The 112,909-nt window shown below is 37.6% G+C and overlaps 3 protein-coding genes and 1 pseudogene across 7 annotated transcripts; 2 read left to right on the forward strand and 2 right to left on the reverse strand.

The window, feature by feature from the left end:
* The first annotated feature begins 8,636 nt into the window (after window positions 1-8,636).
* Window positions 8,637-15,175, forward strand: LOC127951356 (noelin-3-like). The gene is made up of 6 exons (XM_052549208.1): window positions 8,637-8,868; window positions 11,450-11,593; window positions 12,145-12,300; window positions 12,634-12,853; window positions 12,970-13,076; window positions 13,798-15,175. Exons 1-6 carry the CDS (start codon window positions 8,800-8,802, stop codon window positions 14,473-14,475), a joined length of 1,374 nt encoding a protein of 457 aa, XP_052405168.1. The 5' UTR covers window positions 8,637-8,799; the 3' UTR covers window positions 14,476-15,175.
* Window positions 15,176-31,122: 15,947 nt separating this feature from the next.
* LOC127951433 (very-long-chain enoyl-CoA reductase-like) lies at window positions 31,123-31,944 on the forward strand (annotated as a pseudogene).
* A 2,998-nt stretch (window positions 31,945-34,942) lies between these two features.
* LOC127950359 (retinal-specific phospholipid-transporting ATPase ABCA4-like) lies at window positions 34,943-69,702 on the reverse strand. 3 transcript variants are annotated; one of them, XM_052547349.1, is made up of 51 exons: window positions 69,605-69,702; window positions 68,324-68,434; window positions 66,717-66,810; window positions 66,423-66,564; window positions 65,968-66,107; window positions 64,982-65,109; window positions 63,567-63,764; window positions 60,848-60,937; window positions 58,828-59,068; window positions 58,562-58,701; window positions 58,019-58,135; window positions 57,398-57,595; window positions 54,211-54,416; window positions 52,875-53,051; window positions 52,234-52,456; window positions 51,722-51,943; window positions 51,027-51,231; window positions 50,821-50,913; window positions 50,471-50,686; window positions 50,222-50,399; window positions 49,987-50,118; window positions 49,761-49,900; window positions 49,269-49,406; window positions 48,991-49,172; window positions 47,774-47,873; window positions 47,472-47,677; window positions 47,236-47,290; window positions 47,037-47,090; window positions 46,451-46,605; window positions 46,108-46,232; window positions 45,928-46,026; window positions 45,577-45,769; window positions 45,393-45,487; window positions 45,272-45,304; window positions 43,746-43,851; window positions 43,554-43,628; window positions 43,026-43,195; window positions 42,542-42,719; window positions 42,308-42,423; window positions 42,071-42,218; window positions 41,726-41,849; window positions 40,508-40,637; window positions 40,165-40,285; window positions 39,964-40,026; window positions 39,759-39,865; window positions 39,542-39,683; window positions 38,147-38,281; window positions 37,961-38,064; window positions 37,045-37,137; window positions 36,586-36,835; window positions 34,943-36,307 (listed from the first exon to the last, which is right to left on the reverse strand). In XM_052547349.1, the coding sequence occupies exons 2-51, from the start codon at window positions 68,387-68,389 to the stop codon at window positions 36,188-36,190; spliced, it is 6,963 nt and encodes a 2,320-aa protein (XP_052403309.1). In that variant the 5' UTR covers window positions 68,390-68,434; window positions 69,605-69,702; the 3' UTR covers window positions 34,943-36,187. The 3 variants fall into 3 exon arrangements, 2 of the variants coding, with proteins under 2 accessions (XP_052403309.1, XP_052403310.1); XM_052547350.1 differs by lacking the exon at window positions 47,037-47,090; XR_008152438.1 differs by lacking the exons at window positions 34,943-36,307; window positions 36,586-36,835; window positions 37,045-37,137; window positions 37,961-38,064; window positions 38,147-38,281 and having other exon boundaries at window positions 39,546-39,683; window positions 39,759-39,882.
* Window positions 69,703-70,933: 1,231 nt separating this feature from the next.
* Window positions 70,934-109,831, reverse strand: LOC127950984 (rho GTPase-activating protein 29). 3 transcript variants are annotated; one of them, XM_052548474.1, is made up of 23 exons: window positions 109,690-109,831; window positions 107,818-108,168; window positions 93,183-93,326; window positions 89,042-89,138; window positions 87,852-87,924; window positions 85,707-85,761; window positions 84,710-84,865; window positions 84,560-84,624; window positions 83,931-84,041; window positions 83,760-83,840; window positions 83,507-83,674; window positions 82,997-83,134; window positions 82,677-82,867; window positions 82,170-82,342; window positions 80,510-80,641; window positions 79,863-79,961; window positions 79,263-79,426; window positions 78,986-79,174; window positions 78,757-78,894; window positions 78,025-78,251; window positions 77,594-77,864; window positions 77,392-77,506; window positions 70,934-72,685 (listed from the first exon to the last, which is right to left on the reverse strand). In XM_052548474.1, exons 2-23 carry the CDS (start codon window positions 108,086-108,088, stop codon window positions 71,760-71,762), a joined length of 3,984 nt encoding a protein of 1,327 aa, XP_052404434.1. In that variant the 5' UTR covers window positions 108,089-108,168; window positions 109,690-109,831; the 3' UTR covers window positions 70,934-71,759. The 3 variants fall into 3 exon arrangements, with proteins under 3 accessions (XP_052404434.1, XP_052404435.1, XP_052404436.1); XM_052548475.1 differs by having other exon boundaries at window positions 70,934-72,682; window positions 109,690-109,822; XM_052548476.1 differs by lacking the exons at window positions 93,183-93,326; window positions 107,818-108,168; window positions 109,690-109,831 and adding an exon at window positions 89,801-90,614.
* Between the last annotated feature and the right edge of the window lie 3,078 nt (window positions 109,832-112,909).

Consider the following 112,909-nt stretch of genomic DNA (forward strand, 5'->3'; position numbering starts at 1 on the left):
AACTCACCTGATGAGCAACACACAGCTATTAGCACCTGCATGTGTAGTGCCTTGGATGTTAACAGCCATGCATTTAGCGACCCTGTACTAATGGTCTGAGGTAGGAAATTACTTTTTGGGATAAAAATATTAGTGCACAAAGCATGAAGTAGAGCTCATAAAGGGGTAAGGAAACAATTTGATTCTAAAGAGGTTTTTTTGTTGTTCTCTGTTTAGACAATTAAAATTATTCTCAAATACGTTTCAGGCCTTCCTAATCTCCCATTGGTCAGACAAACCGATAGTCCCTCCCCCAAATCAGTGCCATGCTGATCAAAAGTGTTTACATTTGTTGTGCAAACTGACCCACAAATGACATTTTAACATCAACAGAATCACACGCTTTACCATTACTTTAGCAAATTTAGAATATGAATGTGGCAAACCTGGACATTTCAGGGAATTTTAAAATGGTGGTTTTCAGTCATTGAGATATAATGTTACATGACTTCTGTACCCAAATTAAACATAACTAATAATTCCAACTGGTACATAAAAATGGAGATTCTCCCCAGTAATCTCCATTATTTATTTATTTTAGTTTTTAAAAAGCTATGCAGTGTATGAATGACTGAAAAAAACATGACGGCTTACATATGAAAACAACTACCTATATTCCTGAAGTGGGGTCAGTGCTTTCATAATAGTATTCATCAATCAGGGTCAGTACAGTAAAATGTGAACAGCTACTCTGAATTTAATCTGTACTTCTGGAATAACAGTTATTGAATTACAGAGGTACATTCAAGGACCCGTCGTTGCATAGCCTTCACTGTAGTTCTTCTCTTTTGTGCCGTTTGATGGATGATTTATGGTCTAATTGAATTTGAATAGCTTGAGGTCATCCTTCTGTCAAAAAAAAAACAATAACAAAAAACTGATTTGCAAAGAGCAATGTGATTCTACAGTGCTAAATACAGTATTACCTGTACAAATAATCATATCAATAATGACTAAATCTTGAAGCATACTAATTACAAATAAAACACTTACAGTTTGAAATAAGTTAAAGGGTAATAGGAGGAGGAATGTTAGCAAGACTGAGCATTGTACGTCTGTTAAAATTGAATGTAAGGCTAACAGACCAGATATAGCTCAATAGTGACTTGCATTAAAATGTATTCAGAAGAACATTAGCATATTATTACAGAAGCTGCCAAAGATCATCAGCTAAGACTGAAATTGCTCATCAGAAAGATCAGAAGAGAGAGTTCACCCAAGAATTTAAATGAGATTTTCTCTCAAATGGACCCTTTACACTCTATCTACAATCTCAAATAGGAGTGTCAATGGTCCATTTGAGAGATAGGTGGCTGTAATGCACTTATAAGTCTGCAATCCACTGTAAAGCAAGAAGAAGAAGAAGATGATGCCTTATGCACAGACTGAAGAAGAAGACGCAAACACGCTCAGGACAATTCAGACATTGCAGTGGTATCAGAGGTAAAAAAAAAAAAAAAAAAAAAAAGCGATTTGCTTGTTTGTGATTCTTCTTGGGTTTCATAATTTTCATTAACAACTTTTGTCTTTGTGATTCGTATATACAAGTATTTTTTTTTTTTTTTTAGTTAGCCACCACAAAACAGTATAACTCTTGATAACAAGGACAGATCATTGCTCATATAAAAAGAAAAAGAAAAAAAAGAAAACATCATCAGTGTAAGCTGAGCAGACCTAGCTCTCAGAATGCTTATGTTTAACACAAAAAGATGTCACATCAAATAATCCTGACATCTACTTGTGAATGATTGCCTTCAAATACCTTTTGTTGCATTATTCATTCATTCAAAACTTCAAAGGTACTTGATCACTTTATAAAAGTGATTGTCATGTCCTCAAATATTCAACTTTCAGAAGTCTTTCTCCTTGAGCCAGTGAGATAAATCTATTTTAGGCATATGTGCCTAACATACTGAGTAGAACCATAATACCTTCATCACAGTAATAATGAATTTGCTGAAAGTTAAAACAGTGTGCTTAATATATAGATATATTTTTTTTATGAAAGAAATAAGCTAAATCTGTATTGAATAATATATTCACAGCTAAAGGTTCTGCGACCCTTTTAGTCTTGACTATATTCACAATCTCTTTAGGTGCATGGTTATTCCAGCAAATGGAGAAAAATAACTGTCTTTATGTGCAAGTGATGGGAATCAACACTGATTTATTGAGTAATGAAACACCACTACTGTCTGATGCTCAGAGACAACATTCACATTTTTTCATTCTACAGTGTCTTCTCTTGAAAAGAATTCTGTTAGCAGAGCAAAAAACAAAAAAAGACAAAGTAATGTAAATAATATTTGTAATAATTTTTCAGGATTTTTTATTAAGAGAGTTCAAAGAGTTCATGTCATATTATAAATGTTTTTTTTTTACTTTTACTTTAAATCAATTTACTGCATTCCTGCTAAATAAAAATATGAATAAAAAATATATATATACTGACCCAAAATTTTGAACGGACAATTGTTTAATGTAATTTTTAAATGATGCACTTATTAGTGCATTATCATGCCACAGACAACCAAAACGAATATATGAATACATAATTCAAAAACGATAACAGAGTGAGAAAAAGATCTAGGGAAGGACAGATTTGACGAAGGAGAAACGAGTAAATGATGAGCAACTACACATGACAAAAATGTTTATTTGTCCGCTGTGAGTCACAGCTCTTATCCAGATCCAGAACTTGTTTAATCATCATAACATTTTCTATTTAGTCACGGCTGATATATTTTACAGTTAGCTCATTTCACAGGACACAAATTTCTGACAGAGGCTTAAATCTTGTTTATGTTTATCATGCTCATTAATTCTTTAAAAAAAAAAAAAAAAAAAGATTTTGTATTCTTTCTTGCAATGCTTTCTTGGGTGTTGACAGGTTCAACAATACCACATGGATTAAGTTAAATACAGCGTACCACATACAAAGCTCTATTGGGAGAGCACAGAGATATTAATATGATAATGAAAATGGATTTATAGCCCAATGTTCCATGAGCAGAAAGTCCATTATCTTTGGCTTCCCTGCCGCCTCCATGTTTGATGTGCCTAAGTGTCCAAAATAAATCAGCAAAGCTTATTTGCCTTTATTGAGACAGCTCCTGAGTAATGACTGGTGAGCCGCTCCAGCTCATGAATAACATCTCTTCGTAAATGTTCTGTGTATGTGTGTTTGTGTGCCTGTGTGTGTATGTCTGGCGTCCCACTCCTGTTGGGAACACCTTTCATTCAGAGCTCTAGCTGGCAGCATCGGTGGCCAGATGCCAGACACAAACGTGCCCAGAGTTAATGTGTTAGCGTGATTCAGGCATCGCACATTGCAGCCTGCTGGGTCAGTGTCTCTGTGTATGGCAGCCTCTTTCGCCCTGTTTTTCTCACTCTTTTATTCACAATCTCTTTTGATTCAAAACTGTTGTGTGCTTTTCTGAAGCTACTACAACATGAAGCATAATCAAAGGCACCCAGGCCATTAGTGATGACCTGCTGAGGGAATGTCCTAATGTCCTGCACTCGCACCTGTGCAACCTCAGCACTGCTTCTGGAATCAAACAGGTGTCAGAGAAGAGATCTTTTATTCAGTGCACTGTGAAACACCATCAGACTTTTATATTACACAATATTGGGATGAAAGTCTTTTTCTTAAAAAGAAAACATTCCCTGAAGACTCAGACCGAAGACTGAACAACTTAAATAAAGACCTTAGACTGAAAACTCACTTAAGGAGTCATATAAATACAAAGTATACTTCGGGTTTTACATATACGCCAGGGTATGCGCACAGTGCGTGTGACATACTGTAATTTTCATCATTAGCATAAAATGTGCATAGGCAGATTTTTCAATGCATGCTCAGCTTGCTTAAGTGATGTATGGTTTCCACCACAGGATAAAAAAAAATAAAATAATCAAATTTGGATAAAATAATATAAAATCAGAACATTTCTTGCAATTCTCGCAATTTCTCAAAAGTTTGTCTCACAATTCTGGATTTTCTTCTTCTCTGAATTATGAGGGGAAAAGGCGATCTCACAATTTTGTGTGTTTTTGTTGTGTGTGTGTGTGTGCGTGTGTGCGCGTGTGTGCGCGTGTGTGCGTGTGTTTTATTTCCACCATGGTTTCTTCGAACGATTCTGACTTTTCTTCCCCAAATACATCTTAAATATTAATATTTTTCACATTGATTCACTTCTGAAGGCCTTTATTAAAAAGAAAGAAAATCATACAACCTAGGATGGCTTTAGGTAAGTAAATCCCATTTTGGGGGGAACTATCTCTTTAATATCTTGCATTTCTGAGTTATGAATCATCTGAGTTATCACACAGTTCTGACTTTTTTCTCATAATTGCAAGAGAATGTCAAAAATATGAGATATAAACTCAGTATTGTGAGAGAAAAAAAGACAGAAAAAAAAACTGAGAAGACGGCATAACAACAAATGACTTGAGACAACAACAACAATAGACACCCTCTTGACTTGTGCTTGTGTGAGAGGGTTAAGAGATTGTTCAAATCTAGTTTAAATGAGTAGAAAGACAAATAACACATTGGCAAAGAATGAAACTTTTTACTGTGCCCGTGTCGAGCACCTGTGGATTTTCACACGTTGAGAAGAAAGCTGCTTTGAAACTGATTTATGTGTGAGCTTCCAAGTGCTTTCTAGGACAAGTGACTTCAAGTCAAGTCAAACCCAATCAAAATTTTATTGTCATTTATTCCACATATACAGTACATACATACAGCGAATTGAAATTGCACTACTCTCAGACCCTTGGTGCATACAGATAACACTAACAGTAGAACATTAAATACAGATAAAATATAAAGTACAGCTATATAAATATACAAATAGGTTGTGTAACCGTAACTTTCTATGATGAGGCTTATTTAACAATAATGACTGGCTGTCTGTAAATTTATTTGTAGTTCACATTTCATCCTTTCTTCTATCCAAATGTTGAAAATCTGCCTATATGTACAGTATATGCATAGAATAACGAGAAAGATAACTTCTTATTAGGGCAAGGTTATTGATTTCTCTCTCTCTCTCTCTCTCTCTATACTCGTTGACATATGTTGGCTTGCGGTCTGAAGACAGTCTCTGAGATGTCTGTCTGCAGCTGCTTTGAGCTTTGATACATAGCTAGATTGATGTGTGCTCGGGGGTGGGCACCTCCTGGAAAGACCAAGGTGACTCCTGCAGCTTCTGCAATAAAGGAAAGCAGATTTTTAAAGTATACTTAGTATATACAAGAATTACCATTTAAAGGGACTTTTATTATTGTACACTCACCTAAAGGATTATTAGGAACACCTGTTCAATTTCTCATTAATGTAATTATCTAATCAGCCAATCACATGGCAGTTTCTTTAATGCATTTAGGGGCGTGGTCCTGGTCAAGACAATCTCCTGAACTCCAAACTGAATGTCAGAATGGGAAAGAAAGGTGATTTAGCAAATTTGAGCGTGGCATGTTTGTTGGTGCCAGACGGGCCGGTCTGAGTATTTCACAGTCTGCTCAGTTATTGGGATTTTCACGCACAACCATTTCTAGGGTTTACAAAGAAAACATCCAGTATGTGGCAGTCATGTGGGCGAAAATGCCTTGTTGATGCTAGAGGTCAGAGGAGAATGGGCCGACTGATTCAAGCTGATAGAAGAGCAACTTTGACTGAAACAACCACTTGTTACAACCAAGGTATGCAGCACAAGCATTTGTGAAGCCACAACACGCACAACCTTGAGGTGGATGGGCTACAGCAGCAGAAGACCCCACCACTCATCTCCACTACAAATAGGAAAAAGAGGCTACAATTTGCACGAGCTCACCAAAATTGGATGGTTGAAGACTGGAAAAATGTTTCCTGGTCTGATGAGTCTTGATTTCTGTTGAGACAGTAATGGTGTGGGGGATGTTTTCTTGGCACACTTTAGGCCCCTTAGTGCCAATTGGGCATTGTTTAAATGCCACCGCCTACCTGAACAATGTTTCTGACCATGTCCATCCCTTTATGGCCACCATGTACCCATCCTCTGATGGCTACTTCCAGCAGGATAATGCACCATGTCACAAAGCTTGAATCATTTCAAATTGGTTTCTTGAACATGACAATGAGTTCACTGTACTAAAATGGCCCCCACAGATCTCTACCCAATAGAGCTCATCTTTGGGATGTGGTGGAAAAGGAGCTTCGTCCCCTGGATGTGCATCCCACAAATCTCCATCAACTGCAAGATGCTACCCTTTCAATATGGGCCAACATTTCTAGAGAATGCTTTCAGCACCTTGTTGAATCAATGCCACGTAGAATTGAGGCAGTTCTGAAGGCGAAAGGGGTCAAACACAGTATTAGTATGGTGTTCCTTATAATCCTTGGGTAAAACTTGCCACTAAGTAAATTAAACCAAAAATCAAATGGATACCTAGCATGGCTAACTATGAACACAGAGATGTGCTGCTTATCCCATCACTTGTTTCTGGCCCCAGCTGGTGCAGTCAGCTTTCAGTGAAGCATTGCTGGATTAAAATGACTGCTTGTGTCATTTAAAACCAACTTATTTTTAATTGTTCAGTAATATCTAAAAGAGTGTGATTTCATTGACATTGACTGTAAACTGGTATGACACTAAAGTAAAAAATGTTTTCTCTTTTGATAAAGGAGCATATAAAGACAGAAGCCTACCTCTAAAAAAAGGACAGACTAACCACATATGTTGCCAAGCAACTAATTGAGCATGTGAGCAGAGGCACAGTGAAGTTTATGCTCCAACTTCTGATGAGGCAGTTTCAGCATATAAGGTCTGTAGATGATATGCTTGTTTTCTTGGTTAATAGTGTATACAGCAATTGTAAGGTGACATTTTATATTAGGCTACCTTCAGTTTACCTTTCCTACTATTATACTGTTGTACATTAATGAACAATAAAATAAAAAAAGTGTCATGCAACTGTATTTTTACCTTTTTTTATTTACATTCATATTTCAAAATACATCATTTGGATTTTTAAGTATTCTAGACTTAATGTTTCTAAATGTTCTGTTTATCATAAGCGTGCGCTGCAACACCTTTAAATGCTCAAGCTCCCCAAATAAGAATGGATTTTTTTTTATTGGCTGTTAGTGTTTTCCCATCAGCTGGGAAAAAATTAGAAAGTTATTCTAATAATAGATCATCTCAATCAGGAGCATTGCCAGTGCCATACCCTGGCTGTCTAGTCAGGTAAATGCAAAGTAATATATTGCAGGATTAACTGAGATATATTACTATGTGTCACATATAATTTGCAATTGTTTAGAAAAACGAGTAAATGAAAGCATTATGGTTGTTCAACAGTGGAGTAAATGAGGCCATTTAGAAAATTTTGCAGCATTGAGAATTGTAGTCAATTAAATTTCTGTTGAAAACATTGACCATTCCGACCGGTTGTGAGAATCCGTATCATAGCTCTTAAAACGCTGAATAGGATTTATCTCATTACAACAAAGCAGATATACGATGATAATAAAAGTTTCATTGTGAAGTTTAGTTTTACATTGATTAGCAGTTTTTGTACTCAATGAGTTTGCACTGAACTGACTGACAGCTTCAGTTATTATAAAGTAAGCACTCTTTGCTCACTATCTCATTTCATTCACAATTTGAGAAAGAAAATGTTCATTATAGAGACTTTGTGACCTTTCTTAATATGCTTCATACTTTAGTATTATATTATTATTATTATATTATGAAAAAAGAAACATCTACTGGTTGTAGGGGTAATTTAACGTTTTTATCTTTATTTTTAAATATAATATTTTAAATATAAACATATATATATCTCATTTTGGTCATCACATTGAAAATAAGATGATATTCATTGAAAATAAGATGATATTCAGTCTTTTGAGCTTAAAGTGTTAAGAAAACTGGCTACTGGAAATTCCATTAAAAAGTAGCTATATTACTTTAAAGTGGTCTCTTCCCATTTGTAGTGTAATGATCTAAGCTTGGCTTTATGTGATTCATCTTCGGAAGAACCACACACACTTCTTGTCACGTTGAAGGAATTTGATTAAATCATTGACCAATACCTTGGCTTTTTGTGAATAAAGCCACTGAACCAAATCGTGTGGGCCTTATAAGTTATTGAATGGTTGTTTACATAAAAATGTGGAACGAAATATGCACATTATGTGTTTTGCTGTAATCACTGGTGGTTTAAAAAATGAATGAATGCTGTTACCACCTATTTGTTTCATAACTTAGTTATGACCGATTTTATTACATTTAAGTCATGTTAAAAATGTACAATTAAATCACAATTCTTAATTCCATAAATATTTTCTTCTAAATTGCTAAAATAATCTTTAATTGTATTGTTCAGGAAACAGAATCGTTCGATTCTTTACGATTTCTATCTCTATAGTAAGCAACATCGAATGGACATTTTTATTATGTTTAATCTTTATTGACATTGTACAGATATAAATGTCGTGATTGTAGCTCTTTAATTTACTCTTGGATGTATTTTAGTTCGGGTAATGAATGAGTAACCCCGCACAGTAATGCTCTAATGATGTAATATCCGCTGAGAGTCTCCACACATCTCTCAAACTTTTCTGCGCCCGGAGCGACGATGACAGCGCACGCACTTTCTGCGGCTCTATCGAGGGTCTCCGATCCCAAGATACTGACAAGAAGCTCGATCTGAAACATCGGAGAGTGAAGCAGGTTGGAAGAGAGACGTAGGAGGGAGACTGGAGGCAGAATGCGGGCGCTGTTCGTGGTGCTGAAACCGCTGTGCTTTCTCGCTCTGCTCGGCTACTGCCCTTCCGCGGTGAGTGCTGTGCTTCCTGACTTTACACAGACACAAACTTGACATGTCTGGAGTCCAGCTCCTACTACACCTCTGAGTCATAGGAACGGAATATCTGCAAAGTGATAAACAAAAGTGATATGTTCAGTGAGATCTACTTATGCGATAATATCCTTTTAATGGCAAACTCAAAGAGAAAGAGAACATAAATGCAATAAAACCTAAGCTGCGTGAAAATCTTGATGCATGTGGGATACTTTAAACAACTGATTTTATATAACTTTCTCTATGATTGCAGTACAAATGGTCAAATATTTTTAGACCTTTTTTATTATAGCGAATGTGCCATACATTAAATTGTTAATGGACAATTTCTGCAGTTGTTAGAAAGGTTCCTAAACATCCGCCTGTATTGAGAATTGGCTTTGAATGGGTTTATTTAACCGTTTTGGTAACACTTTGTATAACGTATCTAGTTAAATGCAACATATATTTCCAATACAATAATAAACATGTGATACAGTGTATTGTGTACGTGTGCATGAAATTATCATTATTTTCTCCACGTAGTTTCATTTCTCCAATCTACAACTATTATACTAGAAGATATTATGTTTACACTAAAACCAATTAAGATGGATGTTTACTACATTAGGAGAAACCTATAATTGAATGCAGTACTGTATAGTATGTACACAAAATGGATATTCCAATAACCTAATTTAAAATATTGTTATACTAATATAGTAGTAGTATATTTTGTTAAATTAAGAGTTCATTAGTAATCTACAGTATATGGTAATGATAAAATGTTTAAATTAGCAAATGCTTTTTCTTCCTCAGCGTTTTGAGTATATTCTCAGCACTACTATTAATCTGAACACAATCCCTAATGGGTCTATTTTAGCACTGGGTCAAGATCAGAACTGCATTTGGATGCATGGCCAATTATTTGTCATGTGACACCCAAATAACTGCATGAATTTTACGCAATCCGTGACTGGAAATAAAAGAAATCCATAGTATCAGTGAAAGTGTCATGAGGATCTCTCATCCAGTCTTAATAAACCCAGCTGCAGGTCTTATTTGAGGAGCAGAATCCCTCTGCTCATATTCCATAATGGCAGTGAACTAGCAGGAAGTACCCGTCCAACTTGGATATGTTACAATTTGCTGAAATTGCAGTTAGTTGTTAGTTGCAGCAGCATCAGGAAATGTGCCAGAGTGTGTAAAGAACTCTCTTTTTCAGCTCGCCTGTTAAAGGCTAGTCCCCAGAGCCGGCCTTTCAGAGCCCGCTGCGAGAGTGGAAAAAAAATGAATGTGGGTCTTTACAAATCCCCTTTATTGTTGCAGACAATCTAGGGAAATTTTGGGGGATGAATGCAGAGAGAGTCTTTATCATGAAGGTGCTGCGATAGGGTGATATTTGTTGTCAAATCATGCTATTTATGGTCTGCCATGTTTTAGTGTCGTGTGCTTGGATTGCTTTCAGAATTCTGATGAATCAGTGTGAATCGAAATGAATGTTGAGTGGAATACACAGTAACTGCATGGTATTTCTCCTGTGAATTTATTAAATTATTTATCAAATGAAGCCATGGAGTCTTATAGAGTCAGAGACAAAGAGTTAAAGGAATTAATGTTAGCAATTAAAGTGTGAAGAGAAAAGCTGCATCCATTATCCATTGTTAAGGTGTTTTTGCTTAATACACAATCTTCTGTTGTACACTCAAATCAAAATCCACCTACATATGTTTTATTACTGTTTATGTTTTTAAACTGTGCTTGTCCTTCAGTATGTATATTTCTCTCCTGATTCAGCTGAGATTACTTTTTCTCTGGAGAAATCAATAACATGCATTTAACCAGAAGTGACAGTTTGAAGTTAAAAATGTTCTTATTTTTTGTTTGTGTCTTACACACACACACAGCTTCTCAGTTAACATGACTTTTAAGACTGGGAGTCTTGTGGATTATTGTGATGTTTTCATCAGCTGTATGAACTCATATTCTGATGGCACCCATTCACTACAGAGGATCCATTGGTGAGCAAGTGATGTAAGGCTAAATTTCTCAAAATCTTCTCTGATGAATGGATGGCCTGATTAACTCACTATACATTTGTAGCTATTGTTTTGGGTTGACCTGTCTTTAAAATCAATTTACCCAGATAGCTGGACATTATAAATAAGAGACATGCTTGTGGAATCAAAGAAATTTGAGGCAGGCTATTAATTTTAACAAAAACATAGACTCCCAGATTTACGCACAAAACAAATGATAGGCATATTTAAAAATGATTAGCATATTTACTCAATCATCTTTCAATATAACAAATGAAATAAGTTATAGACTGAAAAGGCATAATAAAATGAAGCACTGGAAGTGAATAGTGTGCCATGCAAGTTTATCGTAGTTCGCACTAAATATCCACATTTCAGTATCACTCTGCTGCTTAAAACATGCTGGAGGCTTGGAAATCAGATTATGTTGCATTATATGTCATTAAAATACATTGCATTAAGAATGTCATTTAGAATTTTAAATTGTAAACAGAAGACACCAAGATATGACATGCATGCTTGTGTGTATTTGTGTACAGACCATCAGACCAAAGGAAGGCTGGCAGGTGTACAGTTCAGCACAGGATGCCGACGGCCGCTGCATTTGTACGGTGGTGGCACCAGAACAGAACTTGTGCTCCAGAGACGCAAAGAGCAGACAGCTCCGCCAGCTACTGGAGAAGGTGTGTGTGCACAAAATGTGTGTCTAAGAACTCTAAAGTCGCTTTATATTGAGATCGGGTTTAGATAACAAAAGCTCTCATTTTAGCAATTTGGAAGCATTATGCTCGACTGCACGCCATTGTCATCTATTAAGAATGCCACGGGCTTCTCTGCAGATGATTGTGGAGGAGCATAAAGATGACGGTAATGCAAAAAGGCCTGAAGGGTGTTTTAGGCCCCCCCATTGCTTCTTCTTCCTACGTTTTTCTTCTCTGTTACTGTAAAAATTCTGCAATAGTTATCGGCCCATTTGTGTCTTTCTTTGTTTTGTGGATGATAGTGAAAGAAGTTTTAAATGTGTCAGCTGTGGTATGTCTCTAAGATCTCTCCGTCTTTGCTTGGGTTGCTTTGAGTGGAGTTATGGAAATGCAGAATTCCTTGGAGACATGGTGTCAGGGCTGATTTACACCATTTGAAAATATCATTTAAATCTATCGCATCTTCCTTTTTTGCAGTTCAAAGAATGATTAATGGATCCTAACTTCATTTCGGCCCGTCTTCCTCTCTTCAGATTCAGAACATGTCGCAATCAATCGAGGTGCTGAACCTGAGGACCCAGAGGGACTTCCAGTATGTCATGAAAATGGAGAGCCAGATGAAAGGACTCCGATCTAAGTTCAGACAAATCGAGTCGAACCGAAGAACATTATTGACTAAAAACTTTCAGGTGGGCTACCATTAAAGTCATGCCTCAGAGGAAATCAATAGTCCTTTCTCATACGAACAGAGTGGTTTGAAAGAGCCACATTCCTGCCATTACTCTCCAAGAATAAAGAATAAAATCCCACTTATAAGCTTCTTGTCTTTATTCACAAACATTTGAAAAGGCCACATGCAGTTCAGCATTCTTGGAAATCCTGTAAACCTCTAAAGGTCATGTTTTTATTTATATCATTTTGCTCTAACATGTCATTGTTTAGAGAGTCTCGCAGTCAACAGTCTTGCATAAGCAAATCTCCCCTCAAGTAATTTTTATTTAAATGTGTGTCTGGTCTTGCAGGAGCTGAAGGGGAAGATGAACGAACTGCAGCCACTGATTCCAGTGCTGGAGCAGTACAAGACTGACGCCACACTCATTTCCCAGTTCAAGGAGGAGATCAGAAACCTGTCTTTGGTGCTGACTGCTATACAGGAGGAGATAGGAGCATATGATTATGAGGAGCTCCAGCAAAAGGTCTTCGGCTTAGAGGGAAGACTGAGGAACTGTATGAGCAAACTAAGTAAGTTGAAACATGGTATTTTCTTGTGTGACCTGTTACGTGTTCCTTTAAAGTTCAAGGTGTGTTGGCATGCTTATATAATAGCTGACATTACTTGTCGTTTTTCATTGTGTCAGCCTGTGGTAAGCTGATGAAAATCACGGGGCCCATCACTGTAAAGACATCAGGAACGAGGTTTGGGGCTTGGATGACAGACCCTCAGGCTTCACCTAAGAACAACAAGGTAATAATCTATGACATTTCTTCCAGGAACAGTTTTTTTCTTCATTATTTTTATTCATAAAAAAATAACTTAAATAAACAGTTCAAAGACATGAACAAAACCAACCAGCTCTGAGATCAATCACAACTTATAAACTTAAATAATACAAAAAAAAATAATAATAATCATTTTAATCAGATGGAAAAAGAGATAAAGATATGAGACTGTTATTTAATATTAAAATAAATAAAAATGTAATACATAAAATAAAATGTTATATGAATTATTTTATTATTTAATATTATATTATATATTTTTTTATTTTATATAATAAAAAAATTATCATGGTTTACAAAAAAAATCTGGATTGTTAATAAAAATGAGCACCAAGTCAGCAGAATGATTTCTGAAAGATCGTGTCACATTGAGGACTGGAGTAATGGATGCACAAAATTCTGCTTTGATATTAATATAAGTTTAACTGTATTAATGTATATAATTTCTCACTTCAATATGATGGTTTGTGCACTCCATGCAGCTGTTAAACACATTTTTCGACATTTTAGGTTAGATTGTCATGTAACTGCTGAAGAATAACTCATGGTGAGGTGTCTTAAAAAGGGTTAATCTATAAAAATCAATGTCTGTATGGAGTTTTACTTCCTATGTTGTGCTGTTTAAATGATGCATACAAATACAAGTTTCAATTGTTATTTATCACATTTGTAATGTTCTAATGCAGGTCTGGTACATGGACAGCTATACAAACAACAAGATTGTCCGTGAGTACAAATCAGTTAGTGACTTTGTGTCTGGGGTCGAGTCAAGAACCTACAACCTTCCGTTCCACTGGGCAGGAACTAATCACGTGGTCTACAATGGCTCCCTGTACTACAACAAATACCAGAGCAACATCATTGTCAGATATAGCTTTGAAAGTGGCCGGGTTATGACCCAACGAGCACTTGAGTCCGCTGGCTTCCACAACGTCTACCCGTACACCTGGGGCGGATTCTCCGACATTGACCTGATGGCCGATGAGCTTGGTTTATGGGCCATCTATGCCACCAATCAGAATGCAGGGAACATAGTGATCAGCCGGCTGGATCCTCTGACCATCCAGGTGCTAAACTCTTGGAACACAGAGTACTCCAAACGAAATGCAGGTGAGTCGTTCATGATCTGCGGCACGCTGTACATCACCAACTCCCACCTGACCGGTGCTAAGGTATACTACTCTTATTCCACCAAAACATCTACCTATGAGTACATGGACATCCCAATCCATAACCAATACTTTCACATGTCCATGCTGGATTACAACGCCAGGGATCGTGCACTGTATGGCTGGAATAATGGCCACCAGGTACTGTTCAACGTCACGCTGTTCCACATTATTAAAACTGATGACGAATCCTGAGGGATCTACCCTGAGGTGAGAGGAAAACGTTGATGCTGTAATCACCGTAGTATTGCTGTGAAATAATGGCTTTTATATATTTTAATCAAAAGATGAGTGCCTCTGGAGATGTCAGTCAGCATTGCACTCTTCCATTTGTAAACAATCATGGGTAAAAACTCAAACTCGGTCTCAGATAAGGATATTCATGGACTTTTAAAGCTCTATTTAAATGTTGTTTGTGCAACTTCCAGTGTGTAGCAGTGGTGTTCAGCTATAATACTCGATTCTTCAAAGAATGTAACAAACACTTTTAACTAGTAACTTAGAAACTTTAAATAAAAATAATTATTAAGGACATTACATACTGATCTATCAAACTGTTTCTTGGTTTTAGCTTGTCCAATGTTTAGAAGAGTAAGAAGATATTTTCAGCTATTTTTATGACTTACATTTAAAGGAATTGTTCACCCAAAAATAAGCATTGGTCATTATTTACTCATCTTTGTGTTGTTCCAAAACTTTATGGATTTCTTTTTTTCTGTGGAATACCAAAAAAATATATTTTGAGAACTAAATATATAAAAAACTAATATCTAAAAAATGGAAATCACTGAGCTCTAATATTCTTTGGTTCCCAGTATTCTTTAAAATGTCTTCTTTCATGTTCCACAGAGGGAAGAAAAACATGCAGAGTTTGGAATAAAGTGAGGGTGAACATTTACAGAATCCTTATTTTTGGGTAAACTGGCCCTTTAAAGCTAACAAATATATATATATATATATATATATATATATATATATATATATATATATATATATATATATATATATATATATATATATATATATAAGCTGACATTGTACAGTGTAATTACAATTAAAAAATGCTACTTTAAGTGTTCATGGTTTGGCGTTGTTTCTGTGTACTTATATACCTACAGATTGAGAAAATAATTAATTTTAGTATCAGTATTCAATAATGTTACTTCTATACCTCATATTTCTAGATGTAATTCAACAAAGGCCTTGTTTGTTTTCTTTTTTCTGCCGAAGTAAATTTGTGGATGAGAGAACTTCTAAAGGTTCAGAGGTCTTTGTGATTTTGCTTTTGATACTGATGAAAGTGATTTTTTTTTTCATTTAGTGATAATGATCAGAGAAAAAAAAATGTCTTCTGTTATTACTCATTCAGAATTCATCTCCCTGATAAAAGACCGAGATGAAGATTCAGAATGTGCAGATAAAATGCACACGGTTAATAACGTAATCTCAGTTCCCTGAGATAAAGGAACAAATACTGTGTCTTGCTAGACGCAAATGGGAAAAAGCCTTTTTTTCTCCTGAACTGAAGCCATTTTTCATTCATGCAGTGAAATTGCCTGGCCATTGGTTAGTGAAATGTATTAAAAACAAACCAATGGCTAGGCAGCGGAGAATGGGCGGGGCATCTGGCTATATAAGCGGGCGTCAACCACAGAATTCTCAGGTTGCTTCGACTGAAGCGATGACTGAGTCGTGCAACTACATTGCATGGCTTGCAACACAGTATTTGTTTCCATATCTCAGGGAACTGAGGTTACATTAGTAATCGAGTACATTCCCTTTCACACGCATTTGGGAACACAGTATAATCATGCCATGCTAATGTAGTGGAACGACTAAAAGTATCAAACTTCTATGAGCAACCAATGCACACACAAAAGTTAACAACAACCCAAAGCTAAGACGGGCTGAGCTTCCTGAGATCACACAAGGCCTGGTTAATCTCTACAAAGTACTCCTGTAACTTCAACACCCAGGGGTCAAGAGCTAACAGGTGAACTAATACCAGAGAGCTTGAGCGTGATATGTAAAAAAAGGGGGAATATGGTCATACTTCCTGGTTCTAGTAAGAACTCTAGCTGCTGCATTTTGGACTAACTGGAGTTTGTTTACCAAGCATGCAGAACAACCACCCAATTAAGCATTACAATAATCTAACATTGAGGTCATAAATGCATGGATTAACATTTCTGCATTTGACATTGAGAGCATAGGCAGTAATTTAGATATATTTTTGAGATGGAAAAACGCAGTTTTACAAATAGTAGAAACTTGGTTTTCTAAGGAATGATTGCTATCAAATAGCACACCTTGGTTCCTAACTGATGACAAAGAATTGACAGAGCAACCATCAAGTCTTAGACAGTGTTCTAGGTTATTACATGCAGAGTTTTTAGGTCCTATAATTAACACCTTTGGGTTTTTTTTCTTCAGAATTTAGAAGTAAGAAATTACTCATCCAGTCATCCAGTTTTTTATATCGACTTTGCATTCCGTTAGTTTTTCAAATTGGTATGTTTCGCCGGCCCGTGAAGAAATATAGAGCTGAGTATCATCAGCATAACAGTGAAAACTAACACCGTGTTTCTCGATGATATCTCCAAAGGGTAACATGTAAAGCGTGAAGAGTAATGGCCCTAGTACTGAGCCTTGAGGTACTCCATACTGCACTTGTGATCGATATGATACCTCTTCATTCACTGTTACGAAGTGATGGCGGTCATTTAAGTACGATTTAAACCATGCTAATGCACTTCCATTTATGCCAACAAAGTGTTCTAGTTTATGAGTTGTGGTCAATCGTGTCGAACGCAGCACTAAGATCCAATAGCACTAATAGAGAGATACAATCACAATCAGATGATAAGAGCAGGTCATTTGTAACTCTAAGGAGAGCAGTCTCAGTACAATGATATGGTCTAAACCATTTTTCTCTAAGGGAGGAATATAATTGTGAGGATACTACCTTTCCTAGTATCTTGGACAGAAAATGGAGATTAGAGATTTGTCTATAATTAACAAGTTCTTTGGGGTAAAGTTGTGTTTTTTGATGAGAGGCTTAATAACAGCCAATTTGAAGGTTTTGGGGACATATCCTAATGACAATGAGGAATTGATAATAGTCAGACAGACAGACAGACAGACAGTACAAACATCACAGGGGATTTATCAATTAACATTTGTTTCTCTGGATAATGTTATACGAAGCACCATTACTTCAAATGAGTTATACTTGAAGCCTGCCGTCTGAGAAATCCTGAAAACATTGTTATAAATTGAAGCAACACCTACCCCTTTACCTTTTGGATGTGGCTCATGTTTATAACAGTAATATTGGGGGGTCGACTCATTTAAAATAATGTAATCATCAGGTTTTAGCCAGGTTTCTGTCAAACAGAGCACATCTAGATTATAATCAGTGATCATATTATTTACAAAAAGTGCTTTCGTAGAAAGGGACCTGATATTTAATAAGCCAAGTTTTATCATTTGTTTATCCATATTGCATGTGTTTTTTATTTGTTGAACCTCAATTAAATTGTTGCTCCTAAATTGGTTTGGACATTTTTTTTATTTACTAGTTCGGGGAACAGACAAAGTCTCTATAGTGTGATATCTAGGTGAAAGAGTCTCTATGTGCTGAGAATGAACTGTCTTCTGTGACATGAGGCGGCTAGCAGACAGTTGGTTTAGCCAGTCTGTATGCTTCCTGTCCTGCGCCCCAGTTAGTCAAGTATAAACTCTAAGACTATGTGCCATATTTTAATGGGGGGTTAATGAAAAGTGTCTGCAGGACCCCTATTCACTTTACTGATGCCAGTGCAAGAAGCAGAGCAGTCTTCAGTGATAGCAACCAAATGTTGGCAGACTGTAGAGTCTTGAAAGCGGGGCCCTTCAGGGCCCTCAGCATAGTGGGAAGATTCCATGAAGGGACGGCAGGGGGACCAGGCAGATTCAGCCTCCTGGCACCACTTAGGAAGCAGATAACTGCACTGTTTCTGCCCACCGATTGGCCCGCAATAGGGTGGGGGGCTTGAAAGTATGTATTCAATGAAAATAACCACTCTCGTGAGCAAGGTTTTGTTTCAGGGTAGTCATCCTGAATGACCTTTTCATGAGGGCATCGAGGATGGGCAGGAGGCCACCATTCATTCTTTTTAGGGACAAGGAATTGCAAGCAAAGCAGAGCAATAGTGACACACAGACACAAATTCGAAGCTGCCAGCAGCAGCATCTGCTCCAATCTACTTAGGAGGAAAGAGCCCCTCGATGTAAAGAGGGGTACTGATCCTTACGTGAGAGACACGAATCTAAGCCCAGCTGGGAGAGCGAGTACGCAGGCTTTGTGTAGGTGTGAGATCACTCAGACCCGGTTGCTTAGTTCCCAAGCTCCGCTGTTTCTCTCTCCGAGGCTTGCTGAGAGAGGAGAACTGTGAGAGCGGGCTGCTGCTTTCACTGAAAGGCAGTGGAGAGGAGTAAGACTCATGCTCGAGTGAGCATTCTGTCTTAGTAAGCGCACAGCTTACTGCCCATTTGTGGTGGATCCGAATGCAACAGGGAGTGAGAGCACGCAGGCAGAGTGCCGGCACGAGATTAGTCTCTCTCCATGGCTCGCTGAGAAGTTAAGGCAGTCCACGAGTGGAGGAGAGCAAGACTCATGCTTTTAACAAGAGCATTCCATCTCAGTGAGCAACTCCTTGTTGGCCTGCCCTCACTCATTGCTCTTTTGCCTTGTGCAAGTTTTCCTGCATGAGCCACATTCGCAGTGTGACATATGCAATAAAGTCGCTAGAATTGGCTCTTTTAAGTCTTACCTGTTAGAATTAAGCTCTTTCACAATAGCCGGATGGTGGCAGGGGAACAGGAATGGAACTACTGCAATGCTGTGGTATGGAGAGAGCCGATCATCTGAGAAGGGAGGTTTCAGTCCAGCTATCAAGAGGTATATCAATGGTAAGCAGGCTTTCAGGATCAGTGATAAGCGTGAATATAAGTGTAAATCTGAGAATCCTGTTGCAAATGCCTGCTTTTATAACCAGATGCCCCGCCCATTCTGGCGGTCTTTTGGTGGGCTTCATCGATATAGGCTCATGCAGCTCCACTGCCTAACCACTGTTTAAGTTTTAATACAAGTTTTAATACACGAACCACTGGCCATGCAGTTTCACTACGTGAATGAAAAAAGGCATTTTCCCATATGCATCTACCAAGACACAGTACGAGTGTAGTATTGAAAGGGAACAGCTGATTATGCTGTTATTTTCCCAGAACATGTGTTTCAACCAGTTCTTTGCCAGAGGATGCTCTATCAATATTCATAAACCTGAATCACAAATAGGCACACCTAAAACAAATTCATCCATTTCTCCTTAAAGGAACATTTGCACATCTTGTTTCACTTCTCATCTGATGATGCAGAAAAAATTGACAGCGCTAGTCTGACAAACAAAATTTCACTTAAGTCAACACATCTCTGCAGGCCCTTGATTCACAGAAATATTATTCAGCAGAGTGAGAAAAAGTAAGTTTATGTAGGGGATGATGTACAGTCAACCAGACATTATTGCAAAATAAACCCTGATAGGAAGATCTCAGGATCAGGTCTTGAATCTTTCAAGATCCGGTCTGGGTCGGTAGCCCCTCACTGCATGGTTGGATCCACATCTAGTGGGTGGAGATTGGTTTAGGAATCAGAAGGGTGGAGACAGGTAGGTTTAGGTATATGTAAGGCAGGAGGAATTGGATCTGGATTCAACCGCGCACCTGGATCTTGGATTCTGCAGTGAGGACAATATTGTCTGGGTTTCATTTGCTATAATAACCAACTGACTATATTGTGTATTTCCCAGCTTATTAATGTTACAAAAAAAAAGTAATAAAATGTAGAGTTTTAATACCCTCTGAATCACCTGAAATTTTTTTTTAAATAAAATAAAACTTAAATCTTAAAATTATTATTATTATTATTATTTTACCTGTGTGCAGCTCTCAGGAAATCAATGTCATCCTTCATTTCTCAAAAAAACTATATCAGATAAAAGAATAAATAGCATTTATTTGTAGGGGAAATCGTAGCCTTTTCATCTTTTTACCAGTGAAATTTGGCTCGGTTCACCACTTGCCCATTTAGTCCTATTCACACATCACATGTCTCTATAACGGACAATATAATCACTAACTTATTATGAGAAAAATGAATGAGGGTCCCCTCATAATATGTCATGTGTGACCTGGCTCTGGTTAGCCTGGTGCTCTGGGGTGTCTCTGTGTTGACTACAATGCCCATGATTGGCCGTTTGACTGACAGTTCCTGGGCAGATGAATCCGGCAGACTGTCACCCCATATCAAAGCTGGGGCAGGTGCTGACTGAGACAGGCCAAGCATATCATTTAAGGCCAACATTAAAATTAACTTTCTCAACACCCCTCTCAGCAGGCAGCCAGAGATGCAGACTTTGAAGAAGAAAATGAAGGGGGAAAGAGAGAGAGCCAAAAAAAAAAAAAAAAGATGGATGAGAAGAATAGAGGAGGCACAGTGAGAAAAAAACTGAGTAAATGGACTTAAGTTCCTGTGTGCGAGCAGCAGGCCTGTGGGTGTTGCAGGCGTATGAAGTTGAGTCAGCTCTCAGGTGGACTGTCAGGGTGATTGGGTCTGAATACATTAGACATGGTGAAATGAGAAAGATACCATGTCACGTTGCTCAGAATGAGCTTTTATTAGCTGTCAGCTGCATATAAACTGTGTCAATAACTGTGCACAGCCATTTGTCATGCTATCTTTTGGTTCAACACACACACGCGCGTATGTATATATGTATACATTATATATTTGTTGCTGTTAGTGAGATCATATATATATATATATATATATATATATATATATATATATATATATATATATATATATATATATATATATATATATATATATAAAGATAGATAAATAGATATAATTTATAAATAAATTTTATAAATTTTATAATTAAAATAGAAAACAGTCATTTTAAATTATTTCCCTATATATTATTTTAAATAAAAGCTTACTTGGTCCTAGTTTTGACTGGCAGTGTATTAACCAATTTTGATTGTACTACATTTTCATTAGCACTTAGAATTTATTGAAAGATAGCATAGTTTTCTTGTATACATGGCTGCCGATCTTCTTAAATCCATATCTGTTTTAAAAAAAAACAATATATAGTGTGATTTATCTGTCATATAGGGTGGGTCTAGGTAAATTGGGAAATTTTTGTCCCAGTCATCTCAATGGCAAAAAGTCTTCCAGTGACCCTGAATTCACCTACAGTATGCAAACAACAATGTTCAGTATGATAGTAGTCGGTGTGTGTTATGAACAAAATAAAATGAGGATCATAAAATGAAACATTTAATGGCTAAAAATAGTGCAAGTGAGCCTTTGCTGTCATATATAAACTCTTTCAAGATTAAGGATTCCCAGTAGCTACTAGTTGTCTCAAGTGAGTGTGTCCCTTCCAGCTAAACCAGCCTAGAGCTGCCTTTAATCATTAGCATATCTCAATGTTCTCTTCCCCTTTGGTCATGGTAATGAAGGTCAATAGAAAGATTCATCTCATGTATCAAGGTTTCACAAGCATCTGCATTTTATCTCTAAATGCAAATAGCTGTAAAAAAAGACCTCCATTGGGGAAAATACTATCAGAAATCAGCTTAAAGAGACAATAAGTAACTTTTTAGGTATTTTATTATCTAAAATCAATATTTTTATTCATAAATATGCCCTCAATGGTGTACAAATACCTATGCCAATGTTTAAACTAATCCTCCTAAATGAAGAATTTATTATCTTTATATACATGGGACGGGTAGGTCGACGGAGGCTTCCATGTAGTTCCGCCATCATGCAAAACTATAATAGCAGAGAGGGACAAAAAGTACTAAGCCAACGCGTTTCCACAACGCGCTTTCGGTCAGAGCCAGAAACGCAGGTGCAGAGCAGTGAGAGGCGCTTGAAACTTCACCGGCAAGTTTAAAAGTCTGGATTGCATTCTTATTATGGACCATACATATGCCGGCGCCACAGGAGAAGAAAACATCGTCGCCAAAACAGTCAAAAATAGAACGTAAAAGGAAACGTGACCGTAGATTACAGAAAACAAGAGTTAATGTCGGGGAAGCTTTTTCTAGATGGAAAGAGCTAATGCTGGATAAAGATTATGAAGTGGCCAGTTTTCTTCTCGACAGGTAAGTCAGTGTTACAGTCTATATTACAATATTTTTTTTATATCTAACAATGCACATTATTCAGAAAATATAACGAATAAAGAAGACATAACTACTAATTACAATATTTCATGTTTTCCACAGTCAGTAATTCATACTGTAACATTCGTTTGTTTATGGTCATGTTGCTGTTTGTTTGAAATAACACACCTGTTCACCTGAAGGAAAACTCAACGAAGTGCTATTAGAAGACATCCCGTCAAAGCTTTTTGGTACATATCGCCTACCATAGATGCAACGCGCATTTGAAAAAGCGAGGCGCTGGAGAGCAAAATTAGTTTGAATGCAAAATACAATTTCACCACTAGATGGGAGTAATTCCTACTTAGTGTCCCTTTAAGCAAGACCTGTCAGATTGATTATAGGATGTTTAAATTAGTTCCTATGTCCTGTTCAAATCCGTCTGAAAATAAAGACATTTTTTTATGGTGTTAATTCTATTAGTATTCAATAGATCAAGGGCAATCAAACCATTTCTGGAATCTTAATTTATAAATACTGTTTTGTTCTACAGCATCAATTACAGTCAAATTTCAAATGTTCTCAAAATTCTCAAAATGTATATTTCTACAATAATCCTCTCAACTCCTGCCATCGGATTCCACTTCCCTGTAAAGTTTAGCTCCAACCTTGATCAAAATTGCCTGCTAGTAGCTTTCTAGTAATATATTGAAGTCCTTGATAAGCTTGTTCAGTGTTTGATTAGGGTTGGAGTTAAACTCCCAAGGACCAGAGCTGAGAACGTTGAGAAAGCTTTCCAGGTTAACCAGCAGTGAACATTCTTGGGAATGTTCTGGGAACCATAAACTAACTATAGTTCTTAAAGGGGTCATATGATGGGATTAAAATGTTTCCTTTCTCTTTGGAGTGTTACAAGCTCTTGGTGCATAAAGAAGATCTGTAAAGTTGCAAAGACCAAGGTCTTAAAGGGTTAGTTCGCCCAAAAATGAAAATTATGTCATTAATAACTCACCCTTTATGCTGTTCCAAACATGTAAGACCTCCTTTTATCTTCGGAACACAGTTTAAGATATTTTAGATTAAGTCCGAGAGCTCTCAGTCCCTCCATTGAAACTGTGTGTACGGTATACTGTCCATGTCCAGAAAGGTAAGAAAAACATCATCAAAGTAGTCCATGTGACATCAGAGGGTCCGTTGGAATTTTTTGAAGCATCGAAAATACATTTTGGTCCAAAAATAGCAAAAACGACAACTTTATTCAGCATTGTCTTCTCTTCCGTGTCTGTTGTGAGAAAGAGTTCAAATCAAAGCAGTCTGGATATCCGGTTCGCGAACGAATCATTCAGTTCACCAAATCGAACTGAATCGTTTTAAACGGTTCGCATCTCTAATACGCATTAATCCACAAATGACTTGAAGGGGGGGTGAAATGCTCGTTTTCACTCAATATCCTGTTAATCTTGAGTACCTATAGAGTAGTACTGCATCCTTCATAACTCCAAAAAGTCTTTAGTTTTATTATATTCATAAGAGAAAGATAGTCTGTGCTGATTTTTCCCGGAAAAACACGACCGACTGGAGGCGTGACGTGTGGGCGGAGCTAAAGAATCACGAGCGCGAGTAGGCTTTTGCGTTGAGAGCGTTTGGAAGCTGGGACACCGTGAGGAAAAAACCAACCAAAACAAACCATGGCTAACAGTCAGATTCAGCGTATATTTATGATCCAGAATCAGATCCCGAGGCTGAAACTGAACGAGAGCAGCAGCAGCAACGACTCGCTCCGAGCGGGGCTCGAACCCGGGTCTCCGATGGGAGGCGGACGCACTAACAAGGAGGCAGAGATATTTTAAGCAGTTTTACTCACCGCCTGCGGTTCCAACACACGATCGTGGCCTTTTTCGTTGGGATTGCATCATCCTTAAGAAATAAACGATCCGTCATCAAAATTGGCCATGTTTGTAAAACAAGCATCTTCGAAATGCAGGGAACAAACACAGACACTTGCACAACTCCGTTGATGCTCTGTAAAAATAAACTCCATCCACTGGTCCCTTAATGCTGTTTTTTTTTGGTAATCTGTGCAGGGTTGTCTTGCCCTGGCAACCAAAAACACACTTCTTTTGTGACATTTCGCGACGCTCTCGCTCTGATCAGTGAATGTCTGTTGTGCTCTCAGTGCTCTGCTATACGGGAGCGCGCGCTCTTCCGGCAGACGTGCCCTAGGACCCATATAAGGAAATTCCGCTCCATCTAATGTCACAAAGAGCCATACTCGAAAAAAACTTTACGAAACTTGTGACAAACCGGAAGGAGTATTTTTGGAACAGAAATACTCCTTCAAACATACAACTTAATTTTTGAAACTTTGTCCATGTTTAGCATGGGAATCCAACTCTTTAACAGTGTAAAAAACTCAGTATGCATGAAATAGTATTTCACCCCCCCTTTATGTTAACTTTTTGTAATGTGGCTGACACTCCCTCTGAGTTCAAACAAACCAATATCCCGGAGTAATGCATGCACTCAAACAGTACACTGACTGAACTGCTGTGAAGATGAACACCGAGCCGAGCCAGAGAACGAACAATAGACTGACTCGTTCACGAGTGAAGAACCGGTTGCAGTGTTCGGATCACCAGTAGTTCTTTCGGACAGTTCGATTCAATAAACCGGTTGAAGAAAACGGTTCAGCTTTTGCGCTCGACGTAATGGCATCATTGGCGATGATTGCCCTTGATTCAAGGGTTCGGTTTTACCCGCGCCCATAACACTAGCACAGAATCAGTTCAGAATCAATCACCAGAAGAATCAGTTCAGTTCAGACGCTCTGTGTGTCGGTCTGCTTCATGCTGAATCACACATGCGCAGTATCATCGGCTCCTCGGTTCACGAATCGGACGTGTCTGACAGAAACCGTTCTTGACTCGTGAACGAGTCAATGTTTTGTCCGTTATCTGGCTCGGCTCTGTGTTCATCTTCAGTTCTCTCTTCACAACAGTTCAATCAATGTACTGTTTGAGTACATTAATTATTCCGGGATATTGGTTTGTTTGAACTTAGAGGGAGTGTTAGCCACTTTAAAAAGTTAACAGCTTAAGTCATTTGTGGATTAATGCGTATTAGAGATGCGAACCGTTTAAAACGATTCAGTTCGATTTGGTGAACTGAATGATTCGTTCGTGAACCGGATATCCAGACTGCTTTGATTTGAACTCTTTCTCACTCAGACACGGAAGAGAAGACAATGCTGAATAAAGTCGTCGTTTTTGCTATTTTTGGACCAAAATGTATTTTCGATGCTTCAAAAAATTCCAACTGACCCTCTGATGTCACATGGACTACTTTGATGATGTTTTTCTTACCTTTCTGGACATGGACAGTATACCGTACACACAGCTTCAATGGAGGGACTGAGAGTTCTCGGACTAAATCTAAAATATCTTAAACTGTGTTCCGAAGATAAAAGGAGGTCTTACATGTTTGGAACAGCATAAGGGTGAGTTATTAATGACATTATTTTCATTTTTGGGCGAACCAACCATTTAAATCCAAAGATATATTCTTTATAAAACTAAAGACTCATCCACACACCCCTAAAATGGATTGTTCTAACACAACCCCACATATCTACGTCAATATGTGGAAAGATTTGCATGCCCGCCGCCCAGATGTTCATGCAAAGAAAGAAGGCGTGCCTTTTATTCTCTCTGTAGTATTGTTGTTGCCACTGCCGCCATGTCGTATAGACGCTGTGTGTTTTACGAAACGACTTTGTTTGGCCTTCCAGAAGAGGACGATATCCGCTTCATCATGCCTGGATCTGATCCGTGCTGGTCGCAGAGGAAATACATAAACTTTGCACTGTGGATTGCCGGCTCGGCTTTCACCGTGGATGAAGTGTAGTCCAGCTTGGGGTCATTACATGTGGTTACCACAAGCCGCCAGATGCTCCTTCGTAGAATCGTAGGAGCATCCGTTGGGCTTGCAGCAACCACATGTGATGACCCCGGGCTGGACTTCACTTCGTACTCGGTGAAAGCCGATCCGGCGATCCACACTCTAACTGTGCGTTCACACCCCCAGCGTTGAGAGCGTCAACAATTGCTCTTGCTGCTCTGCTCACGACGCTGCAGAAAGATTTGTGAGCGCTCAGACGCTCTAACGTAGATCGAATGCTTATTTTGTATTTAAAGTGGCCGCAAAGCAAACAAGCTTGCTGATCTCGTGCAGACTAACCACAAGGAGGGTAACGTTATAAGTTAACCTCAGTAAATATTGTTGTGGACGAAATATTAAGATCCTTTACTTAAAATGAACAATCTCAGACACCGTGGTCCACGTATCACTTTTAATTTATTTGTTATGTCCCTGTACGCAAACAGTCCTCCACTGTGCTTGGGAACTAATGTGGTCGGAGCTGCCACGTTCTCTGGAGTCCTCTCAAGCGGTGGACTTCTACGTTCCGATTGGTTGCTGCCCAACCGCGTCATAGCTCATTACCATAAAGTTGCCTTGATTTCAACTCTCCTCGATGCTCTCAACGTCCAAGTCGCGCCGCGCCGCTCCTCGCCGCTGATCGACGCCGGGCGGTTTACATTGAAAATGAACGACTTCCGGCCACTTTGATGAGCCTTATAAAAATCAATGTGTTTCAGAAGGTGTGGCATAGAGGAGAAACAATAATGTACAGTATGTGGAAAATAATGTGTTTTTTAACCTTAAACCTCATAAACACATTACATTACACCATATACACCAAATTATGTTCTTTTTAGCAACATCATATGACCCCTTTAACTCTGGCTTTCAGGCTCCAATTTTTTCTGCAAAGTTTAGTTCCTACCTTGATCAAACTCGCGTGCTAGTAACTTTCTAGTAATACCAAAGAGCTTAATTAGTTTGTTCAGAAGGGTTTGATGGAGTTAAACTGGAAGTGGATCTCGAGTTGAGAACCATAAAAACTAACAAATTGCTGCTAAAGGACTACAACTAGGCCAACCACAAAATGATTGATGAATCCGACAACCTGCTTCCTTATACAGCAACGGTTTCTCACCGTGGATTAAAAAAAGTATGTCTGCAGTCTAAAGAAACGTTAACCATAAAAGGAAAACCACCATTCTAGAAACCCATTAGAAGTTCCCAAAGGATCTGATGGGCCAAAAATGCTAATTATTTCCAAAGTTTTAGGACTGAACAGCATTATTCTGCTATCAGAGCAAAACATTAACAGCGTAAAGAAACACGAGCGCTTGTGCAGGGTTAAACGAGAGCGAATGCTGCCTCCTAGCGGCTAAAAACGGAATAAAATGATGAGCCAAAAAATAAGCCATGAACAAGGGCCATCATCAGACCTATCTTCTCTCTCTCTCTCTCTCTCTCTCTCTCTCTCTCTCTCTCTCTCTCTCTCTCTCTCTCTCTCTGTCTGTCTGTCTTTTTTTTTTTTAGAAAGGTCGAAAAATGGTGTAACAAAAACAATATGTTGCTGTAAACTAAACTTGTTTCATTATGAAAGAATCTTAGCCACAACTTCCAATTACAACAGCATTTACTCTCTGCTTCACTGTTAAGTCAGTCAGTTTAATTAGCGCAGTTCTCTCCTCCTCAGCACCTCTTGATGTATGCCGATTCTATGGCTAATTATCTACTGTATTGATCACTGGAGACAACTGTCTATTTATTCCCAGCAGTGGAGAGCAGTTACTCTTCATTTGACATTCTCATTAGGATTCAGCAGGAGATATTTAGTGGGCTTATAACAGCTCATTCAACAAAGGCAAGACAGGGTTACATATGAGGAATTATGGCCTCTTCTGCTCGTATAGACATGCTGGATGAAAACATTGATTCTTTAAGAGGCTGGGAGACGATTGTGTGCCATGGATTTTTTTCTGGAAGGCTGGAGGAGACATGTAGTCATTAAGAGAGTTGATCATTTCGAGGTAATTTCTTGAATTTTGGCTTTTATTTTATTTTTATTCCACAGATGTTCTGTTCTAAATAGAAGAGCTAAAATATCTGAGTATGATGGATAGGTTATATTGCTGCAGTTAATCAACTGTTTTTGTGCCATTTGTGTCACTGTGAGACAGTTAACAGAATACCTATTTCAATATTTAATAGGTTTAAATAAAGATTAACTGGTAGCTATGGCAAAAGTCCTTAAAGGGGGGGTGAAATGCTATTTCATGCATACTGAGTTTTTTTCACTGTTAAAGAGCTGGATTCCCATGCTTAACATGGACAAAGTTTCAAAAATTAAGTTGTATGTTTGAAAGAGTATTTTTGTTCACCGCATGCGGTGAGTAAAACTGCTTCATATATCTCTGTGTTGTTAACTTAGCTATCGGCGCGTAAGCACATCAAGTAAACAACATGCGATGTTGTCATCAAACTGCACTTTCCACATGTACAGCTTAAAAAAAAAAAGACGACATAAAGTGGAACTTAGTCATTTTCCAAAACCGCTAAGCAAATATAAACAGTTTCAATACATACTAGGGCTGTGCAAAAAATCGAATGCGATTTTCATGCACCTCTCATCAGTAAAGACGCTCCTGTAATTAGAAGTATATCTCCAGCATTTGCGTTCAGATCAGGGTTGCCAGGTTTTCACAACAAATCCTGCCCAGTTGTTTCTTAAAACTAATCCAAAACTAGCCCAATCGCGTTTCCGGGAGGTTCCCAGATAAAAATTGCTTCCCGGGTTAAAATATATGGTTATGGTTATATATGGTTAAAATATAAATTTTGGGGACCAAAAAACAAACCGCAGACTTGGCAACACTGGTTCAGGTGGAGCAGCAATTACTACACAGAGCCGTAGTCTACCGACAACTAACACAAAATCGCTTTCAAAATCGACAGAATCGCCTGCGATTTTAACAACGATTTTGTGTAGATTGTCAGTGAATTACGGCTCGGTGTAGTAAATGCCAACCAGTGTTGCCAAATCTGTGGTGGTTGTTTTTCATGTCCGCGGGTCACAGTGATCCCAATACAAATAACGTGATATTTAGATATTTATATCTAAAATGCCAATTTTACCAAGGCAACCCTACTGAAAAACGTATGTTTTAACCCCGGGAAGCAATGTTTTATCGGGGAACCTTCTGGAAGCGGGATTGGGCTAGGTTTGAGAAGCAACTGGGCAGAATTTGTTGTGAAAACCTGGCAACCCTGATCTGAACACATGTGCTGGAGATATACTCCTAATTACAGGAGCGTTTTTACTGATGAGATGTACATGAAAATTGCATTCGATTTTTTGCACAGCCCTAACATAGAGACGTTGTTGTTGATGCTGCTCTTGTTAAATGTCAGCTTCTGGATCTGATTCTGGATCATAAATATACGGCTGAATCCGACTGTTAGCCATGGTTTGTTTTGGATGATGTTTTTTTCCTCACGGTAATGTCACAGCTTCCAAGCGCTCTCAACGCAAAAGCCTACTCGCTCTCGTGATTCTTTAGCTCCGCCCACACGCCCCCCCCCCCCCCCCCCTTAAGGGTATTTCATTGTCTTTGGTTATTGTTCTTTATTGTATAATTATGGCTATTGGTTTTAACCATAACCCTCTTAGGTATTACTGATTCATGACTAGATAATAGTTCATAATAATACCATTAAATAAGGTGTTAAATTAAATATTAATTAATTAATTTAACAATGGAGATGTGTACAAAAGTAACTTAAATCTATCTCTTAAAAAAACTAAATATAATAAATATAATTTTAGCAACATATGCATTTTGTTAGCCTTTCCACATTTAAAACTATGCATTAATAATTCAGACAAAATTATACCAAACAAAAATAATCCATATTGGCATTGGTCGTAAACATGTTGGGTGATACAATTACAGTAACCTTTAATTCATAAAATAATTATAATAATTTAACATTAATTATTATTTTTAATGCAATTTATTATTGTTGTTGTTGTTATTTAAAAAAAGGCATTTTTGTTTGATAAGAATAAGAGGTTTTGTGAGAATGCCTCTGTTTTCATGATCTCAGTGTGTGGTCACATCTAATTTCTTCACAGTTGAGCTGATATCTGATTAGTGCACTGCTCTACTTTTCTTCATACTTAAAGCTGGTAATCCAGGCTAGAATATCCATAAAATTCGAAGGGGGTTCGAAGGATTAAACTCAAAACACTTGATGAAATGATAGATGACAGTGTTATTGGTGCAGCAGGGCTGATAAATTGCCCCATGCCATCATAGATAAATATAGACTACCCTGCAGCTCCAAATCCACATGCCCCTCACGTCTCTTAAAGGGTGAACATCTGGGTGCATGTGCATGACAGACATATTTCTGCAGACACAGATCACAGATACACCAAATAAAGTTTGAAAGTTTAAAAAACTGCTATCTGCTTTCTCGAAATTAAAAGTCATGCGAGCTTGACAGTGTTTGAAATCTCAGATTGTGGTGACCTGAGCAAAATCATGTAACTATGTCAAGATATTCTGGCTGTGAGCCTCTATTCGATATGCCTGTGAGGTCATCATAAGCATTCCAGTTCTTAGCATGTGGCTCTAAGTGTCTGATCTCATCCGTACACCACTCACCAAAACCAGGGCTCACCTACAGCCCTCAGCAGGCATCATGGAATGTGTGGGTTTAAGGAGTCTCTTCACTGTAGCCCATTTCATAAAGGCCAGATGTGACCACGGCCTGAAAGCGGGTTCCAGCAAGATTAAGAATTATGTCTTTTTTGAGGTTGAGATCCTGGACACCAGAGCAAGGCACAACTCTGCTTCCTGGATAAGGTGCATTTTGCATTGCTATTTTAGCATAGCATTGAACGTTATTATGGTATTAAATCTTATTTTTGAATTTATTATTATCTTATATTATCCTTTATTTTATTATTCTCTTATAATTTATTATCTTATTATAAAAAGCAAAAGCCTCTTTTGTGGGAGTTCCAGCTGAGAAAAAAAATCTTAAACTTTCTCAGGTGGAGCCCAACGCCACCATCGCAGAGACCAAGACATTTTCGCACAAAAAGTGTTTTTGTTTTTGCACAATCAAAGACTAAATGATATGCTTATTCAGGCTGTGAGGCGTGCATGTGTAAAATAATATAAAACATTTTGTAAAGATTCTTAAAATCCCTGCAGACCCCAAGTTGTATTCATCAAGACAGGTGATGAAGCTACATCATTTTCATTTATATCATATTATCTATAAAGAATATAATTGTATAATTTATTAAATGTGGTGAATTTATGTTGATATGTCTTGACTCGTGATATTATGACTTCAGCGGGAAAGACCCTCAGTGATGATGATGTGCTGGAGGATCTTCCGGTCGGCACGACCACAACTATGTTCTTCCAGGACCTCGGCCCACAGATAGGCTGGACTATGAAAGCATCTGATACACACTCATTTAGACAACAGCAGCTCATTCAGTGTATATAACAGTGATGGTATTAGGGGCTGATTGTAGGTGTTTCTGGCCACTTTTCATTTACTAGTTCTACTATCGGCTTCCAAACATCTACGGGCATGAGTATGACTTCACCCGAAGCCCATTCAAAGTTGTCAAGTGAGTTCAGAGTGAAAAATCTTATTTATATGATTTATGGACAGAATTAGTAATTTCTATTTCTTAAATACCTAATCTACTGAATTCAGTTTTGTTGGTGTAGCCTAATGTATTTCTATTGGTTCAGTGGAGTTTAATAGTAGGCCTATTTAGACTTTAGATGTTACTTCATGAATCACATTTTTAAATAAAAAAGAAAATGCAGCTATAATGTACCAAAAGCGTTTGTGGTTTATATTTGACCCTGCTCATACAGGCAGACTAGCTGGAAACTATTTTAATCCATCGCTTTTCTGACGGAACATTACCTTTACACACCATCATGCTGCTATGTTTATGTCTGTATTTTGTCATACAAAAATGTCACAGTATTTCCTGTTTTGGCACATTAGCTAATGTGTCTGAAGCGCTTATGACATTGACATTAGTTCAGTGGTGTCAGTGAAGCGTTGAGGAGCTTTGGGGGGAATATTCGGCTGCTTTCCATTAATCGTCCTCTTGCTGGTTTAAATGATGCCCCTGCGGTATCTTTCAACACGCTCAGAATACACATGCTTTGACCATATAAGAGTTGTTCGAAATATTGCCTGCAAATTTGAATACTAACCATGCAAATGAGCGAGCTTAAATATAGTGAAACATAGCTAAAGTATAACACTGAGGTTTGCATTGAGCAGTGACTGTTTGTCATATTAGACACGATCCTCACATGAATGAAAACTGTGATTCTGTGGCTCTGTCTGTATTACTGGGGGTTTGCAGAATGGCAGGCGTATTACATCAACTCCCCGCTCTACACACCACACTGTAAGTTCTCCTTCTGTCACACATTACATTAGTCTGTGAGCCTCATAATAACATCTGATATTAATGTCTGTTTCTCTAGACTATGGGAGACTTCAAATCTGGCAATTTTTTGGGGATGTCAAAATCTGTAATATGAATTATTTAAAATATTATGAAATATTTAAAGCTTCATTAAGTAGGCTACTGTAACTATTTAGCAAAAAAATAAAATGTAAAGGTCCATCTTCCAAACCATATCCAAATTGGTTTAACTTGTAATGATAATAAAAATGTTAATGAGGTTGAGACAGATTTGCAAAAAAAAAACTGTTTATACATACATTTCCTCATTTCATATCGGTACGGTGAGAAATTAACGGTGGATCTGAAATCATATACTGTCTGAATAGTTAACAGATGTGAAATCTATAAATCGCAAATTATATTGAACTTGCGCAACTGAAAGGAACCATGTAGCTACTCCTAATTAATGTCATTAACATATAAAGGTTCACTAGACATCGTCCAAATCCTTTCATTTGTAACAGCGAGCTGCAAGAACAGCTTTTCATTTTTCAACAGCTACGTTTTCAAAAACCAGATGTTACATAGTGTAGCTTTCATTTTATGTTGCTGTTTTTCTTCATCATTTCTTTGTTCATTTTATTCAGGTCTGTGAATTTGAATCGAATCATCTGTAATGGTGAGTCCTAACAAAGATTCATCTCTGAAGTTGTGAGGGGTGTAAGCATGACCGACCAAGACAGACAATGAAACCTAGTGATTGGGATTAATTACCGTTTCTTTGTTCCTTTCATAAAGGACTGTGTAGGAGTCTGAAGTAAAATTATATGTCACATTAATACCTTCTTCAGAGACTATGCATATTCTCCTGACAGAATCTTTAGCTCTTATTAGATATTTCCATTATAACCTCTTCTCAACACACCGACAGGGTCCAGGCCTACAGAGATTCCTTATCCCACAAATAATCCATTCACTTGGCCCTTTTCTTCGTGTCCTGCACATATGAGGTTTGTCAAGTTCACAAATTAATCTGTTTCATGTCAAAAGAAACAGTAAACGAGACATTTGGAGTGTCTGAGGTTATGTCCACACCTGTGGAGAGCACATCTACTGTCCCTAAGCATGTCACAGTCATGACACAGTGTGTTCCAGGTAAACAGTATTCCATCACCATCCGCAGCACACTACAATAAAGAGTCCAAGGCTGCATCTGAAATCACATACTTTCCTAGGGCCTACTATATAGTGAGTGAAAATATTTGTTGTAGGGAGAGTTTGCCTTAACAGGCCAATAAGAGAGTAATTGAGTGTTATTCTTCCTTTTAATTATACAACTGTCTTATAGAAACTATCTACAAATGGAAAAAACTAATCCGAGATAAGGTCAGAAAACATCTCAGTGAACTTGCATGATTCATGGGTTCACAGAGAATGATTCACCAGTTTAAAAAATGTCATTTTTAGAGAGATTTTAGAGAGAAATGTCACTTTCATATTTTATTGAGTATATATTTTGCTGCATCCGCCTGATAAAACCATGAATCTTTCATATTTCTGCAGTGGGAGTTTTTGCATTTTTGGGTTTCATTCAGATTACTATATGGGCTCGGGCAAAGCATAAAAGCTACATTGAGCAATTCAAAGACTATCCTGACTTGAGAACGGCCATCATTCCACTCTTCTTCTCGTTCAGTTGGATGAAGGATGAACCTACATGCACTTTTGTCATTGGACGCCTCACCTAACAGCATATTATCAGCAGCAAGATAAGTCTATTGTTTTTCTGTCAGACCTTGTGATTTATTTCTGGCACAATTAAGATTGTGATGAACTCTCTGAAGTGTGAAATGGTAATTATAGTAATTACGTTAATTATGAAGAGAGGCTTACTGAGAACAGACTTAGGTGTAAGTTTGAGGAAGATATACTTAACAGAAACTTTTAACAAAAAGGGGTGTTTTAGCAGAAGGTGTATTATTTTACAAAGTAAAGCCTTTGCTTGACATCAATGAGTCTTAATTGTGAAGGTCTTCAGACCACCCAGCAGAAAACATGGTGTACAGTGTGATACTGTTTTATTGATGTTGATTGTTCATTTTTGTATTCCATTAAAACATTTTGCAGTTGAGTGTTTGTGTCATAAATAAAATGTTACTAAAGATTTTATTTCCCAGAAATAAGTGATCATCAGTTTCCAAATGTCAGCATTTTTCAAGACATGGTAAAATAACAATCTTAAAGAAAAGTGCTTGTCATTATAAGCTGCATTATTGCATATTACATCTATCCACTGATAAATGCAATTGAATCTCTTTATTCCCCAAAACAGAAACATATATTTGCTGAAATTTAATGTCTACACCATGAGGACAAGATTTACCTGGTTCACATGGTCAAGTCTGTTGAAAGATGCCATTATTACTTCATCAGTTGCATGCAAAAAAATTCCTGCCAGCCGAGCATAATGCTACAAAGTAACCGCCAGCCAGCTGACCCTGAGAAAGAGTAATAATAAAAAGTATCTTTGACGGAACAATACAATGATGATGCAAATTTGCGTAAGTTTCAGGGTTGGGATTACAGATCTCAAATTCATTTTCATACTGTTAACGGTCAAGCAGTACAAAAGTTATGTATTATCAAAGTTATATTAGAATAAAGCATTTGATTGCATTTGCTCTGATTTAGCATTTAATATTTACAAATGTATAAATATAATAAATACAATTCAAATTGCATAGAAACCAAAAAGTAATTTTTGCACAACAACTTTAAAAGGATTGTTCACACAAAAATAATTTACTCACACTCCTGTCTATCAAAACATGTATAACTGTATTTAATTCTGCCCAAAATAATATATTGTGAATAATGTTACCAACCAAACAGTTTTGGTTCCATTTGACTTCCATTTTATTTTTGTTCATGGAAGTCATTTGGAACCAAAACTGTTTGTTTGCTAACATTATTCAAAATATCTTATGTTCTGAAGCAAGATGCTCAAAGGTTTGCATTAAGATGAGACTGAGAGTGACTGAACTTTCATTTTTGAATAGACAAGTACTTTAATCTGATGAGGTTTTCTTTCAGTGGCAGGAGACTGACCTTTGGCTCAGAGTGCTGAGGTCAAAAAATGATATATATTATGAAAAAAAAAAAAATTCTATGACATTTGTACAACTTCAAATAGATGAAGTAGGTTTTTGAGTATAAATACATATATAAAAAAGGCTTTAGGGACTTTATAAACAACAGTGTAATGTGCTGTCAGCCATGAGTCCTTTTGAAGCATATGAGTTCATTTTAACTGTTTTTCGTCAAAACTCTTCGTAGCGGCAAGACCTTTGTGTCTCGTCTGAGCATCGATGCTCTGAGCTGAGCATCCTCTTCTCCTGACTGCTGCTTGGCAAAACTCACAAACACCTGTAAGGCAGTGAAACAGATGAGCTGTTAGTCCTGTCAGTCACATCTGCTGAGCAAATCGAATTCAATCTCTGCATGGGAATTTCAACCGATAATTCATTTCTAACAGAGGGTCCCTAGGGCACGGCATGTCAATTTTACAGCATCAAGCTATTTTTCTTCTCTGCAGTAGAAGTGGAATGCTAATACAGCTGTAAGCTAACAGCTAACAGCTGTAATGGATTGACTTGTAAGAGATTTGTTGCTTGAAGCTGGTTATGACTCGATGATGAAGTTACCTGGTCTAATGTAGTCTGCGACACAGAGTAGTCCTCAATGTTCAGTCTCTCTTTGTTGGTCAACACCAGCTGGAAGACTCGCGCCAGTGAGGCAGCGGCGATTTCGTACTGTAAAGTGTTGTAGTGTTTCTCCCGTTGTATACATCCTGGGAAGCTGCTTTCCATAAAGGACTCGGCCGGGATCAGGTCAGGAGGCATGCCTGCTTTTTCAGCTTTGATCTTCATCGTGACAACATAGCCACCTCCAAACCTGTCCACAAGCACATTCAATATGAACAATACATGTAAAACTAAGCATGCGCTTGTATTGTTGACCATTTTGTGGATTAACATTGTTTTGCATATCACCTCTCAAAGTTAAATATTTAAGGCTGGAAAAACTATTTAGTTGATTTGTGATAATATGGAAATTGCATCCTTTACTTAAAATGCTAAGACTTTCCGAAAGCATATACTCACTTGTATTTCAGGTGCTGGATTGTGCCCAGACACTTAAACGTCCCATTGACCATGATGGCCAAGCGAGTACACAGAGCTTCACACTCTTCCATACTGTAAAAGCAAAAAAAAAAAAAAAAAAAAAAAAAAATTATATAATATAAATATTTTCATTTTATTTAAAATAATAATAAATAATTAATAAAAAAATCAAATGATAAATATTTTGAGACTTTTTTATGTTTTAAATTTACTTAAATAATAATGATGATTAATTATTTAAAATAAAGAATTATTTATATAAAAAAAAAGATTGAGGCAATAGCATCAGCTAAAGATATTTAAGTAATAAAAAAATTATGAAATGTAATAGCATTCATACAGGGGTTCCGAAACTTTTTTGTCAGCCAATCCACTAAGACATAAAATATATTATGTTATGTACCCCCATGAGATTTTGTCAATATTTCCATAATTTAACAACACATTTGCATGATGTTTACAGTTTGTGCATTGATTAATGGTCACATGACATGCAAGTAAACAAAATAATGTTTTTAGTAAGTGTTTTATTTAGATATTTGAAAATGATTTTTACTGTCAATTATTGTGTTATTTACACACAATAATGTGATATGACATTTGATAAGTAAATGTCTCCTATTGCAATTGATTTACTTTTATTTACGATGAACCAAGTCACTCTAAAAAACATTACATTATAATCTGTGTGCATGTAAATAAACATTCTGATGCTCTACTAATTTGTATATAGCAACATTTTATTTTGAAAATTGTTATTTAAAAAAAGATTTGATTAATCATGCAGTCCCATTTGTGGATTTTAATGTTAAAATGTTAATGTTATATCAACAGAAACACCAAGTGTTTATATAAACCCTGTTTAGACAACCCATCGTTGACTTTAAATTCTTGCCTGTGAGACGTCAAAACGACTGCCCTCCCATCACGGATGATACTCAGAATGGCGGTCCACAGGAAGCGACGGGAGTGAGGGTCCATTCCTGTGGTGGGTTCATCCTATGCATCCATTTACAGAGTACAATTACACCAATCTTGTTGTATTGCACAATGACAAGGAGAATGATTAGGGAAAGCATACCAGGAGCACTAGAGGAGGACAGCCAATCATAGCAATAGCAGTAGACAGTTTCCTCTTGTTGCCCCCGCTGTAGGTACCAGCACAGTTCCCTGCATATTCAGACAGACCCAGCTTCTGAATCCCCCACTCGGCCACCTACAGAAAACATGCAATCATCCGGTACACAGTAATAAAGACTGTAACAGAATGCTTATCAGTTAACAGAATATCAGTAACAGCCTAACATGTTGCAGAGTGAATTTTATTTAATTTTTTGATGGAATTGTTATAAGGATTATTAGGATTTTATGCTCTCAAAATAATATCCTTATGTTGTAACCTGAGATGACAATATGTCCTGAGCGTGTTTATGCTTTGGGTCAAGGATACTTTTAAACAACGTGCCTCAGAAACAACTGGAATGAGTGTGTTTTATAATTCTAGTGGCCACGGTAAGGCCATGCACCAACTGTATGCTTATCACAAGATTAAACAGACTCTAAACGGCTATAAAGTGATTAAACTGGGAAAACCGTCAGCTGCAAGCAAGGCCAGTGTAATCTGGAGAACACTGTGAAGCATGTGCAAGCCTAATGCAACTCGGCTATTTTGAACATGATCATCACAGTATAAAAGTGTGTATTTTTCTTGTCAGGGAGTTGCTCGGATGTGTCTGAAGCAACATCCTGCCTTCCGCTAATGAAATCTTATTACTGAAAAAAATAAATAACTTGGTGCTTGATGCTGCGCAGCTAAGCAAGGCAGGAAGGCACTGAGGAATCTAGCACACACTTTGAAAGTGGTAAGGCAATGGAAATCTCCTCGATGGAAATCGTGGTCCGAGATGATGGGGTGTGTTAATGGGTGCCGTCATAATTAGAGTCCAAATAGTTGATAAAAACATCACAATAATTGACAAGTAATCCACACAACTCCAGTCCATCAGTAAATGTCTTGTGAAGAGACAGTGAAGTGATAGTGCAGCTGTGTGCTTGTAAACAGGATTTTGATGTGAGCCACAACATGAGATGGATTTATCAATGGAGGAAGTCTTATTATAGTTTATAGGCTATGGTTTAAAGTTAAAATAATGGAGATTTCTTATAAACACATCTTTTCAGTTCACAACACATCACTTGATGGACTGGAGTCACAAGTGTGGATTATTGTGATTGTTTATAAACTGTATAGACTCTCAGTTTGACGGCACCCATTCACTGCAGAAGATGAGCGAGTGATATAATGCAAATTTCTCCAGATATCTACTGATGAAGAAACAAACTCATCTACATCTTGGATGGCCTAAAGGGTTAGAACATTTTCAGCAAACTTTCATTTTAGAGTGAACTATTCCTTTAGGTCAGACTGAAAATGTCTTTGATCAAGGTGAATGAGGGGTTCGGCTGTGAAACTTACTCTGCTAATCTCAGATTCAGGGATCCCACGGAGGCGAGCGTACAGGAACAGGTGTTCCCTCCCCGTCAGCAGCTCGTCTATGGAGTCGAACTGAGGGCAGTAGCCCATATTCTGGTGCACATCCAGGATATTGGTGAGAATACTGAAGAAAAGCACAGTTCATGTTTGGCATGTGCATCCAGTGCAGATACACAACTCTTTATAGTTTGTATATTACCTGTATCCAGCTACGGACGCCTCCCCTGATGTCACATCCGTGTCTCCGGTCAGCATTTTAAAGGTTGTGGTTTTACCTGCACCATTTACACCAAGGAGCCCAAAGCACTGCACAAAACATTTAACTTACTGTTCGGTCATTTATTTCAGTTGGAGCAACAGTATGGCTTAGAAATGATACACATAAAAACTATTTTTGGTAATACCTCTCCTGCTGGAACTCCTACACAGATTTTGTCCACTGCTGGTCGTTTTCTGCGCCTGTATGTCTAAGATGAGACTGTTCTCTTTAGCATGGCAATAATGGTAATTTAACACAAACAAAATATAAAAAGAATGATTTTATCTTAAACACTTGAGAAGCTATGAAAAGCTTCCTCCGGTGCAAAGTGCCTTTAGTCACTTACTTTTGACAAGTTTCGGATTAGAAGGATGTCATTCTTGTTTCCTCCTTTATAAATGCGCTCTCTCTCCTGAGCTACATCGTCATCTTCATCTTTAACAGGACTCTTCCTATAGCCTGACACCCTACACAAATAATACACAAAAAATAGTTACTATCATTTGCTGTTTTAAGATACAGTATGGTAAAAACAAGGTTAAAGCAATTAAATATTAAACAGATTAAAGGTAATTTTTTAAATGTTATTTATGTATTTATTTTACAGCTGTAGAGTAAAAATCAAGACATCCATGACATGAAACTGAGCAGAATCTCAGAGAATATGAATAATGTATTTTTTTCCTCACCAGTAATCAAGAAAAAAATGGTACTGGATGAGTAGATTAAAAATGAAATAGACAAAACCCTCCACAGCCATACAGAAGAGATTCTTCCCCACAAAGTCCCATTTGAATGGATCCATGGAAAACTCCTCCCCTGTGCCAAAACAGCATTTACTGTAAGGACAGTGGCATCCTAAAATACTACTTTTGTGGAGTCACCAGTGGCATTTCTGTCTCACTTGTTACCATAGTTCTCCATATTAGCAGCGTTATTTAGCTATTTTTGTTTAATATTAATAACACTAACAGGTCAGTAAGATTTCTGGTAACATTTTAGGTAAAAGCCTTTTTATATACTGTACTATAAAAGTAGTTTAAATCAATAATTTTGGTCTTGTAATGCACCTTATAATGCATTGTCTATTCATTGTTACACATTAAATGCATTAAAACACATGATGAATGCATTATATTATAGATATATAATGCATTTTAACTTTGGTTATAATTATGAATAAAAAAGTATAATGCATTACAACACATTATGAATACCTTTGTAATACATTATACATTAAGGCTAAAAGTAAAGCTTTATAAAAAATAATAGACATTAATACTTTTATTCAGCAAGGACACATGAAATTAATCAAAAGTGGAAATCTTTTTTTTTTAAAGTGTTACTGTTTCAAATAAATGCTACTCTTTTGAACTTCAAATCATCAAATATTCCTGAAAAGAAATCTATGAATATTTTCAACATTGATAGTAATAAGAAATGTTAATTGATCACCAAATCACCAAAGGATCATGTGACAGTGAAAAATAAAGTAATGGCTGCTGAAAACTCAGCTTTGCATCGCAATATATCCAAATAGCAAACAAACGTATTGATACTTGACTATATTACTGGTTTTACTGTATTATTGAACAAATAAATGCAGCCTTAGAGAGAATAATATAATACAGGATAAGACTGTGACATTTTGATAAATCTTTGTGTTTCATAGGAGAATAATCTACTAGTTTTGAGGCGAGAAGATGCAGTTCAATTGGATTTAATTGGATTTTGCCGGAGACTTTTAGACATCCACTTTTTATATACAAACTTCATTTTTATAGACAGAGATTGACTGGATTAGAAATCCCAATCAAACCCACTTCCAAAAATCTGAGGAGATAATAAATTTCAACGGGCATGACAACAACTGTTCATTATTAGTTATTGTTAATAGATAAACTTACCAAATCGGGCATAGACATCAGTCACGGCCTGGTTCATGGCCATATCAATGAGACCTCGGCCGAGACAGAAGTGAGGGAAGACCAGTAACACCTTCTTCAACACCTCATTAAACATTAGCAGAGACTGAAGCATTTGCGAAGAAAAAACACAAGCAATTACTACAAAATAAGGAACCCTGAAAATTGTTACTTTAATAACGGACTTTTATGCAGAAAAATAAATAAATAATTCTAAGTTGCTTTAAAGCATTACTGAGATTAAATGGTACTAAATTAAAATTTGTCATTTAAATTATAACAAAAACGGACACAAAAAAATTATTTAAAAAATAAATATATATATACCCCGTTGTTTTCAAAGAGCTCTAAGATGAAGGTGATGGCACTGCTGTTGATACCAATGAAAAGGTTGATGCAGGAGAGGGACACATATGCTGTGCTGGGGACATTGAACATGTAGGACATGGGGTACATAATGGGCGTCACCGACCACCTGTATAGAGAAGAGTGAAAGAAAAATCACTGCTGTGCTTAGCTAATATTCTTCAAATGAGTCTGAACCTACATAAGCCACTGACTGACCCATAGAGACAAAGCAAAGCAACCAGTGCTGGTAGATTAGTCGGTGATGTGTAGCATTTCTTATCAAAACCCACGAAAATTGCCACAACCATTGCTGTGCTGACAGAGTAGTTCATCTGGCACAAACAAACAAAAGGGATGTGAGCAATCGAGCAGTAATCCGAACACATTTTTCAATGACTAATGACTGGCATTTCTCAGAGCTTGTTAACACACAACGCTGATGAATCTCACCATGTCCCAGAAAAAGTTGGCGACCCAGTAGACCAGAGGGCTGACTCCGCTAACAAACTGCAGATGCTTGGCCTTGGTGACACGTTCCTGAATGAGGTAGAGGATGAAGCTGGCTGGGATGAAGGACATGGCAAAGATGACGCAAATGGCCACCACTGCATCCACTGATGTGGTGAGACTGTCCAAAAGGAAGAGCAACATTTTACTCACTCAGAGAAGACTTTATGTTTTTCCTAAAAACATTACCCATACACTTGTTAAGTATGTAGATTTATGTATGAAAACAAATGTGTATCAGATTTCGGGATTTCTGATTTCCTGACTACATACTTTCCTGTTCAAAAGTTTGGGGTGAGTAAGATGTGAATGTACTTGTTGATTGATTGACAAGTGATTAGAATTACAAAACATGTTGACCATTCGAGGAAGATGATGTAAACTGGGCCTATTCGTGAAAAGCATTTCTGTGTCAGCTGACACTCACACAGTGACCTCTGAGAGCTGCTCTTTGGTGAGATTGAGTGGGTGGTTGATGGCAGTAATGCCGTACTCTGATGGATTGGCGTGAGGAGGCAGGTAAGCACGGAGAATGGCATTGTTTGCTACGTTCATGAAGGAGACCATGGCATGCCAGCCTTTGTTATTATACCACACCTGTGACAAGGGAGCAAAAAGTACATTTTTTATTAAAAAAAAAAAAAAAGTGCAAGTCGTGACATTTGCCATACTCGGAATCGGTGCGGGGAGCAACTGGGGGTTCAGTGCCTTGCTCAATGGCACTTCAGCCATGTATTGAGCGTGGAAGAGAGCGCTGTTCAAACACTTCTTCCCACTTACAACTTCTGCCAGCATCGAGACTCAAACTTGCGACCTCCGGGTTACAAGTCCAACTCGCTAACCATTAGGCCGCAGCTGCCCCCTTTTATATAATGCAATGGTATTTACACATCATGCTTAAGTTTTAAATCTACAGTTTGGGACGTTGTATTGTTAAATAGATGGTTTAACATACCTTAACATTGTACTCACTCTCCATGTAATGCAAGAATGTTCCTAATTCATTGATTACTGACTTTGAATAGGGGCCCTGAGGATAAGAGGATAAGCAATCATTCAACAATGCATATGTTATGCAAGCAGAATAGAAATTATTATATTTAAATGCCTCTTATCAAAATCTCATGTAGTATACACAATATCATACCCCTGTGATATTCATCATCCGCCCAAGCTGGGAAAAAACAGCCTTAATCTCCTCTGGATCAACTTCAAGAATCGGCAGTTGTCCACCAACAGTGAGACCACCATACCTGTGGAGGGGAAAAAACAAACAGATTTAATCAAGTTACATTTTACGTTTTACTGGTTATCGATCTCTTTTAATTAGTTTGTACTGTGCCTTTCCTAATTCATTCTAAATGATCAGGCAATACCGCAATTAAAAGAACAAATTTAAATTTTCAAAAAATGCATAATAAATGCATAATTACAGAAATATTAGCCAAAAAAAATTGCATGTCACACACACACACACAAAAGACAACTTCCTTTTTTGACGAAAATTTTATGTTTATCTGATTCAGTGATTTTGTTTCTTCAGTAGAACACAAACCAAGATTTTTAACTCAGACCGCTGCCGTCTATCAGTCTTATGCACTGATGTGTAAAGACACAAAATGATCAGTCTGTGCAAGAAACTGAAAAGTATTTATATTCTTTTTTAACTCTGATTCACTCAATGTACAAACTGTCAGAACTCTCCTTTTTTGCAAAGTTAGGGTAAAACAAAGGCCTACAAAAAAATCCTAAATTAAGAGCCATACGGGAGCCGAAAGAGCCTGCTCTTCTTTGGGAGCTGAGCCAAAAGAGCTTAACTTCCCATCATTATTTAGAGCAGCAGGAATGTGAGGCGTCTTCTTCATGCTTTATGGTGGATCGCAGACTTATAAGTGCATTACTGCCACCTATCTCTCAAGTGGAGCATTGAAACTCCTAATTGAGATTGTAGATAGAGTGTCAACGGTCCAATAGAGAGATAGGTGGCGCACAAGAGAACACCAGGATAGTTCTAATAGTTTGAACATTGCGTGAATAAGAGGTAAAAAACTATATAAATATGGTTCAGTTCTTACACAGACAGAACGTTTTGTGTCTTTACACATCAATGTATCGTTACGAGTCGCAGGGCTTCATTTGGCTTTGTTTGTGTATGTTTTTTTTCTTCTTCTTCACGAGTTCACACTTACATATAATTAGCTGAAGTATTATAATGCATATTTGGTGTGCTGTCCAGGGAAGGGCTCCGAGCTCGGGAATGGCCTGAACCTAGAGTGCCCCCCGTATATAAATGTGTAAAGGAGATGGGGTGGAAGGGGGATGCTGATAAACCGTCATTGGAGACAGGTAAGTCAGCTGTATTTATAGCCTAGTGTTGATTATCTTAAGTGTCATCCACATGTGCTAATTAGGCTATCTAAGTATCTGACGTGTTCCTCCCGAATCTTGTTAATGAAACTTAATTTAATGTATGTTTCAGCCGTGATTCCCATCCACTTATATTATAAGACTGATAGACTGCAACGGCTAGAGTTAAACATCTTGGTTTGTGTTCTACTGAAGAAACAAAGTCAACTACATCTTGGATGCCCTGGGGGTAAGCAGATACACATCAGATCAGCAATCACATCAACCATACAACTAAAAAAAAAAAAAAAAAAAATGAAATCTTACCTTTGTTCATTCACCCAATATTTGCTCTTCAGGCTACATATGAGGAAAAACAGAAGTCATTATACAAAAATAAAACAAATAGTGATACTACTAACACATTGTAGCTTTTATAACAGCTCACCTGGTCTTGATGAGTTTGGGGTAAGTCTTCACTAAGTAGTCAGAGATGTTTTTGTTTGTCATGTCAAGCAAAATGTCCCCTGTTGGCTCTTTTCTCTACATCAGAAGAAAAATATAAAAAATCACTAAACTAACTTCCCCCATAAGCACTATTAAAACATTTCAGTTCCTTCATAGCTCCTGACCTGACGTGGTGGCAGTCCTCCAGCTCCAGCCGGACAGACGGGCAGCATGGTGAGCTTTGTATCAGTGCTGCACTCACAGGAAGGGGAGGGGTTTCTTGTATCCCACTCGGGACTCAATAAGATGTTTTCGACCTCAGGAGAAACTGGAGGAACTTCCCAATCAGAAGTTGTGTTTAGGCAGGTAAAGAGGCTCCTGTGCACACATATTCACATTTACAATAGTCTTCCAGCGTTTATCTACTTTTTACAATTCTTACTGTAGCTATGAATTAAACCAGCCTGCTCCAACACAATATCACATTACAAACACTGACGCCAAGAAGTAAAAAGTAAAAAAAAAAAACAACTCACTCCAAAGGCTGATTTGCCATGCAGCGTGTTCCCATGCCAGGCTCCTTCAGCAATGTCTGTATGAAGTGCTTCATCTTCGGATGTGATGGCTGCTCATTACTGAGACACAGAAGAACAGTAAGTATTTCAATCACATCTCCCATGAAAACATATGGGGCAGATTCTGAGAACAACTCTCACCTGATGAAGGTAAACTGCGGTCCATACATCCATGGAGTGAGGGTAAGACTGGGAAACTCTCCAAATGGTGGAACAATCATAGTGAAGACCAAAGCAATAAGGACAAAACTGGCTGGCAAAACAATCTACAAAAAAGCAAAATGCAAAGAAAACATCTGCTTACTGGATACTTGTTTTAAGATAATAAGCAGTCAGGACAAGTACATTTTTTTTAAATGTGTACTTTTATGTACCACAGAAGAGACAAAGTCATACAGGTTTGGATTAAAATGGGGATGGGTGGATGAAAGATCATTTTTGCTTGAAGTATCCCTTGAACATGAATGAACAGCGTTCACCTTACCTGTGCAAGAAAATCTTTGTGGCTGCGTGCAGCATGATGAAATCTCTTAACCAGAAGAGCATGGAACTGCTTGAGCACCAGACTAAAGCCTTTAACCTGCCTGGAAGCTCTGCCAGCACTGTTGTCAGACTCCAGTGGGCTTACACCATTAGCATCTGTAAACCAGACCAGAAATGAATGTAACATTATTAGAAAACATCTGGTATAAAACATGCATTACTGTTCCAAAGAATTATATTTAGGCTGCCGGTTTGTACTCACCTGGCTAATAACCATTGACAATTGAAGAGCACAAATTTTTAAACCAGCAAGACTGCATTTGTTTCTTTAACAAGCAAGACCTTATTGCTTTACTAGCTTAACCAGGAGCATTTTCAGCCAATCGAACAGCTTGATTGACTGGTTCACCAGCACTAATTAGCACAAACCAGCCTGGGCCAACATGGAAATTTATACTAGTCTAGGCTGGTCTGGTATCTGCCAAAGCTTTACCTCTACATAAAGCATAGCACCTCAATCAAATCCTTCATAGTTAGCTTCTTAGCACGATCGCTAAGCAAAGCTGAGATCTGGGATCTCAATTCACCTTCAACATTACTCGCAGATTCCCTGTCTTTTCTCTGTTGTAGCATCCATTGCTCTGAGGGAGTAGGTGACCATACAGTCAAACAGTTTGATAAACTATTGGTTTATTAAAAGTGCAGGATAAAAAAAAAATTGACTTATGAAATACATTACATGTCTGTAATTACGACTGTAAATATAGGTAATATGAGGACAATCACCTGGTGTGACAGAGCTTTTGGCTGCTTCTCCATCTGCTGTAACTTTCAGAAAGATCTAGACAGAAACAACACAGTTTCTTAAAACATCAGTGAGCACACACATATCGATACAACTCTGCACAGTAACAACCCTTGTTATTTTATTTAATCAAATATTCTAACAATTTAATACAGGTAACATATACACACGTGTGTGTGTGTGTGTGCGTGCATGTGTGTATGAAATGTTGGCTAACCTCCTCTAGTGAGGTGTCAGATATGCCAAAGCTACTGAGGCCCATGTCACCCAATGTTTCCTCCAGTTCACGGAAAAGGCTTGCGTATGCACGATATTTAAAACCTTTGTTTGGCAGCAGATAGGTCATCTCCTGACCAATCATTTCAATCAGCTTCGCCTCAGGGACATGGTGATGAATCAGAGTAGTGATGCTCTCAACGTTCCCTGTGTAATGAGATAGCAAAAAAGATTGGTTTTTGAAGAAATGCGATTAAAGTGGCTGTTATATCACTGTATATGTTGAGCTGTAAGTACACTGACCGTCCAGTATTCTCTCAGGCTGTAAGGCTTGACTTTCCTCTTTAAATCTGGTGCAAGTGGAGCAGGTGCAGGAGCATTCAGATGCACAGTCGCACTCATTCTGAAGAGCACAGTCAAAGAACTCTTATAGGACACAATCAAATCGCACTTACAAGCTCTTAAATTATATTTTTAAGGGGTTTGTCTCTTGTTATATTGGATAAATCTATTGTAGTTTTACATTTTGGAAAGAATATGTCAATAGTGTTTGCCAATACAAAAGTATGCAGTTTTTTGCTAGCTTTATAGACACCATAAAATCAAAATGAACAACCTTGTTTTTATGGAATGTTGCAGTATTTATTATAAATGTATCATATATTTATTATAGATCTATCTATGCATGTTTCACTTGAATATACATTGCAGCTGGACAATATAAAAGAAAGTATGATTGTTGTCCATTTCATACCAATTGTATTTTTTTTTTATGTTTTATAATTTACCAAGTGAAAATATTAAATGTGGTGTAAAATGGCACCTGATAATCAAGTTTTGAGATACGATTCACGTATGCAGCAACTGTGCAACCAGTTTTGTGGCAAACTTTATTCAAATTCTGTGTTGCAAGCTGGACTAAAACCTCTGTTGTCCATATAAACACTACAATTCATTGTGTCTATGCTAGTAACAATGGTATCAAGATTCTTATATTCAAAGCAGAGTTGTGGATTGTTAATACTATAAAAGAAAATACTAAAAACTAGATCATATCATGTAAGCACTTTATTCTTAAGGCAAGACACTACAGAAAAAAAACATTGTTTTTCACTGCATGAAGTTTTGCATGTTTATTTTGCTTCCTTAACGTGTTCTTTCAGACTAGGAAACATCCAAAATACACATTAATGTTATTTTACTGCACTTTATCTATTTTATGTCAGTAGATTTCAATTGCAATACATATTTTTAAATATGTAGAATTACGTGTTCAGAAATCTTCACTTCATGAGCACCATACAACGCCAAACACAGTTACAGTTGTATTTCTATCTATATTTTGATGGATTTCTGTACTGGAAATGAATGCAAATGAGTGGATATTTAATTATATAACACCTAATGTGCTTAATTATCAGGGGAAGTATGGTTATTTCACTTAGTTAAAATATACCCTATTAACTTGTGGTGTCTTGCCTTAATCACCAAAACTGTGACCTTTGGCAGAAGTCTCCCACCTCTTTTTTGCGCTGGTCTTTCATGCGACGCACCAGCGTGAGGTAGAAACCCACTCCGAAGCAGTTCTTCAGAAACAGAGGAGAGCCACTGCAGTGTAGTTTCCCTTTAGAAATGATGGCCACTCTGTCACTCAACAGGTCTGCCTCGTCCATGTGATGAGTGGACAGTATTACTGTGCGTCCTGGATGAAGTGCATGTGTATGAATGATACAGACATCTTAATGCATGAGCAGCTGCACAGTGTAAATAATTTTCCTTGGCCAGAAGGTGGCAGTACCTGTGCGGTACTTGAGTAGCAGATCCCAAATGGAGCGCCTGGAGTATGGATCCACTCCTGATGTCGGTTCATCCAGTATCACCACTTTAGAACCACCCACAAAAGCCATGGCCACAGACAGCTTCCTCTGCATACCCCCTACAGAGAGAGTCGAAACACAGCTACAACACTGACTTGCTAGACATTAGTGCCGGATATTTACTCTCTCACAAACCAACAATTACATACAGCAGGATAAAGAAGCATGACAATTGCACGACACCACTGTTGAATTGTGTTATTGTTGTCTCACAGGCATTTTAAACATTTTTGACGTTTACTTTAGGACAGCTTCGTTGCTTCCTTTGAAACCCACATCAGCCCTTAAAAAAAGAAGCTTAACATTAACATCCCCTGTCCCCCTTACTTTAAGTATCTGTTTAAAACCCAGAACATAAGACCCCATAACAACAGATTGCCACTTTCTTGTGCCAGGTTCGCATTCAGACCCACCAGAGAGGTTCTGGGCTTCCTCGTCTCGTTTATGAGGCAGTCCCAGGTCCTCCAACATGTTCTCAACCTCCTGCATGGCCTCCTTGCGATCACGTCCCTTCAGCAGAGAGTAGAAAAGAATATGCTCCTCTACTGTCAGGCTGGGTGAAATAAAATAAAATATACATTCTTGAAGCAAACAGACTATAGCGTATTAACAATATTACTTCCAAGCAAGATCACTCACTGGTTGAAGAGGATGTTGTACTGTGGACACATGCCCAGTGATTGTTGTATGGCATCCATTTCTGTTCGAATGTCCTTACCATATATGTAAGCCGTTCCAGAGGTGGGCGGAAACAACCCAGTTAATATGGACCTATGACAGTGCAAGAACACAAGTGTCCAAATCACTCAAAATAGATAGGATTTATGTTTCCATATCAATGATATTAAAGGATAAAGAGAAGTTAGGGACGCACAAGGTGGTGGTCTTTCCTGCTCCATTGTGACCAAGGAAGGAAGTGATCTGGCCCTCATAGAAGTTCATGTTGAGACAGTCCACTGCAGGTCTTGAGTTCTTCGAATAAAGCTTCACCAAGTCCTGCACGGACACTCCTATTATCAAACCTTCCGGCTCTGGCTCAAAGAACAGATTCCCTGCAGGAAAATGAATTTGACACATGAAATTTCAAACGTATTCTCAATTCAAATTTAACTGATATACTCACCATCGTGCGCAGGCTGTATCTCCTCCTGTTGAATCTCTTCCTGTGTTTTTAGCTGTTCCTCCCGCGCTCTCTCTCTCTCCATCCTCTCTCGTTTCTCCCTGTGCTTGCATTGTTTGCTGCTGCGGGAACCATTGCATTCCCCGTGGTCCGGTGAAAGGTCACCATACTCCACATCCTCCTGCTTCTCCACGTTGTTTACCACAGGCTTCTCAGGGCCTTCAGGGACATGTTGGTGAGTTCACAAAATGAATGTAATGTAGGCCCTGTTTACACCTGTATTTAATTCTGTAAACTTCTGATCAAATCATATAAGATGGGTGTTGATATCAGCTTTAAACGGTCAACCATACCTGGATCTGGAGTCTGTGAGGGTTGAGGTGTCGGCTTTAGCCAATAAGAGGGCTGCAGTGGGAAATAAAAGGGTCGACCGATGCCATACTGGCCTGAAAAAAAACAATGGTAAAAAGAAGTAAGCACACACACTCATTCACACACATTCAACATTATATTTTCTCTTGTTAGTAACATTCAGCGCATTGATTTGAAAGAAACTGACCTGGAAAGACATTATCGAGATACCAAGCCAAAACAGCATAGACAACTGCATCCAGTAGCATCATTTGAATGGAAGTGAAGAAGGAGTACTCATCACCCTCTAGAGGACTTGTACGAATATTGTCCCACTGAAGACCCAGGCCTTGCTCCTCATAGCGGGACAGATACTCTGTCCCAAAACCAAAGGCCACTGGAGACAGAAAGCTCTGGAAAAGGAGGACCATTCCACAAAACCAAATCTAAATAGTGTCTGAATGAAATAAGACTTCATGCTAATTACATTTATAGCAGTAGTTCTGAACCTCTGCGTTGTCAACACAATATTCGAAGGCTCCTCTGATATGGACTATTTCCCATATTTCTGCAGGAATTTTGACAAGGCTGCTTGTTTTCAAACTGGGAGTATTGATATATTAAATTAATTAACCACAATAATTTTGTGACTTGTCTTTATTCAAAACAACAGTTACTGAAAATGAAAATAAGTAGTTGTATTATTTTCTTTATATAATTTATTATTATTATTACACCTTAATTTAAGTAACATTTTTAATCATCTTAAGACCCTCTTAGAAGTTTGCCCAAAGCCCCCTAATGGTGAAGAATCCCTCATTTATAACGTTTTCAGTTACTTTGAATGCTGGCGTTTGAGAGTGGATCAATCAGATGAGAAGTGGAACAGCATAGTGGACTCACCACAGCTAACTTCATTTCCTTGGTAATGCGATCCTGCCAGGCGAAACAGAAGATGTGAGGGAGGTAGAGGGTGAAGTAAATGATGCCGCTGCAAGCCGCAGCCAAGTTGGCCTTATTGAAGAACACACTCAGCAAGAAACACTGCATAATAGTGGCCACAGTGAACGTGAGTAGAAACAGAAAGAGGATGATGGGATCACTGTAATTTAGCACTTTGCCTACCTGAGGACAAACAAGGAAAAAAGTTGGGATACTCTTTTATTTTCAGTGTATATAATTTTAACATCACACATCTCTCTTTCTTTGCACTGCTACCAGTGAGGTAGCTAAGCCAAAAATACAGGATAGGGTCCATGCAAATTCTAAGAAATATTTGACAGAGAAAAAGGAGTAAGGGAGCGTGACAGATGAGATATGTACTAACAACATACATCCAGCAGAGGTCACAATGCAACAAATCTGAGAACGTCTCAAAGGGACAAAGTTCATCAGTCATCACATTTCTTCCTCACCATGATAATGGCAGTCAGCAGAGCAGTGCTGGTGGCCATCATGAGGAAGCTGTCGATGAACCATGTGCACCATATGACTCCATTAGAGACGCCCATGGCCTTCAGCGTCTCCTTCAGCCTCATCTCCTTCTCAAGCACAATGCTCTTCACAATCATGGACACTGAGTAGATCCAGGCCAGCACCATGAAGATGGGGAAACAGCGGTTTAGAGTCAGCATGAACCTTGATATGGGACACAAAACAAAAAAGTTCCATTGGACACTGGCATAATCATTGAGAAATTGAATAATGTTTTATTGAGAACCATATTCCATGAAATAATTTGAATGGAGCCAAATGCGGTCCTTTCTTGACTACATTAAAATGGACTTGAATGATTTTTTTTTTCATCATTTACACATCTTTTCAGCATTCTTTGAGAGGATATTTTAAAGTATGTTGGTAATCAAACAGTGTAAGGTCCCTTTAAAACATTCTTGTGTGCCTGCATATCTTGTGTGCCTGCATAGGAAAGAAAGTTATACAGGTTTGGAACAACATGAAGGTAAGTGATGGCAGAATTTTAATGTGTGGGTGGACTGTTATGGGATAGGGTCATTTTGCAGCACTTTCTGGCCTCGTCATTTCAGCCATCACTCACATGTCATCCACATAGCAGGGGTAGGGCATCTGCTGCAGGTAAACACCTAAAGGCCAGTCATGACCTGTGTGTAGCTTGAGGATTCCGTGTTCAATCATGTCCTGCAGGTAAGCAAAACCTCCCCAAATGTAGCGATGGTCCTGCACAGGGTCTGCCCTTGGGCCAGGGTCCCAGTACCTTAGAGAAATTGAGGGAAACTTGTGTTTGGTGCTAATTCAAAATATTTGAAAAAATGCTTCTAGAGCTGACCAATACAACTTTATAGAGTGTCACAGGGCTGCTCTGAGATGAACAAACTTAAAATTCAGCCTTTTAGCTCACTGGGAAGACGATACATAAATACTCCAGCACCATGAAATTTTAGAGAGTGTTGGGGGGTTGTTTGACATGAAATTCAACCTCCTTTTACTGGGAAGGCATCACAAAAAAGTCACAGCCAAGAAGAATCTTGCACACTTATAATAATGCTGAAATTTTGCAATACTAAAAGCCTGAAAATGCTTTTCCACAATTCATAACTAGAATTAGCTAGAAATGACATGCTCAAAATTACTCCAAACTGTTTAAATAAGAGTGGCAAAAATCACAATTTGTAATTCAATTCACATTGCTTGTTTATAGTGGCTACACAATGCCCACTAATAAATGTAAATGCCCACATAATAAATAACACAGTGAACCCACAGGCCCACAGAGTCTTGGATATTTTTCTTCTTGTGTCAAAGAAGGACAGCTACAGTGAGATCTAACCAGACTAACACCTGCAGGCATGTTTTGTGCTCCAGAGAGACTCTGGGTAATGAGTGGTGTCATTTTGCATGGCACAGCACACTGGCGCTCCACGTAGGATGTATAATTGTGGCCTGCTCTTTCTCTTGCTCTAACAATGGTGTGTTGAGCAGGAACACCTTACATAAACAGTTAAGAGAAGATCTTCTATTCTCTCCATACACAATCCATTTTTATATAAAAGCTGAATCAGAACATGTACTCTGAATGATGAGACATGAATTTATAATCGAATGTTCCATCAGTGTTCCCTCAACCCTGATCACATTACAGTTAGAATAGGATTAGTTTAAGCATTTGCTTGCCGTCCCTCAAGCCATAAAACCGCATTATTCATTTTTGCTATGATTTTGATGAAGAAGCGCTCAATGCCAGAATGGTTTCTTTCAAATTGGCGATTGAGATGAATATTAAATAGACTGAGTTTGACTCTGCTTCATTGGTTTAATGGTCTCCCTCCACTCAGTCCTAAGGTGCATAAGGAACAACCCTTATTAGATGAACAATGAAGCAGTTTCATCCTTCACAATTATGGATGACCCTTCACCTGTCTTTGATTTTGTTGGTGCGTTCCACTGCATCAATGTCCATTCGGATCTTGAACTTGACATGACGGGGCAGTTCTGTGGTCCAGGGGTACATGTCCATGAAGACCAGACCTGCCCAGAACTTATTCTCCCCCAGCAGGTGCAGAGCCTGATGGGTCATCAGATTCTCATCCATGTGACCCACAAACTTATCCAGACTTATACACTGTGAGGAAATGAAAAAGAAAAAAAAACCCTGTTTGGATGCTGAATCTTGTATGCTCTTATAGTGGCATCAATATAAAGTACAGTGGATCAAATATACAGTAGATAAACAAACGATGCAGGACGAGTTATAAATCTTAATATAATACTATTAATTTCGTTTTTAAGTACCATTTATACTATTAGTACTATTCATTTATCACTTGTGAAGAAATAGTGCTGAATAGTGTTGTCTCACTGCTGTTATGAATATTCAGATGAACAGCACACCTGCTAATTTTTATAAAACAGACCAATCATTGAACATTAAATTAATTTTCAACAACAATAATACATTTTAGACACAATATTGCCATTAATTTGTTTAGTTCTGCTCCACCAACATAAATAAATCTAAACAACAACAGAACAATAGTAGTGGTGTTTCATTCTTGAATGAGTCAGTGTTTTCAAAAGAATCTGTTAAGTGAATAATTGTTTAGCTCCTAAATGAATCCGAGTATTTAAACAAACTGAATGAATCAGTGTTTTTGAACAAACTGGGGTGCATTTACCCAAAACAATAGTTGCTAACCTGTTAACCTGGGAAATTGCATTGCAACCAACAAAGTTATTGTTTTGGGAAACGCACCCCTGGTTGACTAGCGTAACAATGCAACCGCAGAAAGAGACACGGTTAAATCTGTACTATCCAATGCACAGATTGACAGTCAGCCTACAGCGTGCACACACAGCAGCCAATCGGATTCAAATGTTGTAACTTATAACCTTGTATAAAACTGTGTGTATGCACATTGATTTGTAAGAATGTCAAGCTTTCAAGAGCTGAAGCAATTCTCCATTTAGCAGGCCTCTTGTTCTCAAAGTGCACCGATGACATGGGAAAATCACAGAGTCTGAGTTGGATGTCCACTGGAGGACTGCTGTACAATAGCTGAGTGAACAGCTCGCTCTCACATCACATGCCGCCGCACTAGAAACGAGAGGCCTCCTACATTATACACACCATATCTAATGGAGTCATTCACAGTAATGTACAATGCCACCAGAGGTCCTGAACAAACATCTGAATGGAAAGATTCAATGGAACCCCCGCAGGTCTCACATGTTCTCAACACATTCCAATTGAAAAACACAACATACACATTCAGAGGCCCTCAGTTTGAGCTCATGGACTGAAAAACCACAAAAAAAACCTGATTCTGAGAATACAATTCTATTTTTTCAGTGACCAACGATCACGTAGCTCTTCAAGGTAACTCTTGAGCAGGGCTGAAGAGTGACAGCTATAGCTAATAGGCTAAAAGGGTAAGGTTTGTTTATAAAGCATGAAGGCTCGCCATTCGGATGTAGACAAATGGAGCCTGGGTCACCCTATGATAGCCCTCTCCCACCATTGCCGTCCCACTCTGATCAGTTTGAGGGAAGAGGCCTCCAGCTTATGGGACAGGGGCCGGTCATGGCTTGGGAGGTGAGGTAACAGAGTGAAGCTGAGTGATTTGCCCCTCTTGTTTCTCAATGAAGCCCCCCGTCCACAAAAACAACACGGTGCTGGCAAAGGGTGTCTCTCCCACCCAGTCCCCACTTAATCAAAGCCACACAATAGAGAGGCCTGCATGCTGTTGACAGCTTGCTTGTTCTTTTCCCTTTCACCCATCTGGCCACGGTGGGCTCTATATAGCAATGCTAAGTGGTCTTTCTTGTGGTGATGTGCTGGGAGCAATAAGCGCGCTGCAGAATGAGAACTGTGGTGCTCAGAGCTGAAGAACCTCATTCTGTCAAGTGAGGGACAGATAGGCTGGTAAGTGTCGTGACATTCAGCCAAGTATGGTGACCGGTACTCAGAATTCGTGCTCTGCATTTAACCCATCTGAAGTGCACACACAGAGCAGTACACACACGCACACACACACACACACACACACACAAAGAAGTGGGCAGCCATTTATGCTGCGGCGCCCAGTGAGCAGATGGGGGTTCAGTGCCTTGTTCAAGCGCACCTAAGTCGTGGTATTGAAGGTGGAGAGAGAACTGTACATGCACTCCCCCCACCTACAATTCCTGCCAGCCCAAGACTCGAAATCACAACCCTTCGATTGCAAGTCCGTCTTTTTAACCATTGGGCCACGACTTCCTATTAAACATGGGGCCATCGCTAGACATTGCGGGAAGGGCTGGAGCCCTGGATCTGGACAGAGCTGAATGTTTGAGGGACATAGTTAAAGGATGTATATACATTTTTATTCTATTTATGGATCACTAATAATGTTTGCCAATATTAAATTATTACAGTGCTAAATAATATTCCTTTCACTCCTTTAGCTTTCAGTATCTAACTCCATTTGCATTAGAATTAAAGTTTTCTCAATGAATTTGTGGAGTGAAAGACTGTTTCGCTCTTGAATAAATCAGCGTTGATATAAATGAATTAGTGTTTTTGAATAAATCTGTTCAGTAAATATATATTTTATTTTTTATCTAGACTGAATCAGTGTTTTTTTTTTAAACAACAAATCTATTGAGTAAATTATGCTTTTAATCTTGAATGAATCAGTATTTTGAAAAAATCTGTTGAGTAAATTAATCAGTGTTTTTTTAATGAATCTGCTGAATTAATTTTTGTTTTGTGCAAATGATTGTTTCACTCCAGTGGTTTTAAACAAATCAGTTTAAATAAAACAACTGCAGAAAGAGTCATTGTAAAGTTATGTGCCAAGATAGTATATTTCAGTGCTAAATAACATTCCTTTGAGTTTTCAATGCAAACTTGATAAAAAAAAGAAAAAAAAAGACTGAAACTGGTTTCAAACAATATATATTTGCATAAAATCTTTGCCTGTCATTCAGCCTAATAAAATTGAATCTGGTTTGGTTCTAAAGGAAACGTGATGCGTTTTAAAAGAGTACATTTACTAAATGCCATATTAGTCAGTTCTAACTAACTCCTCGCTGAACCTAAATTGAATTGACGACTGCTCTTACCTCACTGTACCGGTTGAACATCCGAATAGCCTGATCAGCCAGACTAAAGACATTTCTCCAGTCAAAGTTTGTCATGTTCATATATCTGTCCTGCTCTGGGCCATTGTGCAGGAAGTTAAGGATGTCTTTGGTGGAGAACTGTGTTTCTTTAAGGCGCCTGTCCAAAAAGTCCATCACTGTGGGGTTTCTAAGTGTTGCCTGCAGGAAAGAGAGAGAGAGTGAGAGAGAGAGAGAGAGAGAGAGAGAGAGAGAGAGAGTTGGAAATGGAACACATTTTTGTTTTTCTTTGATTAATGGAAAGTTAATTTTAAATAGAAATGTTTTGTAACATTAGAAGTGTTTTTACTGTAACCTTTGATCAATGTAATCCATGCTTAATTTAATTTCTTACAAAAAAAATAGTGTATACAAAGACAGTATTTAAGAATGAAGTCACTTATAGATACGTATCATGACAGATAATAAAATATAACAACGTAAGCCCATGAGAGATTACACAGAGACTAAAGGAGGACAGTGGATTGCATACTCAGGAGAGTAATGAAATAATGTGGCATGTGAAGGGATAAAGGGAGGTGTGTGTGCATGTGTGTATGAGATGAAAAGAAACAGATACGTTACCCGTATCATGTTCATTTGGACGCTGTTCTGAAAGAATTCCCAGAGCTGCGGTCCCACCTCTTCCCAGACCTTGCCCATTTTCTGCAACCTCTCTAGCTCCTCAAAAGTAGTGTTGGCCTGGACAAAACATACACACACAAATTCATATGGATTGTCAGCAGCATACTGTATGTGTACAGGGCACATTAACCTGTCTACATGGATGCACAATTACAAAACAACTGACTCAGCAATGTTTAAGATCATTGAACAAAAACAGCAGTCGAGATGGAAAAAATATCAGTGACACATAAATGAATTGAATTTGCTCTTTGGAACATCTCAAATAAAGCTGGAGCTGAAAACGAAACATTTCACAATATTACAACTTTGACTGTATTTTTGATCAAACTGGTGGAGAAGCGTTGTCTTCTAAATGACTAAATAACTCATCAATGGCAGGGAAAGAGTTAAAAATCTTAGGGACCCCAAACTTTAGTGTATGTTTTGATTGTCAGTGGTTACAATACAGTGAATAAAAGTCGGTGGAGATTTGTATCTTACACTTTTCATTATCTTTCTGACAGCATGGGAGTCTGGGGTGAAGAGGATCTTGCCCATCACTAGAGGCTTCACTGAATTCCACATGATTTTCGTAACAGGGTTCGACTCTAGGTTCTGCATCAATGCATTACAAAAGGGAGCTGTGGGCCAAAGAGCAAGTGAAAGAGCAACAGAGCAAGAAAGAGAAAGAGAAAAAGAGAAATTAGAACAAAGCGAAAGTGAAAGAGTGACAAATGTAACAGAACAGACAGATCAATAGCTCTCACTTGCTGTCTTGTCATAGGTGTAGCTGTCGTGTCCTCTGGAGCTGTTGATGCCTAGGAAAGCCTTGTAGTTGTTGTCCTCATACCAGTTAAAGGAGAAGACCCGGGTGATCTCACCCTCTGGGTATCCGCAGAAGAGATCCGACACAGTGGACATCAGCTGACTGAAGGACGAGGGACCCCCGGACTGGAAGATGGAGTACATGACCCGCATCAAATCCTGGGAGCTGGGCCTCTCCGCAAGCTGTGAGAGGAAGAACATTTTATTAAATGTAAACTTTTACTGCCTGATTACTCATTTATGTATGGGCCTTAAATGCATCAGGGCATGATAGCTGGAGGAAGTGAAGATTTTCAGTACAAATCATATGATCATTTTAGGATGCTTTAAATAACTTTTTGACCTTGAGTCACCAACTGCTTTCATTTTGGGAAATAGCAACTCGTATTTGAAAAGACTTATAATATAAAGCTAAACATAATGGATAGACACTACAATTCAAAAATGTGGAATCAGAAAATATATTTAATAAGAAATTTATTTTTCCCCCCCAAAAAAAGAAAGAAATTTTATTCATCAGATTGATCAAAAGTGACAATAAAGTAATTAGTTATGTTACCATAAATTTACTATCATTAACAGTAAATGCTGTTTACTGTTATTTTACTGCTTTTATTTATCAAAATATACTGTAAAAATGTATCACAGAAAATACTAAGCAATGCAACTGTTTGCAACATTAATAATAAAAAATGTAAATATATTAAATTTCAAAAACAGTAACAGTATTTTAAATTGTAATAAAATAGTAATAACTGTAAAACATTTTCAGTAAAGTCGCACTGTTTTACTGTATTTTTGATCAAAAAACTTTTTTTTTCAAATACATAAAAAATGATCTATTAATTCTTTATAATTAATATTTTAGAATAACAGCACAGTTTATAATAAATAATACCACAATATTTTAGAATAAAACAGGCATGCACACTTTTAAGGCGAGAGTTGTGTTTATGTGACCAAATGATTTGGGCAGCCTCATCTGAACTTCTCTATCCAGGTTTACATGTTTTATCTGCCAGAAACTATTCTCAAAACACGACACGTGGCAACCTAAGGATGCACATCCTTGAAGAGGATATCCCTAAATCAACCCTAAAGCACAGTTGTGGCTGCATTTGGCATCTAAGGGGTAAAAATAAGGTAAGAACCAGGTTTGCAATTAATCCCATTTTAATTCAGCCACATGCCCACGATCAACTAGCAAACTGTATAGAAATAAAGATTTTTTTTTGTTCATACAATGTCCAGTGTTGTTTTGAGCCCACTGACTTCCACTGTACAGAGAAAAACTTATCTTCTTTTGTGTCACAGAAAAAAAAAAAAATCATATAGACTGAACCACAATCACAGCTCTCTCAAAATACGAGACCAGCGATTATCCGGATGAACGTGAGATCCAGCACTCTTCAGTGGGTCACGAACTCTAATTCACACCGTGATAGCCAAAATAAGTCAAACCTGGTCAAGATAAGTGACGAGGATTTCCATAGAGGCTTTCAGTATGAGGAATGAGTCATTGCTCAACCTCCACTAAACTAACACTTTACCTCCCTACTTCCCATTCATACACATCCACACTGAGCGCAGATGGATTTAGAGATGTGTGATAGCATTAGTTGGCCAGGCTTTCTGTCACCCGAGCAAAAGGAAAAGAAATGTACTCCACCTTCAGGATGTGACCTCAGTGGAATGCGCTTTCGACATATTTGTGAAACAGGAGTGATGATACACATGCATGAACTGGCCGTATAAATACTTTGTGTCCTCATAAAGCACACAAAATGAGGTTATGGTGATTTAATAAAGAAACTGAGGTTGATGTGATAGACAACAATGATCTATAACACGCACACTTTCTTAACATCTCTCATGGAGCTTTCTGAAGAGCTGAAGGGAAGTGAGGAGCTTCCTGGATGCTAAAATAAGGGTCTTAAAAGGGGGAGAGGAATTGAGCCGTACCTCCTGAAGCTTGTTGGACAATGCTGAAAGCGCTCGCCCCCAGAACTGCAGGTCTATCCCGGCCGAGTGGCTATCCAGCACCATGGGCAACTGAACACAGATAGAAAGAGAGACAACCTTACAGTTTGCCAAGCATATTAATGACCACAAATTTGCACAAACCATGTAGAAATAGAATGTAGCCAAAAACTGATTTCATTCCTTTGAGTACATAATTCTAAACTGGTTTTTAATATATTTACCTTATGATTTAAAATTAAATACAGTACATATACACTACTGTTAAAAAGTCAGTAAGGTTTTTTTTTTTTTTAATGTTTTTGAAAGTACGTAGCCTCTAATGCTCAACAAGGCTGCATTTATTAATCAACATTACAGAAATAAATAATGTGAGATATTATGGCAAAAATAACTGTTTTCTGTGTTAATTATTATTATTATTTAATATTTTTTAAATATATATATAATTTAATGCATAACTATACAATTTTCATTTAATTTTATTTAGATTTTACATTTTTAATGTATTTTTCCCTGTGATGGCAAAGCTGAATTTTCGGTGTCACATTCTGATATGTTGATTTGGTGCTCAAGAGACATTTCTTATTATTATCAATGTTGAAAAAAAGTTGTGCTGTTTAATATTTTTGTGTTTTAGGATCCTCGTTGAATAAAAGGTTTGTGAGAAATCTTTTGTGACATAAATGTATTTACTGTTGATCAATTTCATGCATCCTTGCTGGACAAAAATATTAATTTCTTTTGCAAATGGATGCTAAACACAATTTCTAAACTACAAAGTGCCCTGAACATATGCATATCTGTGCTTTTGGGGGGGGGGGGTGTAAAGAAAATTAAATGTTCCTTTTTAATGCAAATGATTAATTGGTACATGTAACTCCAAAGGGGCAAAAGAATTTTATAATCATTCATCAAAATATAATAACTTGCTCTTCCTCTGAAATGACTCTCTATTGGCACCACTACAGGCGATTGGGCTTATGAAATTATGAAATTCTGAAGCAGATGAAAGCTAACGTTAAATGACTGTGTTCAATCACCGTACAGTAGTTCTGTGTCTAAGACACAAGTAGAGAGATGCGAGATTAGAAGCAACTTTTTCCTATAACTTAAACAGCGTCACGAGAGACAGCAAAACTACAGAAACTACTTTTTCAGCTGTCCTCATCAACAGAGGGAGTCTTCTTTAATCTCATTAGTAAATGAGGCCAAGCAGTGTGCTACCATCTGCTTCAATCTAACCATGAGTAAACCACACAGACAGAGAGAGAGAGAGAGAGAGAGAGAGAGAGAGAGAGAGAGCTGAAAAGTAGTGTTGTTTCACCAGTGGTATTCATAGGCCTTCTAAAGTCTAACAACAGGTAAGTAGGTCTGGCCCATGATCCACATTCTTAGTTTAGTGCACCAACACTTATGATGTGTTTAGAACAGCTTTTCCATAATTCCAAGCATGTGACATGCGTATAGCTACTGTATACTGCGTACTACAGTGGAGAACGTAATGATTTACTGTTGAATCTAAGCTAAATATTTCCAATCGGTATGAAATATGAAATAACTTTCTTTGCAACAAAATGTACTGGTTTTAAAATAGAAAGTGGCGACCTCTATTGTGTCCATTTAGAGACATTTTCAAATCGAAGAAAAATGTATGAGCTCACAACTAGGTTACAGTTATATAATAGCCTAACTATTCAATTTTATAACTACTCTATTATATTTAGAAATGTTATAAAAAATGTTATATTTGGATAAGTTATTATAATAATCTTAAAAGTGCTTAAAATATTATTTACAGCGATGCTATAGAAGAACCATTTTTGGTTATACAAAGAGCCATTCAGTCAAAGGTTCTTTAAAGAACAATACCTTTCTTACCTTTTTAAAATCTGAAGAACCTTCTTTCGCCACAAAGAACCTTTTGTGAAACAGAACGATTCTTCAGATGTTAAAGGTTCTTTATGGAGCCATTAAGACAAAAGGTTCTTCTGTGGCATCGTGAAGCACCTTTATTTTTTTTATTATTGTTATTTATTTTTTTTTTTTTTGAGTGTAGTATAATTTAGTGTCAAACTATTTTTTATATACTGTAATTCAAAAGTTTGATCAAAAATACAATAAAAGCATTAATGCTGTCAAAAACATTTTAATATCCTGAGTCTGTATTTAAATGTTTATATAGTCATTTTGGTAACATATAAGTATAGGGACCAATTCTCAATATTAACTAGTTGCTAATCAGCATGCTTATTATTCATAAATTGGCTGTTTATTAGTATGTATAAAGCATATAGTCCGACTCCTACCCAATACCTAAACTTAACAACTACCTTACAAACTATTAATAAGCAACAAATTATGAGTTTATTAAGGTGTTTATATTTTAGTTTATTATTTAGTTAATATAATTTAGCAGGGATTTGATAAATATAAGGTAAACAGAATAGAATTTCTTAAACAATAAAAAATCATACTGACACCAAACTTTTGAACGTATATTATTCATGATTTATTCAGTCGGCCGTGCAATGTTGCATTCATTGCAGTTACTGTATACAAAATTTGCAATCCATATAATTTTTAAATGAGCTTTTTCAAGCATTGTACTTAAATTTGGGACTGAGTAACATTTCAGTCCTCTGAACATTAGTGTAACTGTGCAAAACAGCATGTATAAAGTAAAAGCTTCATGACTGACCAGTCGTAAGAGCTTGAAGAAGTCTATGTTGGCATACAGCACGTCCTCGATCATCTGCAGCCTTTCCTGGGAAAGTGCACACATGGCATTGTGGACCCCGTACAGCCCTCCGTGACTGGGGAATATGAGGAATCGCTCCAGAAGAGCCTGACTGCAGGCGATCTCTTTCAGAGTCAGATCTGGGACTCCATGTGCAAACTGGAAACACAGGAGATGGTTGTTAATGAAGAAGTAGTTCAGCGTGTCCATGTTTTGGAAGAATTTGATGAAAAATCTTTGACATTTCTGACTTTTGACTGCAGAGTTTGGCATCTTGGCGAATCTGAGCACAATGTGAAACAATGCAAAGATGATTTTGAAATACTAAAGGACATTTGTGACCCTGGACCACAAAACCAGTCTTAAGTCACTTGGGTATATTTGTAGCAATAGCCAAAAATGCATTGTATGGGTCAAAATTATCAATTTTTCGTCAATTCCCAAAAATCATTAGGATATTAAGTACAGATCATGTTCCATGATGATATTTGGTAAATGTCCTACCGTGAATATAGTAAAACTTATTTTTTGATTAGTAGTATGCATTGCTAAGGACTTTGCATTGCGATTTTGTCAGTATTTTCTATTTTCTTTCACCCTTATATTCCAGATTTTCAAATAGTTGTATCTTGGCCAAATATTGTCCTATCCTTACAAACCATGCCTCAATGGAAAGCATATTTAGTCACGTATTTACTCTTATGACTGGTTTTGTGGTCCAGGGTCAAATATGAGATTACTAGGGTTACATATTACTTGGTTATATCTGCTTTATATTTAATCTCAATAGTGTTTTTTAGAGCAGTAAAGTTACAAGGGCCAAAATCAACTGTCTCAGCCTGTTATTACAGAAAATAAAATATATATATTCTGATGGCTTAAGATTTGGTCTGGCTCATCAAAAAGTGTTTTCAAATTGTCTTGAAGAAATCATTTAAATACAGGCATTTGGAAATGTATCTATACATTATTTATGGTGTGTTTCCCAATACATCGGTATGCACTTAGGAAAGTGTAGGATCAAAGCAGCCTACTTCAGAGTGCTTGAACGACTGAGACAATGGGCTATACCATAAATCTATCTGTGTGTGAGAAGCCAGCGTGAAACAAAAGAAGACACACGTCATGAAGACACTGACCTACAAACTCAGGAAGGATTCATAGTGACTGTTAACACCACATGAATTCACTAGATTTAGCTGGAAACACCTAGTAAATGCCCAAAGGAGAGTTTGAGGATGTGACTGTGTGAAAGGAATCTGCTTGCAGTGGAAGCTGTTAAATCATTTATGAAAACAAATAGTTCACAAGAGAAGGAAGCTCATCTGCTTTTTTTAAAAGCAGTAGCCTAAAAAGCTAAATCTGCAGTAACGTACTTGCTCCATCCGCACTTGTGCATTTGTAAGATCATACACCACAGCCTCTGAAAGCCCAGCGTCCCGCAGCAGGAATGACGTCAGACCCTCGTCGTCCTTCAGAATGTGCTCTACCTTCAGTCCTTTACCTGATGGCACAAAGAAAAGGAAAGGACGTGGAAGAAAAAAATAAATGATGATTTGATGACAACTGAAAATGTTTTGGTCCTAATTTTGGTCCTAATTGGTACATTTCTATCAATACTCCCATAAAAAAAGTTTTGTGTTGCATGACTTACTTTTTGTTTGGTTTTGATGTTTTTTTTCTTTTGGTGTTAACACTTCAGTATAGGGACCAATTCTCACTATTAATTGGTTGCTTATTAGCATCCCTATTATTATATTGGTTATTTATTAGTACTTATAAAGTGCATATTCTGCATGAGCATATTCTACATCCCTAAACTTAACAACTACATTACTAATTATTAATAAGAATAAAATTAGAAGTTTCCAAAGCAAAATTTGTAGTTAATAGTTTGTTAATGGTGAGAATTGGAACTTAAAATAAAGTGTGAGTATTTTGGTTTGGTTTGTTATGGTTTGGTCTGATAATTTTTTTTTTTTTTTTTTTTACTGTTAAACAATAATTTCTTTTTTAAACATTTTAAGAATCCTGAAAAAAAAGTGTGTTACAGTTTTTGATAATAACATTGATAATAATGATAATAATAATAAAATGTTTTTTTTGAGCAGAGAACCAGCATATTAGAATGATTTAACAGACCATGTGACACAAAAAATTTGTCTAAAAGCGCCCTCCAGATATTAAGACTTAGGTTCGGCCTGGACTAGTCAGGGAGGGAGCAGGAAAAGGAAACAGGTACGAGGGGAGTGGAAGTACAAGAGAGGAAATGCCCACTCTCTCCATCCATCACTCAGATCCATTAAAGAGGTCCCATCTGTTCCTCTGGGGGCCGGGTTAATGGGTCATACAGCACACATACCTGCCACCAGCGCAGGATCGGTGCGCAGCGTCTCCATGAAGTTGCTCAAGATGGTAACTTCATGCCACAGACGGCTGAGCTGACGGAACTCAGTGTCGTTGAACAGCAGCTCCTGTGAATCTTGGTAAAACCGTGCCAGTCTAAAGACGATAGAAAGAAATAAGCTACACCAATAAACTGAAACTTGGATTCCGACTAACTTAGTTCATTAAAAACAAACATCTCAAAATATTTCACGGTATGAAAAGTATCTATAATGGGATAAGACTAAATTTACAATCCCAACTGTTGGTTATCGAGCTGTTGGATGTCCTGCAAAACTCCTCTGCACTGGAAGAGTCATTTTTCCTCCAAACTGAATTGTGTCAGAGGAATATTTCTGGACGCCTACAACACAAAATGTGCAAGATAGGGAAATCTTTCAGATTTGAGAAGTGAAGGAGCGTCTGACTCACATGGAGTTGTGGTAGTTGGAAACGACCCCAGGCGACTCTCCTCGAGTTTGATGGCGAAAACATGGGTTATTAGCATTGCAGAAAATCCCTTGAATCCAAGGCAGGATTCCCGTTGAGGGCATAGCCTTACTGGGAAAATGACCTGCATTTACAGATATGACGAGTAAGTCCTCAGGCGCCTAACATAGATGCTAATGAACTTTCAAGCTGTGTTGTTTTTCTGAATATTAATAGCTGGCTGAGAGTGTGAAATTGTACAGCATAAAGTATTGATACTATAATGTGTGTTCTTACATTCATGTTGGCGATACAGAGGATTGGCTCTTCTTAGCCACACAAGTCCAATGAATAAAAACACAGGCCACAGAATCTCAACCAGGAAGCGAATCTGTGTGACAAGTGACAAGAGAGCATTTCGTTCAGAAACATGTCAGATCTGGACGTAGGATTTTAGTAATGATGAAAACACCACTTTACAATAAAGCTCAAGTTGCATACATTAGGTATCATGAACCAACTGTAATAAACAGTACTTTTCTACATCGTTTATTCACCCAAAAATGAACATGTTGTCATCATTTACTCACCCTTATGTCGTTCCAAACCTGTAAGAGCTTCTTTCTTATGTTAAACACAAACGAAGATATTTTAAAGAATTCTGATATGAAAGAGTTTATGGTCTCCATTGACTTCCATAGTATTTCTTTCCCGAAGATTTTCCCTTGGTTCTGCAAAATTCATCAAAATATCTTCTGTGTTCAACAAAAGAAAGAAACTTTATACAGGTTTGGAACAACATGAGGGTAAATAAATGATGACATAATTTTCTATGTAGTTCACTGTGAATTTCTACATGTTAATGCATTTATAACATTTCAAGTTGTACAAACATTCTATAATTTATTGTTTCATCAATACACTCAGCTTTTATTAATAAAAAAAAAAGAATGTTTTAAAACAGGCAGCTTTTGTAATAATTAACAGAATTAAAGGAAATGTTTTTCGTCTTTATAGACCTAAATAAATGCTGAAATAAATTGCTGTTCCATATTATATAATAATTAAATAATGCATTAACCTTAAAGAACTATACAAGGATGTACAATAGTAATAATACAATTTCAGACAATGATAATTAATTTCATAATATGGTCAGTCAGTATTAAAAAACCTGTACTATTTTGTTGAAATAATTTGAAGACATTGAATACTAGAATATTTAAGCATCAACATTATAAAGTTTGGTATGTCAACTGGACATTTAGCCTTTTTTATTAAATTATGTTTTAAAAGATTAGCAAGAAAGAAAAAAAACATCTAACATCCGCCAGAAACGGTTTAGATGCCGACCTATCAATCATCATCAAGTGTTGCCTTAAAGTCCCCCATTATGGATTATTTTTAAAATGACCTTCCATGCAGTGTGTAACACAGCTCTAAGTTATTGAAATAATTCTGCAAATTTTTTTAATCTGCACCATATAAAAAGTTATTGTCTCCCAAAAGAAAGAATCGACTCAGAATCATTGAAAGGAGTCGTTTTTAAACGAATCCCAAGCCTTTCATGTTGACATCAACAAGAAAAATTTGCATATTGGTAATGAATTGATTACCCGTAATAGGTAGACTTTACTGTTAAACAGACAATAAATAGCACATCAAAACAAAAATAAAATAAAAATTCCCCAAAAGGTTTAAAACACTATCTTTTCAGTTTTGTATTTGGTTTTGTATGGTACAGTATGTCCAAACTGCCTAAATCCTGAACTTGCAACCAGATTTCTGAGGTTTGTATCTCATGATATAAACAGAGCGCTCTAAATACAAGCTGTTTTGAGGCTTTAGAAACTACAGCCCGTGATGATGATTGTTTCGTGTCCCAGTGAATGGGTTAATTGCACCTTTTGTCTCTTGCGGAGCGTCCAGTTTTTCCAGAGCAGCAGACGGATCTGGCTGCCTGTGTTCATGGCCCCAGCTTAACCCCGCGTAGGGGTCAACAAGCTGCAACAAACCTGTCAACACATCACATCCTTCATACTCACAATCGGACTGAAGGAAAACTCGCAGAAATTCAAGCCACAGATGAATGTCATTAGCGTTGTAGAGCTTTCAGACAGCTAGTCTTCATTAATGAAAACAGCTGTTTTAGTGAAATGTTGCTTGGAGACGTCATGTGAAATTGGGTCACAAATCTTTAAAGGAAAATATGGGCCTTGCATTGAACCACTGAACTATTTTGAGCCACGGCAATGACTATACAGCAAGACCAAAACAGCACAGCAGTCACAAACAGAGCTGTTATTATGTCTGTTAGACGTCTAATTTTCCACAGCAGTCTTTTAACACAAACACTGATTAAAGCCCTTTCAGTTCAGGTTCAGATACAAATGTCTCATCTTACAGACTCTCTTTTGACTGTCTTGATCTTTAAATGAATATCAAAGAATTAAAAGCATGACAGATTTAACATACATCTTTTCCACGAAGGCCAACAACTTTAACCCTGCATTAATGTACAGTACTGTTCAGTTTGTGGTCAGAAGAATGTGTTTTTATGATTTTGAAAGTCTCTTATTCTCACCAAAGCTGCATTTATCTGACCAAAAAACATACAGTAAAAACGCTGAAAAATATTACAGTGTAAAATATCTGTTTTCTATTTTAATGTGTTTTAAAATGTAATTTTGATGTAAAAAACAATGTGGTTGCAAAGCAGTCATTACTTCAGTCTTCAGTGTCACATGCTCTTTTTTAAATCTTTCTAATAGATTTGCTGCTAAAAAAAAATAATTAAAAAAAATAAATAAATAAAAACATCTATTATGATGCTGAAAACTGTTGGGCTGCTTGTGTGTGCATTTTTCATTATTTATTTTTTTTATAAATAAGAAGTTTAAAACAACCAGAATGTATTTGAAACCTTTAGTAACATATGTCTTTACTGTCAATTTTTATTAAATTACTGAATAGAAGTATTGTTTAAAAAGACAATTCAATATTTTTGTCCAACTTGTATAACTGAGAGTTAGCTTTCAGTAAACTCCTAATTTGCTGCTAATTAAAGGTAGTTGTTATGTTTAGGTAAGTGGAAAGTGTTAATAAACAGTTAATATCCCAGAATGCTAATAAGCAACTAGTTAATAGTGAATAGTGTGTTCCCTTAAATCAAATGGTACACTTACCTCAGGGGTGAAGAAATAGGAGTTCCTTATCATTCACGAATAAAAGTAGATGATTCCAGTCCATGATAGTCGCTGAAACACAACAGCCAAACTTGCTGCTTCTGACTCAACTAATCCGATTGCCTTAATCTGCAGGGTTAACATGGCCACCAGCAAAGCCCTCCATTTGAACATGACTGCTGTTTATTTACATGTACATTGGCATTTACATTTAGTCATTTAGCAGATGCTTTTATCCAAAGTGACTTACAAATCAAGAAAACATAAAATAGAAAAAGAAGCAGTTAGTAAATTAATAGAGTGCAAATCTAAAATGAGTAATTTTTTTTAAAGAATAGAATTAGAATAGAGAGTGCTAAAGTTAGAGGGTCAAATAAAGATGGAAGAGATGTGTTTTAACTGATTCTTGAAGATGGCTAAGGAGGACTCTACATGTGGGAGACTGGTGAGGCATTTAGGAATATTGATATGTGTGTTGTTATATTGTGCATTCTGGACATTTGGAGACTGTTTTATTTGAAGTCTTCTGTTTGAGTGTGGTGTGTTTGTTGCACGAGTCCGAGCTGAGCAGCTCAGTGCTGGAGCTCAGGTGACATGGTTTATTAGGGACAGGGACAGTTTCAGGCAAACAGACAGATATCCACGGAGGGAGGACAACAGGTAAGAACGCCCACTGGACAGAAAGTGTGGCTTTCCCCAAAAAAACCTCTGACATGAAGTACTGAACATGTTCACCTGATCACATCGTAATAAACTGTAATTTAAAAACGAATTTAATTAGTATGTTTGCTAAGGCAGGAATTCTGTTACTGTTGTTTTTGTGAGTATTAAATCAAATTCTTCCAAACTGTTTTCAAATTGTGCTTTCTTTTTTTTTTTTTTTTTGAAAGAGGTACTTTTACTTTTCCAAGTGATTAAACATTACAACTTTCATATAGCATATGGAAAATGAGGAAGAAAATCATGGTGCAGAAGTCATAATTTATATACTATAGTATTTAATATTCTTATATTTGTATATTTTCAGAAATTTTAAATTTTTGTGTCTTCGTAATGTTTTTATATTTCATTATATTTTAATGTTAATAATACTATTCATATTACTTTATTAATATTACTATTAAGCTTTAATTTATTTATTTTTATTTCAGTAAGTTGCAACACTTCTAACTTTGAAGTTCTACAGTATATAAAATGTAAATTGTCATGTAATATGTATATTTAATTTCAGCTGCATTTCAACAATTTTTAATGTTTCAGCTAAAAATAAAACATTTAGTCTTTTACACTTGAATGCACAAAACATGAAAGAAAAAATAGAGCAGAAAATAGTTTTAACTAAATATTTAATCTGCAAACATGTTGCATGTCTTCAAGAATTGTTGGTATAGATGTGTTTATGGCAGCAGGTTATGTGTAAAAATGTAAACAAATGCATATATAACTCTGAAATAAAACCGATGCACTTCCGCAGCCTAGAACACACACAAGCAGGAGTGTTTCCAAGAGACAAACTATAAAACAAATAAAACAGCCAGCAGTGGCTGCATTACATCATGAAAGGGCAGTGATGAATGCATGTTAAAAAGTTAGGCTGTGCAAGTGCATCAAAATGAGCAAGTTGGCATGAATTTACAGATAATACTATACACATTCCTTCTGAGTTTATACAATTATTACACAACCTTTGACTTTATTAACACATTAATATAGCTGATTATTTACTGTTATAGAAGTGTCTCATCTCATCACTATAAAGGAGATAATAAGAAAAGACACATTTGGCATAAATGTTCAGAAACAACATCTGAAAATAACATAAAAGAGTGCTCACTTATGGATAAGCGAATGTCGCAAATGTTTTGGACCTCTGCTGATATTTCTGGCTCAAATAGTAGCTTGAAGAGACAAAATTTCATAGAGACGTTTCACCTCTCTCCTAATATTTTTGCCCTTTCTCAAAGGGATATTAAAACAATTTTCATATATACAGTATGGCACAAAAACGACAGTTTACATACAAATACACACACATAAAGCCGTAGACAGATCTACTAGACCATTAAAATGACCTTGTGAGGCCTGTGGAGGAATCAGTCACTTTCTGAGCGTCACATATAGGATGCTGTACCAAGCAATACAAGAGGGCATTTTTTTAAACAAAATGGGCCTCTCGATGCTCTAGCTCCTGCTTTCGCCAACTCCGTCTCTGATAGAGGGGTTTGGCGTCTGTAGGGCCGGGCTCGTCTGCGCTGGAGCTTGGAGATTGAGGCGGAGAGAGTGTGACGGGGCTGATGGAGTCGTTCTCTGACAGTCCTTCCTCTGCTCTTGATACAGCGCTCATTACTGTCGTAAAGGTTGGCTTGGCTGTTAGCGTGCTTGTCACTGATGTTGTTGGTGTGGTTGGGGGAGTCGTGACGGCTGCGGAGACTGTCGAAACATTCGATGTGGCTGCTGTTGTAAATATGGTGATGGATGTTGTGTAAATAGCTCCTGTGGTAGTGGTTGTTGTTGGTGAAACGGTTTTTGCCAGTGAGTCAAATGGCCTTATTTGACTTACTGATGGAGGTCTATAGAACGTTCCGGGTGGGGGTTTTAGTGTCCGTGGTGCTCGGAAGGATATCGGAGCCGCGGTGGACTGGCTTTTACCATTTGTTCTACTGGTGCTGCTTTGGGGTACAACGCTAATTTCTGACGGTTTTGGCACACCAGAGGAAGGCAGGTTGGCCACTATCATTGCAGTTCTGGGAGTCACATCGTAATGCCTGTACTGTCTGTCCCAGGTCCTCCTCAGTGTCTGTGTGTCAATGAAGGGGTTTCTGTATTGGCTGGTGACGCGCAGTGTCGAAGGCTTGTCCGGTTCGGGGGTCTCATGAATGGTGGGCTGTGAGTGTTCACAGTCTTCTGTGTTGCGACTGTTGCGCTCGTTGAGCAGTCGCTCCACGGGCATGCTGATGGGTCGAGACACTGGCTTGGTGCGCTGAGTACGTAGTTGCACCACTCGGCTGCTGGCACCAGATGGGAACTTCTGCACGTCTACAGGAGCCGAGCCTACCTCACTGACATCTGAGGACTCACCTGCTGGAATGGAAAACACGTTTAGTAACATACATGTCTTTACTGTCACTTGTAATTAAATTACTGAAAATAAATATTATTGAAAAAGACACAATTAAATACTTTTGATTTGGCCAAAACAAATCACGATTTAAACTAGTAACATTTTAGATTTCGAAACACATAGGCTGTTCACTTTAAGTTTGTCCAACTTGTATAACTGAGAGTTTGCTTTCAGTAAACTCCTAATGTGCTGTAAATTAATAGTAAGGTAGTTTTTATGTTTAGGTAATGTGAAAGGTTAAGGGATCTAGAATATGATAGTGCATAATAAGGCATTAAAATGTGTTTTAATAAACAGTTAATATCCCATTATGCTAATAAGCAACTAGTTCCCTTAAATCAAATGGTACACTTACCTCAGCAGTTTAGAAATATGAGTTTAAAGTTAGAAGTTTAATGTTAACTATTGTTTAATCTAAACATAAAATGTTATTTTCCCCAATTTTATCTGCAAGGTGTCCGTTACACATTTTCCCTGCATGTTAACATCAGTAAATTATGACTGTCGAAAGTCAAACTTGACTCTTGGAAATGTATTTTGCCCCACTCCCAAACTTATGATTCGACTACCAGTCGATTATCAGCAAAATTCTGATACTTGTACTACTATGTAAATCCTTAGTCGGGGACACCTCTAGTTTTGCCTGACTGAAATAAAGACTTAGAAAAGTCAAAACCTTATATTTTTCAACTAAAACCATATTTTATGTGATCCACAACTTTCCATTAATGAGTTCATAAATTAAAATTCTCAAATTTTACAAACTTCAGAAGAACTACTGTAGTAAGAAAATAGCGCAAACGAAAACGGAAACATGTCAATTTTGGAAAACCCTGATATATCGCAAAAAAGTTTTAATATTCCCTGAGGTGGTTTTTAAAGCAACATGAAAAATAAATATTATTTCGCAAAACTGCAACAGAATGCATTTCTTTTTTTTCACATTTACAGGTCAATACACCTAATGGAAACAAGTAAGTTTTGCAAACAACTCTGATATACCGCTAAAATGTTTTTACGTTCGCATGAGGTGGTTTTTCAGGCAATTTGAAAAAGGAATATTTTGCAAAACTGCAACAGAATTAAGTTTTTTTTTTTTTTTTTTTTTTTTTTTTTTTACCTGACATGCGTAAAAGTCACATGATCATTCTTTAATGTACTACAACCTCCAAGAAACACCTCATATGTGGCCGTTCTCAATTATAAAGGGCTTTCCTTGCCATTAACGCTTGGATAAACCCTTATTTACACTGCACATGTCTGCAGCACATTACGCCTCTGACACTTCCACTGGCCACTCTATTCAGTGCTTGTGTTTATACCAGCTACGCAGCAGTACGTTTCAGAAGAGGCTCTTCACACTGCTTCACTAAAAATACAATCCTATATGCCTATATGTTAAAAATAATGGCTAGTCCAGTGGCTGCAATATACATAAGCCTAGCAACATCTGTAGTTATTACTTATTACGAGGGGGGAGAAAATCTGGTCACATAACATCAGTTAATGGAAATGCTGTCAATTCGCAGAAAGTTTTTTTTATCGACATTTATAAAATATAGCAAACTTTTTTGCACAAATCTATAATGAAAACTAGCAAATTTATAGTGTCTAAAGATGCAAAAAGCATTCTTTTTGAATATATAATTATATGAAATACATAAGATCAAATCATCTGAGAATAACCAGTTGTAATTATTGAAATTTGTAGATTTAATTAAATTCCTTTGAACTTATAACTCATAACTAGTGGTCAACCGATATATCACCATGGCTGATATTTTGGACGATATTTGGCATATTTCAAATATCTGCATCGGCTGAAAAGTTTTTCTGCTTGGCCGATGTATTAGAGGCAGAACTTTGATTTTGACGGCACACCTGAGCACACACAGTGCTCAAACTCTCTCTCGTTCGTCATCGTTAACGATTCTGTCTAATACGGATAGAAGTCGGTCTAACAATCAGATAGAACTCTTAAACAGAGAAATTGATGTACAGAATGTATTATAACGATTAATTTTTTATTAGGCCTAATAGTGATAGAAAGGCAAACATTATAACACTGTCTCATTTGCCATCAGCATTAAGCAAAAATGCATTTATATAATTTTAATCTTTGAATGACTAATGAACATTAAATTTCACAAACCATTCAAACTCAGTCAAATCCAGCTGTGAAATATTGTGAAGTGTGCATTTTTATACAGCATGATCACATGTTCTCTGCGTGATGGTCAGTCCGTGTGAATTGAATGCTTTAAACTTTAAGGGCCCTATAATACAACCGACGCAAGGCGCAGCTCAAGTGTGTTTGCTAGATTCAGTCCGGTTGCATTTTTCCATCCAGCGCCACATCGTTTTAATTAGCAAATGCATTTGCGCTCATTTGTGCGCCCATGGGCGTGCTGATCTAAAAAAGAGGTGTGTTCAGGCACATTGCTATTTTAAGGAGCTGAAAATAGACTGCGCCATAGACCATTTCAAACCTGGTCTAAAGTCTTGCGCAATGTTTTTTCTGTTATTTAAAGAGCATGTTAGTATAGGCGGGTCCACGACGCACGTAAACACTGGTTATTAAACACAGGGATGCACAGCAGCACACAAACATGCCAAATATATATAAAAATTAAGGATTGCAATGCATAAGAATATTTTGAATGCTAATTAAATATATAAAAATAAAAGTAAAAAAATAAAAGTAAAAAATAAAAATTTATATATAATGTCATAATGAATAGTCATCACATATATCAGAATTAGGCTATCTATTTGCTCGCACACGAGCTGCTCCATTTCATCTCGGAGGTGCATCCTGTCTTTGCGCTTGCCAAATTCTGCCGTGTAAATAACAATTCCGTCATGGCACGAGCGCAACTGGCTTTTAAAGGGAATGGAAGATAAGACTCTGATTGGTTTATTGCACGTTACACCCAAAAAACACCCACTGCTCATTAAGAGAATAGGGAGAACCCGTTTAGACCATGCACCCGGGCGCGCCAACCGTTTTTCCGTCGTTAAAATAGCAAAAGTGGATTTGGACATGCCCTTAGTGCACCTGCACGGAGTGCTTTACACTTTGCGTTTAGATCATTAAAATAGGGCCCTAAATTCGTGATTTAAAATTATGCTGCACTTTATGCATGTCATATTCATGTCATTTTCACTGTGTGTTGTATGTATGTTATTTGAAAAATATGATTCCCAATGTACACAAACTTCCCAGAATACTGAGTGCCCTTTCGGTTACAGTTTTACTTTTTTATATTATCATTTTATTAAATATATTATTTATTTGAGAAAAATACTGTCATCTAAAGTGTAAGTATGTTTCTTTTACACATTTACTTTTTAGAAAATTATATCAGCTTTATCGGCAGCAGCTGTCAAAAAACACATCGGCCACTAATCATAACTGCACAAAACAGTCCACATTTATGAAATCTCCTAATAGACGACTAACCGTTGGTCAACCAGAAGAGGCTTGGTTGACCATTATTTTATTAGTCGCTTAGCCGCAGGAAAAAAAAATAATATACACAGGGCAAGTCACACAGTCCATGACCAACAGATCGTTAATTGCTGGTGTATGTGGTAATATAGGCTAGTTACATCAGACAGGACATCCAAACACTTGTCTATCATTTATCGACCTCAAATGTGGCTTATCATGTGAAAAGTATTAGCAACTTTAAGCCACTCAATCTAATGTTAACCCAGAGTAATGTGGGCTGTTTAAGTGACTGTGTGGAGTGAAGAAGCTGAACAGTAGCTCAATGCAGGACAGATGAAGGTACCGATGCGGTCATTTGCTCTTAAAATACTCCATAATTTTTGGTCATACAGATAAGAGTAATACATCTTTCGGATTTTTAAAGACGCTACATTTATTTGTGTGTGCTCACAGTAACAACAAAACATTGCGCTTTTGTAAAATAATGAAAGCAAACAGGACGCGCCGTCTGTCTCTGTGTCGCCGACTTCATCTTCACCAAAAACAAAGAAAGCACTAGTTTATCAATGAATTATTTGAAATGTTAATGCAGCCTCCTTACTGTTTTTTCCCTGACACATACATTATCATTACTTCTGCCAGTGCTCTGTGTGCTTTGCTTTTTAGACTATGAAGGCAATTAAAGGCTTGGTATTATGATTTAAATGGTTTATTAATAAACTTGCAATTAGTCAAATGATTCTTAAAATGAATGACTACTAGATGACCAGAAAAATCTTTAGTCGGGGACAGCCCTAGAAATCTTCATTATTTGTTTTAACAAAACCACATAAATATTACTGAAGAATATTTTCAAAACATATATATTAATTTTTCTTGCATAAACTTTCACTTTCAAATGAAAAAAAAAATATATATATATTTTTCCTGCTTTAGTCTGGGACAGCCCAAGAAATCTTCATTATTTATTTTAACAAAACCACATCAATATTACTGAAGAATATTTTCAAAACAATTATATTCATTTTTCTTGCATGAACTTTCACTTTCAAATGAAAAAAATATGATCTATTTTTTCCTGCTATGCTTTTAGACAAGATATTATCTATTTCTCATTCTGCCATGGCTCATCAAAGGGGGTCAGTATTGATTTTATGCTAACTTTATCACCAAAGACAGTAGACAATTAGAGACAGAGACAATCATACTAACCAGGAGTTTGCCCTTTATCGTCCCCTGCCTTCATCTCCTTCACTTTCTCCTTCACTCTCTCCATTAGCTGTGTAGAGGTAATCACAGACGAGTGTCTCTTGTAGACTTTTGCACTCTGTATGAAAGATAAACACAGATCAGAAATCAAATTTCGAATAAAGTCCCCCCAAAAGTCCAGCTTTCATTCTCTGGCCCAGCTCACTTCTTTGATATCCATGAGAGATTGGAAGTGGCGGCTGAGCGCTGGCTGTGGTGCTGACGGACTGGTGGGAGACACAGGGCTGAGGGGGACATCAAAGATCATCTGGTGGTGCCTGATCAACAGGTCCACCATGCGGGCCTGGTGGGGGTAGTCAACCACAGAGGACAGCGACACTTCTGCCTCCAACTGCCTGGGCTTGATGAGGGTGGGACCGAAGATGATACCCAGGTTACTAGCGGTCATCTTGTTCTCCTCAGCTTGCTCTGACACTCTGTAGAACAATGAGTCATACATTATATTTCACTTTCACTAAACACATTCAAGGACGTCAAGCAACGAGCAAAGAAAAACAGATCCCAAAAAGGGATTCCTGCTGCTTTGCTATATGAGCTCTTTAAACATGCTTTGGTTTATGCTTTGTGTTGGTGTACCTGTGCAGATGGGTGATGAGGAACTGCAGGGTTTTGTAGTGGGCCACTGGAAGCTGGCGAAGGAGGTCTCCGATTTTAATGAGGACACTTTTAAGCTCAATACTGAGGCACTGCTGCTCTCCTGGTGATTCCTCTTCAGTTGAGTTCGTCTCCTTCATGTTCTTAGTCTCTTTTGCCAGCCCGATGATATCGTTGTAATACCGATACAGAATCAATGGCTCTGGCAGCTGAAAGTCAATTGAATTATTTATTAAGACCAACTCAAATCAGCAAAATGTGAAAAGCAATGGAAGACACTATAGAGTGCAACAGCTGGGCTTTGGCAGAAAAATCTAATTCATTTTCTCCTTAAGGAACTGATTTTTAACTTATAAACCCTTAAAGATAGACCTACAATGAGCTAAATGGTTTTTAGTGCATGTCCACTCCTGTGAAGAACTGCAAATCATTTTTCATGCCTTGTCAGACTACTTACTTTAACCTTATTAGATATGTTAAGTACACACCATATATATAAGATTTTCACAACCATTTTTCAAGAACAAAGTTTGCAATGTTGTGATTCACCTCATAGCTGGTTGCTTTGTCTCAAGGCTTATAGCTCTATAACAAATAAAAAACTCCTAGGTGAAAAATACTTCCGAAACCAAAAAGCGGGCGGACACTGTTGCACTCTATTATTTCAAGTTTCATATAGACATGATGAAACTGGGATTATTTGTCCCACCACACCTGTCTCAGGTAAAGCTTGAGCACGTTGCTTATGTCATGTGGGTGGAGGTCAGAAAGCTCCACTAAGTCCTTTCCATTCTCAAAGGCCTGGCACAGCTTCTCCACACGAGACTTCGCCCCATTCACCCGATAAATGCCCTTGAAATGAACCGAAAGCAGGCGTCACTCCAAAATGACTCACAAACATTGAACTAAACAAATTCCTTTCAGTTGCCTCTCGATTCTTCACCTTAATGTTCAGGGCACGACTCTCAATTTCTGAGGTGCATTTTTTGATGATGAAAGGGATGCCGTCAGGACTGTTCTTAGCTACTTGGGCGAAGTCAATCCCGAATAGGTGCAGTCTGCCCTGGAGCTTCTTATGACCACACTGAATGGCAAGAGTCTCCAGGCATTTCTTATGACAGGCCAAAGAGCACTATGGAATAAGAGATCAGGGAATGACAACCGGCTCTAATGAACAATGTGAACGGAACAGATGTGAGCGTTGAAGTTGATGACCGTACCTCCTCACATTCAGCCCCGTGAAACACGACCAGCCCGTCACACTCTCTGCATTTGGAAGGCGCTCGCAGTTTCCGCAACTTGTGAGTTTGTGCCGCTTTTGACATCTGTGTGTTACGAAAAGGGCCGGGAGAACTGGCCGTTTCCATCACCATTTCAGCAAGGCCTGGGACAAGAAAAGGCAAGTGTTTTAATAGCTGAAAAAATACGTTCTGGTGTGGCTACAGGATCATCAAGAGTCTTAAATGTGAGTTGGAATGGGAATTGAAAAAAACTTTCATGACTCTTGCATTCCTATTTCATGAATGGTTCTTTAGTACTTTTGAGGAAGCAGGAGCTTCTCTCCAGTTCCTCAAATGTATTTCCCTACTTTTAACATTTGTTTGCATTCAGCAATTATATCTGAAATGTAACACTTTTGTTGGAGAGACAGGAACTGCCAACTGTGGCAGTCTGCCAGTGTCAACACCCAGCCCGTCTGCACAGCTGCACTGAAAGCAAAAACATGGGTGCGAGCGATTCAGCACTTGCATAATAAAAACAAACCTGTGGTGTCACCACACAGACACTCACAATCACACTGTTCAGATTGTACTACCAACCATTATCTAATGGGGAGGGTGGTTCCCTCTCATCCAGGTCATCTGCAGAAGACATGGTACCAGTTGAGGGGGTTCTGGGAAGCCTGCGTTTGAAATCCCCTGTAACACACACATATAAACACACATTTGATACGTCCGTCCTGCAAAGCACTTCTCCATCCTGTCCACTGATAACTAGGTCAACCATTTTACAAGCAAAACTCACAAACGTGCCTAAACTAGCAGCACATTACACTGGACAATAAGAATGGCTGATGCAACTGGAAAAGAGTAAAACATTTAAGGAAATCTGACAAAACTTGCCTGATTAGGCCAGTGTTAACATTCTAAAGTCCTAACAATTGGTTGATCACGTTTTTATTCTTGCTTTTTCTTTGATGTTGTGAACATTATTGTTTTGCAGATTCTGTTAAGTTCTGCTGATGTAAATATATCTAGCTGGCAGATGTAGATGAGTTTTTGTGGTATGTATGATTTAGAGCTGTCACAACATCTATCAGAAAAAGCACTTTGATTTGATGTAAACTGATCGTCAAACATACATATTGGCCTACTTATACATTAAACCAGTTTTGGTGTGGGATTAACCTCCTATTGTGAAATGCACTGTACTGTAGGATGCTGTGTGATGACACCAAAAAAAGTACCTGGACTAGCTGTGGGGGAGTCCATTGAGCGAGACTCACTGCTTCCTCCAGCACTCTCCGAGTCACTGCACATCCCTCCTCCACCGGCACTGCCTGAGCTCCAGGCTCGCTGGGAGCCCTGCGTCCTTAACACTACAACACACACAATAAACCTCCGAATTACCTTTGCCCTTCATCTAGGAAATCTCTATTCCTAAAACTGAGGGAGAAAACCCTTCGTGCATTTAGGAGAATCAGTCTGTCTACTGTTTCATGCAAACAAATTTTGCTTATGTGCTTGATTTTTAGTCATCTAGTCTGGATGCTGCATTAAATGTGGGCTCAGGTTGTAATCCAGCAGCCTGATAATGTCACAGCACAGGGGCTTTTTGGAAGCAGAGGTCCGATCTGGGTCTTGGGCCTTAATCCTGTCTGCTGGCAGCTTTTTTCCAAGCTGTGGATGGCCAATGCTGGGTAAAAACCCACAGTGGCTGCATCAAACCAAAAAACTAATAAGCTGTTCAAGATTCTGAGGCTTTCCAAACATGTGTGTGTAATAGTGCCAAACATCTCAGGATCTTGTTTAAGTGAGAAGAAAATAAGTGTCTGGGAGATTCAGAGTCTAACAAATGCATAAGGCCCTATGATTTCTGTGATGCAGAAAACGTGGACGGAATTGTGAAATCCAGTCATTAAATTGGAACTGTATATTGCAGAATGGCACAGAATTAACCAAATTTTGGATGGATTCATTCAAAGAAGATAAACTACGCTTTAATCAATCATGGCGTTTCAAAATATGGGTACATAAACGCATAAACATAATTTCAGAGTAAATTCATGAGCATTTCACCATGTTTTTTTCATATGGAAACAGAAACTGAAAAGTCTTCACAGCAACCCATTAAAATAAACGTTTAGTTTAACATGAAGAAACCATGACAGAAACATTACTTAATGTAATAATAGTACTACTAATAATACAATTATTATTAGAACATTCTTTTTTAAAGGAATATTTACCAGAATTTATTTTGCAGAAAAATGTAAATACACACACTATTTCTGAAAAAAGAAATAAATAGCTAAAATAATAATAAATGAATAAACAATTATTTTAATACACAATTTTTCAGTTATTTAATTAGAGATGCTTTTGATTATTAATATTCAATGAACCCATTAAAATGGAATACTTTTTTTTTTTTCAATAGAAAACATTACATTAAAAAAAAAAAAAACATCACAGGGCCTTATTTTTTTTTTTTTACTTTTAATAAATTATGGTTTAATATTGTAGGTTTCATGATTTCAATTAATTATACATGATTTTTGATGAATAACATTTAATTTAAGCATTAAAACAAAGTAAAAAAAAAAAAAGCCACCCAGAAATGTAAAAAGCGGAATTTGCTGAAAAAAAAAATAATAAAATGGATTTCACAGGGCCCTAAGTCTGAGTAGACTGATGTCACCCAAAGATTAGCATGAGATCTGCATGAGCAGCCTGACGTAGCAACTTAGGCTCAACATAAGTTACAGTCAGGTTGGATCTGTTTATCCAAACAAATAGATAGGTGAAATCTGTCATTATTCTATTCATTCCGTTTAGTGCAACAGAAATGTACCATTTTAAACCTACACATTTAAGTCGCCAGTCTAGATCCTTCTCAACTCTTACCTTGCATGTCTAAACTGCTATTAGACCGCCTCTCTGCGATCTTGGCCTTGCAAGGTTGTACGGTACCCTCAACCCCATCTATGCTGTGGTTATCTGCAGAAGTTACAGAGCCTTGCGACAGGTTCCCATGGGATGAGCGGGTGCTGCTCTGAGACCTCTTGTGAAGGGACATTCTGGAAAGGAAAGTCACTTGTTAAAACGTTCTTTATTAAAATACAGCAAGCAAAACAGGCTGTGCAAAATCTCTGCTGCTGGTGAAATGGGTTACTCCACAGGAAAATGTGAGATTTGAATGCACTGTAAAGAGCGGTGATAGCACTGGCCAGTATGTTCGTACATGGGTGTGATTCAGAGGTCAAGCTGAAAAGCAGAGTTTACATGTGCGCAGAATTTCTGGATAAACAACGCGCTTTCACCGACCGTTGTTTCGTTCATCGTTCTTCCTGAGGAAGATGCAAACAATGCAGCCTCTCTCTGGCCCACGCGGAAACTTGAGTGTGGACTTACCCCGTTTTTGAGGAAGCTGTAATGTCCTGAGACAGAGACTCCAGCCACACACGCTCTTTAGGCAGGCTGCACACGAACTCAGAGTAGCGCTGGCCTGGTTCATACTTTTTGGCCTGTTCATTTAGAGCTTGGTAGTTGACTGAGAGAGGCTGGCTCTGAGCCTGCTGCATCTGGAACCAGTTCACTGTCACCTGCGAGAGTTTTTGAGAATAGTCAGTATACAATAATGGTATTTACTTTCATGGAGAAGCTTGAAAGTTTGAGGTCAGTAAGATTTTTTATTTTTTTTAACTTTTAAACTGGATCAAATGAATACAGACCGCTTTCAGGGTCAGGTCACACTGGAAGACCAGCTTCCGAATTTGAGCGAGGATCTCACTCTTAGCGTTTGACAGGCTGACCTTCTTCGCCTCTAGATCGGCCACACAGGCTTTATACTGCTCGTGCGCTTCCTCAGCCTAGAGGCAGCACAAAAACAGACAATCAGTCAAACAAAACAAAAGCATAGTAATTTTCCAAGCCTGTTTCAAGCCAAAGTGTGTAATTTCCACGCCACCAGCTGCACCAAACAAGACTGCAAAAGTGCTCACTCAAGGTGTGATGATATGCAGTTGATGGGTGTCTGGGTTTTAATAGCCGTGTTTGTAATGTTTAGATTACATGGCCTGATTTTCAGACAGTACATCAGAAGTTAAAGAATATCAAAGGAATTCGCACAAACTCTGTGTTTCTCATCACCACTTTGATGCCCAATAAAAAAGGTCAATAAACTCAAGGGTGTGTGTGTTTGTGCAGTCTACATTAACCCTGTTGGAGTTACAGTGCAGTACCTTCTGTAGGGCCTCTTCCTCCGCCCTCCGTTTCTTCTCCAGAGTCCTGCCTCCTGCTGTGGGCTGCTCCTCCTCGGTGCGGCTGGTGGAGCTGCGTGCCTTCTCGTACTCCTCCCTCTTCTGCACCTTCAGCAGCCGAGTCTTCTTCAAAGCGCTCTCAGCCTCGCTCTGAAAGCACATAGGTTATCAAGCACTATCGGTCGTGAACAAACCTTAGTGATGAAATTCAAAGAATTCAAAGTATCGGATATACCATTTTCTTAAGCTCTCTTTGCCATTGTTCCTTTATCTCTTTCCTCTGCTTGTCTAGATCGTTCCTGCGGGCCAGCAGTGGCTGTTGGTTTTATAGGAATTTTGGGGAATTAAAGAAAATGATTTGTTACATATTTAGCTACAAGTTAACAGCAGATATAGCGGATCATACCTGTATGAATTTGTTGGTTTGTAGAGCTGCAGCTGTTTGGAGCAGAACCTGATTGTACTCAATCTCATTTTTAAAGGCAGAGACATAAATATCCCGGAACGGCATGAAGTCCTTTAGATAAAAGAACACAGCCGCACAATAATGTCACTTTAAGGTCTAAAATCAAATACACTACCATTCAAAAACTTGGGATTGGTAAGATTATTTTAATGTTTTTGAAACAAGTCTCTTTATGACACAAGGCAGATTTTTTTAATATCAAAAATACATTACAAAGAGCAAATCTGTGAAATATTACTGCAATTTAAAATAACTATTTTCAATTTTAATATATTCTAAAATGTATTGCTATTTATCCCTGTGATGGCAAAATTATTCAGTGTCAAATAAATCTTCAAAATCCATTTGGTGCATTTCTTCTTCATTTTTGTTGTTGTTCAAAAGAGAATTGTGCTGCTTTTTTTATGGAAACCATTAATCATTGTTTTCAAGATTTTTTTATAATCAGAAAGATTAAAAGAACAGTAATTATTTGAGATATAAATACATTATATACGTCTGTCTTGTCACTTTTAATTATTTTTATCAAATAAAAGTATTAATTTCTTTCAAAATTCTTCGACCATCACCTGCTGACTTGCCACTGCCTTTGCGGACTCTGCAATCTTGGCAAAGCTTTTGGCACATTCCATGTCTGTCAAATACAGAGACACCAAATGAAACACTAAAGTTCAACAATTAAGACAAAACAAAAGGTCAGGCTTTAAGAATGGACTGACCCAAGCTGAGGCGTTTCTCCACCCAGGCCAATACATCTTTGGTGTATTTGGACCAGGCCTTGGCATAGAGCAAAGCCGACTCTACTCCACTCTCATTCTTGAGCAGAAGAAGGTCCACCTGCTCCACAGTGGACAGCTCTGGAGACAGAGCAGGATCTAGAAACACACATATACAAGGAACACCACATATGAACACACACATCCAAAAAATACTCAAATGCTCCACATTGTTTAAAAAGTCTGCTGAAAAGGCACAGAGGTACCCTTTGAAGACATTTATATTTCCTCAACCATGTCTCTCCGCTCTCTAAAAACTGTCATTTAAAATCTACTTTTAAATGTTACCACCCTACAGGGTTTATAGGCCAACAGTTACAAGGCAAATTTTACAAGTCAGCTTTATTAAAGGCAGCAACAGCCCTGAAATGGGTGGCAAACTTGCTTTTAAGAGAAATAAATACTCTCCACCATCCCCTTGACTTAAAAGAGAAAGAAGTCTTCCTAAACAGACACTAATCTGTGGTAGCATTAGATGTACAGTATATAAGATTTATTGCACAGCATGAGCATGTGAGATCTTCTCGTAAAATCTGTGCTTAAACGTTGTCAAATGCATTGACACGCAACTCAGCTGCGCCGAATCCAAGCACCCCGCCCAATAAGCCACATGTGGTTCCCATTTCTCACAAAAATGTCCAAAAAACCCCAAAGAATGTCAACCATTTGGCAAACAAGAACAATTTTAAACTATACGAAAAGCTACAGGGTGTGTAGCGCTCTCTTGTTGATTATGACCAGTGTTAGTACATCTCATCTGTCTCTCTGCAAGAACACTCTTCTTGTGCGGTTTGTTTAACTAGAAAACGTTGTTGAAGTTTGTATTACCGTAGCTCTGAGGCACATAAAATATGTGATGAGATTGTTTTCAACACATCAGCGGCAAGAGCCTGCTTTGTGACGAAAACCTTGATAGAAGAAGGAAAGGAAATCCATTTACCTGTCAGATCCTTTTGACTGCAGCCTCCTGAATCTTCAGAGAGGTTTTCAAAAGACTAGAGGAGATAAAGAGAAAGACGTTTCACACGGGATGAGAAGTTTGATTACAGAGGTGAGGGATGAAAAGGTGCTTCTTTTGAGTGCTTCTCTTTTATCTTATCTCTCAGTGTCTCAGTTCATCAAACCTTTCTCTTTAAATCACAGGGGCCAGCCAGGTTTCATTATTTTCAAAGCAGACATCTCAACTTAAAGGGATAGTTCGCCAACAAAAAAAAAAAAAGTTGAAATGCTATTATCAATTTTTTCTGTGGAACACAAAAGAAGAATTCTGCATCTAATTCCACATATTCCATATTAACCACATCTGTCAAGTGCTAACAAGGACATAAAAATCATACACATGCCATAAAACTAGGGGTGGGAATCACCAGAGGCCTCACGATATGATTTTATCAAGATACTGTGTCACAATACAATAATATTGCGGTTTTAAATGTATTGCAATATTCTACGATTTACTGCGATATAACAGTGCATTTTGAACTTGTACAAAAAAAGTTGTGCAGGCCCTTAAGCATTTGTAAAGTAAAATTACTGTTAAATTTACATTTAATTATATAAAACATGTATTCTTACATCTAGGGATGCTGAAAATACTGAAATATTCTGAAATATATTTATAAATTTGCAGATACTGAAAATGCTTTGTAATGATTATTTATTATATTAAATCATATAATTTTGTAAGACTTTTTAAAATGTAACTCAGTTTTAATGATACTGAAGTAAAACAAACAAACAACAACAACAAAAAAAAAAACACAAGCCATTTAAGTAACCACACTTTGACTGAAAGTAACATAATAAAACATAATTTATATTAATATTGGTAACACTTTACAATAAGGTTCATTAGCTAACATTAGTTAACTACTGTTAACAAACTAAGAATGAACGTTCTTCAGCATTTATTAATCTTAATTCATGTTAATTTCAACATTTACTAGTTCATTATTAAAATCAACAGTAATGCTAGTTTAATGCACTCTGAATTAACATGAACTAAAAATGAACAACTGTATTCTCATTAACTAACATTAAAAAGATGAATAAATACTGTAATAAATATATTGTTCATTGTTTGTTCATTTTAGTTAATACATTAATTAACATTGTGTTACATTAATATTAAATATCAATATATTATTTTTATTCACTTCTATGTAACAGAATCAGATATAAGTTGTTGTTGGTTTGGACTAATTATCCAAATAATATATAATGAGTGAAACATGTGTGTTGAAAAAAAAGATTTTCAGATGCCGAAAATAAGATGTACAACTACTTAACATCCCCTAATTGTTTTTTTAAATCTAAAGTATGTCCATACATCAGATTTAGAGACAAATGGGGTTTTCCTAATAATGTTCCGCGATGCCGCCATCTTGATTTTACCAACTCACTGCATGCAGAAGGTGACTCAGCTGACCTTACCAGACTCGACACCACCAATTAATTTTATTATTCTACCAAATATTAAACTAAAAGATAGATACTTGGCTTCCATGTATTGATACAGTATTGCCGCGGAAAATATCGCTATACTATACTGTATCGATCTTTCCCCCCACCCCCCACCCCTTCATAAAACTAGTCCATACAACTACACACTTTTTTTATTCGGCAAAGACACATTACATTGATCAAAAGTGACCATAAAGACACCAAAAAGACCAAAAGATTTCTATTTCAAATAGATGCTGTTTGATCTTTCTATTCATCACATAATCCTGAAACAAATGTATCACTGTTTCCTCAAAAATAATAAGCAGCACAACCGTTTTATATGAAAGTTTCTTGAACTCCAAACCACAGGAATAAATGAAATTTTAAATGCAGCCATGCAGCCTTGGTGAGCATAAGATACTCCTGTCAAAAACATGAAAAACTTCTTACTGAAATCCCAAGCTTTTTAATGGTAATATGTTTAAATTCTTCTGAACCCATATGATACTGTTGTTTATAAAAAGCAAAACTATCATTTTCTGTTCCACTGAACAAATAGCACATGGGTTAGGAACAACACGAGGATGAGCAAATAATATTTTTTTTTTCTAAGAAACTTTTAAGGCAATGGATTACTTACTCGACTTCTTCTGGTTTGGGGGTACCCCAACCTGGAGCCACTGTCCACATCTCCCATAAGGAAGTCAGACACTCTGAAATGGCAAAGTAAGAAAAGTCACTGCTGGTACACTGCACATAACATAACTTACAATATTATAGTGCTAATTTTAATCGCAAATAGATCAAGAATGTGAGTAGTTTTAAAGGTTAGTTCATCCAAAAATACAAATTCTGTCATCATTTACTCACCCTCACTGACATTATTCCTAAACTCCGAACCACAAATTAAAGCCACGTTTCCACCGCTGGAACTTTACCCAGGAACTAGGGACTTTGGGCTGATACTCGGCATGTTTCCACCACAGGAACCAGGATCTAAATACATTTCCGGGTAAAAAATTGCCCCTCAGAAAGTCCCTTTTCGTGAGATACTACTTTTTCAAAGGTCCGGAACTTTCCGGGGCGGGACTTGGGCACTTAGCATGCTGTTTAGCTGAGTTCATGCTGCACTGTGATTTCAACCACCATTTATTCAGATCATTTTCAAAATATTACTATTATTGTGTCATGAAATGTAGTATTTCAGGCGAGAATGTAGTTGTTTAAAACTCAAATATGTATTTTATTTATAAAGACCTCATAAAGCACCTATTTAAAAATGTGTTTTGCCGATTTCGGAGCCAGTCAGCACGAGATCCACGAGATCAGCGGGAGCTTAGTGCTCATGTTTTCCGAACGAGAGCAGTTTCGACTCGGCTAGTCCTTCTGACATTTACTGCTACCTCTGATGTCTCTTTAGTGCTTAAACATAAAATATTATTAATTTGGGGTAAATCTAACAGGTGATCTTTGTTCTTTTTTCAATGTATCTATATGTTAAAATTAAAATAAAAAGTGTCAATGTTGTAGTTACATGTACTATCAATGGAGGGACAGAAATCTCTCTGATTTGTGTTTTGAGAATGAAAAAGACTTACAGGTTTGGAATGGTATGAGGGTGAGCAATTGAATTTTTTCATTTTGGATGAATAATCCCTTTAAGTAACGTTGCAACACAACTGTATTTCATCAGAATTAAGAGAGTGACAACAGGATGCACAGCTGACGTATTCTATTCAAATTGACCATGACAACTGAAAGTAAGTCTATACAGATGAAAAGCATTCACAATATACATATGACTACAGAAGAGAGGGCTATGGTACTCACACATTGCCAAAGGTGAATGCCAAAGTATCGATCGATTTGTGTATCTCGCCAAATATTGCGTCTTTGTTTTCTGTATTGACTTCCTCGACGTTCACGCCTGTGGGAAGTGATAAACCACATGAGAAGTGTAGCCAAATGGCACAAAGGTCTGCAGCACAATTTCAATTCTTTATATGATGGTGATCAGCAGCAGTGGTGTAGATCTCAATACTGTGTTTGTGGAAATATGAATCCCTCAACAGAGGACTATCGAGGACCGGTTCGTAACTACAACACTCGCTGATAATACAGAATTCATTCATTCCACATAATTTAAGATAAGTCAGACTCGTTCTGAACAATGACCAAGAAAGGGAACCTCTACAGCTCTTTCCTTAATAAGTGTCTGATGCTGCTTTGTTATCAGATCGTGCTTCCCTGAAGTACAAAAAAAAAAAAATGCTGAGTAGACTGCATGTAGATAAATCAACAGACGCCTTTCTTCAAAAACTAGCTTCATTGTTTCAAAAAGAGGCCAGATGACCCAGCATGCTGAAGCAAAGATTGTTATGTTTTGAGCTGAAAGAAGAGAAATTAACATCCTACTGATGTTAAATCTTCATTTGAAAAATCCGATATTTGACAGACAACAAGTAAAGTCTCTGAGAGGCTACGAAACTTGCATTTACCAAGAGCTTCCTGTCTGCGAGCTGAGCCTCCCCTTTACAGGAAACTCTCAAAACATTCAGAGGACGTTCAAACAACTTTCGCCCAACTTACCTTACCAAGTGAACTCCTTTAACTTGCAGTAATATCCAGGTTCGTTATGATAAAGCATAGATTAACGACAAGCAAAACTCATCCAGAGCTTCAGGAACTAATGCCACAGACTGGTACACAATGATTCAATGGAGCTTGACTTCCACTTTTTCTCCTCACATACAAGAAAAAGTGACGAGGCCATAAAAAAAGCAACATCATCTGTAGTTTCCAGTTCCGCATGGGCGATTTATTTTGGTTGGATGTCACGCAAAACACAGCGACTGTCCGTGGAATGGGAATCCCCACCCTCAACTGCCACCCATACTCACAGCTACGTAGTGAGCAGAGGAGACGGCACTGGAGACGAGAGCGTGAGAGGTGCGTAGCTCCTGGTGCATGCCTCTCTGTCTCTGAGTGCAGGTGGGTGGCTCAGTGGCCCCTGCAATGGAACGCTGACTTCTTCCTCAGGACATCCTGCAGTTCTACAACAATGCTTCCACTTCTGCCCCCTTCACAGCTCAAATACGGGAATGGCTACATGCAGAAAGCAGCTCTCTCATAGAAAAACCCTCGAAAGCATTTTCTGCATCTTTGGATTTTGACGTATCTGTCAATATGAACTGTTTTTCAGAAAATACAAAGTAACACATGCATGTATCACTTGATCAGGTGCAATGCGTCATAAGACGGGATAAAATACCTGCGATAACAGAGTCTCCTCTTTAGATCAGAAGCAAAGATCAAAATAGAGCGAGTCAGATGCCACTGACTCACTCTAGACAAGGGCGGGGGAAGAAAGAATTTAACTTGAGACACTTGACACTTTATTCTTCAGCAAAACTATGCAGCATTTTTTTAAAAGGGCACGGACTGAGCGTGAAAGGGGGGGGGGTGCATCTGATTTCCTGAAGTCCATAACATTCTATCAGTAGAAAGACGGACGGCTGACATGGACATGGAGTGTTAAAATTCAAGCATGAATGGGAAGCACATGCTGGAATGTCGGTCTTACAGGTAACTTGAGCTAGGTATCGAAGTTCTTTCTTCTCAGCTTCCCCATTCAAAAAAAAAAAAAAAAAAAAGGACGAACGTGAAGGCCTGAAGCAAATATAAGAAAAAGACAATGAGACTACTTTTCCTCTTTTAAAGACTTCCCTTTGACATGAAGAGTCTGGCCCTTTAAAGGACACATTAGCCGTGTTTCCACTATCGAGCTAGGACCGGGCGTGCTAGTGCGTGCCAGGGCCAGTCGCGTTTCCACTGTCACTTCCGGGGCTTGATCGTGCCTCGCCGGGGCTTCCTCGGGGCCAACGGCCAGGTTTTTTCGGCCCGACGAAAACCTTGGGCCAAAGCGGGCCAGCTGGGGCTAGAGGAGGGGTTACGAACAAAGGCGGAGTTTCTCAGCGTCTGGAGAGCGTCAGCGCGGATCATTTCAGAAAGATAACAGCTTTAACACCAGCATTAAAGACGTTTTAAAATAAGTTGAGCTTAAAACTCACTCTTAGTAAGCAGCAAGTGTTTGAAATAACTTGATCCGATGTGGATTATAATCATTAAACAAGGCAGAAATATTTATAAGCGATGTAAAAGATTATGCACGCCAAACATTAACGTTATATAGTAAACATGTTAAAAATGACCGCTTGGATAAATCAGACGTCAGCTTCTTATTCTCTATCACATTTATTAAGTAACATTGTATCTGTCGTTTCGTGAGTTTAGCTCCACGTTGCATATCATCAAAATATAATAATGATTTTTGTTTGGGAGCTTTTATAAAAATAGAGAGTCTGCGCTGAGGATCATTTCAAAAAGATAACCGCTTTAACATCAGCATTTAACACTTTTTTTTAAATAAGTCAGGCTCAAAACTCTCTTTCAGTCAGCAGTGAGTGTTTGAAATAACTTGATCCAATGTGGATTATAATCACTAAACAAGGCAGAAATATTTATAAGTGATGAAAAAGATATGCACGCTAAACATGTTACCATAGTAAACATTTTAAAATATGACCGCTTGAAGAAATTAGACGTCAGCTTCTTATTCTCTATCACAATCGTGTATTTATTAAGTAACTTATATTATCTGTCACAAGCCTCGTCTCGAGAGTTTTTCTCACGTTGCCTATCATAAAAGAATATAGCCAAACAATGTTTTTTGTTCGGGAGCTTCATTCTAAATGTGACGGCTGTGGCTAATAAGCAGAAACAGACTCGACTGAATAAGCAGGCTATTTTCATGAGCGTTAAAAATAAATAAATAAAATAGAAATAAGTGTATTTATGTGTGAATTATTTTGAGTCCTGATAAATTAAAACAATATGATCAATGTATCACTTATTCTATAGTTAAAACATCATGCTTTTGAATTTGAATATATAACAAAGCATGCAAACAAACTGCCGCTTTTATCATCTTCGTTTTGTGATCGTGCATGTTCCAGTGACTTATTTCTTAGTTTTCTGATAACTTCTCTTTGTTGGTGAAATAATGAGGTTGCATGACGTTGTTCTGAGAGGCGTGTAAGGGCGTGTTTTAGTGACGTGCAGCGGTGCTTCAAGCTCCACTGTGGAAACCCTGCGCTATTCTGGCCTCGGTGCTACTGGCCCGGGGCTATGAGCCCCGCCCGGCCCGCTTTAAGCCCTGGCTCGCACTGGCCCGACAGTGGAAATGCGGCTATTGGAGCTCAGAAGGGTCAATGGCCCTCTCGTGGCTAAGGATGATACTCTAGTGCCCACTTAAATCAATGCTGCCAAAATGAAAACACAATGTTGTAAACAGCTGGAAATGATGTCGATAACCAATAATAAAAAAAAACATTCCCTCTGTCCGTACAGCACAGAAATCATCTGCTCCCTCTTTCGCAGCTGCAATCTGGATCGCAGACTTCACTAATATACCACATGAACATTCCTGTGGGCTACCCTGTTATTTTAGACTATGCACTTTGTTTTATCAATTGTATAACCATGGAGTAATGTCTTTCTATTGATAATCCGGAAACTGTTTTTTACATGAATGCACTCTTGAAAATAAGATTAGATTATTCATAAACACATGAATAAAAAGTCTGCAATCAATATAAAAACACAACTTCACATTACTGTATATCGCAAAATGAGTTAAACCACTGATGCCATTTGTCCACCCAAACCACTGTATTGATGCATTATGCCTTATTAAGTATTATCTCCTTTTTTAAAGATTAATGCAACAGTCTTTAAACAAATGAAACATGTCTGTTTTACAGTTCTATGAATGTTTTGCCTTTTATCACTCCACACCATGTAACTGAAAACTATCAATACATACACAAACAATGGACTTTTTTTAAAAAGACAAGATCAATTCTAATTTGTTGATTCAAAAGTCGGGGGGAAGCTGAAGGAGGATGCTCACCTTTGACTTTGGCGATGACGGTACCTGCAGCACCAAGAATTTCTGACGAGTTCAGAGCCTGGTGTTTGCCAATGACAGTCTTTAGCACGTGTACCAGCTCTCCAAGTCGCTCGCTGACCATGTCCTGCGAGCACTCTTGGTTTTCTGTAAGTGACACACATACAGACAGAGACCACAATGTCATCAGCTCAACTTCCTCCGTGGGTTTTTGAAGATGCACAAATTTAAAACAATATGGGTGCAACGGCAACATAAAAATGTTTAGTCTATTTAAAGACCTCCTCATAGTGCACATGAAATAGCATGTGTGACATTGGTGCGTCCTAACAGCACACTTATTCTGTGACGGTGCAAGCCCCTGTGGTTAGAGACGACGAGCTGAGTATGAGGCTGTGCTTTGGCTGAGATGCATATGCAGCCGTGCAACCGAGAGATGGCTGACGGCAAGATAAGAAAAGAGATAAACATGGCAACAGCTATGTACGTCTATCCAGACGTGTGATAACAGATTTATTTATTTATTTATTGTATGAGAGTGACTGAGAGTGAGGTACTTCTTTACTGCTGACTGCACTGCATTACTGCTCAGCTGTCATGGGAATTAGAGAGTTTTGATTTGCTTCTTTCCCGCTTTTGCATTAAATTGATCAAAAGTGTCATTTATAATGTTACACAAGATTTACATTTCAAACAAATAAGGTTATTTGTAACTTTCTATTAGGCAAAGGATCCTGAAAAAAATATTAGTAAGCACTATATATATATATATATATATATATATATATATATATATATAATTATTATTTATATATTTTTTTTAGCACCAAATCAGCATATTAGAATGATTTCTGAAGGATCCTGTGACACTGAAGACTGGAGTAAAGGCTGCTGAAAATTCAGCTTTGACATCACAGGAATAAATGACATTTAAAAATATATTAAAATAGAAGTGAAGTAGTGAAGTTAAGTGACATACGGCCAATTATGGTGACCCATACTCAGAATTCGTGATCTGCTTTTAACCCATCCAAAGTGCACACACACAGAGCAGTGAACACACACACACACACACACATCCGGAGCAGAGCCATTTATGCCGCGGCGCCCGGGGAGCAGTTGGGGGTTCGGTGCCTCGCTCAAGGGCACCTCAGTCGTGTTATTGATGGTGTAGAGAGCGCCATACATTAACTCCCCCCACCTACAATTCCTGCCGGCCCAAGACTCGAACTCACAACCTTCGGATTATGAGTCTGACTCTCTAACCATTAGGCCATGACTTTCCACAGAGAATAGAGAAGTTATTTAATTGTTATATTAAATTGTAATAATATTTCATAACATAACTTTTTTTTTTTTACTGTAGTGGGAAATACCTGTGTCACTACTTCCATATTTAAAAATGCAAACAGCCATAAAATCAACATGAAACCTTGATCCACTTCTGTAATGCAAATTCAATTGAAACTGGATATTAAACAAGAAAAAATGCAGGGTGGGACTCTGTTTTATCCACTGGGAACAGAAAAGTGGGTTTTCCATATGAGAATGGAGCCAGACCGGATGCTAGCCACTGCAATGCCTAAAGAGCTAGATTTATCTTTTAACCTCATAATATTCTAATCATCAAATATCAAAAGTCCATGCAGCCTAAATAAAGGTCATCAGTAGAGTAAATAAAGCGATCAACTTTGATTTCATGGCGACTTTAAAGACTACCAAGTTTGATATAACTAAATGACAAAATATTCATAAACAAATGCTTTCAAACGATTAATCGCTTCCAAAATAAAAGTTTAGATTCATTAGGAATATATAAATACACAAACATTCTGTATATATTTAGAAAATATTTACATGTATATATTTATTTTCGTATAATTTATATTATAAAAATATATTTATTATATAAACAACATATTTTTCTGAAATATACACATGCATGTGTGTGTACTTCTATATACATAAATAATATACATACGATTAATCACGATTAATTGTTTGACAGCACTATTATTCACACAAAATTTGCTTAGTCTGAAAAAGGTGAATCATTTAGCATTTAAAACAAAAACCTAGCCATCAAATAACCCAAAAAGTTTCAAATATTAATTAACAAATTTTAACAAGTTTCCAAATGTTATTAGGCATGTCTTTCAAACTATAAATATTTAGACTCCATGTAAACAAATATTAGGATTAAAAATGTTTGTTTACTCCATGCGAACCCATAAACAAACCCCACAATCTGTGTTGTTTGCATTAGGATGAAGTGGACGGTCGTTTGGCTGTGTATAGCGGATGACTTCGTATCTAACTGAATGTTGTGAAGGGTTCAAAGAGTTTTGATAGCAGGAGCATCTGTTTTTTATCCTCTCTGTGCAGATGTACATCATGCCACAAGGATGAGACACAGTTTATGAGTGCACAGTTACAACATGGAAGGTATGTGTGTGTTTGGCGGCAGAGACAGAGGATCACTTCTCCCACTATGAAAATGAAAGAAAAGAATAGGAAGCACAAACTGTTGACAGTATAGCTTCTTCAGTTTATAATTCTGTTTTTACCACCCTTAATTACCCTCAGCATGAAAACACTTTGAAAAACACACACGAGTAAGAATATCAGCAGGGAAACAAAGTCATGACCCTCAGTGTGGTGCCAAAATGATTAGTGATGGGCTGTTTATTGCCTCATCACCTCTGCCGTGAATCTCCGTTATCTCTCCTCAATTCCATGAATCCTTGTGCATGTTCTATGAAACCGCCTGTGCCTGTGGCATTAAGACTTCTGTTTTCACATCAAGTCATATAATGATTAACTATTATGATTAAGTACTTCTGTCCATTAAATCTTCACTGTGGGCGGGGCTACCCTGGATCATGCTGCAAAAATCAAAACGGAGCAATCGACAAAACGCATCATCTCTTGGAAAAAAAAATCTAATTAACATGAAGAAAGCTTTTATACCCCAGGAGGAAAATGCTTTGTTTTTGTTGGAAAATTTTTTTTAATTCTGCAGAAATAAAATGAGCTTAAGGCATAACAAAATTGACCAAAAAATATTTAATAAACAAACATGTTATGGCCCATATATTTACAACATTTATAAAATGAATCACCATTACAAATTACAGATACAAATTACCATTCTTTGAAATATGCTAACGTGTTTTCGGAGTTCTACCGGCACAGCTAACATCATATCCCACAGAAACTGCTAAACTTAGAGAGATAGTTCACCGAAAAAATCTAAATCTGTCATTAATTACCCTCATGTTGTTCCAAACCCGTAAGACGTTTGTTCATCTTCGTAACACAAATTAAGATATTTTTGATCTATTTCATCCAAGACTTTATCTTGTGATTTTGGGCAAGAGACCAGTATTCACAAAAGCCAAATCTTAAACTCATGTATTGAGCTCACTAAAAGATCCTCCATAATCACATAACACAATGACCTCCATCCTCCACCTGGGCGACCAGGTGCACGTCTTCGACCCGTCAGGATAAGAGGATTCCAGGGCGGTAAGAGGAGAGGAGAGGAGGCTCTAGCCCCAGGGAAACTCAAGAGTGTCCTCTCTCCTCTCTGACTTTGAAGTGTCACTCAGACAAAAAAAATCCTCCATCAGAAGCCCCCACCCCAGCTCAGGCCTTCCCCTCACTGACCTCCTAATTACTGGTGAGGGGTCAAGCAGCAGGTCTCAGACCAAAATACATCCTCTTAATGACATGGACTGATTCAACCCCTAAAAGACTGATGGAATGTTGCGTCCGCCCAATGGGAGCCCACCACACAGGGGACTATGTCATGTGTCAGAGCTGATTGGGGTCCCGGGACGTCTTAATGCCAGTGTTCTCCAAACCCTGCTCTCACTCTTTTATGAATAATGCATCATCTAGGCCGCCAGACACTTCAGTGTTGTCAAAACAAAGGGATCTTAAAAAGCATGCATGAAAACTGCTCAGGGGGAACTGAGGGGCATTGTTTCGGTGGGGATACCGCCAGAGAGGCACAAATGCATTGTTCGAGACAAGCCCCCTGCTGATGGACCTCCGCCCTGGGTCTATTTCACTCCGGGAGCTCCAGCAGCGAGTCGCCGTCCCTCCCACGCTTCACGCTCAGTCTCTTCATGTTTTTCTCTTGTGCTTTTCGCCTGCCCTGAGCCCCTTTCACACTGCACGTCGGACCCGCAATATTCCCGTAACATTGCCTGGTCGCCTTCTGTGTGAAAGCAACCACGTCCCGGAATTGATTACCGAATCGAACCCGGGTTGGGGACATAGTAACATTGCGGTAATCGATCCGGAACGAGCGCTGTGTGAACAAAAGCCAGATCTAATTCCGTATCGAAGTGATGACGCGCGTTATCGCGTGAATCTTTTATCGGCTGTTTTGAAGGAAGATCAACATTCGCGACGAAAACATATGTGCAAACTGTAATGAAGCAGAGATCAGTTAGTTCCTCACTTTAAGAAGGAACACTTTACCCCTGTATTTGCCAGAATGGCAGTGTGAAAGGGGCTCTGGTGTCTCTGATCAGAGCCGTTTAACAATCTCACCCGAGTGCCAACAAGCCTCACACTGCAGTGTGAGAACGAAGACTGCTAACGCCCCTATCCCACATCTCGGTCCCATCGGCAAAAATGTCAACATAGTTTCTCATGAACACACACACACACACATGCTGACTGGTCTGACACATTTTTAAGATCTCAGCAAGTTAAACTGAATGATGGATGTCTTCAAATTAAAGCTGTGAACAATATGTCCTTACATCACAGGGACAAAATGCAACAGGATGTTATTAAATTACAGACTTGAAGATCCATCAAATTAATGACACACTGATCACATGACTCTGCTTAAGGTCTCTCTGAACTGTGAACAATGAAATCCCAAAAATGTTTGTGTCTTCACATCATTATGATCAATCAGTCTCTATTGAACTGACACAACTGCACACTTTTCTGATTCGAAACATACTTACGGTACATACTAAATTAACAAATGAATATACATTCAACATAAAGGAAGTATAATATTGTATTAGTTCATATAAAAATAAACATAAACATCCATTATTATTTATTACCTGGACGTTGAACTGAAAGAAGCAACTAAATCACACATTTTCTGATAATAGTCACATTTATTCCCCAAATTGATATGGAATTAACATAACAAATAGAATAACATTGAAGCTAACATAAAAAAAAATTATAATTCATATAATAATATACATATAATTTGTTTAATGCCATTTTCTATTCTAGCAACAGAAAACACAGATAAGGCCTTAACTGTCCACATTAAATACAGAAATGAATTTCCCAATCCTTTCACGCTAATGATATTTTGTGCTAGTCAATTAAACATCAGCTACAGGTTACAAGGCTGCTACTGCCAGGAATGAAAACATCACATTTTCCTGAGAAATGGTTGTACGTTGTTCCAGCATACTTTCCAAATGTTTCCAAGAAAATTAGCTATTTGACATAATGTCATGACACACATCAAAGATTTTACACACCACTGCTGGCATTTCCTCTGTTGCTATTGCTAACAACAGGTAATCAGTAGGCACGTCTCGACCTGCCTTAGCTGCGCTTTGCACAAGGCGGCAGACGAGTTTAGCGACACTCTGTTGTGATTCACCGGTGAGAAAGAGACTCAGGGTTTATCATTGTGCCTGTCAGCCTTTCTCACACCATACTTCTCTTTTACGGGAACAGAAAGAGCATTCTTTGAAGTGCAGGAAATTAGCAAAGACTGGAGTGTCCCATTAGCATGTTAAGGTGAACAAACACAGCACTCAGTCTTAAACAGTAAGTAAAATTTTGTTATTTTCCAATTCAGTTGCATATTTGATCTAGCCAAACCAACATAATCTCTATCGAGAGGCCTCATCTGATGTGTATCTTCCCAAAACACACTCTTCATCCAGCACTAATGATGGCCCTGTCCTTTGCTAGGTATTCATGGGCCAACTGGCACATCCCCATGACCAATCTGCTGAACTGCAGCTGTAAATCCACACCTCAGGAAATGCTACCCAACCACAGACCCACACAAAAACATCCCTCACCTTCAGTGGGAAAGTTACTGGCCAACAAATCTCTCTTCTGCACTTCACAAGCGCAGAGAGACATTATATCGGCTTCGCCAATGGTGCCACCCGCAAAACTCGTGGTGGGTGTCTTTTTTTTCGACACTTTTTCCATTTAGAGCATTTTACAATATGCCAAAGAGGCCTCTGTACCTAGACCTCCAACGGCCTGGTGCATTCATGAAACAATTCATCCACCAGGCCCAGCTATGAGAAAACACTCTTTTATACCTGAAGCCTTGATTTGTTTTACATCTAATGCAATAGAAATAAATGAAATCCACCAGCTGACTAGCCGTTTAAATTTTATAAATCACATTTTTAAGATCTGTACAAATAAAATTAATATTGTATGATAATTATAAAGAACAAACCAATACAGTATTTAAAAAAAAAAAAAATACATAAGCCAAAAATCATTTTTTTCATCTATTACTCAGATGTGTCACAACTGATCTGACCGATTAGTTGTTAATGCAATTATATCACTCTCTTATGCTGAGTTCACACTGCAAGATTTTAGCCCTGATTTTCAATTGACGACAGGTTTTGTGAAATCGGAGGCAAACCGGTGCTCATTCACGTAAGTGACAATCACGCAGTGTGAGTTATCAAAGACATGTCTGGACATGTCGGCGATTAAAAATCCTGCTGTGTGAAATTAGACTGAAACATTAACGGCGATGACCTACTGCTAATGAGAGCGCAAGATGCAGGGCAGCGGGAAGTTTGGGGAGGACTTTTTTGTGTTTTATTTAATTCTTCTTCTTATTATTATCCAATTAGACATGTACAAACAATGTGGCAATATCAGTACTTTTTTTTTGTTGTAATCAAATTGAATCGCAAGCTTGTGAATGAGAATCAAACAGAATCATGAAATCTGTGTTAAAACTCAGCCCTTATATATATATATATATAGAGAGAGAGAGAGAGAGAGAGAGAGAGAGAGAGAGAGAGAGAGAGAGAGTGCCCTCCATTAGGGCTGTGTAGGGCTTTCAATCTTTGGTTAGGCAGCGATTCGATTCACATGTCTTCGATTTGATTTGAATTTATAGGAATAAGATTTATAGGATTTGATTTGATTCGATTATAACTAGTGTTGGGCGATATGGTCATTTTTAATGAGGTGCTGAAAATAGCTAGGCAGTTTGATAGCCGAATTATATAAAAAAAAAAAATTTGTTATTATTATTATAATCTAATACATTAATAGGAAAATGAGCCTGATATCGTCTTGATTATCGACAGAGAAATCTGCTTATGTCAATATCTCTGACTATCATCGATACACGATACTATCATGAAAATGTAAGGCAAGATTTTAAAAAAGAGCTAACATTTTGTCACACCACGGGCGTAGCCATCATTTCAAAAGTGACAGAAATGTCAAATATAATAATTTTATGTATGTAGCCTATGTATTATCATAATTATTAAAATTTGTATTTTTTTTTTACAAGGAATTATCTTCTTTTTTATTACTTTTAATTTGCTGTAAGAAATCAGATATAATGCTGGACAATAATCAATAATTTGTAATCGATAATTTTTTTTCCTAATGCCAATTTTATGATTGTTTTATATACTACATTTAATAAGCTATTATTCTAATTTTCTGCACAGAATCAGGTACAAAATATACTTTATAGTTTCTGAACTGTAATAAATTATGTCAATTAGTACGGCATCATTAATAAATTATTATAATTTTTTAAAATAAATTAAATGTTTTTTTTTCTTAATGCTTCATCAGTTCATTCTGCTTTTATTCAGTTTAGCTGCAGATAAAGCCTGGACCGTCTATGAGAGCGAGATCACTTCTCTTTCAGTGTGAAAACTTCTTTATCTTATTTTCACCAAATAAAATCCTATATTTGTTATTTAACTTTTCCAATCCATCAGCGAATGATGATTCTGAGAGAAAATGTCAGATGTCTGTTTGCTAAAGCAACGAATACTACTTCCATGCATCTGATTATCAGATAAACCCTGCACTTTTATTTCAAGGTCATTGTTAATGCTGTGGTTATTTTAACAGTTTCCTTCGTACATTCGGTTCTTCAACATTGTTAAAACACATTTATCATTCAATGGAACTGTGTGTATGATTTAGACACTTACATTTCTGCTCCGTCCATGCTATAAATACGCAGCTTTCAACTGCTCAGGTAATGCCGTCGGTAAGAAGCAGAGAGCCATTGAAAAACTATAGAAAAGTACAGCTACGTCACTTTAGTATTACTGGCTACGAGTCTGAACTAACAGAGCGCGAGCGCAATTCTGTGACAGTCTCGGGTGGTAATAGTAGAGCGCGTGAAGGAGAGAAGCAAGGCACGAACACTATTCAAGGTCTCCATTAATTCGTGCTTGTAGTACTTTAATGTGTATATATTTTGAAAGCATTGAATCGCTATAGAAATCGCGATTCATTTGATTCGTAACGTTTTAAATCGATTACTGTCCGAGATCGGTGATTCACGATTCAAAAATCATGTTTCAAAATCGATGCACATTCATCGTCAGAGTTTGTAATCAGAATTTTTTTCAATAAATATACTGTCATTAAAATATGTTAATATAAAAAATATATTTTAAAAAACAGAAACAAAATTGTTTTAATAAGTAAAGATTCTGAAAGTATTGAAGGAAATCCAATAATAATTGAATATATATTAACAGTAGTAACAAAAATTGATATTGTATTACATGGTATGATTAACATAATGTTTTTAAATATGATGGTTTAATTTTAAACATGGTGATTGTCTTTGTAATATGGACACCCAACATAATATATGATATTTATCATCTGAATCTAAGCATGTCATGTCAACAAATGGAAAAGTCAGCCAGTAGTAACCTGCAGTAATTGTCATGTTAATTACTTTGCCTTTAGCCCCAACAGCAGAGGTGCTTTTGACATATTCTTTCGTTATTTAAAAACTGTTGCTTTAATTATCTCAAACAAAACTTTATGAAAATCATAAAGAAAGCAGAAACTCCCCAAAAGATTTGTAGGATTCTAAAAAGATTAATCGCATTCTTCTTTTTCATCACTTTGAGGGCTTTTGTAGACAAGCTTATCATGAAATGCACAAAACGTTGGTTTCACTTTCAAGTACTTAGATTCAAAAACTTTCCCAGCAGAAGTAGGCTGTTACGAAATCATGGAAGGACTTACAGGCTACAATATCTGTGTGATCTTGAGTTATTTGCTTATCACTTCTTGCGTGCATTTGGTTATGAAACATAGTTTGCGGACCACACAGGGTTGTCAGCAATTCTTCCTATTGTAAAGTCATGTGACGTGTAACCTCCTGTCGCTGATCTACTGTGCATCGTGAACACAACAGCAACTAAATGATACCCCAGATAGTCATTAAGTGTGAAAACAACTATGATCCGACTATTTGGAAAATCCTGCAGTGTGAACTCCGCATAAGTGAAACTCACAAGGTACAAAAACACATCTAGACTCAATTACAAATGTTGATACTGTCTCTCTGCACCATAGTGTCACACACAAGGCTTGTGGTCTTGGGGAAACCCATATATTACTGTCAAGAGAGTCATACTTTGAGTACCAGTGATAGTACTCCTGCATCTAAATGTGGTCGTCACTCCCAAAACTTGCAGCGTGTACGTGGCCTGTGTGTACAATCTTTGAGAGCCATAATAAGATCTTTACGACTGGAGGAAAATAGATCTACTGGAAGACTATTTTTTTAACCATGTATAAAAAAAGAGAAAGACTTGAGCTAATTTTAAACTAGAGATCGTTTTGCTTCTGTGTTGATACCTAAGGGATGAGAAAGTCTGTAAAAATAAAATCAATCCTTTGGTCTCAATTGACAGGTTCACAAGTAAATAAAATAAAAAATAAAACAGGGAAAAATCGTAGATTGCTTGATATTTTGTATGCCTAGTTCAGTTAGTTGTAGGGCTGTCACTTTTGTGAAAAAATCATTTTCGATTTTTAAGACATAAGTGTTCATTGAATCGATTGTAAAATTGATGTTCCATGTCTAAAAAAAGACGTTTCCTTTTTCAACGTCAAATAACGGACGAACGTAAAGAGAGCGCTTGGAAACGCACAAGTCAGCAATATTTCTTATTTATTGGCATGAAGTTTCGTGCAGAATAACAGCAACAGGAGTGCAACATTCTTGAAAAAATATATATTCAGAGGGGACGGCTGCCATAACAAAAGAAAAACATCACTGCAGGCTTCAACCCGGCTGCATTTATGATTTAGGCAATTCAAAAATCTCCAAGATTATTTTAAATAATGATTCAATCCATTTCAAACAACTGTTCAAAAAATGAAACTTTAAATGGACTTGGGAGCAGGCCACGTGTGATTTTTTTATTTAAAGTAACCAACAAGGCACTAGGCAGGCATGAAACGCGCAAAAAGCTAGGGCCATTACAAATTTATTGGACAGGAAAACAAGTCGATCAACATTTTCGGTGTCCAGACCAGAGCAGAGCGTTTTTTATTCACTATATATGTCCAGCTGCTGAGAAGACGCGCTCCGACCGCACTGATGTCCCAGGGACACTCAGGTACAGCTGCGCAAGATGGGGGTATTACTGACAATTTTCCACCACAAAAGTCAGTCGCTGTCAGCTTGCAATGGTGGCTCCTTTTCATACCTCAGCATCTCCTGTAACTAGATGCACGAATGAGGTGAATTCACGTCTACCGCGTCTCGAGACCTCAATACAGGCGTAAATGCGCCTTTACATTGACTTATCATTGAAATTATTCTCGCCAGATGCTCTGTTCGCGTTTTGTGTGAAAGCAGCATAAGAGGACGCTTTCGACGCCACTGGGTCTTATAGGCGTGTAACATTTCTGGTATTTTCTGTCTAGCTTTCGCAACGCATACTGCACTCTCGGAATTCTTTATGTTCTTTTTCTGCTTGGTTGTGAATTTTGTTACATCTATATTTTTTAGTTGTTTAATTATTTTAAAATTAATATTGTACATATTTGGTTAAAATCAATTCCCTATTTTCATTTTCGAAACTTTTTTTGGTTGGTCCGATCGATTGTGCAATCGATTTTCGAACTAAAAGTGACAGCCCTAGTTAGTTGTGAAAATGACCCAACTGCGATCTAGCCTATACAATGTGCAGTGAGATTTTGGTTCAACCTTGTTTGGTCACTAGAAATTCTTCATACTTCAATTTGTGTTATGTAATAATTTTGATGACTTTATTAACATTCTAAACTGCAGAACTAGCGATGTCTGAATTTGTCACTGGTAGTGAAGTACACTTTAAACAAGTAGCGTCAAAACAAACTAAAAGTCCATTTCTCCTTGAATCAATTCTGTACATTTATAAAAAAGACAAACACTCAGTGCTGCTATCTGAAGTACACTAAATCAATCTTCAGACCCAGTGCATGGAAGAATGAAAGATTCTCACAGCACTTTTCAACCTCAGAGCACTTAAGAGAAACTCGTCTTCACAACAGAACAGCACATTCTTGAGCGTCATTTGCTCTGGACGTGCTTCTCTAAAATCACAGAGGGAATTATTTGATATTTAGCCCTTCCAGTAAAAACATCCCACCCTTCTGAATGTCCAACTGTCACGGAAGTTCAACATTACACTAAAAACATCTGAGTGATTCAAAGGATTCAAAGAAAAATCACACTAGGCTTGGCTTTCTGATGCGTTCTGACAAAAGAAACAACAAAAAGGGACGTTTAACTAGATGTCTATCTGAAAGAAGGAAGGTACAAAACCATTTAACCATTTAAAAACAATTTGACTATGACAACTTTGAACTTCTTAAAAATTCCCTAGCTGCCAGAAAGTCAAACAACCACAACAGAGGTGAAAGGTGCCTTTGAAAACATTCTGAAATTTCGACGAGGAAGAGTCATTTTTCGTGTGTTGCACACCTAACAACAGTCAATCGAAGGCACCATAGCAACAAGTGAACATTTGTTCTGAAGGAATGCAGGTTGTGCAGGAGGAGGGGGCTCCATGACGGAGGAGGAATCACAGACGAGAAGAGTTTGGTAGCGCCGATCAAAGTGATGACGAGCCAAGTTCATAGTCATCAACATAAACACCAACAAAATAAAGTACTGTGACTGCAGTTTTCTAGTCACTTTACAACACACTAGCTTTCTAGTTTAAATGAACCACATTGTGGCTTCAGAATTCTCGAATGTGACGTGCATTCAGACTGCAGAGCAAATGAGCACGAAGATGAGTTCCTGTAGCATTCTTCCTGGCTAGCTAGTAGATAGCAGTGATGATCAATCTCGGTGCAGACAGGGTGAATCCAGACATTTAGAGGGTCAGTGAGCATCTCCAGCACTGAGAAGGAAGAGAGGGGAGGTCAAAAGCATTTGCTTGTAGGAAGTGTCACCGGGCCGCCTGACAGAGAGTGGTGTGGAGAATCTCACTCATCAATACTTAACCAAACAGTTGAAATAAAAGCAGCCGGAATCCCATTTGCACAGACAGAACAGACAGCTGTTCATATTCCTTCAAATATGCACCAAATCTTTTTCTAGGTTTCATTCGTTTTCCTGGTATTTGTGTTTTTGTTGTGGCCACCTGCCACATTTCCACAGTACTGGTGCAAAAGTTTTTTCATTTTTTTATTCTCTATTACCATCCTCAGGTAATGCTTTTGCAAAACATATAAAAGAATGTCATGCTAATTAAGCAATTTGAATTTGTGCAATTTCTTGTGAGAAATAGAGGAAGTGTCTTTACAGTGTAGTGAGCTAGTGAGCTATTATCTGTCTGTCCAAGTCATCATGACACAAAACAACTAAATATTTGAGACTGCAGTCTGATTAAAGTGTACATGCTGGATGAAGTCAAGTTACTGTTAGTTTATCTACACTACAGTTCAAAAGTTGGAGTCGGTAAGATTTTGTTTCATGTTTTTGAAAGAAGACTTTAATGCTCACACTGCTGCATTTATATGATGGCTATTAAGTAAAACAATAATAGTGTGAACTACTGTAATTTAAAATACATTTTAACGTGCATAGTTTCAAAGCTGAATTTTCAGCAGCCATTGCTCCAGTCTTCAGTGTCACATGGATATTCAGAAAATCATTGTATTATAATATATGTTTCAAAAAAGTGTTTTCAGAATTCTTTAATGAAGCCGGGCTCACATTACAGGACTTTTAGCCCAATTTAGCCCTGTTTTCCCCCTCCTGAGAATCATAGCAAAAATCTTGTTGAGTACCTCAATCGGTCACGATGTTTGCCGTGGATTATTAAGTTATGCGAGCCGTTCACTGATCAAACTTTGCACTTACTGATCTGCTCACACACAAATCGGGGCTACCCCCATTAATATCAAACATGTTTGATCTTTAACCCTTGGAGTCTAAGGGTATTTTTGGGGCCTGGAGAAGTTTTGTCATGCCCTGACATTTGTGCTTTTTTCAGTTTCTAATACACATCTAAATGGCTGAAGTCTAATCTCACTGTAATCAGCACAAACATGGCCATAATAATATGTGAGCAGCATGATAAAAAAATGTTATGCGTTGTTAGTGAAAAACTAAAAATGTTAAAACACTTGAATAAGGCAATAAAACACATACAGAACATTGGTCCCGGGATTTTTGAGAGCTGGAGCTTGTAGCCTAGAATTTTTCTTTCTAAATTATGTGAAAACCATCTTGTTTACTCACTTACAGAAAACAATATATTGATTTAAATTTTCTAAGACACTTTTTTAAATCGGGATGCTGATGGCTATATGATTAGGTCAGTACATTCACAATAGCCAATGTGCAACCCCAAATCAGCCGCTGTACGGCTCCATTGCACATAAACATATTTAAGACAAAAATAGCAAATATATTGCTACCACACTTGTTTTGCAGCTGACCCCCATTTTAAGTGGTGAAATGCTTCTTGCAAAGAAAAAAAAGCAATATTTCCCTGCTGGGGGTAGGACAGTTTGGCTATTCTTAGATGGGAAAGTATTTAAATTATGTATATACCACAAACCATAATTGGCCACTATCTATACTCTAGAGCTCGGTCATAAATGCTGTATTTACTCTGAAAGAATCTTTCATCATAGCAACTGTTTCTCTAAAAGAATCTAACAGGAACATAATAATCTAGCTGTTTCCAATAATGCAGAACAGGAACACATAGTTCTCCAAAAAGTACCTTGAAAAAGCAAACAGAAATAACCAACAAAAGGCTCAGTGTATCTTGTGCAGTCATATCTATTGGAGATGGGGGGGGGGGGGGTGTATACCATAAGGAGGCAAATTTCAGAGATGCCTTGTGCAGCAGAAAAGAAACACTCTCAGCCGGACAGCCAGGAGTTTACCAGTGGCATCCTGACAGACGTGGCACTCCTCCAGTGATGGGAATCAGAAACACTAACACAACCTACAAACCTGCCACATCAGCATGGACTGACCCATATGCACATTTAAAAAACGATCCCACAAGATCAACCGCAGCTGCAACAAAGCACTTTTAGAAGCAAACGTTAAGTAGAACCTCACCTTTGGAGTGAAAAGCCTCCTTTAGGCTCAGAAGCACATCAGAAAACGTACGCACATCATTGACCAGCTGCATGATGGAGTCAGGGTCCCCTCCAGGGAAGCTGGTGGTGTGATCCAGGCCCGTAGCGTTGAAAGGGTTGGTCTTAGAGCTGCGGCCCATTTCTAGCGTTTTGTTGGACCCGGGGGACAGGGAGACAGGGATGTTGGACTGGGAGAGACGAGCACCGCTTATCAAGCGCTTATTCCCGCTGTTGCTGCCCTGACGGAACATTCCAGCAGCAGCTTCTGCCGACAGAGAGCCACCTCAGCCGCTGATCCAAGCACCCTCCTGCAGGTGGAAAGCTGAAGGCACTGCAAGACAAAATTATGATGAATTAATGATCAATTCAAACAGCATAAGAGCAAAAGACCAGAGGTTTCATTTGTAAACAAACAGTGATATATTAGCAATTACAGTAGAAGCCCGGGGTAGGTAAAAAAAAAAGAATAATAAAATAACGGAATTAATCCTTTCATTCAGCAAGGTTACATTAGATATTAATATATATATATTTAAATTTCAAATTTAAACTTTCCATTGAACAAAAAATCTTTAAAAAACTATTTTGAACATTAATAATAAGAAGAAATATTTATTGAGCAGCGAATCTGAATAATATCTGAAGGATCACGTGACATTGACGACTGAAGTGATGTCTGCTGAAAATTTAGCAATAATTTGCATTTAACATGCATGTAACGGATTAAATAAATGCAGCCTTGATGAACATAAGAGTTTTTTTTTCCAGAATCCTTAAACAAATCATGTTTATAATTGATGTTGGATTAACTTAATGAGTGTGACAAAAAGTTTGCACGCTTGCTTTTTAGTTGGCATCTGCATATACTTTCACACAAGTTTCTGCCATTATAAATCTCAATTTGTTCCTCACTTTTGATGTAGAATGAAATCCACGCTTTTAGAATGTGGGTTCAATTCCAACAAGGGTGATCTATTTAACCTTAGTTGTACCAGATGGATTAGGTCTGTGTTTAAGTGAATTTTGATTTGGTTTGGATATAAAACATCACCTAAATGACACATTTCTCCTCATTTACATACTGGAAGGATCATATTGAAATGTTATATATAACGTTACTCATCAAAATATCAGAGTTACCTTTCTAAGCAAACAGGAACTTTATTTTAAAACCAGTTTCCACAGCCACCAAAAGGTCAAAGCTTTGCATTATCATTATGATGATCTAGGGACAACTACAACTCAAGTACTCAGTCTAGCTGATCAGTTATCTACGGATGCATCATCCATTCATGTATTTCTTGCAGTCAGGACTGTTTTCTTGTGCGCTATGATTACGTGACTGTCTACAGGTGACGCATGTCTCGAGAATGCGAGAAATGCACCGATCGTATCATTTAACAGGGGCTTGACAACTGTCACTCAAACCTAACCCACTCGCCTGTGTTCAATGCTACCTGCTTCGTGATGAAATGGACAGGAAAAACACGGACACGAGGTGGAACATGACCAATAATAGATTTACGTCCAAATTAAATGCACTGCTTTGGCTTGACAAGCTTGGCTCTTTAACGGAGCATAAAATAAGCATTCAAACACACTCATGAATTAGTAAAAAACTGTATTTTGATTAACGTTAAGTGTATACTTTTCTGACTGTTAGGGAGCACATATGATGTTACAAACCGAGTTTAATAACTAATAAGTTAACGTTACCTCTCAATACTGTAACTGTTCTCCACTTCTTAGCTGCTTTAAGTTACACTTTAGCGCTGCTAGCTAACTAATTCACATTTAAAAATCTTTTAACATCTATTTTATGTTTAGAGCATCTAAAACGAGTGGTACTTACGTGAGTAGTTCTTGAAGAGCATCATACTGCAGAATTATTTAGGTTAATCCTTTGTACATCCATAAAACATTCTCAAAGAGACGCTTGCAGACGGACCGCTCTTCGCGTCACAACTGACGAGAGAAAAACTTACTGACTGACTCGAAACTTGAACACGTGACCTCAAAGCATACTTCCTATTGGCTGGTGGAGTGCGGCAAAACATGCCGCTTGTTTTCCTCGTCAAAATGACATGTGCTGCTCTGAGACTGGAGAAATGTAGCCAACAGTAGAAATAAAGGTGCTATGTTTCCTTTAGTGATAATAGTGAGTGAGATGTTGATCACATAGAAATTGCCAATCTTTTTTTTTTTTTTCAAGCATTTTTACTTTCTCGAAAAAACTCGTTCTGTATGGTTTATAAGAATTTTGAAAAATGGGGACATGGGTTATGTCATCTTAAGTCACCCTCTCCTTGTAATACCTTTGTCATACCCATGTCATTATACAAAATTGTGTCCTGATATGTCACAACACTTTTTGCAAAACACATCATGCAATTCTTTATGTAAAAAAAAAAAAAATCAGGAATTTCGGACAGGAACCACTTTGGCAAGTTTTTTGAGTCTATTAAACACAATTTATCTTTGGCGGTATGGTTCCTTATTGGGCTTCTTACTCCCGAAATATTTGAACATACAGGAGCTTTAACATTAATCCCCCGGAACAATCAGTTTAGAAATACATGACAGTTAATTCTCTTAGTAATGTCTTTTAAGCAAACAGTGATAATCATGTAGATGTGGCAGTGGGACGTCTATTCTGTAGCCTGGTTATGAAGATGAGTGTCTCTCAGCAGTGAGGTCCATGTTCGCTAAGATTTGAAAGCCTTAGTGATCTGAAACAAAGAAGGTGCACGGTAATATGCTCATGCTTATAATGGGGAGGGAGGGAGGGTTGTGAGCCGTTGAGCATACTTACTGAGCAGTGGTGCCACATATATGTGTCCTGTGTCTAATAGGAGAGTGGTAGTGATTGGAGCGTTTTGACAGCTGACCGAATCAGCTGGTCGCAGCCTATGCCTCGGTGGCATGAATGAACTAATGCTGCGTCCAACTTTTTTGTTTTATGGCAAAGGTGTTTGCAAATGTTTGCTTTTGAGATGTGTTTGTGATTTTTTGAATGCAGTGCATTTTTCATTTGTGTGTGCAATTCTTGGATTTGTGTGTAAAGTTTTGTAGAAAAAAAAGAGGTAAAGTCTTGAAAATGTATGTAAAAAAACTGTAAATGTTCCCTCCTGTTGCGTGGAATGACCTGCCCAACTCAATCCGAGCAGCTGAGTCCTGCCATCTTCAAGAATCAGCTAAAAGCACATCACTTCCATCTTCATTTGACCCTGTTACATCTTGAGACATATAGTGAGTGTGTATCTTCCTTCGCTGGTCCTCTCGTTCTCTCTTTCTCTCTCGACGCTCTCACAGGGTTGGATCCTATCAAAGTGATCTCCCGATCTGATTGGTAGCAGCAATAAAAGGATCTGCTGGGCCTGAGGAGGGAGCTCTGCTCATCTCGTGATTTCCTGTTGTTCCATTGTTCATGTGCTGTTGTGTGTTTGCTACTGAGTGTTGATGCTCTTAGCTTGCCTGTTGATATGCCGTGTAGTGCAGTGAGGATGTTTGAGTTGATAAGGTGTTGTCAATCTCATTTTCCATTTTGTATATTTTGTAAAGTTTAGTAAATTCTCTTTTCCACACTTGGAAGCGGTAGGGGATGATTGCCATTTTCTTTTGTAATTATTGTTTTCTCCTGTTTTTCATTAGATAGGGAGTTAGGGTAGCAAATTGTATTTTTATTTAGTTTTTCTTTTGTTAGGGAATTTAGTATTTTCTGTTAGGAGCTGATTTGGTGTTTGTTTGTTGTTTGGGCCTTTGCTCACCCCTGAAGTTGTGCTTTTACCCTGTGGTTCTGTAAATAAATGTACAAAGGATCATGATTGCTGATTTCAGTTTATGTTGCAGCTTAGACAGGCCCTCTGACTCTAGCAATCCCTATTCTTATTCTTAAAAAACTTGCCCCTTTTAGACTTGCACTCTATTCATTTACTAACTGTTTGTTTTCTTTAAAAAAATATGTGTATTATATTTGTTTTCTTTTTATTTCTTAAACAATGAACAAAAAGCAAAATATATCAGTGTCTCTAACACAAGCTTGCTCTATTCTTTTTCTAATCTATCAGTTTTATTTTTATTTATTATATAATAAAAAAAAGACTTGCTATGTGTGCTGCATTAGGCTAACTGAGACATACTCATTTGTAAGTCGCTTTGGATAAAAGCATCTGCTAAATGACTGAATGTAAATGTGTGTGTGTGTGTGTGTGTGTGTGTCTCTCTCTCTCTGTGTGTGTGTGTGTGTGTGTAGGCTACATATTACCAAATACAGGCAGAAAAAAAATAAAAACTGATAAAAAAACACTGATAAGTGTAGAATATAAGACAATTACAAAAAATATATATTTCATATAACTTGAGGACTTTCTAATAAAAACAAAAATTAATCACAACTCTTAAACAAGTTTATCACTACAAAATAAAAAACATTTTTAAAACAAGCACGTATCAACAACCTTGCAAAAGAAAAGTTGAGCGCGCTTTTGAAGAATGACGTGACTCTGTCGACACCTGGCGCCTGAAAGTTTCATTACCTGTGTATTTACTAGATCCTTGTTAGATCCTTGATCACATTTACCACGTGGGTAAAGATTTCAGTCTCTTGTGCTGTGCCCACTTCTCTAATAATTCCTTGATATTTTGGGATGTATTTATATGCAAATACATATGCATCTGATCTTTAGTCATAATTATGAATCTTTACGTTAAGTTACTAGGATTCCCCTTTTCCTATACCTTTTGTTGTTGTAGTGGAGTGCATTTCTCAGTGGTATGATTTCCTCTGGGTGTCGTTGTCAGGAGAACATGCCAGATCACTTAAAGCTGCGGTAGGTAACTTTTGACGCTCTAAAAAAAAGCCGATAAAGTAACCACACTTTGACTGAAAGTAACACAATAAAAGATAATTTATATTAATATTGGTAACACTTTACAATAAGGTTCATTAGCTAACATTAGTTAACTACTGTTAACAAACTAAGAATGAACGTTCTTCAGCATTTATTAATCTTAATTCATGTTAATTTCAACATTTACTAATTCATTATTAAAATCAACAGTAGTGCTAGTTT

The sequence above is a fragment of the Carassius gibelio genome, chromosome B2, assembly GCF_023724105.1.
Source record: "Carassius gibelio isolate Cgi1373 ecotype wild population from Czech Republic chromosome B2, carGib1.2-hapl.c, whole genome shotgun sequence".
NCBI lineage: Eukaryota > Metazoa > Chordata > Actinopteri > Cypriniformes > Cyprinidae > Carassius > Carassius gibelio.

What these genes read in the sequence shown, in the direction of transcription:
- LOC127951356 (XM_052549208.1), top strand. Translation starts at nt 8,800, where the DNA reads ATGCGGGCGCTGTTCGTGGTGCTGAAACCGCTGTGCTTTCTCGCTCTG. An exon ending in GAACTGTATGAGCAAACTAA is followed by an intron (nt 12,854 to 12,969) that starts GTAAGTTGAAAC and finishes TCATTGTGTCAG; the next exon opens with CCTGTGGTAAGCTGATGAAA. An exon ending in CTTCACCTAAGAACAACAAG is followed by an intron (nt 13,077 to 13,797) that starts GTAATAATCTAT and finishes GTTCTAATGCAG; the next exon opens with GTCTGGTACATGGACAGCTA.
- LOC127950359 (XM_052547349.1), bottom strand. Translation starts at nt 68,389, where the DNA reads ATGAACACAGGCAGCCAGATCCGTCTGCTGCTCTGGAAAAACTGGACG. An exon ending in GCCTGAGAGAATACTGGACG is followed by an intron (nt 47,678 to 47,773) that starts GTCAGTGTACTT and finishes CTCATTACACAG; the next exon opens with GGAACGTTGAGAGCATCACT. An exon ending in TGATGTCTATGCCCGATTTG is followed by an intron (nt 40,638 to 41,725) that starts GTAAGTTTATCT and finishes GTTTTGGCACAG; the next exon opens with GGGAGGAGTTTTCCATGGAT.
- LOC127950984 (XM_052548474.1), bottom strand. Translation starts at nt 108,088, where the DNA reads ATGTTCCGTCAGGGCAGCAACAGCGGGAATAAGCGCTTGATAAGCGGT. An exon ending in AAACCAACAAATTCATACAG is followed by an intron (nt 83,841 to 83,930) that starts GTATGATCCGCT and finishes TAAAACCAACAG; the next exon opens with CCACTGCTGGCCCGCAGGAA. An exon ending in TCAAGCTTTACCTGAGACAG is followed by an intron (nt 78,252 to 78,756) that starts GTGTGGTGGGAC and finishes ATTGACTTTCAG; the next exon opens with CTGCCAGAGCCATTGATTCT.